Consider the following 144,179-nt stretch of genomic DNA (forward strand, 5'->3'; position numbering starts at 1 on the left):
AGAGCACATGCCTTGTTGCCCCCTTCTGCTTGCTCCTCCTCCCGATCTCCCACTTCCCCACTTACCTCAGGCCTTTAGTTTCCATCCCGCAGCAAACCTTGTTTAAAGCCCTTCTTACTAGGCTAGTGAGCCTGTCTGCAAAGAGGCTTTTCCCTCTCTTCATCAGGTGGATCCCATCTTTTCCCAGCAATCCTTCTTGGAACATCATCCCATGGTCGAAGACACTAAAGCCCTGCTGGCAACACCACCTGTGCAGTCAGGTGTTGATCTGCAGGATGCACCTACTCCTGTCCAGGCCCTTTCACTTGACCGGAAGGATCGATGAGAATACAACCTGAGCCCCAGAACCTCTCACCCTTGCACCCAGAGCTCTGTAGTCACTTTGGATATGCTCAGGATCTCCTCTGGAAGTACCATTGATGCCCACATGAATGAGCAGCATAGGGTAGTAGTCAAAGGGCCAGATGAGTCTCGGTAATCCCTCCATGACATCTCAGATCCAGGCTCCAGGCGAGCAGTAGACTTCCTGGGACAACAGGTCAGGTCAGCAGATGGCTGCTTCCATCCCCTGCGGAAATGAGTCTCCAACTACCACCACCCTTCGCTTCTTTGTGGTGGCGGTCATCTCAATCCTTCTCACCTTGGTGAGGCCTGGCCTGTCTTCCTCCACCAATGGAACATGCTCCTCCCTCTCTGCTGATAGGGCTGTTTATCTGCTCTCCAGATGAACCACTGCAGGTAGAAGTCAATATTTCTGCTTGCTGCCAGAGGTCACAAGCCTCCAGCTTCCACCCTTTTGGGAGTCCACGTCCTCTCTCTTCTGTAGCGCTGCCTCTGGGATTCCTTCCACAGTCCTAGAGGTCTCCTCCAGCATCAAATCGATGAACTCCTTATGGCAGAGGATGCTTCAGAGCCTCCCCACCTCTTCCTGTAGTTCTCTTGCCTGTTCCCTGAAAGAGACCAACAGGAGGCACTGCTTGCACCGCACAACCTGGCCATCACTGGAAGGACACTGCAAGCCTCAGTCCCCACAGCACCAAACCTGGACCTGACTGGAAGCCTCTATGTTGAGTGGTCCTACCTGGACAGAAACCTCACAGGTGCAAGCATAGGCAGTGGCAGTGGCTCTAGCACTCCAGCCATTTCCTTGTTTCTCTTAAGTTTTGTAGCCTGCATATAAAAAAATCACTTTCTGAAACATTCATATATCATTAGGATAAAGCAGATCTGTACCATAAGCCAGCTATATATACTCCCTTTCTGATGAGGACAAAGTTTTAGCAACTTCATTGTGCACTTACAATGACCATGATTGGTTTTCAAGCACATTGGTTTATTTTGATACAAAAAGCAGGAGTGATGAAAAAATGCTTTTTGATGATGATTTTGATGTATTGCCACGGGAGGCTTGTTTTACTCATTTGGTACCAAAATCTGCAAATAGGCAAATATGAAACAGGGTTAAGCAGGAATGATAGATGGATTTGTCAAGGCATCTGACCTGATCTTAGGAGAACTGAGATCAGTTCCTCACTGTCATAGGCTTGCCCAATAACATAAAGGAAGTTACAGTACTTATTTCTCTATACCTCTATTTCCCAGCTAAAAAACTTCTTTTTCCCCACCCTTTGGATTTGTTTGTATAGGACTCTTATAATATGCATATGATATCTGGGGCTCTTATGAGATTTGTTTTTTATATTTTGCAGAAAAGTAGGATTCTTTTGTAGGGGGGTGGGGAGGAGAGAGACAAAACCGATCAGAAGTGCACTGCCTTCTAATATCACAGGTTCAGAATGAAAAACAAAAAGCCTATACATTAATACAATTCCTGAAGATATTGGTAAGCTAATACTTATGTAGCAATATTAAATGAAATCTTGAGAGAGCGGGAGAGATCCAGCCTACGGCAATAAAGCTGCTTGACCTGTATGTTTAATAAGGAGATGAGATTGAGAATTAACAGTTGGCTGAAAGTTTGGTTATGATCTCATCTATTAAGAAAAATTAGCACTTACTTAACAGGCAGTTACTTAGGGAAAAGGGAATTCCTTCATTCCCAATTTGCAGTGTTTGGAGGTTGGTGTCAGGGGTGCAATTCAGAGAGAAGCAAAGGGAAAAAAAGGGGAATGAATGTACTGTAAACTAATGTTGTAAAACATCCCTCTGTGACTGTTGACATTCTGTCAACTGCATTCATTCTCTGCATTACAGAATTGACCTGCAACACATTAGTTCATCTTTCTCTGCTCTTTCTCAATGTACAACTTTAAAAATGTCCTAGCCTATCCCATTAGGGATGCTTAGCAATGTTGGTGTGGGGAGCTGTTATTTTCTACAAGCTTTGATTGAAAACATCTGCTGTGAACAAATAATTCCCTTCAGTCCAGCTGTCATCTACAGCTCAAAACTAGGAAACAAATATCACAGCATCAGAGACTAGCTGTACTAAACCTCTTCCATTTTATCTTTCTTCCACTGAAAGTTCATTCCCCACAATACATTTTTAATGTTTTGCACAGTACAGTTTGTTTGGGGGGGGGGGTTAAGATCTCTTGGGGTGCTGTTACAGGCTATCTTTAAAACATTTTAAATCTGTGGCACGTTATGCTGTTAGAAAAGTTAGACCAGCTTCAGAGAAGTCACAGGTTAAAGTTTAATGCCATCTCATACCTGCCCAACTGTGACTTGCCACCAGAGAGCCTGGCAAGTAGAGATATGGACAGGAGCCAGGACTCTTCTGGGTTGAGAGAGGAGGGGTGAGGGTGATATATAGCTGGGCATGTGGTGGCTTCTCTTATTCTGCAGCTGGCACGAGCCAGCCAGAGCTACAGGTGGGAGTGGAAAGTCTCAGGGAAAAAATAATTTGAAGTCAATGGGCAGAGGGGAGAAATAAAGCAAAAAAACAAAATTAAACAAAACAAAAAAACAACAACAAAGGATCAAAATCTTACATGTCTTTCACTGAAATGGGATTGGGTTAGGGGAGGAGTTGGGTTAGTACTCCCATCAGGGCAGAGCTGAGCCCCAGTGGGCTTGCTGCATACATGCCACACTGGGGCAGAGCTGAAACTCAGCTGAGAATGGTTTCCATTCTCTGACTCATTCTCTTCGCACAAGTAGGTAGTAGGTTTGCTGTTGTTGTTTGCATGGGGATGCTAAAGCAAGCAGCAAACAGATGACCTGTACCTGAATGCTCAAAGCAGTCACTATGTGTTGGCATTGTACCCCTTGATGGTGGGAGGAGATGTTGGTTTGGTCCAGTACCACCCTCTGGCAGCAGAGTTCAGGAAGGTTAAAAGTTTGCCAACAGAGCAAAGGAGTGGAAGGGCTGGGAATGGTACATCTTGGGGTGCTGAAGAAATTAAAATAGCATGTTTTATCTCCTTGGAGCAGACTAACAATACCCTGGAACAACCTCAAGAAAAAAGATGAAAGATAATCCTCAACTGAAATGGCATAACATTAAAATGTTTATAAGGTAGTTTCATGAGTTAAAAACTTTAATGGGTGAATGCTCCCTTTTTAAGTTCCTTTATGATGGTTTAAAGGTAACCTGTAATACAACCCCTAGATGTTTCCTTATTAATGCTTCCTTCCTCCTTTCTAGCAAGCTGGGTAGTAATCTTATGGTTGGATTAAGATAATACACATTCTACTACTGGCTATGCCAGAAAGCTCCTTAAACTTTCATTGGTGCAACATGTAGGGTTTGCCAGAGAGATCATCTTGCCCTTGTGCCCAAGAACCTGTACTGGCTTAAAACTTACTTCTGGGTGTAATTCAGTTGGTTTGGACACTATAAAGGCTAAAATATTTGGTTCCTGCGTACTTTAGATATTGGTTTTCCCCTTGTATTCTGCTGACAGTGAATGAGAGAGTTCATCTGACGGCCCTCAATTTTTCCTTTTCCTTGGCAAGTGCTAGTTCCAGACCATGTTCAATCTCTGACAGTCCAAATCTTCTCACCTGCTGTATATCTTGCCAATCTTATCTGATTTCCTAGGCTTTTCTTAATGCATGGGAGGCTTTACTGTACACTTGGCTTTCATTTTTGCAAATAATGTAAATATGTCCAGGTCAATAATAAGCACTTCTTAAATATAAATGAGTGCTATTTTTTTTCCCACCCAGAAGTCAGCAAGGTTTTTGTAAGGATTAGAGGGTGGGAAAAAGAATGTAAATAAATTACGTAAACAGGTGAACAATGAGAGAGATGCTTGGTTAGAAGAGACATAAGTCGCAATTTGAAATGCTAATGGTTGGATCTCAGGGTTTTGGGGTTTTTTGAATTTTAAAAGGAACTGAGTTTAGCAAAACTTCACATGAACACCCATACCAGAGTCTAAGTTTTCCCTGATAGGAAAGTATTGAGCCGGAATTAGAACCCCAGTGGCAATAGTGTTTTCGTGTAGGTACTTAAATGGTTCCTATTGATGAAATATCTAACGTCTCAAACTCATTAAATCCAAGAGGCACTCAAACATAGCTATGAAAAATAGGTGTTGGAACCCCCTAAATTTAAAGTTATCTGGATCTCCCCTACTCTATTTTGCATGTATTTTGCCAGATGGAGGACTGTATAACAGCCTTTCTCTAAAGAAGGGAATCGAATTGGATATCTCCTCCACGCAGCCACCCAAATTCTACATTGGTATTACAAAAAAATGAGGATGGGGGCACATCAGAAATAAGAAGGGATAGTACAGAGGTAGATCCATGGAGTGGCTAGCCAGTGCACATAACAGTATTTACATCCAGTTTTCATTGCTGAGAGCTTATTGAAAGGCTCAGTGAAATCTTTGCCTAGCCCCTCCCTCCCAAACAATTGGGCACAAATTCTAAAATATATTTAAAATGTATTTAGGTGACTCCCTTATAATATGGGTATCTGAATGTTGGTCTTTATTTCTTTCCTTGCTAATGAAGTGAAGGCACACATTTCCTTCAATGGGACTCGTGGTGTAAAAAAGAGAATTTGGTCCTTATTATTCTTTTTCTAGTAACAGAAGTTCTGCTGATTCTTTTGTTCCTTAAATCTGAGAATTGGCTTAAGAATGGTTTATATGTCAGTCTGATTTTTCTAGAAGTCCAATGATTTGCTCAATCTCATAACTGCGGTTGGCCATATCCAGATGAGCAGCCATATGGTAATTGGCACTGCAGACACATTTGTGGTGTGACATACCACATGTTCCGTTTTTCTCTGTGCTGCTAGGGAGCAGCATGGAAGGTTTTGGTTGTTTTTTTTTTTTTTTACTACTAAATATCCAGGGATCAAAAAAAGCCACAGAGAAAATAAGCAGAGCTGTGCACGCGGTGGCAGCATGCGCCACCCAAAGTCGGAACCTGGCTGGGCGGAGCCACACTCCACTGCTGGCCAGGCTCCGCACAGCAGGATTGCTGCTGCTGCAGTCCCAGTAGGACCCCAGGTAAGGCTGCTGGGGCCAGCCCGGTGCTGGCCTCAGCCTCCCCTACCCGACCTGGGATAACCTGCTGTGTGCCACTGTGCACATTGCATGGGTTTTTCCCAGAGGCAACTCGCGGTGGCACATGGTGCACCTCTGCTAGTTGTCCTCAGGGAACCAAACATCCACACATCTGAGTGCAGCCATTATGTGCAACTACTGAGTGTGTGTGCATACACTAATTGTGTACATTAATATTCACACCAAGTAGGCTTTGGCTCCTATGACTTTAAAAAATCAGACTCAACCCCTGCAAAAAATATAAATATCTATATCCATTATTTGCAATTTGTGCTTTATCTGGCCCTTAGATGCCACTACAAATCTTTGTAACACAAAGGTGTACATATAATAGATTTCATCACTGCTTGAGAATGCTAAGTTACTTGTACTTGCCTATGATGAAAAATATTCTAGTTACCTTGTCATTTCAACTTAGTATTCTTTGGAGCAATATTTGTTGAACAAGCACATTGGGAACTTCTTAGTGGCTAGACATGTTATCTACAACCCTTCTGAATGGATACATTCCCATTACGAGTCCATTTTCTGCACATTGCTTCCATGTATGTAAGTGCTAATGGATGCAAGCTTTCTCTGGAGAAGCTGAAGAACAGTAATGGGCTGGAATATGTAAAATGACTATATCTGAAAAAGGTTTCATGTTACTTGGGACAACTTCCAGCTCTGAAAACAAGGTAGCAGTGTCACAGGTCTCCAGAGACTTCTAATGTATATGCCAGATTTTTTGAAGATGACATTAAATAGTTCAGACCAGTAGCAAATGGAGAGAGACTTCTTCTGCTTTCTGCTCCCAGTTCTGATAAGGTAGAGAGAAAGAGAGAGCTCTTAGTCATATAAGGATGGCTCTCCAAAAGTGAAAGGATTTAGTATTTTCCAAATATCAAGCCCTGCCCCAAAGAGTTAACATTCCAATGACAGGAATGATGCAGCAACTGACACTTCTTTAAGTTTGTAAAACTTATAAAACTTACCAAGTGTGGTATGCACATGGGGTATAATAAAGATGGTAAAACATAATCACAATACAGAGTGTTAGGAAGGGAGATAAGAACAGGTATGCAAAGTCAAAGGAGCTTAGGTAGGCATCACATGGAGTTCTAGCATTTTGTATCTGACAGTCCTTTTACAAGGAGCTGAAGGATGGAACATGAAGAATCAGGAGTTATCACTTCAGCACTACTGTAATTGGGATTTATGTTCTCCAGATTTGGGCTGCTGTTTTGGTTTCCCCTGGGTGTGCTTTACATGTTCATTAATGCGCTTTTGCTACTGCCTATTAAATTTAGTACTTCTGGGTGCCTATACACAAGTGTGGAGGCTGCTCTGACTCGCTGGAATTCCAGCATGTTGGAGCAGACTTGATTAATCGAGTTTGCTGGAGCTTGCCAATTAACATGCTCCAGCAGCCTCCTGCACTTCATGTATCAGTGTCCCTGTGCTTAAAAATGATTCTGGAAGCGCTTGAACTAAAGCTCATTCGAGCTTCAGTTCAAGTACCCCGCCTCCATTTTTAAGTGCACGGACGCTAATACACAAGACACAGCAGCACTTTAGTTAAGCTGGCTCTCGGTACCACTCTTATTAAATCATCACCCCTCCCACCCCCGAAGCACATGGAAAAGTGCCCTGTAATGTGAGTTACTAACTAAATGCACATTAGGCTGTCCAAATGCACAGTACCAAAAGCATATGCTTTTTTTAAGGACTCTTAATGTGCAGTAGCCTAATTTTACTGTGCATTAACTTATTAGCATGGTTTTTGCCATGATGCTCTAATGAGCAGTAAAATAGGCTACTGTGCATTAAAGTGCATGTGTAGACGTTCCCCTGAGGAGGATAAAGTAGTAGCATCACAGACCCATCTGAGAACTATGGAGCAATGGAGATAACAAGATGATAGGCAAAGGAAGGTTACAAAAATGAGATCATATGGTTACCAAGTTGTCCATGCACTTTATTCTGTTTAGAACTTAGAATTCAACTTCCAGGAAAGATGAAGCACCTCGCAATAACAGTTGTAAGCCAGAGTCCACAATCAAGTTTACATTCTGATTTCAGAGTGAAGAACAGAATGTAGAAGGTTGTGAGGAGAAAAAAAATCCCATTAACTTTGCTGCTATATATCCAGCTCATTTTCCCAAATATTTAGCATGTTGGTTTGTACATATATCAGTGTGTGTGCTTATTATTCAAATGACTGCATGCTGTTTAAATGTTTAATACAGAACAAGAGTGTTTTATATAAACTGAAGGGCAACATTAAATGCAGACACAGGCGGTCTGCTGCGTACACAAGTATTCCCACTGCAGAGGACAGCTGCAGCAGAATGTAAATTTCCAGATGGCATTTTTCCCAGCAATGGCTGTGAAAACCAATTAATAATTTCATGGCCATTTAGGCAGAAAACTGTCACCTTTTTAAAGGGTTTCAACCAGATTGTTCTTAACTCCAGATAGCAATGACTGACACAGGGTGAGTGGATGATGCTTTGAAAGAGGTAAACTAAGCTTGACTTGCCTAGTATAAAACTCCCCACAAAAAACTATGCAGTCTCCTGGATCTTCTCCCATGGAAATGTTCCCAGTAATAAAAGGCAAGTAGCACGTGTACTAGAACTCTTTTGCTCACTGGCCACATTATCTCATTCTTTTACAAAAGCTCCGAAGTATTTGCTCTGGCATTATGAATTCAACCATTAAAAAGCTGATGTGAGAAATCTAACAATCTGAGGTTGCCTTTGGCATTCTTGACAGTGGTGGCAGTAAGCAAATCAATGGTATGTGCTGTGAATGTAAAATATAGAGGTGCAGGTTCCTTTAATATTTTTATGCTTTATATAAGTTCAGTAGTGCTAAAGGGTTATAACTAGTAAAGGAAAAAGCCCTATGGCCATATTTGGCGCTCTCTCTGTATGCATGTGTGTGTATGTATAATGTGTGTGTATGTATATATGTGTATATGTGTATGTATATAATCACCTGCCTTGTCTAACTGGGGCTTGTTCCAGATTTGTATTGTTATATTTGAAAACTCAGTAAGCTTTTTTTTCTTCTGTTCACAGTATTACTCATTGCCATTAAGTTTCATAGTTGGCAGGGTCAAAAGGGACCTAAGCAGATCAAGTCCAACCCCCTGTCATGAGCAGGAAAGGATGCTGGGGTCAAATGACCCCGGCTAGGTGGCTGTCTAGCCTCCTTTTGAAGACCCCTAGGGTAGGGGCGAGCACCACTTCCCTTGGAAGTTGGTTCCAGCTCCTAGCTGCCCTGGCTGTGAAGTAGTACCTCCTGATGTCTAGCCTGAATCTACTCTCAGTGGATTTGAGCTACTCTGTACCCCTTGGCAATAACTTTATTCAATTCTGGTGTGCACCTCTGCCCAGGAGGGCCCTCTCTTCATCAGTGCGGTCGCACTTTTGCTGTCTTGTTTCCGCGCAGAGGTGGCACAGCATGAACATAAGTTTCCCATTCACCCTGGTGGGTAGCACGGGGGAAAAAAAGATTTCGTGGTGGGTACAGTTTCACCCTGACTATTCCAAAATAGCTCGACAAGGGTAGGAAATTCTCATGAATGATTTCAGGGTGTCTGGTTGGGTATTCCTTCGTTTTGTTTATAAAGGGGTAAAGACTGGTAAAATTGTAATAATGTATTTGTTCGCTGGGTTTAGTTTGGTAATATAGACATATGGCATTAGTTCTCCCTGCAAAAAGAGCATCCCTACACATCCCTCTTTTTCTGTCTGTGATAATTGTCTGGGGGGAGAAGCGCTATGGTCTGTGGTTCCAAAAACATAAATCTGTACATGGCCATGCAGATGGAGGCCAGCGTGATGTATTGGAAAGGATCTATGCAGCATACTCCATTTTGGAGTTCACCATCTACTTTCACTCGGTCTACCTGCCCTGTCATTTTCATAATCTCATCCCTGCAGAGGGTAGCAGGCCTCTTTCAAAATGTTTACGTCCTGCTGGCAATAATAGGCCAGCTCCTTTTGCATGTCAAAGGTCTTATTGCGGTTATTCTGATACCATTCTAAAAACTGTCCTTTCTCACTGGACATCATATTTTCAATGACGTAGTACTCCATCTTTGGGAGAGGCCCCACATAATTTTGGTTTTCTGCCATGTTAAAAAATGTGAGAAATAACCTTTGCATCCTTCAAACCCTATTGCCTGTGGAAATCTGCGATGTTTCATTGGCAAAAAAGCGTAAAGAATCTATGAAACGGATGCCTAGCCTGGTCACTTCAATGCACATGAGTTTACCGCCCTGAGTGATTAGTTTCATGCCCATTTTTTCCTTCAATAACTGGCTGACAATGAAGTAACCATTGTAGCCTTTGGCATTGTGAGCTATGAAGGTGTAGTCCTTGAACTTTTTATCCATAAAGACTTTAATAAAATCAGACAGACACTCTTTGCCCTTGAACTCCCAAGTGCTTTCTGGCTTTTTGGGCTTAGCTTTACAAGCCTTTTGGGGGTTTTTGCCTGTGACTTTTTGAGGGTTTTTTTTCCCTCTGTAGCTGCATTGCAAAAATGTAGTTGGGCACATGCATCCCTGTCTCCTGCACACATTCAAAACCATCAAAAATGTACCCCTTGCCTTTTTCAGGCTCTTTAATCTGATGCATAAAGCCACCAGTGCTTGTTTACATCTGTGATTTTCCCATAACACTGTTTGCACTGCCGCCCTTTGCACTCATGCTTTTTGTCCACGTAAGATTTACACTCATCGCACAGAGTTTTAGTCAGACATTCAATCCAGTTTTCAGAGGCCAGGGCCACGTGCCTTTCTAAACACTCTTTGGAATGACAGAACAGGTTACAATTAGGGCACCTCTGTGTCCTGCCCATCTTTTCAGTGCAGTTTGGGCTCAGGCAAAGATGACATTGGAACCTGCACGTGTGGCTATGGCTGTACAATGTCTGACAAAGATCGCAATAATTTCTCATGCCAAACACCTTTTTCACATCCAAAATACCATAATAATAATGTTCACCATGCAGCAAAAGGAAACAGGTGTCGGGGTATCTGGGTGCGTCCTGTGTTTTAAATAAACTCCACCCAATTTTTTCCTTATGCATCACTATGTGAGTGTTAACCTGTTCAAGGTTTTCAAACAAAGGTACTTGATGGAGCATAACCTTTTGATATACAGACATGCCTAATTTCCTATGCAGTTCTTTGGCACCATCTAGCAGTTTGACATCTCTGGCCCCTCTACGTTTTGTAACAGCCAATAAATAGACTGCCTGCAAAGCACAGGTTAGTATCAGGTATTTGATTAAATACTTCCTCTTTTTAGCAATGATCTGGGAATAGGGGATAGAGCTTATAACTCTATGGCTCCCACCTCCCCGGCCTCTCACAATGACCACAAGCAGCTGAAATGTCAAATCAAGCAATATTTCTCTCTGGCTTTGTAACAGATTACTGAACCACTCTAAAAAAAAAAAAAAAAAAAAAAGCTCTGGGGTCATCTTGTTTAAATTAATAGCTTGAGAGTATAAACAGTTTGCCATGCTATCTGCCTGAATACGTAACTGGGTATAGTCATTGCCTGTGAATCTTGGGCGGAGTTCTGCTACAATTTCTTCCACCCCTCAGCTTATGGTTTCGTATGCCATGTGTAATGGCACATGCTCCAGATTCACAAAATGGAACTCCTCAGTGTACCTCATGCCTCCAAACCTGGCTGCAGACCACGCTTGCCTTTTCACCCGCACCATATGTAAGTCTCGTAAAACATCCTCTGCTGACTCAAGAGACCAGGGGGTGCTTGAAGGGTCCTCTAAACTGTCTTCCACACCAGATTTGTTATCCCAACCCTCTGACTCTTCAGGTCTTGGTGGTGGGGGAGGTCTGGGAAGTCTGGGAACATTTGAGGGGCCCTCTAAAGGGCTTCCTAAATCATAGTCACCATCTCCCTTCCCTGGTTCTGCGGGTCCTGGTGAAAGGTCAGGTCTGGGAGGCTGGGGTACATTTGAGGGACCCTCTAAAGGACTTCCTAAATCATATTCTTCACCCCCTCTTTCAGGCTCCGTGGGTTCTGGTGAAGGGTCAGGCCTGGGAGGAGGGGAAACGTTTGAAGCATTTAGAAGTGGCCTTCTAAAGTGCCAGTACTAGGGGATCTCTTTTTTTCTCCACTGTTGTGTAGCCTTCCCCACGCTCTTCTTTAACCAGGCCCTTACTTTTCACCCTGCGAACCACTTGCTGCTTCGCCACCCATTCTTACCCCCGCGTTTACCATGACTCCCCCTCTTATGATACAGGCCACGGCTGCTGTCTGAGTTACACAGACTACCTCCTCTCTGAGTAAAATTTACCCTTTTGCTTTGGTAGTAATCATGATCTTTCAAAGTGCTCTGAACACTCTTTCTGAGATGTATATGCCTGCCAGTACCACCCCAAATCCCCCTCTGTTTTTCACAATAAACTTGATCTTTCAAAAAAGGAGAGAGACTCTCCTCTTTCTCTAAATTGTGTGAGCAATCAGTCCTGGGTTTCTTATTCACGGGGTCCAGATCACCTGTTTTGGGGGTGTGAATCCTTGTCTTTTTTACATATGGTTTTCTCAGAAGTATGTGGCTTGTTTTCCTCTGAGGAACCATACCCTTCTGTTCTGTTCTGGTGGTCTTCTGATCCTTGGGTGTTATGATCTGCAGGCTGAGCATTCCTGGGTGTTTTTGCTTGTACTTTTAGAGGTCTCTGCCCAGGCCCCCACTCTTCTTCGGTAGTGGTGCATGTGATCACTTAGGAAATATAAAATGTACATCTCAGCATTGAGAATTCACTTTCCTCGCACACTACAAATTTAAAATGTGTTTAACTCCAACACACAGCTGCTCCTCCCACAAGAAACACACAAAGTTTCAAAAGCTGATTTCAGAAAAATTACCTTTTACTACTGGATAAAAACATGACTCTATGTGCCTGTTCTTCTGTTCCTCTCTTCTAGTGTGCCTACTTCTCCCCACATCTTAGTGTCATCTGTGAACTTGAACAAGGTGCTTCTCACCCCCTTGTCCAAATATCTGATGAAGATGTTGAACCGTGCGGGCCCTAGGACTGAACCCTGGGGAACCCCACTGCCCACATCTCTCCAGGTCGAAAATGACCTGTCCACCAACATTCTCTGGGTGCGGCCCTCCAGCCAATTTGTGACCCATCTGACGGTGTAGGCGTCAACACCACAGTGCATAAGTGCTAGGTTCTCTACAAACCTCAGCCCCTTTGAGTTTAGGTACCTCATTCAAGCTGCCCATTAGATTAACTCCATTCATGATACCTAGTCCCACTTTTGAGATACCCATATAATGAATTTTGAAGATAGGCAATTCACAAAAACAGTGGTAGTACTGCACATCCAATTTTTCCACAACAATTTAGTGGTTAGAATACTTGAGCAGAAGACTACCATAATGATTTTCTGAGTGGAATTCAGTGGTGCTGATGTGAGTTAGGTGTGGTTCTTTCTACCCATCCTTCCAGGGACTTGCATAGAGTTTAAATGTTTTCTAGCAACACCTTGAAGTGTAACAGAACTTAGTCAGGAGTGGGTGTGATTAAGTGCTCCACCTTAATCACTTTGTGGGCATGCACTAAAGCCCTAGTATGGGCATATATAGGAATTTGTAGTCCAAAAACGGAGGCATCCAATGAATTCTGTGGCTGCTGGACTAGGACCTTTTTAATGGATTGGGGAATTCAGGTGCCTAAACTCTGCCTCAGTCCCATTTAAGTGCTTGCAGAAATGCTTTGAATCAGGTCTAGAGACTACTGTAAATATCTGGCCAACTAGTTATTGATGCCCCAAAATGTAAGAATTCTTTCTGTGGAGCTAACTTTTCAGTGAAATTCTTTCCCAAGGTCTATCTGTAACAAACTTGAATCAGTATGTCTGTTTCTGATTTAGTGTGATCAACTAACACTATGGACAGCGCTGGCAGAATTCATCCACGGCCTTTATAGATGTTTGACAGTAAGAATTAATGAAGAATTTAGGAGAGCATTTGATCCATTCCCATAGAGCCAGGCAGGGGAATCTGGAGGGTTAACCTCAGATGTTCTGTACAAAGAATGTGAACTGACATAAGTTTCATCATTTCATCAGTGTTTGATGGTGATTAAAAGTCTATTTTCCTTATTATCCATTTCTGTTGTTATGTTGTGTCTTCCACCCATTTTGCCTAGGTGTAAATGACTACATAAATGAACGGTAAATGAAGATGTAGGCCCATGCTTTGTGCTCTAAAGTTCCTCTCCATTTAGGTCACATACCTTTAAACGGATATTTCTAGATGGCATTATGTTGGCATTTAGATGTGTCCAGTACTTTATTTCAATTATTCAAAGAAATAGAGAACATAGTCAACAACTATGGTAAGCTGGCTTCTGGGACTCTACAAAAAGCAGAGAATGTAGCCAACTCTACGAACCATAAGCCTGTGTACAAGTGTTGCCCATCAAATCATTGGGTTGACGTGCTCTAATTTATGTTGCCATTACCCCTCGGTGTAAAATAATATCTGGTAAAACAGTGAAGGCAATGCCAAATGGAAGAGATCACCAGGGCAGTAGAAATGGGAACAGAGACCTACAGGATTGAGGAAAGGCTTTCAATGACTTCTCCTGCTTCCAAGTACTAATAAGTGCATTTGCTGATTGGTGGCTAGACTATTAAATAGACTTTATCATTTATTAATGGAACTTCAGACTCCTGGCTAGAATCCCTGGATGAGTGTATGCATGTTGTGCCTTAGCTAGAGATCATACTGGAACACTTGTGGTCTTTCTGCATTGGTTTCACTATCTGAGTCAGAAAAGAGGCTCTTGTGATTAAGCTAGTATGAATTTCTCTCTTCAGAAGCCAACATGGAATGGGAATGCTGAAAAGCAATTACATCCCTGCTTGGGACATACAGCCTCATGGCTTTCCATAGCATTCTCTGTCTGATTACTTAGCGTAACACTGATACATTGCAAAGGGTATCTCATGTGATGTTGAAAGATAGTAGCCGCAACCCAGATCTCTGAAAGTGGCAGATGGCAGTGGCAGGTAGGTAGTAGGGCAAACTGGGGAAATTTAGTGCTGCTTCAGGGAAGTGGAAAATGTAGGCCTTGTACCACAAACAGTATAGTGAGATGAAATGCTGACAGAATACAGCATTAAAAGGTTATAGCTACTGTTCATCTTGTTTATCACACACATAGCAACAGACACCAGAACTATCATGTAGCCAAGTCAGTGGAAATAGTTGAGACTCCATGGAAAAGGAAAGAAATGGGTACTATTTCTCTCCACTACAGTGCACTCCCTAATGAACTGCAGATTTACACAGTCCAATAGGTTCTGTTCTGAAGAACTTTCACTAGCTCTATCAAATGTAACAGTTAAGAAGGCTTGTATGCGCTATTTATGCAGCTGTAATTCAAGAGAGATAGAAAAAAATAAGTCTTCACTTGAGGGCATTAACTAGAAACTATTTTTAAATGATCATTTAAACAAAAACTTTTACTTGTTTTGTTTTTAAATTAAAATTAATGTACACAGAAAATTTTCATATACAGGAAATGTCATTCAGCAAACAAAGCTTGCAGCTTTGGTGTTTTTGTATCTCTGTTTCATTTCTAAGTGGTGATAATATTTAATATTAAATTTTAAAACTGATGCTTGTCATAAAATACTGATGTATCAAAAGAGCATTTTGAAGTGTCACAGTGTTGAAATTTTTGAAGTGTCATAGTATTGAAATAATTGTGGGGAAGGAAATGTACTGTGTTTATACTTTCAGTTTAGCCTGGCATAAAATTAGCACTTTTCCCAAGGTCGGAGCATTGTCAACAGGGTTTTAAAATGTACAATATAATGATGAGTAATCACTCAATTATGCCAATCTGTGCCATGCCATCCTTTCACCTTGCTGGGAGTTACCAATCTCTGATTTTTCATAGCTAGATTCGAGTCCTGGAACTTTAGTTTCTTGTAAGATAGAGCATGTCTCCCCTCAGACATATTGGGCTGGGTGTTGGCTCAAACACATAGGACTACTCTGTGTGCACTAAAACCTGAATTCTAAAACCTGAACTAGAGGTACTATAGAAAAGCTAGTTAGCCTGCCTAAGGCACTTTGTTTACATACCTTTTATATATAGTTTTGGAGGTAGCATAATCAGAGCATCATGGCATGGTATCTGATGAAATGAACTTGAGTTCATGAAAACTTGTGTTCTCTATATATCTCTCATTTAGTTAGTCTGTAAACGTGCATATCTACCCTGCCTTCTTACTGACTTTGGGTCAGGGGTGGGCAATTATTTGGGCCCAAGGACCACATTGGGAGTTTTGATCAGCTGTTGTGGGCTGGGTCAGCACCCCACTCCCCCTCAACAACTCCCCAAAACTCCCTATGGCGCTTTGGGTGGGCAGGAGCAAGGTTTAGGAGTGGCAGAGGCAAAAGGGGCTGGGATCACATGTCCCTGCCCTGGTGTGTGTGTGTGTGTGTGGAGCGGGGGCGCTAGGTCTCAGGAGCCTGCTGTAGGTAAGATGAGGGGGAAGATAGGGGGAACATGCAACAGAGTTCCCCTGGATAGTGTGGTCCGCACTGCCCCCATCGTGCTCCGCATAGGCCAAGTCACACCTGCTCACGCCAGGCAAGCCCGTGCCTACAGCCTGGCCAGGTGTTGCTTTGCACCTCTCACCTCCTGTTTTGCCTCCAGCCAGCCTCCATGTCTCATGTATCAGTGTCACTGCACTTAAACATGGCAGCGGGGGTGCTTTAACTAAAGCTCATTTGATGAGCTTTAGATAAATCACACCCGCCACCATTTTGAAGCACAGGGACATTGATACACGAGACTCTCCCAGCACTTTAAATAGAGCAGCTATCGGAACTGCTCTAATTAAAGTCTCTCCCCCCCCTCCCCCCACAAAAACACCCTTTAATGTGTGGTACTAAATTTCTTTGTGAAGGAATTCACTTTGTGAAGTGTCTTTGGGAAAGAATTCTACCTGATCAACACATCAAAGAGCTATTCAACACAGCTCACAAAGACACTCTCATGGACCCAGAGGGACAGCCTTCCATTTTCAGCTCCCTCTGTGCAAAAATGAAGTTTATTTCCTACCTATGGGGATTTTTTACCATCTTATACCATCTACACTTTTCCCAGAGCCTGACAAAGGGACTTTGATCCCAAAAGCTTGCAGAAAAGGACAGTTTTCTTGCCATTTTCCAGTTGGTCTAATAAAAGGTATCATTTTGGAACCAAGAGTTCTAGTTTTTTGTATGTCTTGAAAGTCTAAGCACATTCTTTCCGTATAAATTTTATTTAAAAATCTATAACATGGCAGGTAATAAGTTTTAAATAACAAAATACAGAAAATGTTTTTATAAAATCCTCAAAAGTCAATGTTCATCTTGAAGCTTCTAGTCCTTTGAGGCACTGAGCACTGACTTCAATAAAAGTAAAGAGTACAAATACCTCATAAGACTAGGTGCCCAGGCAATTAAAATCCCAAATGGGACTTCCATATTTTTTCCAAAACTGCTTGGGGAAACTTAGTCTATAAACTTATAAATTGTCCTTTCCAATGGCAAATGTGTGATTAGGGCATTAATCTATTTCTCTTTTAAGCAAATTAATCAATCATTTTCTTTAGTAACACATAATACAATTGCTGGCTACTGTCAGAGCAACTACAGTACGGCTTCATATCCATCCAAACTAAGTTTGGAGAGATTATTAATATTACTGAAACAACGGATGAAGCAAGCTTTGCATCTCCACAATATTTTCCAAATATTTAATGTATCGCCATCCAACGCCTTTAAGAAACCTGGCAATTACAGATGGTATGCATTAAGTTGCCTGTCTCATATTTAAATAATTAACATTAATATTTGTATATTCTATATGCCTTTTTTCTAGATTCAAATACACCCTATGCTTAGAGTTCAGCAATGTTGACCTTGTCTAATCACATATTTTTGACCAATCAGTGAAGAAATACACTACAACCTCATGATGATAAACCTTTTTTATAACAAACCCCAGCTTCTAACAATTCCAACAGCAGGGACCATTTTTTTATTATTATGATGCAGAAAACTAACTGTATTATAGCAAACACCCTCTTTAAATGGCCTTTTCCCCTCATTTCATGGCAGTTTCTTATAATGAGGTTGTACTGCACTGTATAAAATAATAATGTTTGGTTCTTCTACATCTTTTTCTATTAATGCATTGCAAATGAAATTAAGCAGAATTATTGCCGTTTTACAGCTGGGGAAACTGAGGAAAGGAATTCAGGTATCTGGACTCGCATTCCAATATACTGTCCATTGGACTATGCTGCTTCTCATAGACTCCTATCAGAGATCTAGGCTCATTTTATGAGATACTTTAAAACACAGATAATGTTTCTGCCCGAATAAAGTTACATTTAATGCTTATCACTACTTCTTAAGTATAACATAAGTATGAAAGGTTAAAAAGGCATGAATTACTGTTAGGTAAACTGCCAGTGTGTTCTTGTCTTACTATACTTTGAGAAGCAAGATTTTTTGTGATATCTTTTATTGAACCAATTGTACAGTTGGGAGAGCCTTTGGACAAGCTTTTGGGCATCAGGTACCCTTTCCTAGGTCACCTAGGGGACTCAAGGAAGGGCATCTAATGCCTAAAAGTGTGTTCAACACTTCTCCCAAATGTATACAGTTGGTCCAAGAAAATAGATCACAAAAAAGTAGGGCTGTGCAAAGATTCAGGTGCTGATTCGATTCAGAGGAGATTTGGCCCAATTCAGCTGCTGAATCTCCAAATCCAAATCAAATCAGGAGACCAGTAAAAAGGTCTGAATTGATTTGAAGCTCTCCAAATTGATTTGGTAAAGATTTGGAGAGCTTCAGAGATTCAGGCAGCCTCACTTGTCAACTGCAGGGAGTTGGGGCAGTGAGGGGCAGTGGGGATCCTCCCCCTGCCCCCCCATCTGGCAGGAGCCAGTGAGTGCAGGGCTTTTTTTTTTTTTTTTTAAGAACCAGGGCACTGGGGATGGGTGGGGCAGCCATTGATGGGGCTGAGAGGGTGGGCAGGGGATGGGGCCTGTTTGATTCGGAGATATGGCCAATTTGGTGATGGCCAAATCGATTTGGGACAGTGATTCAGATCACTAAATGAATCACTGTCCCGGCTGAATCTTTTTTCTTATTTCCTCTACTTGGAGATGGAACACTGAAGTTTCAACAAAGACTGACAGTAGGGGCATTCCTTGCCATAAGTAAATGGTTGATTCACTATAAACTGAATGGTAATGCAATGCTAATGCAATTCATTGGAAATCAGAGTTTATAAATAAAATCAGATTTTAATGAGAGCTGTCATCTTGTGAGAGAGGAACCTCCTGACTGCTGGCCTACTGAATGTTTACTTAGTAGCTCCAGATCCCTCCCCCTTGGCCAACTTTGTTTTAGATCCCTTTCCACTGAACCAAAAGGTCAATTAATTCACAATGACTGTTGGAGGAATCCAGGTTATGTGGAGTTCTTTCTATCTCTTTCTAGTCTCTTAATTATGCAGACAGGACATGTAGTTTCATCCTCTGATACCTCTTCTATATATCAGTATGTGGAGACCAGTTTTTATTGACATTCCGAAGTTTTGCCTTCATTCATGATCTGTGCGATCCCACTGATTTTCTTAGAATTCAGCTGGCTGAGGAGTTAGGTATCCAACTCTTCTTTAGGCACCTAACTACCTTTGTGGGTGTGGCTTGTAGGACCTAGGCAGTAGATGGTTAGAAATCTAATTAGGGTTAGTTTTCCTCATGAGTTTCCACAAATCTCTGTATTTATGATATTTCTCCAGACAGATAGAAGGGAGAGAGATGAGGTTACTCACTGCTTCCAGGAGTTTTTCCAAAGCCACTCTCTGATCACCTAGTATGAGCCCTGTCAAAATGCAGAAAACTTTCCCCAGCAGCCTATAAACTGACTGATTTCCACTCTGTTCTCAGCATCTGCAAGATGAGGTCTGTCATTTGACTTTTGTTTCTCATTGAGAATGACTGTTCAGCATAGCTGGCTTTGACCATTCCAGGTCTCATGTTAAGTTTGGACAATTAAAACCTTTTTTTATTCCACAGAGAACATTGTAGTGTTTTCTTCCAGCAGGCCTTTATTTGGATTTTCCCAGTCACTTCTTCACCTTCAACCTTGCCCGCATAATAATTAGAGATGGAAATAATGATGAATGACATATTGCAATAAAAATGTCCCAGCTAGGTCAATTCCTGCCTCTCCCTCCTGATGCATCAGTTAATGACTATCCAAATATTAAGTACAGATGGTAGAAAAAATATTTGTAAAAACATCAAAATAAAAACATTGGAAACCCATTTCCTTCCAATTTTTATGGATAAAAAAAAGTCTAATGTTTTACTGCCAAACCATAAAAGCCACAGAGGCAAACAAGTGGGGTTTTTTAAAGTATTTTTTTCCATCTTTTGAAGCCAAAAAATTAAGAATCTTTCATTTTCAGTTTTCACCATGTCAAATTTGGGATTTTTGTTCCAATTGTCCCCTCTATTTGTTCCTTAAATGTTCTCTAGGCTCTTGTGGTATAATGAAGCATACAAAAACTGGAAAAAGTTTATAGGTTTTTGATTATCAATATTATCCTTGAAAAATCAGGAAAATATTAAAACCTAGAAATTGGCTGGGAAAATGAACATTAAAAATAGTTTTGAATGAATATTTTTGACGTACTTTAACAATTAGGTATCCCCTGAGAATATGACCTGTCAGAGCTTAGGGACTGGTGACCCATAAGGTATGCTACATAAGTCACTTATTTTCCCAGCCCCTTCCACAGGATAGAAAAGACTTCAATCCATCAAGCCTCTGTGTGTTAAGAAAAAATATGGACTGGTCTGTATTGCATATGGTTAATCTAATATTGTATGTTAAAATCATATGCATAATACTTTTAGCATTTGGCTGAAAGAATCTGATGGGCCTAACTGTAAATAAATAAAAACTGGTGAGCTTGGAAGACCAGTCAGAGAGGAGAAAAGAAGATCAGGAAGAATGAAGAAAAAAGAAGTAGAGGAGAAGAAAAGAATGCAGACAAGGTGAGACAAGGAGTTAAGCTGTTGTGAGCATAATGGTGCTATAACAGTTTATACAAGCCTAGGACCTTCCCCAGGAAGATAGAGACACAATAAAAACAGAAACCTAAAAGAGTAGAGGAGTAGAACAGAGGGTAAGGAAATGAAAAACAAGAAGAGACTTGTGTTAAACCCTGTTTCTTAAGGACTAGGAATTTTGACAGAGTTTAGTCCCTTTGGCTAAATATAGACAGTCAAAAAGCCCAAGGCTGAATTGATTCAATCATTGCAGGTTAGTCTAAGCTGCATAGATTGAACCAATAAGTAAGTGAACAGATAGTCACTTTTGGAAATGCAGCCACATGCCTGCTCCTTGGCTAGAGCAGACAGCTTGGGCCAAGACTATCCCACCCTCCCTGTGCAGGGGAATGGGGGGCAGGGAGGATTCAGGGAGGTGCAAAGCATCCTGGGATGCTGGGGGACTGAGTTAACTTGAATCTGGAGGGGATCTGGGACAGAAGTTCAATAAACTGATTTAATCTAAATAAGTTAAGTCTGATACTACATCCATCCAGGTTTATTGCTAAACCAGTTTTGGCTATTTTGAAAGCTGTTTATACACACTGAACTTCTGTTGTGTTACAGATTTGAACCAGTTTTCAATCACTTATACTGGTTTATGTGTAACTTTTGTCCCAAGCCTTTGAGAGAGGAGGAAGAGTGGCCTCATCTTTTTCAGTCATGACACCACTGAACAGTGAAGGAATGGTGTCATTGGCTATACTTTTAATTATTTCCAGTACTACTTCACTGTTGCTGTTCTCCTTATCTCCTGAAATATGTAGAGATTTAAAAGAAGGAAAACAGTTGTTTTTTAAGGGTTTGATGTCTGAAGGGATAATTAGTTACCCAAAAAACAAAAAAACCCTAAATTTCTCTGAGGCAGAGGTATTTGTAAATATAGGCCCTGATCCTTTACTAAGTTTTATGTGCAAGTTTAACTCAAGGTGCATCTATATGAGATGCTAACTTCACAGTAATACTGTGCGGTAGCATGTCACAGCAGCAACAGAGCTAGTATGCTACTGTGCAGTATTATTAGGCTACCATGCAGTAGTGTCACTAAAAAAATATTTGCCAGTGCTACTGCAGAGTAACTCTGGTTACTGTGCATTTTGTTGCTTGATTATACAAGTACTAAATAAATGCACAGTAACGTTTTGTGTAGACATGCCCTGTATGTACTGTGAATAGTTCCACTGGAATCAATGGGACCACTCAGTATACGTCCATATGGCTTTACAATTAAGACTTTGCAGAAACAGAGCCCTGGATAATGGAAGAAATGTCTGAAAAATATATCTTATAGATAAATTCAGGAACAGTTTGCCAACTTCCCATCAAAATGACTCAGAGGGTAGAAATAGACGTTACCTTTGTGCCACCATGAAAACTTTTATGTCGGTACAAAACTAGAGTGAACAGACACCCATATATTTTGTTGTGCCCCAAATGACCAAATTTTTGGTCAGAAGGTAGATATTTGCTTTCTGGTGAGAGAGAGCCCAGAGATACCTGGGTTCTCCAGCTGCCCTGGGTAGGGGTTCAGAGGCTTGAGGGGCCTGATCCTATACAACTCAGGAAATCCTGTGCAAGATTGGGCCCCTCACACCCAGGGAATACTAGCCCAGCTTTCCCTATTTACTGAGATGCACCCTGGGACCTCCAGGATGTGTCTGGGTAAACAGGGAAACAGGCAGGACACTGGACGTTTCACCCAGTGAAGTGGATTAGTTGTACCAGGAGATATCCTTGCAGAGCTGATCCATTTCATTTGGTGCTGATGACTATTTCTAGCTAGAGTCACTTTTCATTTTGGGTGGTGATAAAACCATGGGATCTCTCACATATATTTATTGTCAGTTTCTAGAACATAATCTTTAGGGCTGTGCAAAGCTTCAGGTGCTGATTCAATTTGGAAGAGATTCGGCCTGATTTGGTGGCTGAATCTCTGAATCCAAATCAAATCAGGACCAATTAAAAGGTATGAATCAATTCGAAGCTCTTCAAATCTTCAGAAAAGATTCAGAGAGCTTTGGTGATTCGGACAGTCCCCAGTGGCTGCAGCAGGGAGTGCAGCCAGACTTGGAGCTGGTAAGTAGGGGCGGGGGAGGGGGGATGGGAGGAGGGAGGATGGGACCATGGGGGGATCCCTGCCAGACCCCATCCCCTGCCTGCTCCCCCAGCCCCTCCATGGCTGCCCCACCCACCCCAGCTCCTGGTGCTTTAAAAAAAATCCCCACTCACCGGGTGCTGCTGGGTGGGGAGGGGCAATCCCCACTGCCCCATGCTGCATGGGGGGGTCTACCATGAGCCCTTTGACTGCTCCCCCAGCCCCCCCCCCATGGCTGCCCCACCTGCCCCAGCTCCCGGCCCTTTAAGAAAAAAAAAACTTGAGTGAAACCCTGGGACTCACTGCTTCTGCAGTGGTCACGGGGCTTTGGGGGGTTCATGCAGAGCCTTCCATGTGGTGGGGGGCAGTGGGGATTGCCCCTTACTGGCAGGAACAGTGAATCCGGAGGGTTTTCTCTTCTTTTGTTTCTTAAAGGGACAGAGCTGGGCGGATGGGGCAGCCATGGGAGGGCTAGAGGAACAGGGATGGTTGGGGAGCTCGTGCAGAGCCCCCCATGTAGCATGGGGCAGCGGGAGGCAGCGGGGATCAACCCTCCCCCGCCACCCACCTGGCAGCACCCAGTGAGTCAGGGCTTTTTTTTTTCTTCAAAGTGCTGGGAGCTGAGGCAGGCGAGGCAACCATTAATGGGGCTGGGAGACCAGATGGCAGATGGGCCTGCCTGATTCGGAGATTCGGCTGAATTGGCTGGCTGAATTGATTTGGGACAGAAATTCGAATCACTGAATCGAATCGCTGTCCCCTGAATCGGCTGAATCTGAATCCGAAGCAAAGACTAGCCACTTTGCACTGACCTAATAATCTTCATTAAGATTTTTCTTTTAACCAGGACATGTGTTTTGAGGGTTTTGATATTTTTTACTAATAGAATTAGTATGAACACTGTTATACTGGTGCCAATCATTCCCCTTTCTGTACAGAAATCAGCTATATCAGCATAAGCACCTTTATACCCATGTCAGAACTCCACATTAAGTGGTAGTACTCCTTTAAGTAGATGTAATTGAGGCAGTACCATTTTTATGTGTAGGCTTTAATTTTCTTCAGTGCCATTGCATGCTTGATTAATGGGCCTTCACTCCAAGGGATTCAGTATTTGTACAAAACAAATTTCTTGCCAGGTTGCTTTATTTTTTGTTGGGCGGGGGCATTAATTGAAATTACAGAAACTCAGCAGATGCTTGATCACAGCTTTCTCTACAGAACAAAGCTCCTGGTGATGCTTCCCAGCTGCCTATGGCTGAAGCAGACACAAGTAAGGGATTTTGAGAGGAATGTGTTTACAGATCCCAGTGTTTTAAAACAACTTACACTAGGGTACTGTGCAGTTATGCTCTCTGAACTTTTGACATATGGCTCTCAGACCATATCACTGTTACACAGCTTCTGTACTATGGCTCCCAGAAATATTACCTCCTGATATTACTCTTCTGATATGATAACAATTACTGATATTTGTTTCAGATACCTTGGCTATAAGAGCCTTTGGACATGTTGTAAAATATATTAAAATAAAAAGGCAAAGAGAACTTAGGGAAGGCTGTAGTAAAAAAAAATAAACAGTAAGAATTCATAACCTACTTCCCTTTTTTACATTGTGATACTCTTAGGCTACTTCCAGATTAGGAGTACTTGACCAGAACATGATTATTTTAATACTGTGCTGACAAAAGGATCCTATGGTGCAGAGAGAGATTTACTGGCACACCTGCACTTTGTACTTGAATAGTGAAAACGCCATCACAAGCAAAACAAGTGCAGTTTTTGCCTCTATAACTGTATCTGCATTAGGTGCCTCTGCTGGCCTGGCCATGTCAGCCTGGCGTCTCACCTCTGCATGCTGCTAACAAACATAGCTAAGCCAGTAAAAGTTTGTAGTGAAGATGTGGCCTTCCTCATATCAGGCAGTACTTTACACCATAAGGTAGCTCTAATTCAAGGTAATTTATGTTAAAATAGATATACTGTATTCACATACTCACAGAAAATTATTCATAGGATTTTTTTCTGATCATTTAGACCTTCCTCTGTGGCTTCCTTTAGATCTTTGGATCATCTTGTCCTGATTAAAATTCCATAGCTTAAAGGACGGCATATCCCCTTTTGGTCCATAATAAAATTCAGACCATCCACAGAACAACATAGTACAAACAAGGGGATTCACTGAGGAAGCATGTTATTTCTTTTCAGAAGGTTGCCTTCTCATCCTGGCACATAGAGACAGGGAGGGAGGGGGAGAAGAAGCACCTTTCTAAGGCCTGCTTGGGAGAATAAAGTTCAGTTGGAACAGATGTGCAGCAAGTGAACAGTAATGTGTGAGAGAGACATCTCTAGCATGACTGCAGGAGCCTTGCAGTGGTACTTTTGGAAATGTACAAGCCTACTCCTTTTTAATATTAATTATCTGTGCACTACTGGGGGAAAAACAGATGTACAGTACATACCATACCAAGACTTGTACTGCTGGAAATGAAACCCAGTAAATCTAGGCAGCACGGAGGATTGCTTTCCTCCCATTCAGTAGAGTGTTTGAGTTACTTTATCTGAGGTGACACCACTCTTCTGGAATAAGATGGAAGTCAGAGGTCATTGATAATAAAGATTGTTATTATTTTTAATCTTCTGGCAGATGTATTGTTATATTAAATATCCACTGTAATTGGAATTCTCAAGATGTGAAAGGCTGGCCTTGAATTATTCCTAATTATTGGAATGGAAGGTTGTGCCATATACAAACTGAAAGGTAATTTCCCCTAGATTTGCAATAGCGTTTCAGAGTTAATTCATTGCTTTGTCATGCAAATAATGCCTATGCAAACAAATGCACACTTTTTCTTTTATGTTCATTAGGACTGCATTAATTTACAATGCAGTGGAGAACTAGAACAACACAGAGCATTACAGTTCAGATATAGAAATGCCTAGAGACACAGTAAGGTCCTAGTTCAAGCAAAGTACTTAAACATGTGCTTAATTTTAAGCATATTCTTAACTTGTTTGACATTGGTGGTACTTAGCCACTTACTTAAGTGCTTTGCCAAATCAGGACAATAACACGTTCCTAATGCTTTAATTAGTATTCTGTGTGCTATGTCTGTCTTGTGTTGGGTTATAAATCTAATTCGGCCCCTTTGTGCATATACATTCTTTAATTGTATGATCACATGCTATTTTATTTTGTACAGTACCTCAGTGCATGAGATGGATTGTGCTTAATTAATGAGCATAGATTTGTTTTCTCTTTAGTATTCTATGTGTGGTCCCAAGACACATTTATTTTACAGTATCTAAACCCTAAAGGTAAAGTCATTGTCGCAGGGCACCTTAGTGCCTGCTCCTAAGAGAGAAGAAACTGCCAGGAAGAGAGCCCTGGCAGAACCAAGTGAGTACAGCTGTGGGTTGCCGGAGCAACTAAGGGGAGCCAGCTGCCGGTAGGGGGCAGGGCCTGGCCCTTATAAAGCTCAGGGCTGAGGCCAGGCTGGCAGTTCTCTGCCAGCAGCTGGAGAGGCAGGAGCTCCCTCGGCCGAGATATGGGAAGGAGCCTAAATCGCAAGTACAGCTCATGATAGCCCTGGAGGCTTGAGCTATGATGAGGCGTTATGGCCAGGCGGCTTGCAGTTGTGTTACAGCCTAGGGGCTTGCGGTTTTGCTTTGTGTTTGTGTTATTACACCCGGAGGCTTGGGTGAGGCTGTAGGGGTTGGAGGAGGCCTCAACTATAGGGACCCCAGAGAGTGTGGGGTGCCCTAGCGCCAAGAGGGCGCATTATCCTCAATTACTCGCACGCCAGTGCGTGAGCAGCTGGCGGCGAGGAGCGCGGCCGGTGGGTCGCGGGTGCAACCCGTAGGTTGCGGACGGGGACCAAGACCCCGGATTGCGTGTGGGGGAACATAGAACCCGAAGGCGCAGCTCGCATGCCACTGCGCGAGCAGCTGGCGGCGAGGAGCGCGGCCAGTGGGTCGCGGGGCCCAGTGTGGGCACGGCGAGCCCCCAGAGAGGGGGAACGCCCTTGTATGTTATTGAGTAGCCCAGTGTGGGCGCGGCGAGCCCCAGAGAGGGGGAACGCCCTTGTACGTTATTGAGTAGCCCAATGTGGGCGCGGTGAGCCCCCAGAGAGGGGGAACGCCATGGTGTTTTATTGAGTAGCCCAGTGTGGGTGCGGCGAGCCCCCAGAGAGGGGGAACACCATTGTGCTTTGTTGAGTAGCCCAGTGTGGGCGCACGGGCATAGTGAGCCCGGCCGCAGGCTAGTGCGGCAATCCCCCTCAGACCAAGGCAGGGCGCTGCGGTTGCCCCTGAGAAGACAGGGAGTAGCAGCGCGGGGAGCCAGAGTCAGGGAGGGTATCCGTGCGGTTGGCCCATAGGACCGGAGGCCCGCTGGAGAGTCCCGGAGCAGAACCACACCGGCAGGGGAGGCCCAGAGTGGGCCAGGCGAGAGTCCCAGCAAGAGGCTGGGCACGAGAGAGGGAGCCCAGAGTGGGCCACATTAGAGAGGAGGCCCGGGAAGCGGGCGTATAGACCGAACAACGTCCTTTACATCTGCGAGGCTTGGGGCGTGGTATTAGGGGCTGGTAGGAGCCACGCATAGCCCATAAGGCTAGGGCGCTTGGGCAACGCCCATTGTACGGGGAGACCCACGAGGGGTCCAGGAGCTGACAGGCCCGAGGAAACACAAGGCAGCCTCCCTATTACATATATTCGATCAAGACGTGGCGGGCGAGAATGGAGGGTGCCCTCGGGCCAGAGTAGCGCAGTGAGAGGGCCTCAAGGAGATCACGGCCCTCCGCGAGGACCCCGCCGTGACAGTCATTATTTTCTTCATGGACATTTCTATAGCATTGTAGTATAACTGATTTACACACATTTGTTATTTTGTCTGTATGGAGCCCTTATAAAGTTGAGTTTTTCTTGTTTTACAGATGGAAAGTTTGGAGACAGACAGATTAAGGTCAAAAGTATCCATTAATTTTGCCTGCCCAGTTTCAGGCAGCTAGAACTGAAGGTTTCAAAATTATTAGCATTAAATAGAATGTTTGTTATATATTCATTGACATCAACCTTGTTGGGAGCTCAGTACATCCACAAATAAGAGCCTAGGGTATCAAGCTGGGTCTCCTTTTTGACAACCTTTGAAACGTTTGGTTTAAGTGATTTGCCCGGTATTTGAGCAATATGATAGAAACCCAGTTCTTCAGCCAGTACTCAAATTTTTCCTAACCATAAGAATATGCCTTCCTGCTATTTCCTGCCTCAAAAATTATATGCCTTTTCACATATGCAACAAATGAGGCACAGAATCTAAACACAACAGCCTCATTCTATGTACAACCATAGTTCATTTCCACCGCCCAGTCTGTCCATGGCACTGAATAAAGAAGGGCTTCATGAAGAATGTTATTGTGTAAGTAAAGGTGGCATCATAACTATATGTGCAAGGGGACTGAATTAAGGTTGTACTGGAAACCTTAAGTTTGGCATTTGCTAACTTTCGAGTGCCTGACTTTTCACCCTTAATAATGTTTTATTTACATCTTAGTTTTTTTGGTATTTAATTTCTTAGGTTAAAATAAAACCCCTGAAGAGACAAAAATTCCATTTAGTGGCATCATCTTGACATCTACTTGAATCAAAAGTAGAACCATAACATAGACCTCTATACTGAAGCTAAAAGATTCTGATACGTACTCTCTGGGCATGTTTACACGTTCGTTAATGTACAATATTTCTGTGCATTTAGTTTAGCACTTGCTTAATTAAGTACTAACTAAATGCACAGTAACCACAATTATTGTGCAGTAGCACTGGTGCATGGTTTTTTTTAGTGACTCTTACTGCACAATAGCCTAATACTACTGCGCAATAGTGTATAAGCATGGTTTTTGCGCAGCACACTACTGCGCAGTGTTATTAGGCTACTGCATATGAAGCGTCTCATGTAGACGCACCCTTTATCTACCAGCAAGATTGGGATCCATTGCAAGTGTTTTTTACTGAGATTTGCCAGCAGCAGAAAAATGGTAAGGCTCAGGGGTCTTTACTCCCCTCCAGGCTCTGCAGTGAAGTGCGATTTAGTCTTCATAGACTCTTCTGCTTGTTCTTCCCAAGTTTGATCTTTTTTACCCCACCCTTGCTTCAGAACATGTCCTTGCCCATTCAGTCTTAATGTCTTTCTCTGGGCTTCCTATCCAAATGCCATCTCTGGGCTCCTTAAATTCTCACGCGCTTCCACTCTTTTTTCCACACACACAGAGAATGAAAATCTCTATGCCTGACCAGCAAGAGTCCTCCACATCTGATGTACCTTCCCTTTTCCTTTCACCAGTTCCCATTCTGAATCCCCATCCTTGCTCCAGATTCCCCCTTCCTTGGCTCATTGTTCCAGTCTTTGTCTAGCCAATCCTGAGTTATCTTTCGAACCTCAGGCCCGCTATAACTTCACTTGCTCCTAATATTCTTACCCAGCCAGCCACAACCTTTCCCCCTCTTCCCTTCTGCACCTAATCTCACAGTCTGTTTCCCCAGAAAGTCCTAACCTTTTCCTCTTCCCTTTCTCATTCAGTTCTAATCTTTTTCCAACCATCCTCGGTCTTCCCTTACTCTCACTTGCCAGATTCAGCCCACCCCTCAAGCTCCCAGTCACACATTCCCTCTTTCTTCTCTCACTCCAAGACTCTTCAGAATCTTTTCTAAATTTACTTCTTTTCCTTCCTCCTCTACCCACCCACCCATACCAATCTTGGCCTTTTATGCGTATAAATTAGACATGTTCCTCCTCCAAACTCTCTGGACATAAACAGAAGGAGCACAGAAGAAACGCATTTCCTAGTCAGATCTGGTGCTTGGCTCTATCCATGTTCATTCATTTTGTGTGAGTGATGCATGAACAATTTAGTGACACAAAGGCCTGGAGCATGCTCAGTGCCAATGGAAACTTTAGAGATTTTAGCTGCTAAGATCTAAAAATTCTTACTGAGTGCATGCCAACTTGGATTTTTTTTCAAGGGTCTATAACTGAAAAAGATTTTAACAGGAAATAGAAAGGCACATCCCTGCAAAATCTTGTGTCCTTAATCCTAAAGAATGAGCTTCTCAAAGTAAAAAAAAAAAAAAAAAAAAAAAAAAAAAAAAAAATCTAAGAATCTTTAACATTGAAAAATGATACATCATGTGCTAGCCTTTTTCTTGGCAATGGCTGAATTTTTCCAAATGTAATTATACCAGCACAACTAGTTAAAATGTGGCTGTTATAAGCAATGAAAGCAAGGTCTACTAACAGGACCCTTAATAATGTGCAAAACAGCCAGATCCAGGTACAAGCAGTAGTATCGCCACTCATTTGCTGTCTGACCACTGTCAAATATTTTGTCAAGATTAAGTAGAAATCCTATTCCTACTGAACTCAATGGCAAAACATATACTGATGTCATGAGAACAGGATTTGACCTGTAAATTTTTTGGGTGGTGGGAGGGGAGAGCACAGATTCTGAGTCATTCTTGTTTTATTTATCATATCTTTTATCAAGATTGAGCATTTAATCTTGCCCTTGGTTTTCTGCCTTCTTTCCCTCCTCTTATACATCAGCCCGTCTCAGGTCCCTGTGTTTTGGACTAAGGTTGGAAATTTTAAATGTGGAAGCTGTTCCTTGTGGCCTGATTTAATTCTTAAATGACAAAACTCCCATAGATTAGAGGGTTCTAGAAGAGGCCTTCGGTTACTATGACAGTCTCCTGAGCCTGAATAGTTTTGAGACTCCTTAAAGTCCTTAGAAACAGTGGGCACATCTATGTGTGCACATTTACTGCATGTTAACTAAAATTACTGCACAGTACAGGTGCATATCTACGTTTGCATGCCCATACTGCGCGTTAAATATGGTGACATACATTGACTCGAGCATAAATTTGATGCCTACATCATGCAGGTATCAAATTTACACCAGATTAGTTACTGCTCAGTAATGCATGTGTAGATGACTTACTGCACAGTAACACTTTGTGTGTGGACTGACTTGGGACTAAAGTTAGTCCCAAGTCAGTCTACACACAGCGTTAATGTGCTTTAATGCCTGCATGTGTAGACACCAGTCTATTCCTGTTTGCTGTGCAGTAATTTGCTGCACAGTAAATTTAAGATGGTGTAAATGCACATGTAGATACACCCAGTAAGTATACTCCTTGTTCTATGCTGTGCGATGAAATATCCAAGGGTTTGGGACTTACGCTGTGGTATGATAGCTGATATTATACAGTACCAGAAACTTAGCAACTAAGATGGGGAGCTAAATTAGCTAAATACTCCTACAATTATAATCTGTTTATTTTAAATAGTTAATGGAAATTATAGATCTAATAATCAGTTGATAACCCTCAACTATTTGCAGATAATCTATTTACAGAGGCTAAACTGTGGTAAAGGCAGGCTGTGCGTATGGCATGCAGTAGATAAGGGAAGAAGCAGGAAAAATAGTAGTAGATTGGGTAGGGAGCAGAAAGCAAAGAGGGTCAAGTGGTACTCAAGGAAGGTACAGAGTTTAGCTTGTGGTATGCTTTACAAAAATCTGACCCCTGATGATCTATTACTTGGAGTCTGTGACATGGCAGGAGGCATGATTTTTGGGGTCAGGGATCAGATCCCATTAAGTCTGTACATGAATGTGTGCCAGGGGCCCTGGAGTTAGCCAACAAGAAATCAAAGCACAGGGATGTGTCTGATCTCTCCTGCTTCCTTTTCAGAGCTGAGGTGCTTGAGCCAGGGTTTCAGGGTTCCATCCATAGGGAATGCTCCTATCACTGCTTATACATCATATAGAAATAATCCTGCCCCTAGCAAGCCTATCCTTTCCTGACTAAAGCTACAACTTCAGGCACTGAGGGACTTTTCAGCAGGCAGAACCTAATAAGTATTAAGTGCTTAAAGGATAAGTGGCTACTGGATGAGTGTTTTCTGGATCATAGTATTGTCATTAGATGGCTAAAGTTCACCTGCATCCTTTGTTTTAGTCATTGTCCTTAAGGCATGAGCATATGAACAAGTTATCATGAGGAAAAGGAGCATGGGGCTCTCTTCCTTTCCCTGAAGGGCAAACTGGCATAGGTTGGCTTTCATTTGCCAACCTATGAAGTAGGAGCATGTACAGGAGTACATAACATGGTACATCTAATGCACCATAAATCTCTGCTCTCAATTGCTGCATAGTTGCTTAGTTGTGTTATGCTTTTAGTTGAGGGGATTTCTCTCAGAGGCTTTCACTACCAACAATTGCTAGCACTGCTTCAAGTATAAGAAGGAAGTCTTTTGCCACTTCTCCTCTTTGCCTCCATTCCTTTCCTCCTCATTGACTATATCATTTTTTTTTTTTTTAATTTGTGGTAGTACCTTGAGACCTTAGTCAAGAATCATAGTCCTATTGTGCTAGGCACTGTACAGACATACAGCAAAAAACAGTTTGTCCCAAAAGTTTACAATGTAAGTATGAGGGAGAAATAAGTACACAATAAAGAAGTGAGGAGCATCGTTACTAGTGACAGTAATGGTGTAACCAACGTACCAGAAATATATTTTCACAAGAGTTAGAGATGTTGCTTTATTTTTGTTCTGAAGTTGATATTTCTGTTTACCCACATGACAAAAACTACATTACATCCATTTATTATGCTACCTTACCAGTATGCCTCAGGCGCAATCTGGAAGAACCCACCAATAGCGGTAAGTGTGTAGTTCAATCCCCATTGATTTCTATCTGCCATGGATCACACTTGTCCTTCTATAGCACTACTTTGGAGGAAGAGTGCATTCTTCCCAAAGTTTTTTATCCTGTACATGGAGAGTCATGTTCACCTGTTATTACTGTCCCTAGACAGAACTTTTTTTCCTGTTGACAGTGCCAGGCAATAGCTCCTTCCCCATACCTTTGAAAACCCAATTCAATTAAGAGGCTATTTTGGATCATTTACAAAAAAGAGAAAGAAAAGGTAGGCAAAAATATAGCAAAACAGGGTTTTATGGAATATCCTTGATAAGACCATGAAAAGAAGCTCTGTAACTTAAGTTACAATGTTGTAAGAGATTACTGAACAAAACCAGCTTGAATAAAACAGTTCAAATCTCTGAGAAGCATACTATGTTAGGAGCATAATACATCTGGGAATGTCATCTCCTCAGAGAGACAGAGAAAACAAGGCCTACAGGTGGGGTTTGCAATGTGGTTGCATAGCCTAGTCCATTGATCCAGGTATAACAAAACACAATAGCTTTTGCTGCCATCGTCAGCCTATTTTGATATTTTAGAGAATATGCTTTGTAAGCGATGAAGTGGAGCAAGGGGACACCTTGAATTAGACCATGCTACATCTTTCTGCAAAATGCATATTTCTATAGGGCTGAAAAGCTGAGCAGAAATTGGATAGAAGTCTGGAGCAGGACATTAGCAACAAAAGATAATTACCTGCTTTTTTGGATGCAACCTTCATTGACCTATGATTAGTCTTAATTCATTTCCCATTCTTCACTGATAGTTCTGTGCATTTTAAATGGGTTTTCCCATTGTCCCCACTGTTTAACTACAACCCTGGGGATTTGCCAACCTTAAAAGAATATCACAAAATCCTTTGCATATTGTGAAATTACCTTTCCCTTTTTTCCTTTAAAAAAAACTCATTCAACACCTTTGTGATAGGAGACCATAATTAGCATGTCAATCACTTTCACCCTGTGGAATATATCAGCTTGTGTGTAACAGCAGAGCCCAAGGTTATACACTGATAGACAATGACACATTAAACATTCCCTATGAATATGTTTGGGGAAGGGGAGAAAGGGATAACTAGTGAATTATTTGCTCATACCTGTTACAAATATAATATTGAAAGTACATTTCTGTTTATGATTTAGGTTATAGAAATGGCAAATCTACCAAATAAAAAATTATTTAAAATAAGTGACAAGATATCCAAGAGTATGAGCAGGATCTGAAAACTTGTCTGGACTAGCTTTAAATAGCAAGGCCCCGGTGCTGCCATCTTCATTTTCTGACATTTAAAATTTTATTAATGAAGCTTTCCTGGAATAATATAGATATGTACAGAGCTTCTGAGAAAATATATATTCAACAAATACATCACTCTGGGAGGTATCCTAGGGCCATGCTATGGCCTTGATATAACAGTATTGGGAAAATTTAAATGTTGTAATTAAAGTCTGTCTCCGGTTTGGCATCAGTTGTTTGACACTAAGAGTCAGAACACTTTTAAAACTTTCATATGGAAAAGAAAGGATTGAGAGAAATATCTTTGAAAGCTCTGACCTTGTTTATACATTCACATAGAGAGCGAAGGCAGATATCTCTCATATCACAGGATTAGCATTATAGGAAACATTGAAGGTACTGTGGTTCATGGTCCAGCCATCTCCTTATAAGAGAATTGGTTCAAACTATGCTCAGGTAACAAATTAAATGAATTTTGTATTATCTGTCTGTAATTTTTAGTGGCAAGATTTTCCCTATCCCTTCATTTTACTTAGTTAGAATTTTGTAAGAGGTGGAATGGAATACAAGAACACTCTGGCTTGGATTGTGCTGTCCTTTTCAGAAACATGGGCTCCTTAAGGGTAGAAAGCTGAAAAGGAATTGAATACAAAAGGTTGAGTAGGAATTTAGGAATAAAAGCTAAATATATCAAGGTATTTGGGTATAACAATGGATTGGAACATGGGAGATATGGGTTATATTTTTTATTCTGCCACTGGCTTCTTGGGTGACCCCAGTCAAGCCTCTCTGTGCCTATAGGTATAATGATACTGACCTCCTTTGCAAAGTACTATATAAGAGGCAGATTTTATTATTTATTATTACTCTGATCATGGAGTCATGGGCTGATATGACTAGTCAGATCAAGATGTTGATTTTTACTAGTGTGAGGAGTTTAAAAATAATGCTGTTCTTTCTATAGGTCAAATAAAATTACGCCTAAACTTTAACGATATCAAACATGTGAGAGAAACTGATTTTTGTATGTGCAAGAGTTTTAAATGTTTTTGCTTTCCTGGTTAGAAACACCTCTGGATTTCTTTGTAACACATTTAACCTTGAAATGGCAGGAAGAAAATATCATTTTCACTTGGAGAAAAACCTTCAAAAAATAAGACTTATCATACCTGGTCAGATCACTGGTAGCTGCTTTGCTAGTAGCTTTGATACTACATAAGGAACCCCTTGTTCAGTTTTCTAAATTGTAGTTAACACATTGCATCTGCACTCTCTATGCTGCAGTGGCTTTTTATTTGCTTCTACATGTTGCTTTACATCTATAAGGTACTGAACCCTCTCGATCTTGGCTACCTAAAAGCACCTTTTTTCCCTAAGTACTATTCCAACAATGAAGGACAATTGAGGCGTTTACTTAGTCAGCCCTTAGATTTGAACTATAGTTCTCTCTACTTAAGGATTTGGCATGATCTCTCATAGTATGCATCCACAAGATCAGACTCCATACAAAATGCATTGGAAGTCACCTTATTCTTTTCTGAGGAGAAGATGGTGTTGCCACTGCTGACTTTTTTTATATACTTGCCCAGTGGTTAGAGTATTTGCCCAGGAAGAGAGAGACCTGAGTTTATTTCTTCATCAACTTGATGTGTCCAAACCCACATCTCCCAGTTCCAAGGAGAGTGTCCTAAGTGAGTTATTTTGCAATATTTTAAATCCCTCCTTTTAAAGTTCTGTCCGTGTGTCATGAGGAGAGAGAGCCAGCGATGGGACAAGCTGAACCCTGGCAAGAACCAGCAAAGGAAAGGAGGGAGACGCATTTTCAAGAGAAGCTGCTCAATGAAGCTAAAGCAGCCCCGGAAAAAGATGGAGGAGAGAAGAGCACCAGATGAAAACAAGGAGAGAGGTGTGGCATGCCAGAAAGAGAGGGGAGCCAATTGGGAAGATGGGGGCGAAGAGGAGTTGGATGTCAGCTGGATGGGGAAGATGGAGAACTGTGTCAAGCCAGGAGATACTGACTGAAGAATCATTGCTGGGAATGTGACCTGGGAGCCAGCATGATTTCAGGAAACAGAGGGCCAACCAAAAAGAAATGGCCGAGTCCTACAGTGACAAGTAAAACTTTTCTTATTTTTTTTATTACAAGGTTGGGTCGAGCTAGAGCATCTTTGTGAAAAAGAAACATAAATACAATAAGCCTGACACCATTTAGGGTGCTTAAAGTGAAAGGCACCTATTTTTTGTTGGACTTGTACCCTTGAAGAAGAAAAAAGGGAAATTAGGCTCATCGACCCCAAAGGACAGGAACTCATCTTTGTTTATGATACCTGAGTTTATTTTGGGATGCTTAGGTAGGGGTTTTGAACATAATACTTACCTCCATGGGAGAAAGTGTTGATCAGTAGCTTGGGGAACAGGCTTCTGCCATTTCTTCCAGTCCAGGATGTGGTGATACAAAAAACAAGAAAAAACAAATTTAAAAAGTTAGATAGACACCTAATAAAAGAACCTTATCATAAAGAACACACTGTGAGTTTTCATTTTTTGGTCAACCAGTTCATTTTATGAGAAAATGCAAAACTCAAGGGAATTGATCAGTACCTCATTGTCCAGCGGCATTTAAGTTGCACACTCCCAGTATAAATCCTTGAACATCAAGACGTGGCAGGAGAAATCTGGGGTCACCACTGAGAAAAAAAATGGGGAATAATCTGGTAATTAGAGACCCAATCTGGGTGACTGTGATTTACATACACCAAGGGACTAGACAGTATACATCACACCTTGGCAGAAAAGGACGCACACAGTTGAGGACTTACCTGTAACACAGTGGCTAAGCCAGGGGTGGGCAAAATATGGCTCTCAGGCTGGATCCAGCCTACAGAAAACTCTATTTCCCAGTAGCTGCTGCCAGACCCAGCCGTGCTGCCAGGGAACCCCAGCCTGTCCACCCCACATGCACTGCTGAAGGCAAGGACCTTTGTGGGCAGGGCATGCAGGCAGCAGCTGGGATAGGGCTGTGGGCTGGTAGGGAGCAGTGTCTGGGTGTCAGATGCATTGGCAGGGTTGGGGAGACCCTGGTATCTTGGAGCAGTGACAGAGCAGGACTGGGCCCAGGGCAGAGCCATGATTCACTGCTTGTGTGCTCCTGCAATGGGTGTGGGTTCCATAGGCAGGTAGAAGCTCCCTCTAGGGCTCTTATTCATTGATTCTTTTTCTGTCTGTCTGTCTGTCTGTCTTTTTTTTTTTTAATTCTGCTCTCTTTATTCAGTTATTCTTTCCAAGGCTCAGTGTCCCCTCCCCAATCATACATATATGCTGCTGCTTCATGAATGAAAGGAAGACTAAAATGTAGCAAGGAAAAATATAACAAGAAACTAGGCCCCAGAGAACTACAGTCAACCTTCTGAAGCAGGGCACTTCAGTATCTACATACCACACACTCTTTTGTGGCTTTCCACTGCCTGCTTTCAAGGTTTGTTTCATATGTTCTGTCACTCTTTCTCCAATCTAGTCATCAGATTAATCTGTCACCAAGTGACCCTTGGTTGCCTAGCAGAAGTGCTTGCAGAATATCAGTGCCAAAGCTTTTCTCTTTCAGAAAGAATTAATTCCCTGTGATATACTATCACTTGAGCTTAATTTTGGTCTTGCTGGAATAATAGACACTGCCATTAGTTTAAAACAGAAGCCATTTGTCTGCAGGTCCCCACGTCCATGGCTATTTAAAATTCCACTTGCTCTCCCCATCTTGCGGGTATCTGACTGCTTCATCAGCCTTTTCGCCCTGTGTCTGAGAGCTTCTATAAATTGCATAGAAAGGGAAGAATCCTAAACAGAAAGATCTATTATATGGGATTGGACAACAGTATTGGGTAATTCATCAGTAGAAGTATTCTTGCTGGAAGCACACCACCACCAATAGGAGAAGGGCCTGATCTTCCCCTCCAGACTGAAGAGCAACAGGTTCAACCCACTATTGAATATTAACAGGTTCATATAGGACACTGTGTCCTCAGTGATCCTCCAAAAGTGAAAGAAGAAATCTAGTAATGTGTGCCTGTACCCTTGTTTGAGTCGCATATAAGTGGGAACACACAAGAGCTGAAGTTGAGGTTTCTGGTGTACTCGTAAGAGGAACAAAGAGTTTAGTTACTTGGCAATAGTCTAGACCTGGAAACCTTCTCTCTAGGTCTTTAGGTTCCTTGTACGTGATCTCAGTGTCCTATCCTCTACATATACCAGACTAAAACACTCTTTATTCAAGTATTAAATTCAAGGTCATTATTTCAGTCTTTAATGGATTGCACTGAGGCTGCTTATCCTCCTTCCTGATGAACAAGACCTCATTGTCTGTGAGTCAAAGAAATATTTGAACACACTTCCTCTCTCTCTCTCTCTCTCCCCGCCCCCTCCCCCCCACAGGCTAATAGAGGTGATGGCATTAGAAACTTCTGGGCCATGGACAGAAGAACCAAGAATGATCACAGACTTTACCATACCACCAGGGGGTAATAAGCAAGGTCTAACTCCTTGCCATAGCTTTCCCCACACTAATAAGAGAAGTACTAACTTGTCAGTACTAACACCTATGATGAGAACCACAGAGGGAGCTCAAAATTAGATGGGCCTATCAGTTTCATGGTTCTACCAGGTGCTCATATACCAAAGTGATATGTGGCATAAATAATTAAATAAATTATGAAGGCCCTGAAACACTTTCTTAAGAGTAGGGAATCAGGCAAAATATAGAGGAAGTCCACTGTTGCTACTTGACAGGGCCTGCTTCTTCAGGGTGCTAGTATTGACCCATGGAGATGGAGCACTGAGAGCTATGGAGCACTAGGCAGATTCTGTGCTAGCTCAGCAGTCAGACTCTATTACAGACTCTTTTTTGAGATGCAGGCAGGAGCTTTGCCCCACTGCTCTGGTGCCTTGGAAACAGGAGGACTGGAGCAATCCATACTTTCTCCAGAATCTCCCCAGTCTCAGGAAGGTTCAGGGAGCAGAGGGGGGGGGGGGGTAGTTGTAGAGTGAATATCTGCACTGCTCCCTCTTCCAGAATCATTTCTAGCAGTGGAAGTTACTTGGGACCATATCAACAGACCTTACTAAAGTCCAGGTACATTATGGATGCATCTACATGATACACTATGTCGCTGTAGCAATGTGCTCCCTCACTATAGCTCATTGCTATGGTGACGTAGTGGCTAAAAATAACCATGCATCACCAGCGCAGTGCAGTATGAGCTGTTACTGTGTCATCATTTAGTACTTCCCAAAAGATACGTACCACAGTTTTGGTAGGACGTGTACCGCAGTAACAACAGCGCCATAGGGGCACGTGTAGACTGTACTGTACTGCATTGAACTGATTCACTAAATTAGTTATTCTGTCAAAGAGGGGTATCAAGTCAGTTTCACAAGATTTGTTCTTGTTGGCTGCTAGGGATCATCCTTTACTCTTCCTGATGTTTACAAATTGACTTCTTTGTAATTTGCTCCAGTTACTTCCCAAGTATTAAAGTTAGGCTTTTCAGTTTATAATTCCCTGAAACTTCCTTTCCTCCGTTTTTAAAAGTGGGCATTATATTAGCTTTTCTCCTCTTCTCTGGAACCTCCATGACTTTGCAGGTATTATTGCCAGTACCTCGGAGATGTCTTCAGCCAGTTCCTTCAGCACCCTGGGATGAATTTTTCAACACCCTATTAATTTAAATTGGGATATTGGTGGGAAATAAACAGAACAATAGGGGAGAAAACAGGTACCTGGGAATAGATGAAGTAGAAACAGAGTAAGAGCAAGGTGGGAGACTTAAGAACTTAAAAAAACTTATTTTAGCATGCTTAAAAATAATCTAACTCATAAATGATACTGCTTTCCTAACAATGACCATGTTATAAAAAAGCTTGATTTCTGAGTTGAAAACCTGCCATAGCATTATCTCAGCCTTATGGCTGATATGTATTCTAACTTATTCTAGCCTCTCCTGAGTGAAAACAGAAGCACAGAAAAGTAGGGACAGAAGGGACCTCAGGAAGTCATCTAGTCCTACCCTATACTCAAGGCAGGATTGCCCCCGTCTAAACTGTCTTAGACAAGTGTTTGCCTAACTTGTTTTTTAAAATTCCATTCTGTGAGCAAACTTTATTCACAACTACCAGGCATATAACAATGTCACGTAAAACAAAAAAGAAAACTTAATTTCAGACCATGAATGCAAGATAAATGTCATCCACAAATAGCTCTCTCTAATGTCTGGCTTCCTCAGTGAACTTCGGCATTGCTCTGTATCTCTCTGAATTAGTGAGACAAGTCTGTGGATGGTAGGCGGGCTGTTTTTACAGCAGCTCTTGATAGCAATTTGCAGAGATTAGGACTGTTGTAGAAAGACATTACCAAAGTTTTAAGGTCTGCTTTGTGAAGTTATTTGAGATTAACAAGGATTGGCTAGCTGGCTTGAATATCTCATTCAAAGATGATAGCAGCCAAAGGAGGAAAAGAAAAAATCAGCCATGAAAGAGAACTCAATTTTGTTTCTTATCATATTGCTTTTGTTTAGGGAAGGATTTTCAGGGACCTCTCAGAGCTGACTTCTTTATGTGCATTTCAATAATAAGAGGTGGCTTTTGTCTTAGATGAATAAACTCAGACCGAATCCTGGGTCTGGTGCATGTCTGCACTGACAAGATAGTCTGCTTCAATCCAAGTGAGAACCCATGTGTTCAGGGCTGGATTAATGCATAGGCAAATTAGGCACATGTCTAGGGCCCTAAGTGAAGAAGGAGCCCAGTTGTGCTTATTTTGCCATGACAGTGCTGCTGCTGCACCACTGCAATGCTGCCTGCCTCCTTTCCCTTCTAGGACTGCAGGCTGCAGCTCCAAGCCCCAACAATACTATTCTACAGTGAAGTTATTAATTTACTGTGCCCTAATAGGAGTGCACATGTAGACAGTGATGCTTTACTGCAGAACTAATTAGTCAACTGGGCAGTAAAGCGCATGTGTAGATGCACCCACTAAGAACAAAATATGGAGCCCAGACACTATCAATACATAGAAGGACAATCAATTAATCACTGTTTACTCTCATTCTCTCATGGCCTCTAATTCTCTTCTAGTGTTGCAGCCTTTCTCAACTTCCTCTCAAGGTATCGCTATCCTCATGGTACAAATAATTTGATTGTATTCTGAACTATTCCCAGCATTGGCTGATATATTTATAAACAGTTACACTTTTCCATGCCCCAGAGGATTGATTGCCATATAACATAGTGCATGAAACATGGTGAAGAAAGCTACAATAGCTTTATATCAGTGGGTGTAATTCACTTCATTACCAGTGCCAAGGGCAATTCCTTTCTATCTATAATTCATCTTACTGCAGTTTAGGCACAATAACTGTACTGCTGCAGATCACTCCATTCTCTGGCTTCTCCCTAGTGCTACCTCACTACAATCAATTTTCTGATCAATAGCTTCTACTCTCTTCAAATCTAATAACTGACACACGTATTTTATAACTGCCAACTTCTTCTATCACTTTAATAGCTATAAAAGATTACCGTCATTCCCACCAGTGTTTCCTTCCATTGGTGGTACTAGTCAATGAATTTCTTCCAACACAGGTTTCCTTTATTTAGACTGATTACCTTTTAAAAAATTCTGATTTTTTTTTCTTTGCAGTATGGGAATCTTGTTTGACTAAAATAACAGCAGATTCAAAACTTTTCTTTGAAGTAGGAAAAAATGTGGAAAGTTTCAGGGATGGAAAAGTCCTACTAGTTTGTTTAATATATGCTTTGTAACCTATCCTAGCAATTTAATTCCTAACTCTTTCTGAGCCAGTTTAGGGTCTTGACTAGAATATGATTTAAAGGTGTGATGTTAGATCTCATTTCTAGTTCTAAGAAATACTTTCTAAAACTGTAGTCAAGACAGAGCCATTGTACTTAAATTTGTCAAGCTAAAACCAAAGGAGTTTAAAAGCTGATGCTTTTGCTTGACCAATTTAGCATGTACTAAAATATTTATAGCATCTAGAAGACCCAGCCCAGGTGTGCTAGGTACTGGGAGGGAGATGCCTGCAAGATGTACTTCCAAAAAACATACCAAAGAGATTTTCAGAGATGCAATTAGGAGTTAGGTTCAAAAAGCCAGAGTTTTAACAGAAGCTGGATGTCATTGTCCTTTGTACCTCTGAAAATCCACCTTCCAAGCTTCCAGAGCAATGTGGGCAACTGAAAAATGAAGGGCAGAGAGGTGGTGATTTGCTTCAGTTCAGGCAGCAAGTTAAAGCCAGAAATAGAAGTCAGGCTTCCTATATCCTAATTCAGCACTTTAGCCACCATATAGGCTGCTCTTTAAGCTTTTTCCTCTTTGTTTACACACTACTCTGTACATCTACATGAAGCGCCTTAATGTGCAGTGGACTGTTCTACTGTGCATTAGCGCATCATGACAAAACCCATGCTGATGCAATAATGCACAGTAAAGTTAGTCTATTGAGCATTAAGCATCACAAAAAACATTCACCTTTGCTACTGAGCATTAGTGTAGCTATAGCACCTTTATCTAATACCTCATATTACAGGTACTAAATTTAATGTGCAGTAGCAAAGACACATTAATGAACATGTAGACACACCCACTGATACTGATTTACCATAGCCTTGTCAAAAATGTCCTCCCTTAGTCCTCCTTCATGAGGATTTTTCTTTGGAAAAGGTGAATAAAATATTATTTATTTTTTCATCAATCATCATAGTAAAGGGTAGGTTAATGGATTTTGTGGCTGGGCTGATACATTTTTGAGACAATTTTGTGAGGCTGATTTCATGCAGCATAAGAATAAAAGCTTGTGCCAATGTAACATTATAGCCCCTTTAGATCTGAAAGATGAAATGGGGTTGGCAAATCTGACCACTTATATTTAATCATGATCAACTAGTTTATTACAATGACTTGTGATGTTTTTTAATTAACACTATCTTTGACTTCAGTAGCTTCTACTGTACACTAGAAAACTTGCCAATACAGTTATACTGGTATACAGATAGAGCAGTATCAAACACACTCCTAGCATTGATACAGAAAAAGATTTTGCCCATTAGCTCATACTGACTTTGTAAAGTAAATGAGGCACAACAGTGAGAGCACTTTTTCTGATATAACTAATCGATACTAGGACTTTGCCAACATAAACATACGGACATGTGAAAACTGATTACATTACTGGAAACATCTTAATTGCTGAAATGTCATGGGTTTAAATCTTTGGTTTTAATGCTGATAGCATGTATAATTTATCTCTGGCGACTTTAAGAAAGAAGAGGGTGTGTAGGAAAAGATATCTCCTTTACAAGCTTTTCTGAGCCTTCTCTTAGGCAGTCTTTTGACTGATTTTATCTTTCCAAGGTTTGAATTTGCTTCTGATGGGTGAGATAAAAATTACATAGGTAACAACTGGATCCCAATGAAATATATATCCCTCTTTTCAAAGTTTTTTTTTTTTTTTTTTTTTCTGTTTTAAGCCCAAAGACATTATAGGCTAAAATGGAGTCTACTTTTAGTGCTGCTTCAGTTGTATTATATGCTTCTAGCTTTTACAAGTATTTTAATATGAAATGTTTTAGATTATAGAATTATTTCATAAAAGATTAGATTCCTTGAATAGCTATTATAATTAACTAAAATTTACAGCAACAGTAGAATCCTTTTCCTAAACACTGTAAAACATTGAGACTAAGTTGTAAAATTTATGATGAAGTTATGATGACACATTTATTTCCATTGTCTGAAAAAACCTACAGGCAATAAAAATGGATGTACTCTTCCAAAAAGCAATAGTGAGAAATTTAAGAATTGTAAAACTATCTGGGATAATTTAAAAAGAAGGGAAATCAGGTTTTTTGGGTAAAGTCTTCATGGTTCATTATTATTATTTTAAACAAGCAAAAAGAACGAAAAGTGACTGCCCAGAGGGTGGAGGGAAACTATTTAAATTATGGGATTGTTGTCTTCTTCCCCTGATATTATGATACTTTAATTTTATCCTAGAAAACAGAGACATTGTTCAGTACTTGCCCCAAAAGCTAAAATTCCACAATCAAGAAAAAATCAGAAACCTGCAAAAAAAAAGCCTGGCTTCAAGAGAAAGTGTAAGCAGCTATAAAAAAAAATAACAATATATAATAAGGAATGGGAAAAGGGAGAGATTGATGACAAGGAATATAAATTAGAAGCTAGGAATTGTCTAAAAGTGGTAAGGGTAATAATACATAAACAAGGAGATATCTCTGGCCAGCTGGGTTAAAAAAACAGACATTTTACTCTCAGTAAGTATAATAACCACAACAACAAAATCCTAACAATGGTGTGGGTTTATTACTAGATGGAAATTGGTGGATTGTCAATAATAATGGCATAAATAAGGTCTAAGTGTTCAATAAATAGTTTATTTCTTTATTTGGAAAAAAAGCTAGCTGTTGCATGTGTAGTAGTAAACAGTAGTAAAATACTTTTAATTCTAACAGTAATTAAGGTGGATATTAAAGAACATCTATTCAAGTTGGATATTGTAAAATTAGCAAATGCTGATAATTTGCATCCAAGAGTTTTTAAGGAGTTAGCCCAACAGTTCTCTAGATCAATAATATTGATTTTCTGTAAGTTGTACTAGTCTTTAGATGAGTAAACAGAATGACTTGGGCAATTATAGACCTGTCAGTATGGCACAAATGCTATGGAATATAATAGCTTTATATTCCATAAATGCTGTGGAATATAATGCTATGGTAGGATACATCCATTTTACCAGACTAAAAGAATTAAAGTAACAACTGCTAGTAATCACCATGGATTTTTGACAATACCTCTAGTCAAACTAACTTGGTATGTTTTTTATATTACGAGTTAGGTACATGTATAAAGCTGATATATTTGCAAAGCATTTTATGTAGTGTAGCATATCATTTGGATTAAGAAGCTAAACTGAAACAAAATCAGTATGATTCACATTAAATAGGTAAAACCTGCCTAATAGGTTTCAATATATGATTGTAAAAAAATGCAGTTATCACTGAAAAGATATCACTAGTGGTATTCCAGAGGGCATGAATGCCACGTGCTCCTGGAGGCTGGGGGGGGGGCATGGCGAGCTCCCACAGGTGGCAGTGGCACTGTCAGTGGTGGGAGTGTGGCGACAGCAAGCAGGGAGCTCCTGCAGGTGGCCACAGTGCTGTTGGCAGGGGGCGGCGGGGGGGCGAGCCCCAACCAGCAGTCAGTGACCACCCACAGATGCCACCGGCAGCACTGGCGGCAGCCGGTAGTGATTGCAGACTGCCTGCAAGTGCTGCTGATGGTGTCAGCGGTGAGGGGGGGTTGTGAGTGGCAACCACCCGCAGGCGCCGTTGCCAGTGTCCATGGCGCCTTTTTGCACGGCGTGCACTGCCATGCTCAGGGGGTGCATGTGCACCCGTGTGCACCCCTATGCATTGCCAGTGCCAGAGGGATCAAGTCTTGGTAGACATGGTTAAAATTTTTCAATTGAAACTTTTGTCCAAATATTCCCATTTTTCAAAACCCAAAATTGTTACAGGAAAAGGATTGGTTTTATCAAATATTCTGTCTTAAACATTTAAGGAAGGTTCAAAACAATCAAAACATCATGTTGACATTTTAAAACAATTTTTCTTCATTAAAAGGACTTTAGAGACAATTTAATTAAAAAGCCGTGAAATGAAAGGTTAAACAAAAAGAAATATTTTGAAATTATCAAAATAAATTGTTTTAATTGAACTGATCTGAATGTTTTCCTTCAGGTTATTAGTTTGTGATGAACCTTTGTGATTTCAACTTTTCATCCCAAGATATTTTGGAAAGGAATTTTTTTTTTTTAATTTTTCAAAATTCTCATGGGACAAGAAAACAATTTCCTATCCAGTTCAAGTTCTTGATCATATGCTAGTTAATATTTTTTGTCAATGAATCAGAAGGATGTATTAAATAGTTACTCACAAGCTTTTCAGATGATCAAAAGTTTGCTGGTATGGCATATTAAAGGAGTGTATCACTGATAGTGATCTGGATTACTTGATAGTCTGAGTCTGAGCAAATAATGTTTTACTATGGGTCTTATGACACCAGAAAGTTAGGCCTTATTTTCAGGCTGGATGACTGCAATCTAGCAAGCAGTGATGAGAGCTGGGGAAAAATTCAGTGAGCAGTAAATTTACTAAAAATGTTGGCTTAGGTTCATCAAATCTATTTATGTATTCCTGTCCAACTTGGTGAGTAAGTTTGGCCAAAAATGGAGGGATTTTTTCCAGAAAAATCAAAATACTACTGTTTCAATTTTAAAAGTTTCTTAACCTTGAGGCCATCTTACTGAAGTTTGTGGTCTTGAAGCAATAAGTGAGTACAGAGAGGACCTATGACCTGTGTTATACAGGAGGTCATCAGACCAAATTATCACAATAGTCTCATCTCACCTTAAAATCTATGCAATTTATTCCTCATTGAGAGAGAGCTATGTGATAAATAATTCATTTGATTGTTTTCTTTCTTATCGCCTACTCATATATCTTGCTGTGCCTTTGGTGGTGTACTAAGTAACAAGAAAACAAAACTTCTTTGTTTGTTGTTTTTAAGGGTAAAAAATCCACATCTTACAAATCAGTCAGTTTCCTCTCCTCCTTTACCTGCTATTAATCATCGGTGAGGACAGAATGCATATTTTCTCACCTTATCCCTGGGGATGCAGCATGTATAAAGCTTAGATATCCTGAGTCCCACAGCTATCTCCAGAGATAAATGGTACTTTTTTTCCTGTCTAGCAGGCTCAGCAGGAAGAATAGCAAAGCAAACAAAATGAGAGTGCACCCTTGAGAAACCAATAGCCTTAACACAGCTGGATGGCCATTTTTTTCCATTGCTTAAGGAAATCTGTACTTCTTCATAGTGAGAGAGAATTTTCAGCTCTGCACAGCTGACATTGACCTGAAGCAACAATACTGGAGACTGTATAGCTCAGGGGATTTGCAACAGGACAGAGAGACTTTTAGCTCTGAGTCACTTCTGTGGATTTGTTAGTGCTCATAAATATCATCCTATGGCTCTTAATTAGCTCATTAAGCAACTTGATAGTTGCAGATTGTTTCCTAATAGTGGGCAAAATTCACATCTCACAACCAGCAATCATAACTGCCACTGCCGTGATTCCTGCTAATCTCTTAGACCAGGTACAGAAGTTACACTTCTATTATGTGGTAAGCGTGCAGAAAGTGCTCTACAGTTGTAACCAAACAATGATGGTCAGGGCACGTAAAGTGCTGTAAAAATGGTGGATCCTACTCTAACATAACGCTGGATGGATGTGGTATCAAACTTCAGCGCTGTAGGTTAGAGAGCTGTAATGAACATCTGTACCACATCCTACTGTGACTCATGTTAGGTTGCATTCCAGCAATATCCCTTACAGCATTGTGGCAACCTGCTTACCCCCTCTCCCAGGGCAGCACTCTAGGTTTGTCCAGAGCTCATTTCCTCTGTCCAAGCACCAAGCCAATCCCACCCCTGGGCATTCAGTGACACAAAGTGGCAAAGCCCCTGTTTCCAACCCTCCCCCCACCACCTTGTTCCCTCCAGCCAGCAATGAGCCACTGTCTGGTGGTATTGCTCAATGTGGGGATTCCACCTTCCCCATTTGGGCATTTGTAAAGATTGCAGCTTTCAATTAAGTGCTGTGTTGTTTGCTGGATACCACATTCACACAGAGGCCTGTCCAAGATGTTCATCTTGTACATAGGCAGACAAGGTTCTTAGGGTGAATCTGGTATCTTTTATTAGACCAACTTAAATAGGTGGGAAAAAAATTAGCAAGCTTTTGGGCTTAAAAACCCTTTGTCAGGCTGAGGAAGCCTCTGCAGTTCGTGTGTGCTCTTCCTGGATGTAATGAATAGTAAAGAAGTCAGAGGCTGGGCTGGTATGCATGCAAGACAGGCAATCAGTGAAGATGTAAATTGAGGAATCAGTGGATGAGAGACAGGCTGGATGGAGGGGAAGAGGGAAAAGGGGGATGAATGTAGCAGTTAAATAGTGAAGAGGTACCTAGGGAGTCAGATGTCAGGCAGGTTGTGTGTCAGAAATCCAATGTCTATATTTAGTCCATGATTTTTTGTATCCAGGAGGTTGATGAAGTGAAGTTCATAAACTCGTCTCTGAAAAGTGTTTTGTAAGTTCCCTTTGAGGATTAGAACTGAGAGATTGGAGAAAGAGAGTGGTTTTTTTGTGAGAAATGTGCCCCCACCAGTAATTGGGTATTCTTGTCTTTGATAGATTTCTGGTGTGCATTCATTCTGGTGCACAGTTGCTGTTTGGTCTCTCCTACATATTTTCCATCTTGTACATAGTTGTTTAGAAGCATCCGTATCCAGATCTCAGTCTATTCAATCCTTGACCCATGCTTCTTTGTCAAGATTGTGCCAAATGGGGGCTTTTTTGCTGTTAGTATAAAACACTGTAATTTCAGACCAGATTAGTCTGAATGATCATTTCATTTCCATTCATCCCACCCTTTATCTATATCTAGCCAACACACAAAGCCATAGTACCCGGCCTTCCAGGTTCTCTATGGGCCCAGAAACCTAGCAACAGGGGAGTGGTTAGGGTCAGTCTTCTTATGTCACTTGGTGTAATGCCCTGTAAGTACAGGGCATACATCTTTGTGTGTGTAAGTTGTGCAGCCTGTTATGAATCTCTGGGCACTGTTAAGTAGTGTCGAGCTTTTTAGTGTGATAACTTCTGGACCATACATAGAATAATAGAAAATGAGGGTTGGAAGGGACCTCAAGACATCATCTAGGTCAACCCCCTGCTCAAAGCATAACTGTCCCCAACTATATCATCCCACCCAAGGCTTTGCCTAGCCAGATCTTAAAGACCTCCTAGGATAGAGATTCCACCGCCTCTCTGGGTAACCTGTTCCATTACTTTACAAACCTCCTAATGAGAAAGTTCTTCCTAATATCTACCCTAAACTTCCCTTGCTGCAGCTTGAGACCATTGCTCCTTGTTCTGTCATTTGCCACCACTGAGAACAGTTTAGCTCTATCCCCTTTGGAACCCTCCTTCATGTAGTTCAGCTATTAAATCTGCCCCCCCCCCCCCCACCGTCATCTTTTCTCCAGACTTAATAAGACACATTCCCTCAGCCAAGTTCCCTCTCCTCAAGTTGTGTCCTAGCCCCCAAACCACTTTTGTTGGCCTCTGCTGGACTGTCTCCAATTTGTCCACATCCTTTCTGTAGTGGGGGGACCCAAAACTGGACATAGTACTCCAGATGTGGCCTCACCAGTGCTGAGGGAAAGAATCACTTCCTTTGATCTGTTGGCAAAGAATTACCAATGCAGCCCAGTATGCCATTAGCCTTCTTTGCAACAAGGGCACACTGTTAGTTCATATTCAGCTTGTTGTCCACTATAACCCCCAAGTCCCTTTTTTGCAGAGCTGCTAGTTAGCCAGTTGGACTCCAGCCTGCATCAGTGCATGGGATTGTTCCCTCCTAAGTGCAGGACTTTGCAATTATCCTTATTAATCCTCATGCGAGTTCTTTTGGTCCAATCCTCCAATTTGCCAAAGTCTCTCTGAATCCTAGCTCTTCCTCCCAGCATGTCCACTACTCCCCCCAGCTAGGTTTCATCTGCCAACTTGCTGAGGGTGCACTCCATCCCATCTTCTAGATTGTTGATGAAGATATTGAACAAAACTGGCCTCAGGACCAACCCCTGGGGCACTCCACTTGATACCGGCTGCCAACTAAACATCAAGCCATTGATTACTACCCTGTGAGCCAGTTTTCTATCCACCTTGCAGTCTATTCAGTCAACCCATGTTTCCTACAGGAGCACAGTAATCTGCTGCAGTTTATACCATTTTAAGTGCAGTGGTTCTGAGCACTTCGAACCAGTTTGTATCCCATGTCATGCTGTCTAAAAGTCTTAAGGCAGTAACCTGAGCAGAGATTTTGCTTCTGGCCTTTTGAATATGATGTTTATAAGTGAGGGAATGGTCTAACGTGATTCCTTGGTAGCTCGAGGTATGCTCATAGGGAAGGATGTGGTTGCCTACTCTGATATTCATTGTGCTTTTGGTGCAATGATTGTCCAGGTGGAAGACTGACCATACTGATTTGTTGATGCTCCCCACTGACCTTGTGCCTTTCAAATACCCTCCCTTTCCCCCACCTCCCTACACACAATCCCTGTACCACTGGTCTGGAATGAAGATGAGGCACCAGGGTCAGTACCCCCTACTGTTCTCGGGGGGCTTATCAGTCTGTGTTACTTTGAGTGAGGCCATAAATCTGGTTAATTGACAAGTGGTCATCCCATTCCTCAAGATCATGTTGCTTTCCTGAGAGGCCAGTGTGTTGACACAGATCCACCAAATGCAAACCAGCTCCCAAACACACCACAAAAGAGACTCAAAACTTTTTTCATCCCCACAGCTGGGATGTAACCAACAGTCACAACTGAGGGTTTTTGCTGGTGTGGCTCCAGGTGCATTTGGCAAAGGACCTACATATGAACATCACTGCAGATAAGGTTTAGTGGGAATGGGAAAAATTCACCCTAGTAAACAACCCTCCTGGAGAACTGGAAAGGGCTCATCCCTCTGGGCCCAGATGCTTGGGTTCTCAGCCCTCCTGGCTCCCACAGCAGGGAGATGGAACCCAGGCATCCAGGTTTTCCCCGCTGGGATGCAGAATGCAGGTATTCCACAGTATGGTTAGTGCCAGGTTGTGAGCAGCTGCATGGCTTCTGGCCCCAGGCTGGGGGAAAGGGTCTAGACAGGGGATTCACCATAGGTCCCTCAATGCCTTACTTGCCTGAAGACTCCATATTTGTGTGCAGGAGGCCTGGTTGTGGTGCTTGAGATACTGGATCCAAGATGATTGGCTGTATACCTGCAGAGCACTGGAGCTTTGTGTAAATGGCACTGGTGAAATCAGGACCAAATGGGAACCTCACTATGGTGGGCTGGAATGGACAGGCTGGCAACTGCTTGCACCTGTGTTGCTGCAACACTTGTTTGAGCCATCCAGGCCCAGGAATGCACTGTGAAGGTCCAAGAACAAGGACTACAGATAGCCATTTGCTGTCTGAGGAGCCTGAGGACTCCTCCCTGGGGCAACATGCCTGAGAGTCCTAGTGAGGAAAGGGGAGAGAGGGGCTGGATGCTGGCTAAGGGGGAATGCTCCACATTGCGCATTCATTGGGAGATGCTGGGAGATTTTTTTTGGGGGGGGGGGGGGCTGGAATAGGAGATATGGTGCATGGGAGCTGCTGACCCACAGTTCAAGGAGCCAGGAAGGCACCTGATGGGACCCACTCCAGGGAGCAGCAGTGTAGGAGGGGAGGGGGACCAGGATGCCCAAGACCCAATGCCAAGGCTGACAGTGACTCAGCCTGCCTTCCAGGGCCAACTCACTGCCCCAAACTTCTGGCAGTCACCAGTGTAGGTGCGAGGCCTGAAAAAGGCTGAAGGCCAATCTGGGAAAGGGCATGGGAGCTCTCAGAACAATGGATGGTGGGGGCAGGCCCACTAGCCTGCTGGGCTGGGGCACTGCAGCCCAGGTCCCACTGTGGGGGAGTGACACAGCCTCTGTGAGTATAGGCAGCCCCCTGGTCACATGTCCAAGTTCCAGAACAGGCAACCTTCCACAAATTTTCTTTATTATGCACATGAAAAGTTTAGCAGCAGCAACATTTAATTAAACCAAGGGGCATTAGTTTCATGCACAGCATTCCCTTAACACCCCAAGGTTTTGTGTTTATTAAGTTGAACTCCCGCAGTTTCCCACCTCCCTACCTCCTACGCCTCAATGTCATAACCACTGAGTGCAACCAGGGTCTTTCCCCAGTCTCACTGTTAACTGAGAAGAAGTTCCAGAGCAGGCAGTGTTCTACAGTTTTTGTCCAATAAACACACTGACAGTTTGGCAGGTTCATTTGATTAAAATTAAGTAAGTCTCCTCCTTGGGCCGCATTTTCCCACAGCCCTGGTGTGTGCCCCTAGGTGGGGCTGGGGAAGGAGAGGGGAAGGGATAAGGTGCCTGGCCAGCCTGGGTTGGGGGCAGTGGTGCCCATAATGCAAGGCCAGAGGAGCCCAGGGCTAGAGACCCACGGCCTAGTGCCAGGGTGGGAGCACTTCAGCCATGCTCATCCAGGGAGGTTTCTTGGTCCACACAGGTGAGGAGGTACTCAGCCAGGGCTTTGCAGATCCAGACAGCTTGCTGCTGTGCAGGGCCTGGGCCACCAACATCAGCTGCAGGGAGGGTCACAGAATTCAGGCATCCAGGACATGGGCACACACATGGAATACAGATATCTGGGACCCACACACACCCCCAACCCAGGCACTTGAGGCACGTGTACATGCATGCGCACACACAGAACACAGGTGTCCATACACGCCCCCTCCCCCAAACCCAGGTGTCCAGGACACACACACCCGAAACCCAGACAACCAGGACACGCACAAGTCAGCTGTCCAGGGTGCGCACACGCACAACCTAGGCATCTGGTATACACACAAAACACACACAACCCAGGTGTCTGGGACACAACCACACAAACAGAGAACCCAGACATCTGGGGCATGCATGCATGTGCGCACACGCACACACAATGCAGGCATCCAATATACAGAGCAGAGAAGCCAGGCCAGGCACGCAGGAAAGGTAAGTGATCCAGCTGTCTGTAGCTTTGGTTTAGCTGACTCTGTGTTTGGTTGGTGGGTGTGTGCTCTGAGAAACTGGGAGTGAGTGTTGATTGCTGATTGTTTGATTGTTGTGGGTAGCTGCCTGGGCCTGAGTCAGCCCAGGCCCTGAAGAGTGTAAAAGGAGACTCCCCAGGTGACCAGGGAGCCAGTGAACAGGGACTGCCAACAGGAGCAGTTTCCAGACAGTTCACAGGCCAGTTCATGGGCAGGAATGCATGGGAGCTTCTGCCAGGGACCTCAGGTAAGTGATTGAGGACGGGTGCTACTATGGGGGTGGTGACACAGAGCCTCCACCCAGACAGGCCCCTTGGATGGGTCGGCAGTGCCTTGGCCCCCTGTCTGCAGGGGTTGCCTGGTGGGATCTCTGGGGCCCGGGGGTAGCTCGGGGGCCAGGGTTTCCCTTCCCTGTCCCACATGTGCCTGGATCGAGGCCCTGGAGGAGCAGGTGAGGGAACTCCAGGTGGAGGTGAGCAGGCTGTGGGGGATCAGAGCAATTGAAGAAGAGATGGATGGCTACTTTAATGCTCTGCAGGACAAAATGCCTGGTGGAGAAGCTGTGAGGGAATGCCCTGAAGCAGATGCTGGTGAGTGGAGGATGGTCACCTCCGGGGCCAGACCTCTCACTGTAGAAACAGCCCCCCCAGTGCAGTTGGGGAACAAATATGAGGCCCTGGCTGCACTGGAGGAGTGTGCGGTGGGGAAAAGTGCACTGGAGGAGCCTGCTGCCATCACTGAGCGAGCTGAGGGCCAGCCAGGTAAGCAGAAGAAGAGACACTGTGTCATCATTGTGGGCAACTCCCTACTGAGAGGAACAGAGGGACCCATCTGTCATCCAGATCCCATGGTGTGTGAGGTTTGCTGCCTGCCCAGAGCTCGGATTCAGGACATCATGGTGATGATCCTGGACCTCATCCAGCCCTCTGATCACTACCCCTTGGTCCTCATCCATGTGGGCACTAATGACATGCCTGGGAGTACTCCGGACCGCATCATGAGTGACTACAAGGCTCTGGGGGCCACGCTTAGGGAGATGGGATCACATGTGGTTTTCTCATCTGTTCTTCCAGTGAGCAGATGCAGATGGTGCCACAAGACCTGCATCAGAGAGGTCAACTGGCAGCTTTGGAGCTGGTGTTACCAGGCAGGCTTTGGATTCTTTGACCACAACCCACACTTCTGCGCAGATGTAGCCCATCCCGCCTTAGCACATCTCTCCCCAAAAAGTAAGTGTGTTTTCTCTTCCAGGTTGGCTGATCTCATATGGCAAGCTTTAAACTAGGTTTGTCAGGGGTGGGGATGCAGAGGTATAGGAGGACACTTCAATGTCAAGCCAGGTGATGCAAGTAGGAACAACCCAGGTAAGTGACAAGGACCCAGGCAAGCTTGGGAACAAGAGGGCAGCATGAACACCCATAGGAGGTCTCAATTGCCTCTACACAAATGCTAGAAGTATGGGGAATAAGCAGGAGGAACTCATCCTCCTGCTAGCTAGCAAAAACCCAGACCTGGTTGGGCTTACAGAAACCTGGTGGGATTCTACCCATGACTGGGCAGTAGACATCAAGGGCTATAGGTTGTATAGATGGGATAGAGTAGGGAAAAAAAGGCAGGGGGGGAGTAGCGCTTTATGTTAAAGAGTAGTACACGTCCTCGATGATCAGGATGGGTTCCGAAGAGGGGCAAACTGAGGTGCTCTGGGTTAGAATGCAAGGAGGTCTTCAAGAGGAGGTTGGATAGATATCTGGCTGGGGTTTTATGATCCCAGCACTCATTCCTGTCCAGGGCAGGGGGTTGGACTTGATGATCTATTTAGGTCCCTTCTGACCCTAGAAACTATGAAACACACACCGCACTTGGTGGGCTCAGGATGCAGTGGATGGCCATGCACAGGACAGCCAGCTGGAGGCTTGTGGCCCTGAGGGCACATGCCATGGCAAGCCACTGCTGCATCAGGTCCAGGAGGATAGCCGTGATGTCCCTTCCAGCCAATCAGGTGCGACTCAGTCTTTTGGCTCCACTCATGAGTCTTTGGTAGCCCGGGGAGCCTGCAGGACATGCTGAGAGGTATGTGAGAACCCCCACTCTATCCCCTCACAAGGGCCAACATGTGTTCTGCTTGTTCCTGATCTAACTTTAGGCTCTTAGAATCATGCTCGAAAGTTAGAGTGCTTCTGCCTCAGGCTTCTTAAATGCCTGTACTTACCCTCAGTCACCTGAGCACTACTGGGGTTAACAAGGAACAACAGCCATAAGTTGACTGACAGTAGATTCAGGCTAGATATCAGGAGGTATTGCATCACAGTCAGGGCAGCTTGGAGCTGGAACCAACTTCCAAGCGAAGTGGTGCTCTCCCCTAACCTGGGGGTCTTCAAACGGAGGCTAGACAGCCACCTAGCCAGGGTCATTTGACCCCAGCATCCTTTCCTGGCAGTGCTGTTTAAGCCCTCTCCTAGAACTGAGACCGAATGCTAAGGGTCTTCAGGGCAAGACATTTTCTATTATGTAGCAGCAACATACCAATACGCCTCTGTGGTGTACTTAGAAATGAGCTCACCAAAGGAATAATATAGATCAGTCTTCAACCTTTTTAAGCAGGAGATCACCTTTGGCATTTAAAAGCAACCCAAGATCTACCATGTGCTGCCACCCCCCCACCCAGCAGGTAAGTCTGTGGGGAGGCAGATCAAGGCAGAAAGAGAAAAAATTATTTGGGGGCATGCCTCCCCAGCAGGTAAGTCCCACCCAGCCAGGGCCGCACTAAACTTACCTCTGTTCCTGCCTCTGTGGCATTCTCCCTCACCACGAGGGCCTCGATCTAACATCTGCCCCTTCCCCTCCCCCATGGACTGGCCTGGGGTGCATGCATGCATGCACGCAGGCACTCAGCCCCCCACCCCAGCCTTGGATCAACTCCAAGAGGCTCTGAGATCTACTGCAAGAGGCTCCAAGATCTACCAGTGCATCGAGATCCACTTGGTGGTGACCACTGATATAGATTCTATTATTCTAGAGCAGTTATTTCAAATGTGGTTTCAAAACTTTTAAAAATCTAATTCCAACGCTGCCAAGAAAATTTTTAAGTATGTTTGTGCTCAAGGGCTGTCTACCAGCATAGTTACTCCACCTCTGCTGAGTGGAGTAGGGCTTCTGCTACTCCCAGCAGTTGGCTGAAGGTGCATGAAGAAAATCCCTGTGCCTTCAGCCAACTGCTACAGTTCCCTCAGCAGCTAGTGCCTTCCCAGACTGCACCTCATGCTCATAAAGCAAAGCTGTTGTAGTGGAACTGTCTGGACCTACCAGAAGCACCACAGTGTGCAAGTGTTTTAGCATCTTGGTGGTGGCAGCTGCTGCCTGGCATACAGTAAGTATGGGTAGAGCCACATGAAAGCAGTTTCAAATTAGCATTTCTAACTTCTATAAAGTAGCTATAAAATGCAATATTTAAAATAAAGGGGTGCCTAAAATTAAGCATAATTCAAGTGAATCCATTTTTAAACACCTGAATTACCTATTTCCTAAAATACTGAATGTTCAGCAGTTCCTACCAAGCTCAGTAAAAGCAGCTGGATGCTCAGCATCACTGAAAAAGCAGCTGCTAATTTTGAAGCCTAAATACAGATGTAGGAGCCAAAATTGTGTCAGCTATTTTGAAAAAAACCCCCAAAAACTGGCTATAGTTTCTTTCATCTAAGACCATGCCAAAGCAGTTTATATGCACTACAAACAATACACATAGGAATTTCTTCATCCCCCATTGAAATATAGCCAGCTGTACTCCCAAGCAATAAGTAGCAGCATACAAAAGAGTTTCTGTAAGGAAGTGAGGATTTAACTGAAAAGAAGAAGAAAATTTAGGTGGGCAGACAGTAATTTGATTTTGGCATGGTCACCACATATAAAACCTCTCTCTTTTTAACAAAAATGTATGAGATTTGTTATGACCATAATTGGTTAGACCGTCTTCTGTATTTGAGAGAGACACTTCCAAAAGCATTGCATAATAGCATACCAGTCACTTTGTAGGGGCAACAGTTCAGTGGTGGTTTGGTGTAATATCTTTTACACTATGCTAGCATTCCCTAAAGGCCCTTGCATTTCCCCAGGGATCTCCAAGAGCCAATAATTTTTACCTGATAAACTCCAGTAGCATGGCCTGTACAGTTTCAGCCAAGAGCATAGCCCAAATCACCAGAAGCACTGATGTCCATATCAGAATTTGAACTCGCAGTAGGTCCTGAGATCCAAATCTATTGTGTCCCTTCTTGTATCATTCTAGGTCATAATCAAAGAGTATGCATTTGTTTAATCCATTATTCCTGTGAAGTTTTTCATTGACTGTTTGGGGGTGAAGGATGGCTATACACCAGGCCTGTGCAAAGCGGTTAATATTCTCTTCGGATTCAGATTTGGCCAATTCGGGGGATAGTGAATCAATTCAGTGATTCAAATCACTGTCCTGAACCAATTTGGCTGAATCTGATTTGGATTTGGCTGAATCAGCTGAATCTCCGAATCGGCCCCATCCCCCGCCTGCTCTTCCAGCCCCGTCAATGGCTGAGTCCCCAGCTCCTGGCTCTTTGAAAAAAAAAGCCCGGCATTCACCGGCTACTGCCAGGTGGTGGGGAGGGGGGCGATCCTCGCTGCCTGCCACTGCCCCACACTGCATGGGGGGCTCTGCCACAAGCTCCCATCCTCCGCCTGCTCTCCTGGCCCCAGTTCCCGACCCTTTGGGGAAAAAAAAGGTCCCAGTCACTAGCTGCTGCCAGGTGGGGGGCGATCCCTGCTGCCCCCCACCACAAGCCCCCTGACCCCCACCTGGTCTCCCAGCCCCTTCATGGCTGCCCCGCCTGCCCCAGCTTGTGGCTCTGCTGCCCCCCACTGCCCCATGCTGTGTTGGGAGCTCTGCCAGGAGCCCCCAGAAGCCCAGACTTCGTCTGCAGCAGCTAATGAGTGTGGGCTTTTTTTTTTTAAAGAGCCAGGAGCTGGGGTGGGTAGGGCAGCCAGGGGGGCTGGGAGAGCGGGCAGGAGTTGGAGGGTGCTCAGGGGGGCTGGGGGAGCAGGCAGGGGATGGAGCCTGGCAGGGGTCTCCCAATGCTCCCTCCCCCCCTTCTCCAGCCCCCCATCACACCCTGCTTACCAGCATGGAGTCCAGGTCAAGCTCCCTGCAGCAGCCAGCGGAGACTGCCTGATTCTTCAGAGCTCTCCGAATCTTTTCTGAATCAATTCAGAGAGCTTCAAATTGATTTGGACCTTTTGATTGGTCTCCTGATTCGATTCAGATTCAGCAATTAGGCCTCTGAATCTCCTCCAAATCGGATCAGCGCCCAAAGCTTTGCACAACCCTACTATACACCTCTGTCTATAGTTTCCAGCAGGCTGTGTCTCTAGCAAACCCTTTTGTAAGTTCTTCTTTTTCAGTAAATGTGTTACTCTGAAGATTGAGATTTTGAGAAGAAAAAAGGGGAATTTTTTAAGTTATTGTTTTCCAGCAATCTCTGCTATTGGCTAGGGAGCTCAAGATGTTTTTACTTGACAACTTGGTGTAAAGAGGTAGAATCAACCAATTTATTTCCTGCTGACAGCTGAAAACCTCTAGTTTCTCTCTGCTTCATGTCTTTCTAGTATTTGCCACTTGCTTCTAATTGCAGGGGGTCACTGCAAACTGCCTCCAACTCATTCGTGACAACTGTGCTTAATTATTTTATTGTCCATCTCATATCTCACTAGAGACACCATTTTTGCTTGATTTCTCACCTCTTCCTTCTGCTTCCCCTTGACCCCTGAGGAGGGAATATTCAATGTTCCTGGTGTAAGAGCTGGAGGTTTAAAATGTGAGCATTTAATTGAAAAAAGAAAAAAAAGAAGAAAGAGAGTGAATGCATAATTCCCAGTTGTGCATTGGTGCTTGTTCTTGTCATCTTTCAACACAAATAGGAATTTTAACATTGTCTCAGTAAAGGAGATAATTCACAAGGTGGTAGAGGTAACTAGTGGAGATATGTCTGTTACATATTGATTCTTGCCCACTGTTTCTAAAACATCAAAACACTTTGTTCCGTTTCTAAAAGATCAAAGCACTTTCTAAAATTTAAAGCACCATGGATTCTAAAGGGGAAGTAGAGGCAAGACAGCAATTTTAAGGAATTAATCCATTCAAGTGACCAATGAAGTGGTATGCCACCAGGGTTCAGACTGATAATATGGCTATGGACAGACATTCAAAAAGTCTGAGCCTGAATTGATTCAATCTTTGCAGGTTAGTCTAACCTGGCTTGTCCCAGCCACCTGTGGAGGGTTCGGGATTGAGAGTATGGTCGGGGGTAGAAAGGTAAGAAAGGTTTATTGACTTAACAAAAACACAATTACGTGTAGTAACGAGACAAACAGTGACAGACAAAAGCAATTTGTGTCGGCAGCTTATCGGCAGTCCCCTCTGATGCCTGATACACAGCAAGTTTCTCTTTCCACAAAGTTCAGCGAAGTCAGGTGTCCCCAATCAGCGCTGTCCGAGAGGTACCAGGAAGGACCCTGGAATATAGTTCTTGGGCCCCTCGAGGTCCACAGGCCCACTGATCCAGGCAACAGCTAACTAATCCTTTTCACAGAGCTGCATCTTCCTTCAGAATGGTTTCCAGATATTCCAGCTAATTTATAGCTTCTGAATGGTTCTGATAACATACAACCACTCAGATTCCTTTTACTTCAACTATCCTTAGACTGACCAATAGCAGTACAAGCCTTGCATTCCTTTGATGAGGTACTTTTAACTGTGCCACAGGGCCGTACTACTTCTAGGCTTTGCTAAATTTACTAGGCCTTATGTTATACAAGGCCTCACTACATCTTAAACTTTAATTAGGCTTTTAGCAACAACATATAGTTTAATATTAAAACAAATACAGGAAAAAAACACTTAGTCTAATCTTCATAGAGCCTTCAGCAAGCACCTTTATCAAGCAGATATAATTTCAGCTGTCACGCTGGCTAGGCCAAAATAGTTTTGTAACCAGACAGACATCCCAGAAATGAAGGCACATGGCTGCAGTGGCTCTGGCTAGAAGCTGGGGGGGCGGGCACTAGAGCTGCCCTCCTTTCCTTCCACAGAGCTGAACTGAAGCGGGTGTGGCCAGGCCCCGGGAGGATGCTTTGATTATTCGCCCCCTCACTTAGCAGCCCAAAAGGGAATGTTTATCACCCCTAACTCAGTGTTTATCAACCTATTAAGAAAACAAAGCCTCTCTCCATTAACTAATGGAGCTCTTCTTAAACAGCTCTTCCAAGGAAGGAGACTAAGCTCCAAAAAGCCCGTCTGTCTGTTGTCTCCCACAGCACGGACTGTAGCCAGCATCTAGTTTGCTACCTAATGCTGTGGTGTCTGTGTAAGGCAGAGGGCAGGGGGAATATCCCTGCTTAGCAGGGAGAAGCCAGGCAGACACTCGGTGCCTGCAAGTCTCTGCTGGAGCTCTGGCCAGGGAGCAGAGGGGAGGGGCCAGCCCTGCAGTGGAGCAGAGAGCCCTGCCCAGCCCAGAGAGCATGCTGGGATGCTGGGGGAGTCTGATTTATCTTAAACCAGCAAGGGGTCTGGGACAGATATTGCATAAACTGGTTTGACCCAAATCAGTTAAGTCTGATAAACCTGATTGAATGTAGTACCTCAAACCAGTTTCAGCTATTTTCAAACTGGTTTATGTGCACTGAACATCTGTTCTGTTACAGGTTTAAACCAGTTTCTGATCACTTAAACTGGTTTATATATAGTATCTGTCCCTAGCCTATGTCTTCACTGTACAGTTAATCCAAGCTCTTTCTTGCATTTCTGTCCGCATACCCTACGTCCACACAAAATGACCTTTGATTCAGGTTTGGAGAAGTGCTATATCTGAAGTAATTTACCAGCTGGATTCAGGTTCAAGCTTGTGCTCCAGTTTAACTTTGTCTATACTATGACTACTTTGCAGTAAGGATGCAATCAAAAATTTCTTGAATGCTGATAGCTTTCCAATTTCTTCCTACAATTCCTTCCCAAGAAAGGAACCAGCAGGTTTTTTCCTCGTTTCACACACATACAAGGATGGAATCCTAGAGTGGCTCAGAAAAAAAGCCAAATTACTTCAGACAAAGCACTTCTCCAAACCTGAGTCAAAGGTCATTTTGTGTGGATGGATATAGCCACAGATACACAGACAAGTTCAGGAACAGGAAGGACAGCAACTCAGATAAGGCTTTGCTAAGGGGATGCTCACACCTGTGCTAAGCTAACCCTAGTGCCATATACCTTTTCAGCTCCATGAACAAAAACATGCTCTGAGCTGGTTTGCAGAATTATAGCATGCTATTACCTTTCGAAAGCTGCTTTTTTCCCCACAGATCCATTATAAAAGAGCCTAGGCACTAGTTATTATGATTGCAAAGGAAACCTAAAAAATGTGAACTTAATTACCTGTGTCAAATTTGCAGATAGCTTAAAGCAAAAGGTTTGAGATGGGAATTATCCCATTCTTCTCAATTAAATGTTAACTCAGATGACTAGCACTGATCATTAGACACCAACATTATTAGCTGTTTTGTTTCTCCTTTGGAAAAAAAAAGACAAGATAACAATTTGATCCAGTTTATACAAAATGCCATCTCATTTTGGTGCACACATGTCTGACACTGGGAAATATCACCGTTTTTTACTGCAAACAAGAAAGATTTTTGATCAAGGAGTCTAGGATAGCTGCTGGACATACTTAAACACCACCACAGAGGAATCAATATCATTGTGTCCAATGGAGCTAAACAGCATGCATGATTAATCAGACTGGATCAAATATCTAACATACTGCAAGAAAAAACTGTAATTGAAAGCCAACATTCACCACCTCTTTAAATCCCAATTCCTATTTGTTATCCCATTAATAACAAAGCTCTCACCTCTAAAGAATTAAATGCAAAGATCTGAGGAGTTTGGGACTCTATTGTGCTGGGTACTGTTAAAGCATGTAGTCAGGGTAAACTCCTGCCCTGAAGAGCTTATACATTGTACAGTCTTGACAGAAGGTGGAGGCAAAGTGATGTTATTATTCCAATTTATGGACAGGCCTATTTGTTATGTAAATGGAGAGCAGTGGACCTAGGACCACCAAGAAAACTATAAGCCTCCCTCACTTAGGGAGGCCACTAGATACATACATAACAACCGATTCCTTGGATGACAAAAGAGGAAACAAGGACAGGAGTGGTGGTCATAGGTTAATAACAAGAGTTCCAAGAGGGCACACTAAGAAGAGAAATTGAGGGGCATTGCCCACTACTTTTGAATGTGGGCAAGGAGCCTGTGGATGTCACACAGAGAGAAGAGGAGTGACAGAGGAAAATGGCCCCACAGTTGCCTGGGTTCTCTCTGGCCAGGGTTTCCTTCTTGGTTTGGTAGATGGAACATTTGGCCAAAGCCAGCAGGAGGTTGGCCAGGATGTTCCAGGACTATAGATGAGGAGTGCATAAAAGAAAAGATGCAGGGAGAAATGCAGCTCAAGCCTCAGAAGGAGATTTCTGAGGAGGCAATGAAGTGACTGCTGTCTGGTGCACTCAAGGTAGGCCAGGGTCTCCCTCTGCTGCCAGAAAGGGTATGTGTTAAGAATAAAGTCAGCATGGAGTCAGTGAAGCATACCAGATACACAACTCTGGAGATGACTCCATGCAGAAACTGCCAACTTAGATCTCTGGTAGCTCCTGAGATTAGGGTGGAAGGAAAGGTTGGTGAGGTGTGTGGAGCTGGCAATGGTGGGCTGTGTAGAAGCAGACAGGCTTGATATCCCCCAGCCTGCTGAGTTGGTGTGGTAGGGAGTGCTGTGGGGCCTCTTGAGGGAGGGGGCCACTGACATACTCTGGAGGGCTGAGGGATATGTGCAGGTGGGGACTGCCCTTGCACAGGATAGCTTAGATGTAGGCAAGGGCAGCAGGAGGCCAATGTATAGACAGGGAACTGGCACAGAGCAATTCAATGATTTACCTAGGGTCAATGTTAGAGCGAAAATGAAGCTAAATTTCCCCAAATCTCAATCTAGTTCCTTAACAAGATTACCTTTCCTTTCATACACTTCCCTTCCCTGTCCTCTAGTCTCCTACATAATCTACCTATCCCACCATCTCTTTACTTCTATCCCTGACCTATTTTGCCTCTTGCATGCTTCTTTCCAGCATCTTCACCTACAACCAAGACTATACATGTATTCGAAGACCAGAACTTCCATTGTCAGGATCAGATCAGTGGTAGCCCAGCAATAAAGGCTTCCCTTCTCTCTTCAGCATTGTGAGCAGATACAATAGAGACATGGCGCCATTCCAGCAGGCTTGACATTTTGTTTGTCTGCTGCACAGTGAGGGGCAGATGCTATTTCTTCTCTGCCAGCGCTTAGTGTCTGGTGCTCCTAGCAACTGGCTTAGAAAGGGTGGGCTGGAAAGGAGTGGGTAACAGCTATTGAAGGGGAGAAGTAAGCGGGAAGGAGAAAAATTGGCCCAGTAGACTAGAGCCACAGGCTAAAAGAAATACTTTTGCTGATCTTACATCTCTAAGATGCAACAGAGGGCTAGTAAGAGACTTTGTTTATGTTTATAATATGCATTGAGACAGTTACCAGGCATTCCTATGAAACCAGCACATCTCTTATTATTCTTTGTCAGAACCTTGGAACAGCATAGTAATATGGGGGTGACAGGGAGAGGGTGGGGGGACCTTTAAAAAAAGGTTAAAAGAAGGACATTCAATTTCTGGTGGGGTTTTACTTTTTCTTTCTAAAACTTGACTGTTTTTGTATTCCAGGTATACACTGGGTAACTGCACTAAAAGCATCTTAATCAGGGGAAATGACTTGCTTGCACCATTTCTAGGATGGAGTATGTTGAGTCTGTATTAGCATCTGATAAGAAATGTCTCACTTAAGACTCATTTGTATTGTTTGTACTGTCCCAGTAAATTGCTTTGTATTCACTCTAGAATTTGTATGGGAAGGCAAACTACATACAAAGCTACCAGAAATGGAGAATTGTTTTTTGTTTGGTTGGGTTTTTTTGTTATATAAAACTTTGCCTGTCAAATAATTTATAATTGAACAGAGATCATACTGTAGACATTTCAGGGCTTTTCTCTTTTTTTAAAGTAAAACTATAGGGCTCCAAATGAATTGCTACACAAATACACTGTGCTAACAGTGTATCACAGGGTACAGTCTCCAAGGGTGGCCATAAAACCTCTGGAGGAAAAAAAAAAAAATCTTCTGCCCCACTTTACAGGCAGTCCTTCTCGCCATCATCATGATGTAATTGGTTGTTTAGAATGTGGGAGACTGCCCTGACTTTACTGTAATGACCACCAGGTGTTTGTGGTCTATGCCTTATGGGCTAATGACATAGCTCTGTTCCACTCCTACATTATGCTCCAAGCCTCGCAGATGTTACCCTCATTGATCTCCTCTGTTTACTCACTCAGCTCCCCCTCTGGGCCTTCAGACCCCATAGTCTCTCCCTCAGCCCCGTCTTGTGCTGCCAGACCCCTCTGGTCTCTCATCAGTCTCTCCTTTGGTCCTTCTCTGAGCCCTCAAACCCTTTTAGTCCTCCCTTTCCCTTCCTTTTCTGTTAGGGTATGGTCCCTTAGGCTTCCTTCTCCACAGGGTGACCTACAAGGCAGTGGGAGCTGAGGCTTTCAGGTGCCCCACACTCAGATTTCCTTGGGCTGGCAACATGTGGCATTTCATGGAGGATGCCCCACCATAGGAAGCCCCATCTGTCAGTGTCCACCATGCTGACCAGCCCCAGTAGGGTGTAGTTTCACCCAGCACCAGTCTCTAGGCTATCCTGCTCTAACTGTCCAGAGCCCTCCTAGGCTCCCCCCTGATGTCACATGCCCCTTCTAGCCTGCCAGCTTCCAACCCCATTTCTTGCTTCTCCTGGGCCCCCTTGAACACAGCGCTCTCTCTCAGATCCCTTTTCTCAAACTCTCAGATCACCCTGCATCAGCCACCTTTATCTTAGGCCACCTGTCCATTGACCCCTTCCTTTCTGGCTGTGATCCTCTCTAACCTTCAGCCTACCCTAGGCCCTGGCCCCACCTGCGCCAGTGAGCTTTCCAGGCTCCCTTGGATTGAGCAGTCTGGCAGTGGTTTCTCCTGGACCTTTGGCCTATCCTAGGTCCTGAATCCACCCAGACCAATGAGATTCTGTGGGTCAGTCATTCAGTCGTCAGTCTTCTCTCATCTATGAGTCTGCCCTCTCAGGCCCCTCTCACACTCAGTCCTACTCTCTGGGCTCTGGACCCCTCGTCAGGTCCCATGCACTCAGCCCCACTCTCTGGGCCCCACCCAGCCCCTTGATAGGTCCCCTACCCACAACCTTGCTTTCTGGGCTCACCCAGACCCCTCACCAGGTCCCATATACTCAGCCTCTGTCTCCAGGTTCTGGACCCTGCACTGGGTCCCCAAAAACCTCCTTCACCCCAAACCTCCAGACTGCTCTAGATGTTATTCTTCATGCTGACCTTTCAGAACTGCAGTCATCCTGCTGAGACAGTATTCTTTCGGTAGCCTCCAAGATATTACTGCTAAGTCTGCCCAGGGTCTGGGCATATATTGTGTCCAAGCCCAGCCCTCCTCCTGGGTCAGATGACTCCACCATGAGGCCTAGCCTCACCTAGAATCATAGAATCTTAGAAATTAAGGGCTGGAAGGGACTTCAAAAGATCATCAAGTCCAACCCCCCTTCTCTGGGCAGAAATACTGCTGAGATCAAATGATTCAAGCAAGGTGTCTGTCCAGTCTCCTCTTTGAAGACTTCCAAGGTTAGGGACTGTACCACCTCCTTGGGAAGTCTATTCCAGATTCTGGTCACCCTTACCGTAAATAAGTTCTTCCTTTCATCCAACCTGAAACCATCCTCTAACAGTATATGGCTATTGCTCCTTGTCTTCCCCTGGGGCACCCTAGTGAACAGTTTTTTTCCTAGCCTCTGATATTTACTCCTTACATACTTATAGATGGCCACTAAGTCCCCCCTCAGTCTTCTCTTCACTATGCTGAACACTCCCAGATCCCTTAGTTTTTTCTCATAAGGTTTGTCCTCCAGGCCCTTAATTTTTGTGACCCTTCTCTGTACCCTGTTAAGATTCTCCACAACTTTTTGAAGTGTGGTGGCCAGAACTGGACACAGTACTCCAGCTGTGGTCTTACCAACGCCGAGTAGAGAGGAAATATCACTTCCTTAGCCCCACTCATGATGCATCAGCTAATGCATCCTAATATGATATTAGTTCTGTTGACTACAGCATCGCACTGGCGGTTCATGTTCATCCTATGATCAACCATAACCATGAGGTCTCTTTCAGCCATCGTGCTGGCCTGAACATCTCCTCCTAACCCATACACGTCACTAGTTACTTCTCCCCAGATGAAACATTCTGCATTTATCCTTATTGAACTGCATCCAGTTCTGCTCCACCCAACTTTCCAGCTTGTCCAGGTCTGCTTGGATCCACATCCTATCCCCTAGTGTGACCACTTTTCCCCATAACTTAGTACTATCTGCAAACTTGGCCAGCTTGCTTTCCACATCTTCATCTAAATTGTTGATAAAGGCATTGAACAGCACAGGGCCATGAACCAAACCCTATGGGACACCACTGGCCACCTCCTGCCAAGACAATACAGACCCATCCATTAATACTTCATGGGTTTGACCCCTCAGCCAGTTCCCAACCTACCTGACTATGGACTCTGCCAGCCTACAATCCCCCAGATTTTTATAAGACCATCATGGAAGACCATACCAAAGGCCTTTTTAAAATCCTAAAAAGCTATCGCATATCCTTGGGCTGCTTCTTATCTTCTCTGTATTTTCCTTTCTTGGAAGCTTTTCTCCCTATGTTGCTCTCTTTGCAGCTTTTCTCAAGAGCTACTTTTGGTACCTCTTAAGAGCAGTCACCTCTCTTCCCCCACCCTCAATCTATGGTTACCTTTCCTCTTAGGCTGCAGACTTTTATAGCACCTGCTTTTCTGGTAGGCCTTTTATTGACCTTTTCAGAGCAACTCCAATATGGGGTTTAGATATCACATTACAGTGGAATATAATTATTTTTCCTTTGCAATTCTTTATATGACAGGAATTCTGCATTAAAGAAAAATGGATTTGTATTATGTAAGATTTGAATTGCTCCACTTTCTGAAAGAAGTTGGTTCACAACAAAGATCCCTCACTTGAGAATACTTTACTTTTAGCTCTCAAATGCTTTATTTTGAGCTTTGTAAGCTGAACTGCCCCAAGGAAGGATACCTGTAATTTGTGGACAGGTGCTTGCTAGCTGGGCTCCAGAAAATTGGCAGCATTGAAGATCAGAACCAAGACTTCAAATCATCTATTCAGAGCTAGAAGAGGAATCAGAATATCGAAGTGATGTTCCCCTGTCACCCTGCTCTTAAATCCCTTCCTCATGTACACACCTTAAACTAGTTGAAAGTCTAGTTATAATTTCATTCCTTTTTGTATGTGTGACCTTATAGCTTGTCTTGTCAATCCTTCCACTCTGCCAACAGTGCCATCACCAGATGTCCATTTGCCATTATCCCACATAAATGCATTGGGCTTTCTATCATGCCACCTCTTTCACATGGAAATACTTTCTTGGACTGATCTAAAGGTCCCTGGTAATCATGTAATGGGATGTGAGGAATTTTATTTTAGATTTCAAAAGTTGGGTATACTGCTCTGCCAGATATTCAAGATCTGTCATGGCAGGGTACATGATTGCTGGGATCTGGATAAAATTCCTCAGATCCCATTGTGTATCTGCTAGGGCATACAGCTGACTGTCCATGCCCCAAACTGTTAAATGGTGTTCCTGAAGTTGGCTGCCTGCATGAGCTACAGAGAGCTCTATGCCACATGTTTAAATTAGTGTGTTGCAAACCAGCCACAATGCCTGCTTTGCCATTTTTATTGCATAATAAATTGGTTCAACATGTGGCATATCTCAGTTTGTTGAACAATGAACATGGTTATTGCATGATAAATCTAGCATCTCTCAGTGGCCTAAAGCTGCTACTCCGTCCTTCTTCAGATCCCTCATCAAGATATATTCTCTTCTCTGGTGATGCCTACAGTAAACTGCCAACTGGGAATGGCTAGCCAGTGATCAGTAAACATTACTATTCCTGCTTGTTTACATCATTCAGAAAAATAAAAAGCAGGAAAATCTATTCTAACTGCACCCAGCTGGTCTATAATACTATATATTCTATAGCAGTGGTTCCCAACCTTTTTTTCCCTGTGGACCAGCATGGAAGTGGGAAAGGGTACATGGAGCTGGCTGCCTTGCTCCCAGGGCTTCCCTGCCCCTGATCTTTAACCCCTAATGTCACTGCCAGTGGCAGAAGCTGCTTGCCTGGATGAGTGGATGGGGGTCTGAACGGGGGACTCATGCCATGACCCAGCTGTCAACCCTTTGTGGCCTGGTATTGGTCCGCAACCCAGTGGTGGGAATCTCTGTTCTATAGGTTTATACATAGTGTATAGCATAGCATAGCATAGTATAGTGTGAGCAAGTATTATTTCTAAGTCAAGGTGAAAAATATGATTCAGAGTTTTTCCCATGGCTTACTTGCCTACCACACCTTGATGGGAGTTAATTGAAGGAAAAAAACCCACGTGGGTAACTCTGTGAGATCATCACAGTTGTAAAGTCTCATATTTAACTTGCTTAGTGCGACTGTGACCCTGAGGTCTGCCCACTTCAAAAGAGATGCACTGATTCACAGTTTCTGCAGGCGTGCTTAGATCATAGCAATGCCCTTACAAGTTATAAACCAAAATGGAAAGAAAAGAAAAAGAGCAGCTTCTTCGACCGTTTATATCCCCCAACTCGGGTCTAGGCAATTAGATTAGTCTTTACAGTCCTATTATCTAATCTGGTAACTCACAACAATGTCTCTGATTATCTCTTATTACCTTAGCTGGGGTTTATCAACCCTTGGTTTCAGCCAACGCTTCTGTGCCTTCAATTCTCACGAAATACTGAGTTCTGTCACTTTCATGCCTCCACACAAAAATTATCACCTTCATCAAATTCATGACTCCAGATTCTGCTTCTAGGGGCTCGACACTGTCCACTCATCTGTCTTTTATCCCTGTCATTTTTGGTTACTCAGTTATCAATGTCTTGTGTCTTTCAGGTGCGGCAAGCACTCCCGACGCTGATTGATGATGTCAGTGTTTCTCGCCATCTCATCGTCTTCATGGTATATTTCTTTCTTCGCCGTATTCAAGTAACGGGGAGTGATGTCTCCCTGTTACATATAGTATAGTGTTATACATTCTATAGGACTATACTATACTATACACTGTTAACCATCTTTTCATTACATTTCCTCCCTGTTCCAGCTAAGAACTCTCTGTACATAGTACAGAACATTACTGCTTCGATCATTATTTATGTATTTATGTGATATATTTGCCACCTGGCCCAACAAAGGCTTGGGACAGTTTACAGTAAGAGAACAGAACAACTGTAAAAGAGCAACCAGAATACAAAAATAAGAGACCAACTAAACAATATCTCAGTAATTGCAAGGAACGATCTCCCATGCATTTTTGCCAAGCAGACTTGTACTGATGCAGGAAGTTGCTCTCAGCTGACCTTTGGGATCATAATGGGGTAGGCAGTCTCTTAGATATTATGTAGGGCCCTGACTGTTTCGGTCATTTAGGAGGTTATAATGATGACCCCATCCTGAGCCCCTGTAACTGTGATTGTAATATATATATTGTATTATCATCACCACCAATAATATTAGTATTATCATTAGCAACAAGCACCACCACCACAACAGCAACAAAATGATCAGCACCAGATGGAGTTTCTACGTTGTTTTTATGCTCAGCATTGGGTACAGTTTGCTGTTGTAATCCAACTCATTTTTAAGTTTGAGTAAATATTACTATTCTGGAGAATGGTTGTTCATCCCTTGCTTGACTCTATATGTCAAAACAGTAGCAATTATGGCTACTGCAGGATATAATGGGATATAATGGGAAATTATGTAATGTGTGTGTTGGGGTGTGGGGCAGGAGTGCAGAGTAAGTCACTAACCCTAGGAAAGGGAGATTAGCAACGGACAGGAACAGAAATGTGATAGTACCCAAGCCTCTTTCTAAACCTAATCATTGCTCTCATGGCCAACAGCATAAGGCCACATAAAAGCAAGAGAAAGAATTTAACGTCTGCCAGTGGCTTATAGTTGCTACTCTTTCCTTCTTCAGATCCTTGCATCAGAAAATATTCTCTTCTCTGGCAGTGCCTACAGTAAACTATTGATTTGCTGGTCTTGACAGTGTCACACATTATTGTCCTGTGTAAATTCTTCTTTTATGTGATGGAAGATAGCCAAAAAATTGCAGCAGAACAATAGCAATACCATTCCAGAGTCTTCAGGTTCCTTCAGCTTCACTCAGTTTAGTTTTACACCATTTAGATTGCATTTATTGCAGTGGATGTTCTCTTGGTGATGGAAAGACATTAATGCTTTTAAATAAGAGGTGCCAAATGAATGCCTGTGGGCCAAATCCAGCCCACAGAACCATTCCATTGATGCTGATAGTCCAGTGGGCTACTGTTAGCTGGGGGGGAGGGGGCAGGGTCTGCTGCAGAATTTAAGGTCCCTAGACCCTGATTGACATGGCCATCAGCAGCAGCCCCTCAGCTCCACTCTGCCACCCATACATGGCTTACAGCCCCACACCTCCAGACCTGTGCTGCTACCTGGATACAGGCTCTGACCGCCCCCCCCCAGCACCATGCTGCTGCTTTGCTAGTACCCTGCATCACTGCCCACCCCCTGCTCCAGGCCAATGTCCAAATGCACCCTCATGCTGCTGCCTGCCCTCACAACTGCACTGCTGCCCAAATGCAGCTTCAAGCTTCTATCCAGGCCCAGGCCCACTCTGCTGCCTTAATGCAGCTCTGGAGTTGCTTCTGGTCCTACAGATCCAGCCTGAGAGGAGCCTCTGTGGTCCAGACCCAGCCTGGGATGAGTTTGACACCCCTGTTTTAGAGGTCCCATCCGCTTCTGATCCTGTTCACCATGAAGTCATACTGCCTTGATCATGAGTAAATAATTCTTGAGAATTCTGTTCTTATTGTTCCCTGGCTTCAGGGTCTCTCTCACAGTCATTGGTAATGTGTAGAGGGTGCACACGGGTGCATGTGCATCCCCTGAGATTGGCCATGCATCCCCTGGAAACACCAGCCACGAAACTTTGGGCTCAGTGATCTAGCAGACCCCCCTCCCAGGCTTAGGAGGCACCAGTTGCCCATGCTCATGGCACTCCACATTTGTTCAAGTACAGATCCTTCTGAAAGAATTAGAATTAGTTTACAAGGAAAAGAAAAAAATTAATTATAGTTTGAGGAGTTAGTGTGCCAAATATAGAGACTAAATTCAAACATTAATGTGTGAAACCAAGAGATCTTAGTGCTGTTCTATGTGTAAATCTCAATGCAGATTTCACTATAGAGTTGCTTTTGTAAGCTCTCTAATTATATAGTTGCTGTGGGGAGCGGGGCTGGCTTGATCTTTAAACTGAATTAGCTTATTTATATATTGTAGCACGCACAATATGTAGTGAGAAATTACTGCGAATTCCCTGGAACATCTGCAGGGAAATTTGCCTTGCTTAACAGGCCACACTGGGAAGCTAGTAAGGCTTTCACAATTGCTGTGATGCCCCCTGTGCACCTGATAATGTCAGCTCTTGCCTTTGCAGAGAAGAGTTCTATTTTGGGGACTGCCTATGCATAAAAATATAGATACACACAGTCCTGTCATTATCTGAATGGAGAACATGAGTGTCTGCCAATTGTGGCTTGGATTGCTGTACACACAAATAGCACTGGGAGAGAGCTATTCTGGATGAGTTGGCCTACATACCTTGGAATATTTGGGGGGACTGGGACTTCCACTCACCCAATTATTAATGTCAATATTCTAGTGTGGTTAACATTAACATGGTTATCCAGTTGAAGTCAATCAATGGAGAAACACCCCCTGAATTCAAAAGGTGTAGTTATCTTCTAACTGAGAAGTGCACACACATCCGCTCACCCACCCACCATGGTTTCCTCACCAAAAGAGGAAGGACAAAACTTTAAAACACCCTTTAAAAGGTTTCTTCAGTGTTTCCTTCCAATTAAGGTACGCTTATATTACTTTGGAATTTCTACATTTGTAAAGTCATTTACATTTTATGATTAAATAAAAAGGCAAGATTTAAAAATGTTAAAATATTAATGTAAACATAAACTTAAAACATGGTGACTGCTGAAGTAAGGGTCATTCACAGTGTTTCTACTTCAGACTCCATTGCTTTCAGTGGAAGTACTTGTTTTCTGGAGGTTAGCTATGTGGGCAAGCTGGTGTAATTATAGCCTGATCAAGGTGTAGCTTGCTAAGCAGCAGGACTGCTTTCACTTTACCCAGCATGAGTCTAAGTATCCACATCTCTCTGGGCATGTCTACATGTGCACCTGACTGCGCAGTTGCTACTGTGCAGTCATTTAGTACTTGCTTTAACACAGAGGGCATGTCTACAGGAGATGCTACATTGCCATAGTAATGAGATACAGCAACTAGTGTCTGCAGGCACAAATCGTTACGTCAATGCTCATTGCTACTGCACAGTAGCTCATTGCTACTGTACAATGGAGTTGGAAAAGATTCATGCACTACCAGGGCTGCATAGTAATGGAATATGCTAAAGCAAGTACTAAATGACTACACAGAAACCACCATTACTGCACAGTCCTGGAGGTGCATGGGTTGTTTCCGACCCTACTGTGCAGTAGCAATGAGCTACTGTGCAGTAGCTCGTTACTACTGTGTAGTAGTGTCGGCATCACAGTTTGTGCCTGCCAACATTATGTCACCATAGCAATGAGATACATTACCATAGCTCATCGCTATGGTGATATAGTGTCTTGTGTAGATTCATTCTCTGCATCGTATATGGTAATGATATCTGGTAGATCATAAGGCTTGCCTTTCAGTGTGCCAGGGCCCACTAGTTCATCTTCTGGACATAATTTCTGCCCTCTGTAGCTTGCCACATCCTCTAAAATCCTTTATATTGGCCTTATAAAGGGGACAGGGAGAGGGAGGAGATATTTCAAGAATTGGCATTGGTTTCAGTGGGATAATCCAAATGCTTCAAGTCATAGATGTGCATGAAGAACATTGCTAAATCATATCTAGAACTAGAAGAAAACTTCTTCCCATCACCTTTCTACTGCTGTCTCCAACCCCTTCCTTATCCTTCATTTCTCCAATCCCTTTAGTTTGGCAGCACCACCTTCTTCAAGAGCATGTTTTCCTGTTACAGGAAAATTTTAGGACACGGGACTACATATAAGTTACGTCAACACTAAAAAGAGATGGACCCAAAGTGAATGTACATCTGGGTATTGCCTCCATATTTAAATAATTTCTTCACATTCCTAGCAAGTCACTATTTCCACAAACCAGAAATTGTGCCAGAATGGGAGACTCATGTGGATGTAGAAAATAAAATCCAGAAAGCACACATTCAGATTTTTTTCCTAATGCAATGATGTATTAAACAGATTTATTTATTGCAGTGTTCATGCTGCTGTCTTATTTTCTGATTTTTAAACAGTGAAGTGATTGGACTACCTTAGCACAACACACAACCAATAGCTATCTCAATCATTCTGTAATTAATCTTTAAATTAAACACATGCATGATATTTGTCACTCTCCAAAATTCATATGAAGGACCTACGAAGAAGAATTTGCGTAGTAATAGATGTACAGCTAAGCAGAAAAATCAGGGCAGACGGAGGAGTAGATGGGTAGGGGTAAACATGCTGAGGATTGCTGCTTCTGGAGTTTTAGCTTCTACAACAGGAGTGGGCAATTATGTTGGTTGGAGGGCCACTTAAACAATTTTGGTGAGCTGTTGTGGGCTAGGTGGGAGGAAGGTGCTGACCTGGCCCAATGTGGCAGGGACGGTGGGGGGGCAATTGATCCTAACTCTCATGGGCCCATCGCAACCACTACTGGGGGCATCAGACAGAGCAGGTGGGCAGATGAGTGAAGTCTCCATGAAGGAGGACCCCTATGGGCAAGGTGCACTTGGCCAGGCTGATGTGATGGGATTACAGGCAGGCAGGAAGTGACGTCTGGGAGCAGGATGGATGGGCAGGGCTGGGATCATGGGACAGTGAGAGCATGGGGCCAGGGCCCAGGGCAGAGCCACAATCCACTCCCTGCACATCCCTGCAATGGGCACCAGTTTCATGGGCATGGACATGCAGGAAGCAGATCACTGATCTGACCCTGGCCTTAGCCCAGCACTGTCATACCCTTGCAATCCTGGCCCACAGCCCTGCCCATCTGTCTTACTCCTGGACACTGCTCCCTTCTTGCCCACAGCCCCATCTCATTAGCCTGGCCAAGTGCACCCTGCCCACAAGGGACCCGGGCCAGTCTCCATGTCTCCTTGTGGTGGGCACAGGGTGGACTAGCTGGGGTGTCTGGGCAGTGGGGCTGGGTCTGGCAACAGCAGAAACACTACTGGTAGGAGCCAGAAGGAGCTACCACTGTTGCCAGGAAATGGAGTCTACTGTTGTTCAGGGTTGCCAGGAAATGGAGTCCAGCTGCCGTGTTGCTTCTGCCCCACCATGTACCCAGGGGCAGTGGGACCAGCTGCATGTGCTATAGCCCAGGCTGCCCCCCATGTCTGGGCTGAGTGGGGTCAAGGGACTTGCCACTGGCTGGATTGAATCCCTTGGTGGGCCAGATCCAGTCCGCAGGCCATATTTTGCCCACCCTGTCCTAGAATCTTAATCTCAGGATCTTGATGGATAGCTACTTGCAGACTCCTTTCTCTCTGCAGGGAAGTGGCTAGAAAAAACAGACTGAAAGTCTTCCTTTACACTGCTTCAGGCCTGTTGTCTTTGGATTTGATCAATCACTGCTAGTCTCAAAAGCCACATTAAGTTTCAGTGGCAGAGTCAGACTTCTCAATCTTGGAGCATGGAAAAAGAAATGAAAGTAAAGGTAGTGCTAACCATCAACCAAATTACAGTTTCTATTTTACCTTTATGAGAAGAGGTAAACATATTAAGGCCATGTACAAACATTCAGTTTCTCCTGGGAGTGTCGCTGCTCTCCCAGGAGAAACCACAAATGTGCAGATAATCAGGACTTTTCTCCTAGAATAAAAATGGCTACTCTGGAAGAGTTTGTTGGTTGTTCCCAATCTGGGAACAACCAGGGTCAAAATTGCTTTTGGAAGAATGAATGACTATACATGCTCTCTTCTGAGAGAAGCTATAGCATGATCCTTTAGCATCCCAGAGTGCTTTTCTGTCTGCCTCCCCCCAGAGACAGTGTATCACTGTGACAGTGGCAGGCCCAAAGTCTCCAGATGGCTGCTTCTGTGCTTATTTGAGTTAATTCTATCAACAGTCACTTAAAAGACATGAAAAGATGATTGGGATGCAAAGTATGATAGGAAGAAAGGTGGGAAGGGTTTAATATCACATGCTTTCTCTGTGCTCCAGGTACAATGCTGCCTGGGTTCCCTGTTCTACCCCTACCCATCCCTTCTCCCCTGTGTTCCTGTTTATTTCACCTACCACACTTTTATCTTACTCAGTGTGCAGGTGTTTGAACAGAAGGAGATCCTAGGTGACAGGTCTTGTGGTTTTGCTGGACCTCCTGGTATGCTGCATTCTTAGTTAGAACTTTCTCCAACTTGGTAAGACCTCTCATTTTTCTTCCCACAAGCCAGACCTTGCCTCTTAAAGCTCCTGAATCTTTCTGAGCAGTCCCAGCACCAAGCTGGCCTTCCTTGCAGCCTGTTAGGCCACCCCAGAAGCAGATCCAGAATTTTGGAAAGGGGAGTACAGAAGCAGTAAACAACACTGCAGGGGTGGCTTTACCTGCTGCTTCTAGCCCCACTACCCCCTCCAAGAGTAGGCAGACCTCAACCCATGAGCAGAAATCAGGGACTTTTCTAAGCCCCCAAAGAAGGTAAGAATTCTCACCCTAGTCACTATCCCTACTGATCTGGGGATGAGGAGGACTTCAGAGCTGCTCCATCCAGGCTGCACAGGGGCGAGGCTCAGCCTGGGACAGCAACAGCAAGCAGGTAGATTTTTCTTCCCCATTTTTTAATTTCAGCCTGGCTGGAGCAGGACAGGAGCTCACCTCACCCTCAGTGCTGCAGAGACCGTGACAGTGGCAGGAGCAGAAATGGAAGGGAAGGGGACAGGGAGGGGATATGCCTCTCAGCACAGAGGGGAATCAGACAGAGCGGGGGGGGGGAGGGATTCTTACCTTCTTCAGGGACTTAAAACATCCCCAGCTGTTGCTCCTGCTGCTTGGTTGTGAAGGTGTGTGTGGGGGGGTGGGAATGGGGGTGGAGAGGAGGTGCACTCACACACTGCACTCCCTCTGCATCCACCCCTGAGCCTCCTTCAGTTCTTCCCAAGCTTCCCACAGTCAGTTCCCCTGGGCCACTTCTTTTCTTTCTCCAGACAGAGCTCTTACCTAGTTTGCTATCAGAACCCTTTTGCCTTTTATTTGCTGATGGTGCTCTTCTTTTCTACTGATCCTGGGGTGTCACTTCCAGCCTCCTTAAAGGGCCCTGTTCCTTTTCCCCTGTAATGATGACTGAAGGGGTCCTGTTACAAAAGGGAAGTAGTAACTTGTGATGGAAGAAGACAGAATGGGTCCATCATAGTGGTTTGGATTCATGTGTGACTTTCAGGATTCCAATTATGGATCTCAATCTCCTGTCACAGCAGTACTATACAAGGTAGCACCTGATTGCCTGTTTAATTTGAAGCATATGCTTAAGTCCTACTAACTTCAGTGGCACGTACTTAAAGTTGAACATGTTCTGGCCTAAATAGGAGTGCTTTCTTGAATCCAAGCCTTACAGCTTTTTGAGCAGAATCAGACTCGGTTTGTTCATATCCGAGTTCCTTGGTCAGTTGTCTTATTGGGAGGTGGTGTTCACATGTACACACATCAAAATGCCTGTTCTATGTTATGACACCATCTCCAGACTGGGTAAAAAGAGGCATTTAAGGGCATGTCTTCAGCTCCTTTGGACTGCTTGAGGAAGCTTTACAATTAATCTGTGCACACATGCTCCATGTGTGTTATGCCCAGAAATTGATGCAAAGCAACTACCTTAATGTAGCATGCAACACATGCCATAAACACTCCTGAGGCAGTGAGTTCACTGGTATACACCCAGCACCCTGGCTACTCTATATGTATTCTGAGGTATAGAGCACACAAGTAGGCATGCCTTGCTTCACTGTGGCACTCCCTACCATGGTCCAGGGGCTGTGTAGACCAGGTCTTAACATTTCTTTCCTGAGACAGTGGGTACATCTATATGTGTGCTTTAATGCACATTAGCCTATTTTAATACACATTAAAGCATCACTAAAAAAAACATGCTATTTAGTTGATGTGCAATAAAATAGGTTAGTGTGCATTAGGCATCACTTAAAAACCATGGGCCATTTTTACATATGCTCCAGGAATTGAGGAGGTGGAGCTTTACTTAGAGTGGCTCCAAGAGCCACTCTAATTAAAGCACTGCTGCATCTGCTTTATCAGCATCCAGGTGCTTAAAGCAGCAGTGGAGGCACTTGAACATAAAGCTCATTTGATGAGCTTTAGTTCAGGCACCCTCACTGCCATTTTTAAGCACAGGGACTCTGATACATGAAACACAGGAGGCTGCTGGAGTATGGCAATTGTCATGTTCCAGCAGACTCGATTGATCAAGTCCGCTCTGATGTGCTGGAATTCCAGCATGTTGGAGGAGCTTCTGTGCTCATGTATAGGCACTTGGGCTCTTTAGTTAATGCACATTAAGACAGATTAATGCTCATTTTCCTAGTACCTCACAATGGAGGTACTAGATTTAGTGTGCATTAACTGAAGTGTGTTAATGCACGTGTAGATGCACCCAATTTGTGCTACAGCATTTTACACAGTGACCAGACTGAATGACTATTTCTTTATCATCTTAAAAACATAGACATAACTGACAGCCTACAAAGGTAGGCTGAATGAAGAGGATTCCTTACTATATCTCCTTTGTAAAATTTCTCTCTCCCTTTTCATTTTTCTGGAACTTGCAGACAACAGTTACACTGCTTTCATTCCAAGGACCAGAATACAGCTTCTTTCTTCTACCTCCTCTGTTGTTCTGGGACAATCTGATGACTACTTAGCTATCAGTCAATGCCTAACAAAACTAAGGTACAGCAGCACAAAAGAGACACTCTATATGCTGTGCAATTTACTTTGCTATCCCTTGAGCACCATATAAAGGATCTCAGGTAGGTTATCTTATATTCCCACTCTGCCAATATGTCATATTTGCCCTAGAAATGTTGTTCTGAGATTTACTGTTATGGTGCTGATGATGAGAAATGCAATGTAAGCTTGGCTGTTGTGGAGTTAAGATTGCTGAATGGTTTCTTCTCTTTATAAACTTTTGAAATTCTTTAAATGGTTTCTTTGACTTTTTTGACAGTCCTTAACAAATCTTTGGCACATGACTGGCGAAAAAGAGTCAGGGCTTCTGCTTTTGGTAAAGAACAAAAGGGAATTGGACTTTTGTACATGAGTAATAAAAGCAGCTTTCATTAGATTTTTTATATGTAGTACTCATAAAATGTGTTTAAGATGGTGGTAGCCCTGGATTATAAATCTATCCCTGGAACAGAGGGAGTATTGGCAGGCTTCCACCATGAACTGTCTGCTGTCAATGGACTTCTGAGAGAGACAAAATCAAGCACTGAGGGAAAAGTATTATGTCCATGCCCACTGAATCTTACTGTCCTGATGAGTCTGGCAGCAAGTGTGTCAGTGGTGATTTTTTTTATGTGGATTTTCTGAACTGGGCGGAGGGGGCACCAACTCTTTCAAATACTGACTTTGAATATAGAAAGTCTTTGGATTATGATTTTCAGTCATTGCAGTCTCGAATTAAATCTGAACCAGTTATTAAAATGGTAAAAGGGTCATAATTTCATCAACTAATCCTTTAACCACCCACACTTTACTAAACTTAAACTGAGAGTGTTAACATTGACCTTATATTCCCTGGTATCAGAAAGGGAGGAAACATCACACCTTCACCAACTTGGACTGCCAAACTTGGTGTTATCTGAGACAAAGGATTCAACATGATGAACTGGAGAGCGTCTACATGTGCTATTAATATGTAGCAATAAACTTCAGCACAGTTTATTGTTCCCAGGACCTCCACATGCTGAGCCGAGTCAGAGCAGCTGAAGCTGGCAGGAGGCCTGGAGTGTGGGGAGGGGGTCAGCCTGCAAGTCCAGGGCTGCTGCAACCTGGGTAAACATGCTGCAGAGGGGCTGGCTGGGACATGAGGATGCTCCAGTGTGGGGCTAGCCAGCAGGCAGCTCCTGCACTGAAGCACCCTCGTAACCCAGCAGCCTGGTCAGCATCTCCACGTGCATTGCTGTACACAAAACCCACCCCAAAAAACAAAACAAAACAAAACAAAAAAAACCTCCTGCAGCACCATAGTACTTGCATTTACAAATACTAACCTGCTGTGGAGTTCATTAATTTCCTGCAGCCTAATAGGGCTGCATGTGTAGATACCAAGATGTTTGCTGCAGAAATAATTAGGCAACTCCACAGTAAACAGCTCAAATAGACACATCCTGGGACATTGATGAAGAGGCCTATGCTCTGCAGTATACTGAAAATGTTCAAAGATGTGGACCTATTTGAGAGTATTTCAAAGTATTTCACTGCTCTGCTGACTAGTGTTTGTTTAATGGATATCTATAGCTATATATCTACATATATCTATATTCTGAAGTGGAATACCAAGAAGTAAAAACTGTGAAAAGGAAAAAGAAAATTATTCTGAAGTAGAAACCTCCACTAAAATATTCTGAAGGAAAGGGAATATACCCATGGATACAAGGCAATTGTGTTTTCCTTCAATAATGAATTAATTCATTTTTCAGAATTCCAAATAATATGCAATATGGTAAGGTCATGTTTCTGCCATATCCAGACAACAGTTCTGTAATGTCTGGAAAACATAACAGATAACACAGATGTGGGGAAAATAAGATAAGTGCCCTAAATGTCCCTGTAAATTGGATTATCCAACCTTTCTTCTCTTGTCATGGGAGAAATCAGACCTGAAAATCCACATATCTTACTTACTTCCCCCTCCCCTTATACAGATTGAGGAGATATTGTTTTCTTTCATTATTCTCCCCATTCTCTTTACCCTTCTCTCCTGCCCTGCTGGTGGTTTTCTATATGTTAGTTCTCAAATGCAGCAATCTGACTTATTAGCATAGAAATGACAGCAAGAAATATACGAAAAAGCCATTTGCTTTACCCTCTCCCTGCAATTATAGCTTAACTGCTTCAATAAACAACAAAATAATTCCCTACACACATCATTACCACTGAAAAGATTAAAATAGTCTAGCTATCAGGGAAAAAAGAAAGCAAGCACATATGACCGACTCCCCCACACAGACACCCACCCTGAATTCCACCAGGCAGCTCCTTCTTGCTGAGAAATTTACATGACATTCCAGAAGACGTGATGACATCTCCCTCTCTGTGCCCAAAGAGCCCTTGAAATGTGGTAGGAAGTGAAAATAAAGACAAAGACAGACAATTTTAAAAAAATGATAATAACAGCTGTCATGTTATAGCCTTCCTAGAGGCCACAAAATCCCAGGCAGTTTGCAACCATTTCTTCAGAAAAGATCACAAGGCAGGGGAGGGGATGACACAAAACTAGCTGAAATAATTTAGCTTAGGATGGCCCTGTATTATTATACCGAAGGCTCGGGTATGACTGTAAACTGCATCTGACTGGAAGGCTTTGTGTCAACATAGTAGGGCTGCTCATGGTGGGGTATCTCCTATAAAATATCAGTGTTGCATCCTCCAGAGTAAGGCAAATATGGGTGCCCCAAAACACTAGCCTCCACTGCCTTGTGGATACTTTTTGGTTGGAGAAATGCTAAGGGACATCATCCTAACAGAAATGTGCCCTCACTGAGGCAATAGGCATCCAGCCACAGTCCTTGTCTGTTGCTTTCTGGAAGAAGCTACAGCCATCAAGGTACTGAACATCTGGACTCAATCTGACCTTTGGCTTCTGTCTCAATGGTCTAAAGTGGGGATGGCAGATCTTGGGTGGTTTCCACTCCTCCATTCTGTTGCCTAGGTTTACGCATTGAAGGTCTTGGTGTGATGGTCTCAGGACTTCATACAAGCAGATTCACCAGACATGTGGCTAGACCTCTTACACATACACCATGATCCAGAGGATTGACAGTTGTCTACTACCTTTCATTAGACAAGTTTTAAGAGTGTTCTGCTGTTTCCTATGTATTTTATGAACTTACCTTCAGATTGTCTTTTTTTAATACTTAGCCCATTTATGGGGTCTGTATATTAATTGTGCTATTCACTGCTCATGACATTGAACTAAATAGAATTTGTCAAAGCAAGGACTGTCTTTTACTGTGTGTTTCTACAGCATTCAACACAACAGAGCCCTTCCCTGTCTATGGCCTTGGTTATTGTTATAAAAACTATATTGGATAATAATAGGAAAGTAGCACTTATTGTTCATTATATTCAAAATATATAACCAGAACCCAAAGGTTCTTTGGGTGAATCCGATATCTTTTATTAGATCAACTTAAATAGTTGAAAAAAAAAAAAAACTTTAAGCAAGGTTTGGTTTTAAAATCCCTTCGTCAGGCTGAGGAACTCTTTGCAGTTGGTGTGTGCTCTTCAAAACACTTCTCAGAGATGAGCCCATGAACCCCACCTTACCAACCTCTTGGATAAAAAAATCCAGGAGGAGGTTGGTGAGGTGGGGTTCATGGGCTCATCTCTGAGAAGTGTTTTGAAGAGCACACACCAAGTGCAAAGAGTTCCTCAGCCTGATGAAGGGTTTTTAAACCCCAAAGCTTGCTTAATTTTTTTTCCCCCAACTATTTAAGTTGGTCTAATAAAAGATATCAGATTAACTCAAAGAACCTTGTCTGCCTATGTCCTTAGACCAACATGGCTACAACCTATACCCTTGTAAAAATATAACCAGCAGCATATAGCAGTGGGTGCATTTACACATGCAATTAATGTAAGCCAATAAACTCCTGCCAGCCTGGGTCTGCTCCTGCCTAGCTTAACAGGCTGTGGAAAGGCTGGCTGGGACACTGAGGTGCTTCACTGTGGGGCTAGCCAGCAGGTAACCCCCAGACAGAAGCACCCTGGTGCCCAAGCCAGGCATATCAGCATCTACACATGTGCTGTTGTGAAGTAAAAAACTTCTCAGCGGGGCAGTACTTGTATTTACAAGTAATAGGGGCACATGTGTAGATGCTGAAACATTTACTGAGGAGTTAATTGTGGGTTGTGTTCCTTGGTGGAGGCTGTGGAGGGCAGGGTTAGTAAGCTATAAAAGGAAGTGGATGGGCTGCATACCATCAGGGAACACAAGGGAGAGACTGATGCTTACTGATGCTTTCTGCTGGGCTCTGCACCTAGAGAAGAATACCACAGAGACCAAGCTGATGATTCGGCCTGAACAAGATACCCCAGCTGATAGCAGGTGGAAACTGGTTACATCACAACTGAAGCCACGATGTGCATCAGTGGTCCTACCAATAGTACTGCACAACAGTTACGAAGCCCTCTCACCATCAACAGATGATGCACCCATGAGGGATCAACCAACCCCAGAAAGGAAACAACTTAGAGTGATAGTTGTGGGACACTCTCTGCTGTGGGGCACAGAGGGAGCTATCTGTCAGCCAGACCCCTTTGCTTGAGAGGTCTGCTACTTTCCAGGAGCCAAGATTCATGATGTTACAGTAAGTATCCCTGAACTGGTCCGCCTTATTGACCACTACTCCATGCGCCTTTTCCACGTGGGCACCAACAGTACAGCAAGGAGTATCCCTAGAAGGATCATGAGACACTACAGGACCATGGGGGCAAAGCTCAAGGACCTAGGAGCACAAATTGCCTTTTCCGCAATCCTCCCAGTTATGGACCATGGCTGTCAGAGGGAGGAGTGTATCGAGGAGGTCAACCAAAGGCTTAGAAGATGGTGTCACCATGTGGGCTTTGGATACCTCAACCTTGGTATGCAGTTTAACTACAGTGGCCTACATGCAAGGGACGGTATTCATCTTGCAACTAGGGGGAAGCAGCTCTTTGCCATGAGAGTGGCTGACTTGTTGAGGAGAGCTTTGAACTAGGCACATCCATGGGCCGGGGAGAAGATTCCGCTGCTGAAGCAGAATCTACTAGCCACAATAATACATGGGAGGGCTTTCAAACAATGGATGTCCAGATGGGTACTGACATCTTGAGGCAGAGACATTGTGACAGAAAACCTGAGGTGACAAGGGAGAGCTCAGATGCCTTTATGGGAACACCAGAAGCATGGGAAATAAACAGGAAGAACTGGCACTCCTTCTGACTGATGAGGAATTCAACTTGATTGGGTTGACAGAGACCTGGTGGGATGATACTCATGACTGGGCAGTAAATATTGAGGGTTACAGGCTTTTATAGGAAGGATCAGATTGGGAAGAAGGGAGGAGGTGTGGCCCTCTATGTGAAAGAGCAGTATCCCTCCCTGCAGGTCATTTTTGACAGCAGGGTAGGGTCCCTTAAGACCCTCTGGGTCAGGCTACAAGGGGAACCAGGAGAGGGAGACCTGATGGTGGGAGTCTACTATAGGCCTCCCTCCCAAGAGGAGGCGAGTGGTCAAGCATTCTTAGGAGAACTGACAGAGGCAGCTAGCACTAGAGACATGAACATCTTGAGTGACTTCAGCTACCCAGACATCTGTTGGGAAGACTATTCAGCCACCTCCAGCAAGTCAGCCAACTTCCTGGCAACAATAGACAATCTGTTTCTGACACAGGTTGTGGAAGAGCCTACTAGGGGCAAGACCACTCTGGATTTAGTGCTGACCACTAGTGGAGGACATCGTAGATGACCTGAGGGTTGGTGGTACTCTGGGCAATGGTGACCGTGACCTGATATGGTTCACCATCCACTGTAAGAGTGGGAAGTTAGTCACCAAAACAGAAGTCCTTAATTTCAAGAAGGCCGATTTTGGCAAACTCAAGAGGCTCATTGGAGAAGCCCGCTGCAACTGGCAATTGAATGATTTAGGAGTGCAGGAATGATGGTGCTTCCTTAGGAGACAATTCTCACGGCTCAAAAACTGGCCATCCCCATGCAGGTAAAAAGCAGGAAAGGAGCCAGGAGACCTACTTGGCTTACTAGGGATATTAGGGAGCTATTGAAAAAGAAAAAAGTAGGGTATATGTGTAACAGAGCACCCTGGGCTCTATTACCTAGAGAGACATAGGTGTAGGCAAGCAGCTGCAGCTGGTTACAAGCCCTTATCAGGCAGGGTTGCCTGACTGGGGAACAGTGCTCAGCTCAGCTGTAAGAGCTGAGCTCTGAACTGCAGAGTGGGCAGCAGTCTGCTGCCAAGAGCTGTAAAGGTAAACATCATGCTGATCAGTGTGGAGGTCTGGGGGGACTATGGGGATGGTATAGGAGATTTCCTGTCCTGGGCATGACAGAAAACTGCACCCTGTCAGGGAAGGGTGGCCTGGTGGAGCTATCTTGGATGCAGGAGTTGCAGTGGAGGTAGTCTACTTTCTGGACTTTAGGAAGGCCTTTGACACTGTCTCTCACCCTATTCTCATTAAGAAATTAGGTGACTGTGGTATTGACGCCTACACAGTCAGATGGGTCGCAAATTGGGTGGAGGGCCACACCCAGAGAGTGATGGTGGACAGTCATTTTCGACCTGGAGGGATATGGGCCGTGGGGTTCCCCAGGGCTCAGTCCTCGGGCTCGCACTGTTCAATATCTTCATCGGTGACTTGGACAAAGGGGTGAAATGTAGCTTGTTCAAATTCACAGATGACAGTAAGATGTGGGGAGAAGTGAGCACACCAGATGAGAGGGCCAGGCTACAACTAGATCAGGACAGGTTACAGAGGTGGGCGGATGAGAATAGGGTGGGTTTCAATACTGACAAGTGCAAGTTATTGCAACTGGGGAGGAAGACCCAGCAGCATATCTATAGGCTGGGGAGGTCCCTTCTTGTCATCACAGAGGCTGAAAAGGACCGTGAAGTCACTATTGATTCCAAGCTGAACATGGGCTGCCAATGTGGGGACGTGGTCAGGAAGGCTAACTGCACCTTGTCATGCATCTATAGATGCATCATGAGCAGGTCCAAGGAGGTGATCCTCCCCCTCTATGCAATGTTGGTCAGGCCACAGTTGGAGTACTGCATCCAGTACTGGGTACTGCACTTCAGGAGGCATGTGGACAGCATCGAGAGGGTCCAGAGGAGGGCCACTCACAGGATCAGGGGGCAGCAGGATAGGCCCTATGAGGAGAAGCTATGGGACATGAACCTGTTCAGCCTCCACAAGAGAAGGCTGAGAGGGGCTGTGGTGGCCATCTATAAACTTGCCAAGGGGGACCAGCAGGCAGTGGGAGAGGCCCTGTTCCCCCAAGCACTACCAGGAGTAACAAGAAATAACAGCCATAAGTTGACTGAGTAGATTCAGGCTAGACATCAGGAAGCACTACTTCAGAGTCAGGGCAGTTAGGATCTGGAACCAACTTCCAAGGGAAGTGGTGCTCGCTCCTACCCTGAGGGTCTTCAAAAGGAGGCTAGACAATCACCTAGCCAGGGTCGTTTGACCCCAGCATTCTTTCCTGCCATGGCAGGGGGTTGGACTTGATGATCTGTTTAGGTCCCTTCTGACCCTACCTACTATGAAACTATGAAATCTGTGGCGGGGTAGCTCTAAATAAATGCCAAAACAGTTACCTCCCCAGTGAAAGGTGGATAGGGGTGCCTGATAACCGCAACCCCCACATCCCTGGTGGGTTTATCTATAACAGGGATGTGGAAACCAGGTGTGCGGTTCCAGAGTTAACAGGGACCTGGAAGCTGGGTGTTAGGCTCCAGAGGGGAAAGGGATTAAAGCCCTAGTCTGGCAGAGAGCAGCTTGGAGCCCAGTGAGGGAGCCTGGGTCCTGAGAGTGATGGGATGCCTGGGGACAGGGCTTGGGAGCCCAAGGATGGGGCAGGCTTGATGCCCAGGGATGGGGCTTGGGAGCCCAAGGACAGAGCTAAGAGTCAAGAGAGGCTTGTGGCCTGTGGACAGAGCTTGGAACCCAAGGACGGGGCCTAGAGCCTATGGCAGGGGCTGATAGGGCCAGGGATAGGGCTGGGATCCCAGTGTATGAAGAGGCTGGTTGTTAAGCTGTGTGATAGTGAGGATGGTTGTTAAGCCATGTGATGATGAGGCTGGTTATTAGGCCATATGAAACATCTGTGAGGAATGGGACATGTCAAGGGGAGGCCAGAGCATGTACAGAGGCCCTTGTCAGCAGGACAGGTAAAGGGCAGCCTCCCACCTGATTAACATCAGACAATCAGGAACATCAAAGCATGGCAGGCGAGATGGGTGGCTGGCTAGCCCAGAAACAAGTGGGTGGACCTATATTGAAATTGGCCCTGGGATGCCCACTTGTTACAATATGCAATGAAGGAATCGCTCAGCAACCAGGGAGGAATACACCTGTGTCACCTGGACCTGCAGATATGAGACACGGAAAGCTAAGGCAGGTATGGAGATCAAACTGGCAACCAGTATAAAAGACAACAAAAAGTCCTTCTACAAATACAGAGGGAGAAAGGAAAAAAAAATAAAAAAAATCGGGCTCCATTGTGGGACCCCTACTGAATACCCAGGGGCAGCCCGCAGTTGATGCCCATGCAAAGGCAAAACTACTAAATATATACTTTGCCCTGGTATTCCTGAAACCCAACGGAGGCTGCTTACCTGACCAGAGGCCCAGGGAACAGGGGGAAGGTAACAGCCTACATGGAAATCAGCCCAGAAAAGGTGAGGGATCTTCTATAATGCTTGGACATTTTCAAGTCTGCTGGGCCTGACAACCTGCACCCAAGAGTCCTGAAAGAACTGGCCAAATGTATAGCAGTGCCACTGGCCAAGTTGTTTGAAGAGTTGTTAAACTCAGGAGTTGTCCTGGACAACTGGAAGAGGGCCAGTGTGGTGCCCATCTTTAAGAAAGGGAAAAGGGATGACCCTGCAAACTACAGACTGATCAGTCTAACCTCAGTCCTGGGTAAAATCTTTGAAAAGTTGGTTAAGGAGGCCATCAACTACAAGCTGGTAATGGATGGGGTGCTAAAAAGCAACCAGCATGGCAATACCAAGCTGTGGGGAAATGCAGGCACACCAGAGGATAAGGCAAAGATCCAGGATGACTTTAATAGACTGGATTTATGGGCAGAACAAAACAAAATCAGATGAGGTTTAACAGAGAGAAGTGCAAATTCCTTCACCTGGTTAGGAAGAACCCCTACCACAAATATACAATGGGCGATGGTCCACTGGCTGGCACAGCTTCTGAATGAGACCTGGAGTCACCATTGACTGGAAGATGAATATGAGCCAGCAGTGCAACAAGGCTGCCAAAAGGGCAAACAAAACTCTGGTGTGCATCAGCTGATGTGTGACCAATAGATCTAGGGAGGTAATCCTGCCTCTCTATTTGACATTGGTGAGGCCTCAGCTGGAGTACTGTGCCTAGTTCTGGGCACTGAACTTCAAGAAGGATGTAGATAAGCTCAAGAGGCTACAAAGAAGGGCCACATGTTTGGTTAAGGGCATGGAGGGTAGGTTCTATGAGGAGAGACTCTGGGAACTGGGTCTGTTCAGTCTGAGGAAGAGAAGGCTGAGAGGTGACTTGATAGCTGCCTACAAGTACATCAGGGCAGAGCATCAAGAACTAGGAGAGCAACTATTCAGGAGGACACCTCAAGGGAGGATGAGGACCAATGGGCATAAATTAATAAGGGTAAATTCAGGTTGGATATAAGGAAAACCTTCTTCTCTGTAAGGGTCACCAGAATCTGGAACACACTCCCAGCAGAGGTTGTGCAGTCACCCTCCTTGGAGTTGTTCAAGATGAGGCTGGATAGGCACCTTGTTGAGCTCATCTGAGCCTAATAACTTCCTGTCCACAGCAGGAGACTGGACTTGATGATCTTTCAGGTCCCTTCTGGTTCTATGATTCTAATTAGTCTATTCCACAGTAAATGTCTCGTGTGCTTCAGTGGGCATGTCTACGCATGTCGCTATAGCAACATCATTACTGCACCAGTACTTCCTTTTGGAAGTTTTAAATGATGGTGCAGTAACAGCCCGTACTGCACTGTGTGCATGGTGCACAGTTATTTTTAGGCTCTATCTTGCCGTAGTAACATGCTATAATGAGGTAGCCCATCACTATGGCAATGTAGGTACAGTATCATGGTCTTGCCTGCAGACGCTACATTGCTGTAGTGCATTGCTATGGCAATGTAGCATCACATGAAGACGTACGCAGGATATGCTATATTTGATACATGTACACAAAGCATAAATGCATCCATATCTATCTTATACATTCACTTATATACTGCTCACTGTTTTACATGCACTCAGCATGTTGTGTGGTTGTGCAGTTAGATGGATTTTTAAAATATGTATTTTAGGCATGTCTATTTTAAACACATTGCACTGTGAAGGGCTTCCCCCCAAGTAATCCTAGGTGTGTCATCTAGACATATCCTTAGTAATTCCACTTTACCATTAAAGCATGTTTTTAGCTGGGATTCTTAGGTTTCAATCTGAGTTTTCCACAATTTGCAGTTGGGTTGCAAAGGATCCACCAAGTTAGTCTGAGCAGTTCTATGCAGAAAACCATGTTGCACACAGAGAAATCTTCAGGCTTATATGTATGACCTTAATTGGCTCATAGCCAACAAAGCCACGTAGGCATAACTTGTTGAAGAATTCTCTGATGTGTCTCACGTTCTGTCTGCCTGCTAGTTTTTGTAAGATGGCAAGATAAGTGCAAAGAGATGGATATTTTCTTCTGACCTAATTTGAATATTGAGGCCAGCCCTTATATCCTGAGGGAATTTGAAAATATGTGGGATGAAGATGCTGCCTGGCACGATTTTCCTTCATGAAAATGCTGAGTTTATGAAAAATAAACACTTGCAAGAAACTGATTGGCTTAAATATAATTCCATTACTTGACTGACCATATGAAATACATCAAAAGAAGCTTACATTGCTTCACTTTAAGTAATTCCTGTGAAATAATGATATTACTGCTTCCTTTCACAGGTTTTTTTTCTTTTTTTATGTTACTGTTCCAGTGCAGAAAATCTGTACTGCATTATGAATACACTCAAGCACCAGGGAGCTGAGTGCAATAAAGGAATAGAATAGAATAGAATAGAATAGAAGATAAAGTATGGAGCTGCTACAAAATGGCTTGTATTTTCTTTTTTACTTGCTAACTTGACACTGTTTCTGCATTTCAAACGTGTTGAGGAAATTGTGAGCATTCTCAGGGGTGAAATGGAAAGTTTAGGTTCTCTATTAATGTGTGTCATGGCCACAGTTGTTTACTTTGTTATAATTACACAATCTTTTGTTAGGGGTCACAGTGTGCACATCAAAAAGAATAGAGCTCAACCTTGGCATACCAGGGCAACTTTGCCCATCTGGCAGCTAGAGCCAAAAATGTATATCAGATCTAATTAGCAAACATTTTTTGTAGAACTAAGCAGCATTTTATGTTTCAAGCTTGCAAAAGAGGACAAGTAGGTGATGGGTACTCAACAGCAGCATTCCCCAGAAGTGCTGGGGATGTGATCTACACTTGTTTGAAGAGCAGTAGGGGTAGGTGAGCAGGGTACCACCCCCAAACATTTAAAAGGGGAACAAGATTGTCAGTGGCCACTGCCATTTCCCTGACCACTGCCACAGCTCAGGCTACAAAAACAGCTTGTTACCCCTCTGTTGAAAAAGCCCTGTGCTCTTGCCTCAGTGCTACCATAGTGTAAAGAGAAATTCTAAATATTGTGAGATGGGATGAAATTGCAAGAGTGATCACACACATGCACACACACTCAAAGGTTCACAGGGGTTTTTTTTCTTGCAGAGAAACTGTTGCAGGCAATTTTGTTTCCAGAAGTGCCAGAGACTCCATGAAGTTCACTAGAGACTTTGCTGTTTCAGGTGGAAGGTGCTCAGATACCGCAATGATGTCTTGCAATGTGAAAGCTTTGAGAGAAAAACTCATCTCCCACTCAATCAAGAGATGCAGAAAAAGAAAATGTAAAGTTTTATTCCTCCTAGTTAACAAATTAGCAGCCTTTTTTTTTTCCTGTCTGAGGGGTTTTTCTCATTATAAAGGCTGATCTCACATTTGTGAGAATCTTTGGAGGTATTAGCTCCTGGTGACACTGTGCATATGTTCTTAAAACAGCATCCTGATGCCACTAGGTCTTGAAGCAGCATCCTCAGTCCAGAAACACACAGCTAAGCTGAGAACCACAGAAAGACTGACTAAGCATATACATTTCACACTAAGCCTAGCAGGAAAGAAGTTAATGGTTTGATCTGGAGACAGGCACGTAAATTGGACTGACCTGTGATGTCTATTAGAAGTGTCAAGCCTGGACCACCCGGCTGTAGTAGGTAATCAGAAGGTAAAAGGAAATAAAGAGGAGCTACCCTCACAGAGGGAAAACATGTCCATCTCTCTTAAACTGGATATATGAAGCAGGGAGCTCTAGGTGTGTTTGAAGAGAAAGGGAGTAGAGAGTCACTCTATAGACCTTTTGCCCATGTGATGGTTTAGAAAAATTAGCAAGGATTTCCTGAGGTAGGGAAAAGCCTGGAGACAAACTTCAAGTGCTCCCCCCCCCCCCCTCCCTTCTTCTCCTCCAGCGCTATATGCACTAGGGGAGATTCCTGAAATATTCTGTTACTGCTACACTAGGGTTCCCACCAGTATCAACACTGCTATAGTCACAGTATTGGGGAACTTTTAGAAACCTCTTTAGTGTAGACAGACATAGCCTTTGAGTCAAACTTACAAAGTGGTGACAACTCAGCAAATCAAAGAGACTGTCTAGGCTTCTGTGTGAAGAGATGACCCAGATGTAGGCTAGCTTGGAGGACAGGGGTGGATCTCTAGGGAAGAGATCTCTTTCTTCTCCTAAGGAAAGTAGGCAACTGTCAGTAAGAAGAATTATGTCTAAAATCCCCAGAGACATTTTGTTCTGGCCAAATAACAATCTACTGACGCAATGCCAGTAAATATAGCAAAGCTTCCAACAATGAGTCTTTATCTCCCAGCATCCTTGAGAGTCAGGCCAGCGGTGGGCACACTTTGGGCATGTAGTATATCAGCATTCCTACCACCTGAACAGCAATTCCATGTTGTTTACATGGGCTTGTAAAGGAATGTTTTTAGGCCATTCCCAAAGTCTAATACTTCCTTATTGTAAGGTGATAGTACTCATCCTTAGGTTAGGGCACTGTTATACTCTGCAATGGAATCAGAGGCTGTGTCCAGGCGAGTGAGGCTGTGCAGTATGTGGCACTGCAGATGTGTTTGCAGCACCACATACCACATGTTCAGCTGTTCTCCACACTGCAAAGGAGCAGCACGGTGAGGGGTTTTTTTGACCCCTGGCTATCTTGCAAAAAAAAAAGCAGAGCGGCATACATGGGGGCAGTGTGCACTGCTCAAAACTGGAGCCTCTCTGGCCGGAGCTGCATTGCAGCTTCCGGTCAGACTCCAAGTAGCAGGATAGCCCAGGACCCCAAGTAAGGCTGGTCCCCAGGACCCCAAGTAATAGCAGCTCCCCAGGACCCCAAGTAAGGCTGCTGGCCCCAGCACAGTTGCTGGCCCCAGCTTTGCCTGCCCCACCTAAGCTAAACTGCCACATGCCAATGGCACATGGCATGGGCATTCCCTGAGAACAACTAGCGGCAGCACAAGGTGCACCACTGCTAGTTATTCCCGGGGAACCAAACATTCACACTTATCTGGACATGGCCAGAGGGTTCAATAGAGAATGAAGTCCAATAACTACACTGTGGCATGTTGGTGCTCTTATGAGGTATCTGATGGTATGTTACACATTTAAGTCTTGCCATCACAATGTAATGATGCAACATTATAAGGGCAACCTGGCAAACATAATACTGGGAAACTGCACCATGATTCCTTTGTGTCTTTTCAATTGTATTTGAAGCTGCATCTCCTTTCTCTCCCTTCTCATTAACCTTTGTTAGGAGAATTGTCCTTCCTTTCTCACCCTACATCTTACTGTTGTAGTGGAGGGGAGTGTCTCTTATGTCTTCTTTCTCCCTTTATCTAAATATTTAAAGCAGGGTAGGGTGGGAACTTAGGGTGTTTTTACACATACTCCAATTAAAGTGCCCAGAGTGTTGTGTGTATCAGCACCCACACTTCAAAATGGTGGCAGGGGCACTTTATCTAACGAGTTAAAGCACTCTCCACCACCATTCTGAAGCATGGGGATGCTGATATATAAGATGCAGAGACTGGCTGGAGCACGGTAATTACCATGGTCCAGCAGACTCAATTCATCGAGTCTGCTCTGACGCACTGTAATTACAGTGCATTGGAGTAGCCTCCTGGCTTGTGTACAGGTATATTTAAATGAATGAAAAGAGATACTGGCAACTTCTCATGACATCAGGCAAAACAAGAAAAACTCCAGTCACACTCATGGACTTCATAACAATCATGTCATATATAGGTTTAGAGCAGTGGTTTTCAAATGGTGGGGCGCGCCCCCCTGGGGGACATGAAGGAATGTTGGAGGGTGCAGAGTGCAGGGGGGCACAGGCAAGGGGTTTGCAAGGAGGTGGCATTGTTGAAGCCTTGTGGGGGGATATGTGGGTAGTAATCCCCATGCAAGCTCTGCCAGTGGACTGCTGTACCTCTGAGAGTCCAGTGTGGCAGGAGTATATCCTAGAGCCACAACTGGGCCAAGGCAGGAGGCACTGAAGCTGTGGCAGATGGAGTCTGCCCTGCTGAGCTGGGCTGAGCCATGGCGACTCCTAGGATGAGGGGTGCCCTGTGCCTGGCTGCACTGCTCCTCTGGGATGAGCGGGGAGGGCATGAACCAAATAGTAACTCAAGGTGGGGCTCAGCTCAAAAAGTTTGAAAACCACTGCTTTAGAGCCACAGGTTGACTATTAATGCTGTGAAGATTTTCTCAGGTCAGAAGGGATTATTTAGTCCTTACTCTGATGCTTACTCACAGAGAGCTTCGGTGAAGTGACTAGAATTACTCCAGTAAGTGCTACTGGGCGCATCTACACATGTAAATGCTCCAGGGTGGGTTTACTCTAGAGTAATTTACCCTAGAGTAAACCCAACCCAGGCAGGCATCTACACATGCAGGGAAGTGGGAGCAGATTTGCTGCTCATGGCAGCAGTCTGCTCCTGCTCCTGCCGGCCCTGTACAAGCGCCCTCTACAGCAGCGAGGGGGAGTTCTAGGCTCCCCTGGGTGCCAGCCCAGGGGCTGGCAGGGAGCGTAGGGCCAGGAGACAGATGTCTCCTGGCAGGGGCTGGGAGACTGCTTTCTGCCCCTGAGAGCTGCCTGCTGTTAGGGCCAACTCTGGCACTGGAGCCCTGGCAGAGACAATGTTGCCCTGAGCTGGCAGCAGGGAGCTCCCAGCCCCAGCTCCCCAGCTGTGGACAAGGGGCTTGGAAAGAGCTGCAGAGGAGGGACAGGTCCCAGCCCCCTGCCCAGATCCACTGGTAGGAGAGCTAGCAGCAAACAATCATCTCTCAGCCCCAACTCCACAATCACCATCACCAAGTTGGGCCTGGGAGATATTGTCCCCGCCCAGGCTTTGGTGGCAGAGCCCGCCCCAGAAGCAGGCAGCTCCTGGGGGCAGGGAGCAGTCTCCAGCCCCATGATGCCCAGCGGTCTGGGACTAAATTTGCTCCTGGTTGGCTGTCCACATGTGCCATATTGCACAGTAATTACTCCCGAGTAAATCTGCTACTTGTACTTACAGATAGCAAATTTACTCAATATTAGAGCAAAATACTGCACAGTAAGTGTCTGCACGTGTAGATGGTGATGTTTACTGCACAGTATTTTGCTGTAATCCGAAGTTAAATGTCTTGTGTAGACACGTCCCCTATGTATGATGAAGAACAGCAGAGCTGGACCCCTGGTTATTTAGGCAGTCCTTATTTTCAGCCTGTCAGTCCCATTACTGCACACAATTTAAACCTTTGCATAAGTTTAGATAAAAGCCCATTTAGACAGCTGACCAGTTCTCTTTGCAGCTTCTGTTCTGTCCCAGTTATTATAATCACCAAAATATCACAGACCCACCTTTCTGTGATCCCTAGTTTATTTCATGCACTGGCACTGAGCAGCATTTCTGGTCCGCACTCTGAAAGGATAGAGAAGGTAAAGAAATAATCAGAGGAAAAACCAAATACTAGGTGGTGCTTATATAAACTGAAGTCAACCTTTTTCAGTTTTCCCAAACAGAAAATACTGTGCAAGGTAAATCTATGGTAGTTCCCACAGAAATCCAACAGAGCTCCACCTAGCATAAGGAAAACAAAGCAGAGCCTTGGGGAGTACAGCAGGGAAACCTGTTTCATATGTACAGCAAGCTTTTAAACTTCTTTATAGCTGTTTATTCCAGCAGCCCATGGTTTTTTGTTTATATCACAGCAGGACAGTTGTACAGGCTGCTGGACTGAAAATATGTGATAAACATACAAATACCTTTCTCAGCTTATATAAGACATCCTGAGTGCCATCACCTACCTTCAATCAAAGGCACTGTGTATATAATAATATATATTGCGTCTAAATATATAATAATAGTAATTCATTCTTTTGTGAACACCTCCCCCCCCCGCCGCCCCATCTTAAAACTCTTGATGGAGATGCCTTCACCTGACAGGCCCAAAATTGGTCATCAGGATGGGAAGGCCTGAATTATCTGCATTAAAGCAGGAAAAAACATAGGGGTACAACCATTCTTTTTAATGTAGCCTCCCTTTGACAAGCCTGGAAGTCTACAGTTTGGCTGGTAATCAAGTTCCAGTTCTAATTCTAATGCTTTTAGCTCCCAGGCTGGTTGTGGGGACCTTCGTTGGAGAGCTCATGAGGAGTGCCATGAAATCCTACTGCCCATCAACCTATTCCTGTGCTCCTCTGTGCTTCTAGATTGCTCTTCAATTCATGTGGGCAGAGTACTGATTTCCTGCAGCTCAAAGTCCTGCTATTTTTTTCCCCTGTCAGTCAATCTGCCAGTCATTTTCAGGCAGAAGGGAAAGCAACAGGGGCTAGAATCAAATTATTTTTAATGAGCCCTGACAGATCCTGGCTGGATCCAACCTTCCTATACAAAATAAAATGCGGAAGTTATGCAATGCTGTCTTCTAGAAACAGATAAAAATGTTGTCCTGTCCTCTTAGTCACCTTGATCATGTGATTTCTTTTACTCCCTTTAAGGCAAGTTTGACACCGTAGTTGAGATGCACCTTCTGTAAGCTGCATATCTACCCTGCCTTCTACCCCAATAGACTCTTATCTTTTAAGACCACTGCATGGGAACTGGCTACATATATTGGCTATGCTCTCAGAGCAGCTGCTCCTTTTTATTTGTAGTCTTACAAACATTGAATTGCATTGTTTAGCAAAAGGAATCTTTCCTTAATGAATAACACCTGTGCTAACCACATCTTATTTTTCTACTACTTATTCTCTTCACTTCAGGACTTACCTTGTAGAGGGAACCTACACTTGTCAGTTGTACTATCTGGAAACAGCTTGCTGGTTCTTATGCCCTAGCTCAAGGCAGAGCTTTACTACAAGACAGGGCTGAAAAACCTTTTTAACACCCCCCACCCCACGTTCATTCCAATAATAAATCAGAAACATTTCAGCTGTGTTTGCACCTTCTTGGCATTTGCCTTCTGCAAATGTTCTAGGACTTGATTTTTTTTCAGTAGGACTGTTCCTGGTAGCAAAACTTTTTATACAGCGCAGTATGTTTATGACAGGAGAGCCTAGAGGCCCCAACTGAGATCACAGCCCTGTTATGCTAGGCACTATACAAAGGTTTTCTCAGGTACAGTCCATGCATTAAAAGGCATGTTTTCCTTAAAAAGATGTATAATCTAACTCTGAGTTATTTGACACACAGTAGCTAACATTAGGTAATTCCTAGCGAAGATAAGACAGTCTGTAGCTGTCACATAAATGAACAAATGAAGACACATACTCTAGGGGGCTTTACAGTTTGCCTCAGCCTGATAATGTGTGTTAAATCTACAAATTTCCTTGAATTCATTAGGCTTTGCTTACCACATGTTAAATAACTCCAGATAAGAATATACCTTTTTCTGGGGGGAAAAATGCTTTTTCAAGGCCCAAAAGCTTAAAAGCAAAGGGCAAGACAAAGGAGGAAACATCTATATGAGATGCTACTGTGCAGTAGCATCTGAAAAAAACTGTGGTGATGGTACTGTGCAGTATTAACGCAAGGCAGTACTTATACAAGTATTAAATGACTGTGCAGTAACAACTGCACAGTCCACCACTCATGTAGATACAGCCAGATAGAAGGCAAAGCAGAGGTCTAGAAAGGCATACAGCAGCTTAATGCAAAAATTATCATTCAGTATTTCATACAGGCCTCAGCCAGATTTAGTTCTGTTATTTTAGGGCAGTGGTTCTCAACCTTTCTGGACTCATGATACCCCTCCATAACTTTTGTGATTTGAGTGGCACCCAATTTCAAAAACTAATTTATAGATTACAGTACAGAGGGTCCTGTCAGTGGGCTTGGGGGATTATCCAGGCAGGAACAAGCCTGAGCCTGGGCTTATCAGTTTAGTATATCTGTTTATCTCCTAGCACTTTACTATCTCCACATGCCTCCCAGCATCCTTCAGCCCAGAACCCTGGGGTACCTTGAGATCCTTTCAAGGGTGCTATGGGGTTGCCACACAATGTTAGGGCCTTTTTACACCTTATACTGTGAGCTGCACAAATGTTGATTGGTGTTAATGCTAGCTTGGAGTTTGGAGCAGTTACATTCTTAGTCTAGAAACTTTCTCTGACTGTACACCACTTGTACAGTTGTGACTTTTCACTAGACGTCTGGTGAGTAGAGGCCTCTAGGATCTGTAGCTGTGGGTTGCCACTAGATGGCTGCAGAACCAGGAGAGCCTTCTACCCCTACTCTATGGGCAGGGGTGTGGCAGATCCTGGGATACTGGAGGACTTCAGTTTGGGCAGCACATCTGTGCGGAGTGGCTACACCTTAATAGAACAGAGCTGGGTAGTGCGGATTAAAGATAATCCTGCCCTGGAGTGGTGTAATTTTGATCTGCATAGTGAGTACTTAAAACCACTTTAAGGTGTTAACATGTGGACAATCCAAGGGTTAAAACAGGGGCGGGCAATTATTTTGGGTGGAGGGCCACTTACCAAGTTGTGGTAAGCTGTCAAGGGCCACATGGTTAGCCTCTCCCTTTGACAGGTGCCCTGCCCCCTGGTCACCATCTTGGGACCAATGTCTCAGGGCCAGCACTTATGGGACCCAGAGCAGGGCACAGGCTGGCAGGGGTCTGTGGTGCCGGGCTGGGCTGCACCAGCAGGGAGAGGGGGAAGCTGGCCCGGCTCCATTGAGCCCCTGCTGGCCAGGACCCCATGCCCCTGCCACCCTGCTCTGGGCCCTGCTGGCACTTGCCTTGGGACATGGGTGTGGGCCCTGCTCCCACACCTGCTCACTCCCAGTGCCCCCCCAACCCTGCAGTACAGGCGGGGGGCAGTGCGCAGCCCCGACCCCCTGCTTGCCAGCAGGGAAGGAGCTGGTGCTGAGTGGCAGGGGGGGAAGCGCCCCCCCCCCCCCCCGCCCTGTGCCCAGAGCTCCCTGCTGCAGCCACTCGCAGCCCATGCAGGGCTGTCCTGAGCAGGCACAGGCAGCCCCAGGTGGGCTATGAGTGGCTGCAGTGCAGAGCGGTGGCCATAGGCCAGGTGAAGGGCTGCTTTTCTCCATGCTCAGCACCAGCTTGTAACCCAGCCCTGCTGCCAGCCTGGGCCCTGCACTGGCTCCAGGCTTGCTCACTGGGGCTGCGCTGCGGCGGCAGCAGCTGCTGCCCCTCCACTTGCCGCGCCAGGCAGTGTTTGCTGCTGTTGCCCATCTGGAGCTCACGCGCTGGGCAGCAGCAGCAAACACTGTCTGGTGCAGCCCTGATGGGCGAGCCTGGAGCTGGTGCACGGCTGGGTTACAAGCTGGTGCTGAGTATGGGGGAAAAGCAGCCCCTTGCCTGCCCCGTGCCCAGTGCCCAGTGCCCCACACTGCAGCCACTCACAGCCCATGTGGGGCTGCCTGTGCCTTCTCAGGCCAGCCCCACGCAGGCTGCGAGTGGCTGCAGCAGGGAGATCCAGGCACTGGGTGGGGGAGGGGCCACTTTTCCCCCATACTTAGCACCAGCTCGTCCCCTGCCCATCCCCACCCCACCCCCCTTACCTGAGTTTCCTGCACTGGGGCAGTCACATGGTACTAGGCCAGAAGCCCCTGCTGGGGATTCCAGCTGGGGGGGCAGGGCCAGGTGAGCCCTGCTGTTGCAGGAGCTCTCTAGGGCTTCCCCTGGGTCCTACTGCCCTTGCGTCCTATCATCTTTGACAGGAATCAAGGACAGGTAAATTTTAATTTTCTAAATTTTTTTAGGGGCCCCACAGGTCAGATAGAATGGCTTCACAGGCCGGATTTGGCCCGCAGGCCAGATTTTGCCCACCCCTGGATTAAGAGCTCTAGGAACTGCCCAAAATTACTGTGTAACAAGGCCCTTATACATTAATTTTGGGTGGCTTCTGGAGCTCTTAAGCCCTGGATTATCCACACATTAACATCCAAGAGTAATTTTAAACTCATTTTAGGTGGCTTTTAAGTCATGCCACTCCTGGGCAGATTTATCTCTGATCTGTGTTTACCCAGCTCACGTTCCATTAATTTGTGGCTACTCCCCACATATGAACCACCCAAGTTGCGGTCCTTCAGCACCCCAGGATGCAGTGTCTGTTCCCCTACCCTCCTGTTCTGTGTGGACAAACTTTCAACCCCCTGAACTCTACTGCTCAGGGGGTGGTTCTGGCACCAAGGCAACCCTCCTCCTGCCCCCAGGGATGTGACATTCCCACCTCCAGGGGTGCAACCTTCTGTAAACTGGCTGCAGAGCCCATGCCAGCTAGCTAGGTAGCGGAGCACAGACAAGTCCAGGAGTAGAGTCTAGGGAAGATGGGGGAGAACAATGTAGGAGGCCAGATCAGGTCCCCATGAGCTGTGGCTTCCTTCCTGGGGCAGGAGCAGTAGCTCCCCAAAAAGTTCCTTCCCTCACTACTTCCACATCCCAGTCATCCTGTGAAGCACAACAAGCACCCCCACACTTCAATCCCAAATCCCAATTTATTTAAGTATGGGACTTTCTTTCTTTTACTTCCCCTTTATTTCTTTTTAATTTTTTTTTAACTTCTTTTCATATTATCCTCCAGTGACTGACTTTTTTCATTTCACTGCTCCTCCCCCACCCCCATTTCCTTTCCACCTCCCATTTCATTACCTACCCCCATCCCATTAACTCTCTGCCTCCCAACTTCATGTCCCTTTCTCCACTCTCCCCATTGCAGCCTAGAGCAGGAATAGAAGTCTGTCCTAGTTCACCAGCCCTGTAGCAGCAACTCCAAGCTGTGCAGGTGAGGGACTTAAAAAGGCTTATACTACTAGTCCAAATCTTAGATTGTGAGCTCTCTGTGGTAAGAGCTAACTTTGCATTGTTTGCACAGCACCAAGCACAATAATAGAAATAATATCTAAACATAATTGAAATAATTAATCACACCCTCCTAGGTGTTTTCTAGCTTGGAAGGGGTGGGGGCCGTGCTGTGTTCCAAAAACAATAAACACAACAGAGAGAGATTTGCCTTGGGACTAGATTCTCAGTTTTGAGAAAATCCTTGAAAAATCTAGGCTTTTGGTTCCAGTTCACATACCTCCAACAAGCTTCAGGGCTGCCTGTCAGCACTAAACAGCTGAAAGGAATTGACTTTTACCCCCTTGCCTCATTACTCAGAAAAAGCCTTATTCAACACCTGCTTAAAGTAAGTGTGACTTTATAATGTCACGTCTTTGACATGTCTCACAATCTGTCTTTCTTTCTGAGTTATGTCATTTTTAATTTTTTAGTTTTCCCCTCCTTCTCCCATTATTATGCTATTAAATGACAAATGCCCAGGGCCATAAATTCATTTCAAAAGAAAAGCTCTTTAGCTCCCATCTCGTTTTTCTTAAGCTAATGAGAAAATGCACAATTACCAAATGTAAATCAACTATGGAAAAAAAATCCCTGCTAATCAGCTCCTATTTGCTCTGCCATTAATAATGTTTGTTTGACCATATCACCCAGGGAATGCAGGCATGTGAATCCCTGTTAGGATGCAGGAAAGAACAAGGACAGATTTGGAGGTCAAAACTGAGGTTTCCAAGAATGGCATCAGAGGAAACCCACAGCATCTAATCTCAACCCTTGAGTGTGCGCTCAGAAGCAGAGCTAGGATGTATTATGTGCTAGTAGTTGTGGTAGTAGTAATAATAAAAATCAATGTGCACTTACGTTGCTTTTATCAAAACAATCAAGCCTTAAAACACTCCTCTGAAGAAGGCAAGGATTATGTAAGAATCACATCATCACCCACAGACATTTCTGCTTACAATGGAGAGCTGAAAACCCTGTGGTTCACTCCCTGCTTAAGCCACCCACAGCTTCCAATTCACATTTTTTGTTTATTAAATCCAAAGTTTTAAAGAACCACATTATTGTTGCTTAAAAATGTCTTTTCTGTTACTTAGCAGGCAATCAGAGGTTCCAATCTTAAAAGCATTTGTGCATATGCTTGTTGTTTGCATTGTGGCAGTGGCCCAGGCACCATTGTGGGAGCTGACTAAGCCCTGACTCTACAGGTTGCTTTTGCTGGAGCAGATGGACAGTCAGGAACACAGATATGAGAATCATGGAATTCATAGCTGAGGCAGAACTTCAGAGCTTGGGCTCCCAGGCTCAATATTGCTTAAAAATGTTCAAAACAAAACATTTGAATTATTGAAAAAACTGGTTTTGATTTTTGCCTTTCTGCAAGACATCAACTTTTCATTTTGACATGGGACTAATACTTCTCCCCTCCGAATTTCCTCTGAATTAGAAAGTCCAGCTTTCAATTATCATATATTCTGATGTAAAATATGTTCCCCCTTCCAAAAAAAGGGTGTCCCTTATACATCAAAGATATATAGAGAAGAATAAATGAAATAATTGCAATAAAAAATGATGGAAATTCTTTGAATTTATGCTAATCCCCCCTCCCCCCATGCCCTCACAATGTCATCTTTTTTGGGGGTGCAGTATCTTACACGCCCATGTGTCCTACATACAGGAGATTACAGTAATGTCTGTTACAAATCATAAAAGAGCTCATTGTTCTTGAAAATGTTACTGTCAGATCATCCTAGGTTTTTTATCTCCTAGCCCTGAATTTAGGGCTCAGAGAGCTGCAGATCAGAGTTCTGCATATTGTGAGCTCACCATCCTAGTACTCTGAATACTGTTGAAGGACTCTAGAAAAATGAAGTTAGGAGCAGATATTTTTACCGCCTCCCCCCAAGGGCGGGGGGGGGGGGGGGGCTGGGAAGAGGAGAGGAAGGAAGGAAGGAAGGACATTCAAGCAGGCAAACTACTTTTAAAACACCCAGCTTTATTAGAGTATCTTTGTACCTCCTATGGGAACAGAAATAGGAACAAATAATTGGTTTGAGTTTGTAATCAGTCTCCTAATCAACACTGCTCCTTAACAGCTACTAAGAGCTGCTCCTTAGACAACAAGGTGTGCTCTCTCTCTCTTCCTGAGAATTGCCTGTAAATAGTCTGTAGGGCTCTTAATTCTTGGCAGCATGGGCAGCAAGAGGTTGACAACTAGGGCTGAGAACTAGATTTGAGTCTCTGACCTCAGTGTGCTAATTATTAATTGCTACACCAAAAGATGTTTTTCATTTGGTTTTGTTCTGCAGCATTAACTTGGAAAACCAGATGGATGGATTCCCCAAGGTAAACTGTAATGTGGCTTCAACATAGATTTATTTTGATATGCTTAAAAGCTTTGTCTTTGGGTGAAATAAGAACCTACATGACAATAGGTGTTTTCTGATCCTATAGAGTAAAAGAGAAGGAAATAGAAATCTAAAATCTATAACTTTTTAAAGATAAAATCCACAAAGGAAATCATTAATACTTCCATTTAGTTTAGACACAACTTTGTCTTTCTATATTGCCATCCTTAGCTGTTTGTCCTGTTTTGCAGTGAGGATGTGGTGATGTTCATGTTGTACATTGCCCCTCTGTAAGCATACCACAATGCCTTTTTTTTCATGACATGATGTTATGAAGTGATGTCAAAGTGCAAGGATATTATGCCGTATGTGAAAGCTTTTCAGGCCAGTCAGTATTGAAATTTGGATGGTACTGGAAATATTTGGTTTAGGATTGGATTAAGATAATCAATATTGTAGGCACACATAGAGCCCTCATTGTTCTGTGGCCTCATCTTTCCTTGGGATGTGCTAGTAGAGGCCACCCACACACATGAGCCATCTGCTTGGAAGAATCTTCCATCATTTCTCTACCATGCAGAAGCCTGTCTCCCAGTCAGTGGCCACATCTACACGAGGTGCTGACCGTGCAGTTGTTACTGTGCCATCATTTACTACTTGCATACACAAGTACTAAACAACTACTCAGTGACTGGAGTTACTGCACAGTAACATCCCCAAATGGCTTTTTGGTGATGCTGACTGAGCAGTAGCTCATTACTACTGCGCAGTAACATCGTGTCATACGTCGCGCTATGCAACACTTCTGTGCAGTAGTAACAAGCTACTGCACAGTGGTAATGAACTACTGCACAGTCAGTGTCTCATGTAGATGCAGCCAGTACCTATTGTATTGTTCAAAAATCCTTGACAGCCATGGATGCTGAGAGATATTTACTTCATTCAGTATTTAAGGCCTTTTCATCATTACAAAGTCCTGCAGGCAGAGCTGTGTCAATGGAGGGGCTTGAAAACAATCACACTCCATAGAACGGTGTAGCTGTGTCAGCAAACTCTCAGAGGGGACCCAACTTTGCTGGCAGAAGTCTTCTGGTGTTGATCTTTCTGCTGTTCAGGGGAGATGCTGTAACTGATGGCAGAAAATTTCCTGGTGACAAAACTTCTTCTTGGCTATAATTCTGATGACCCAGCAGGCTCATAGTGCAGACCAAGCCTAGAGCCTTGTATAAATGAGAGTTTTGATGGGGAGTGAAAGCATCACTCCACCTCCCTGGTGTGGATGCTGATCTGCTGATGGAGGAAGGGTTCTGCCAGCCCAACTTCAGCCATTCAGGGGAATGGGTGTAAATGATTGGGGGGGGGGGAATCTGCAAGTAAGAGTTGTGTCTGCCCCATTGTAGCACTGCCACCATACTTAAGACAATAACAATCCCATAAGGTAGACAAGGCATAAATATGTAACTCATTGTTATAAATTATGAGCATTCATCAGAAATACAAGAGTATTAAAAGGAGGAACAGTGGCACTGAAAACTGTCTTTAATTTAAGGAAGGCAACTCCACATATTACAAACTCAATCCCTGCTTCTTTCCCTCATTCTGTAACATCCTTTTCCTATAATCTGTCCCTTCATTTGGACCTTAGAAATGAATGCAGTAAAAGAGAATGCAGAGGAGTTAGAGAAAATAACTGCTGCCAGAAGAAATGAACTGCAGCACCAAAAAATGCCAAGTTGTTTTGGAGCCTTAGAGCTGAAGGGAGGATGGGCGGGGGTGGAGAAGGAAGGCTCTGTGTGAATTGTTTCTCTTGATTTTTATCTCTGTCAATCTTCCCTATCCCCTAAATCTCCTCTTTTTGCTCCACATTCAAGGGGGACTCACTCCCATTGAGGTGATGGGGTGCCTGTAGTCAGCAGTCACCTTTTGCATGACAAGAAATGTCCAGCTTTATCAATCTGGGATCCTGGTTATTACGCTATGTGCATGAAAACTACTCCCCTACTGGGACCAATCAGAGCTAAGGAAGGAAAAAAACTGCATAATGATAAAAAAAAAGAAAAAAAGGAAGCTGTAAATCCTTTTTGGGCCAGAGGGAAACATTACTTTTATTGGCATTTTTTCCCACCTGAAATTAGGTTTGTCTCAGGATGGTTTTATTTCTCCTGAAGGGGAATTATTATTATTTATTGGTTGCCAGCTGTTGTAGTGCTTCAAGGGACAATGTCTCATCTCCCCAGCTCTGTGTGCATATAGTTTTAAAGTAGTACAGATAAGAGAGAGGCTGAGGAAATGCTAGAGTGACTTTGATGCAGGATCTGCATGGTTAGATCCCCCACTGAAACATTATGCACTCTGCATTGAGCAACAGTGGCGTGTGAGAGTGGGGTAGAGCCGTTAGCAGAGATGGAATTTAAAAGAAAAGGGAATCCTGATGCTTTCAGTTTTCTGTTTGCCACACAGCTTCCTGTCAGGCAAACTTTCTCTGCCCCCATAATAATAACCTTGATTATGAAGAGATTCACTGGTCGTATCAGGCCTGGGAGACATGTTATTGCAGTCACATTAACTTTTTTATCTGTCCAAGCCAAAATGACCAGGATATAGAGTAGCACACTTTGGGGGAGGTTGGCTTAAGTTTTCTTTTTAATTCAGATGTCCTAAATTAGAGCTAAAATAACATCTGCCCACCCAACAGCCACCCTTATCCTCCAGAGCCTCCTAGGAGGAATCCTGCAGCAGCAATAAGGTAACCAAAGCCATGTGAATCTGTCACAAATGATGGGCAGATGGTCTCAAATCAGCTCACAGACCTATGCAGGAGCATAACTAGGGGTGGGCAAGTAAGGCACCAGTCCTGGGTACTGGTTCAGAGGGGCTACTAGAAGAGCAGGTTTCCAGGGAGCCCACATCCTGCAGCAGCAGCCTGCATTTAGAGTGATCATCTCACTGAAGTGGCCTCTGTGCGAGGAGATGAAGGGGGCAGGCAGAAGTGCAGCTTCCCGCTGTAAGTGAGAACACTTTGCAGGAAATGTTCTGAGTTATAACGATCCCCCTGGACAAAACAGAAGTTCACTGTTGGTTCCAGGGGCATGGGGAATCTAGCTACCAGCTGTGAGCCTGCAGCTGCTTTCCCCAAGCAATGCCCTTCCTTCTTCCCAGCCTGTCCCTGTTTTAAAATGGAAGGGAGAAAGGGAGCAGAGGGAACTTGTTCTAGGGGTTCCCCAGCTAGCACTGGAGGGTGGGGTGGGTGAATTAGAGCCCTCCCCACCACAGGGGGGGGCTCCAATACACCTCCCCCAGCCTCCAGTGGGGCTGAAAACCCCCCAGACCAAACTCTCTCCACGCCCTTCCCCCCTTCCATTCTGAAAACAATGACAGTTTGGCAGGCAGGAAGACACAAGTTACAGAAGACGCTGTTTTGAAATATTTTAATTTGAACCTTCATGCAACAGATTTTTGCCAGATCAGCCATTTTTTAAGCTGTTTACAGCTGTGCACTTGTGTTTGGTCGTGGCTTTAGACCACTCTCTGTGGCCAGATTGGGCAAAAATTGTCACTTCTGTCTGCACCTGAAGGCTAGGAACAGATATTATAAAAGCCTGAGCCTGAACTGATTCAATCTTTTCAGGTTAGTCTATCCTGCATAGGCTGAACTGGTTTGTAACTGCACAGACATTCCCTCTGGACTGAGAAAAAGGAGACACATGCCTGCAGTGGCTCAGGCTAGAAGCCAGCAGGTGCTAGAGCAGCCCTCCCTCCCTTCTATAGTGCTGAGCTAAGGAGTTGTGGCCAGGCCCTGGCAGGACCTCTGATTAGAGAGGAAGGGGCTCCCACCCTCTCCCCACTGCTGCTCCTGACCAACCCAGCAAAGAGTTGATGACAGAGCATTTAGCACCCCATCAAGAAAACAAAAGTCTCTCTCATCAGTTCAAGCTCTTAAACAACTTTTTCCAAGGAAAGAATGGAGGGACATTACCAGCTGGCCTGTTGATTAGCTCCAAAAAGCCATAAGCAAACACTGTCCTGTCTGCCTTTTTCCTCTCTGTCTTACACAAACACCTGTCAGCATTAGCTAGAGGTGGCTATGGTCCACATGCTGGCTATGGTCTACCCTGTAGGAGAGGGGAGGGAGGAATCCTTGCTTGAGCAAGGAGTGGTGGTGGTGTGGGGGCAGGAAGAAGCTAGGCAGACCCTGCTGTGCCTGCCATCTCTGCTAGAGCTCCAGCCAGGGAGCAGAGGGACAGGGCCATCCTTGCTCTGGAGCAGAGAGCCCCACCCAGGGCTGCAAAGCATCTGGGATGCTGGGGGACTCTAGTTTAAGTTAAACCAGGAAGGGGCCTGGTTTGACCCAAATCAGTTAAGCCTGATACTACATTCAACCAAGTTTATCTCAAACCAGTTTATGTGCACCGAACATCTGTTCTGTTTCAAGTTTAAACCAATTTCTGATCATTTAAACTGATCTATGTGCAATGTCTGTCCCCAACCTAAGTGTTCAGCACCACGTTTCTCCTACCCAGGTCACCAACATTTCTAGTTAGGCTTCTGCACCTATACCCCTTTCGACAGCTTTGTCAGGTTCCCTTAATTTCTTCTCTCTTCAATAAATATCTCTGGAGTCAGCAGAGTGGTCACAGCTTTGCTGTGTTTCCCTGTTAGGTCCCATTGCTTATTGCTGACTGCTTATGCACTTTTTTTTGTGCAAGACAGAGTTTGGGAGGGAAATATCAGTGGATTAATTTGTTCTTGAAATGGGGAACAACAGATGAGCTCTTCCTCAAAGTTGTACTGTTTTTTGTTGGCAGTGATGAGAAGTGGCAGTATGTTACCCTGCTCCTTGCAATTTCCCCCCTGCCAAGGAGTGCTAGGAAAAGAAGGGAGAACCTTGTGGCACTAGACTGGGACTTGGGAGGTCTGGGTTGAATTCCTGGGCTCAAAACACAGAGTCTCCATGTGGCCTGGGGCATACCACTCAACCTCCCTATGCCTCAGTTCCCTTTGGTTAAACAGCCTATTTGTGTCCACCCCCTTAGCTGCCTTATCACGTTAGACTGAAAGCTCTCAGGAGCAGGAACAGTATCAGCATGCATTTGTACAGAGCTCTTCATGAAAAGATGGAACTGACCGCAGTCTCTAAAATGCATAACCTCCTCCTCCCTGCCCCCCAATCTCTGTTCTGCTTTGCATGACCAAACATTCCTGATTTCTCCAGTTTGCTCAATTTTCCCACCCCCTCTAAGAAATAAATATTCTTTATTTAGCCCCTGTGGCCCTTTGTCTGAAAGCAGAAAGCTGCTGGAAATTGGCTAGATGTTCTTCTGACATGCTCAATCCCTGCCTCAGACATTACAGGCATTTGTACACATGGTTGTGCTGCAGTTCCAGGAGCTTTTAAAAGTGTCCGGCACTGTGACACATACAATTGTAGAAGTCAGAAAATGCACATCAGTGCTGAGAAAATGGCTGTGGCACGCTTTTAAACTAAAGCACTTTAAAGGGGGTGGGGCAGGAAGAACACCTTAAAGGTGTTTTAGTTCAAAAGTGTACTGCTGCCATTCCCTGTGCACTGATGCGCATTTCGCCGCTTATACAACTGCATGCGACTCAGCGCAGTGTGCATCAGCTTGCATAAAGAGCAGACTCGATTAACCTGCCAGATCTCCAGCACATCATGGAACAAAAAGGTATATGTATAAATGACCTGCAGTTACCAAGTCATGTTTGATTGCAATTATTGTCTAGAGTTAGGGTTAGGGACATCTAGACTCTGGCTCAAATGGTGCTCCTCCTCTTTTAGTTCTAAAGATTATCTTCTCACATGACATAAGGCAGTGGGGACCAGTCTATGGCACAGGAGCTGTAAGTGGCATGGGCAATCTCTTTGTATGATATGCACCAGATTGGGTGTGGGAAAGACAGGCAGCACAACAACAGACAGGGCAGAAAGCAGGAAGCAGAGAATGATCAGGGAGCAGAAACCTGAGCAGCAGATCAGGTAAGGGAAAGGCATCAAAGTGGCACTCAGGGAGGATGTGGGATTACTTTATGGCACATCTGCTAAAAAGGTTAGCCCCACTGACATAACGGCTCAGTCAATGGATATTTCTGACATAATCTTACTTATTTTACTTACTCTGCCAAGGAGTCCTAGAGGGGGATCTTTAATTTTCCTTATACTGACTGTGTACATGTGGTCATTTTCTCTTGCATCCAATCATCTACTTTCTGATTTCCTTTTCTTGAACAGAAATCAGAATTGCTATTCAATAAGAAAGTATTCTCCAATGATTAGTTCATTAAATATCTTGTCATTTTTCAATTGAAACAAATGGTTTTGACATAATTTATGTTTGTTGAACCAAACTGAAACAGTTTGTTTCAAATCACTTTAGTGTTAAACTACATCTGCTTATGATTCTGTGGTGCCTTGTGGTAATGGTCATTTACGTCTGGTGTCTTCTGCTGCTGTTTTCTACTCTGGGTTGCCTAGTTGGACTCCATCACCTCCAAACCATCTGACTCCCATGATACACTATGCAGCTCAGTCAGAAGGGAATTCAGAGTGCATTGTGGGACATATAGTCTGGCCCATGGCAGAAAATAGGGATCCAAAGCATGTGAATTTTGCAGAAACTGCCTTTTTCAGAAAATTCATTTAGGCAGAAAATATTTCAGAATAACTGGCTGGCTCTTTCTAAATGTGAAAGGAGAACTTTATTACCCAGAAACTAGCCCAGCTGGGAATATGTGCCTGTGGTGTCTGCCCAAAGCAAAACTCATTGCAGTAATTTACCATGTGTTTTCCTCCAAATGACACTGGCATCAAATCATAATCACAAAAGGCAAACATTCATTATATGGCAGGGTAAGAGAGAAAACCAAATTTTTCTTTCAAAAGCCAGTTTGAACAAATATTACTTAGGATTGCCTGCTTCTAGCAGGGGTGAATTAGTGCTCTCATTTTTTAAAAAAACTTTGAAAAAGTTTTGAGAAAATCTTTCAGAGTACACGAGTAACTGGCATATTCCTCCCACCCAGCTGCTTCTTGCTCTCCAGTACAGTATACTGGTTCACATGCACAAATGTGCACAACAGCACTTTGAAAGTCTGAAAGCATTTGAAAACATGAACATTTTTTTCCATTTCTTAAAAGGACATTTATGTTTTCCCACAATTCTTGTTACTCTGAAAATGTGTAGCAATTATCTGGATTGATTAGTAGGTGCATGACACAGCCAGTATTTAATAGAAGACTTTTAAACCTAGTTGTGGACATAGAATAATCACTTGGTTCATAGAATAGTTTCCCCAGTTATCAGCAGGTTCTTTGATTTATTCCAGTTATTTTTTGTACAACAGGATTTAACTGTGGTGGCATTAGGCCAGTATACCGTTTTCCACTGCATACATTTAACATACGCACTTGGGCTAGGGACAGAAATTACACATAATCTAGTATAAGTGATCAGAAACTGTCTCATATCTGTAACACAACAGAAGTTCACCACTTTCAAAATGGCCAAAACTGGTTTAAGATAAACCTGGATGGATGTAGTATCAGACTTAACTGATTTAGGTTAAATCGGTTGATTGAACTGTTGTCCCAGATCCTCTCCAGATTCATGATTTCCTAGTTGTTAGGGGCTGGAATATACCTTACAGATCATTGGGACCAGCCCCCCTGCATGTAGGCAGGAAAGAGTGCTGGGATCAAATGATCCCAGCAAGATGGGCGTCAAGATGGGGTTTTTGAAGATTACCAGGGTGGATGACTGTACCACTTCTGTGGGGAGCCTGTTCCAAATACTCGGCACTCAGCTTCAAGAGTTCAGACAGAAGTGACAATTTTTGCTTGATCTGGCCACAGAAAGCAGTTTATAGCTGTGACCAAACACAAGTGCACAGCTGCAGGCTGCTTAAAAAATGGCCGATTGAGTGAAAATATGATCCCTCATTGCATGAGATATCAGATGAAGACATTTCAAAATGTAGTGTCTTCTGTAACTTGTGTCTATGGAGCTCCCAGCCTGTTGCTGTTTTCAGAATGGGAGGGGAGAAAGGGAGCAGAAAGAATTCACTCTGGGGTTTTTTCAGCCCTCCCTGGAGGGAGGAGTGGGTGTATTGGAGCCCTCTTCCCCACAACAATGTGGGAGAGCTCCAATTCATCCACCCCATCCTTCAGCACTAGGTGGGGAACTCCAAGAATGAGCTCCCTCCTCTGCTTTTCCCCCTCCCATTCTGAAAACAGTGAACACTGGTAGAGAGCCATGGCCATTGCTATGGGAACCTGGCTGCAGGCTCCCAGCCCGCACATAAATTCCACTCCTTCCTGGAACCAACAGTGAACTTCTGTTTGGTCTGTGGTAACCTTGTAACTCAGAATGCTTTGCAGAAATTGTTCTGAGTTACAGTTGGGAGCTACACTTCTGTTTGCACCCCAAGTTAACTCGCAGTCCCCCAGCATCCCAGAATGCTTTACATGTCCCCCGCAAGCCCCCTCTCACAGGGTGGGCAAGCTAGCCTTGGCCCAAGTTGTCTGCTCCAACTGAGCAGGGAGGCATGGTGTAGTGCCTCCAGCTTCTGGGCTGGGCCACTGCAGGCATGTGGCTGTATTTCCAGAATTAAAAGGCAATGTCTGTTCATTCACATATCATTTCCATCGATGCAGCTTAGACTAACCTGCGAAGATTGAATCGATTCAGCCTCAGGCTTTTTGATTGTCTGTACTTAGCCATAGAGATGCAGTTTACACTCTGATTAGTCATTTCTATTGCTTTCTAAAATGCCTAAGGTTTTGCTTCTATGTCACCTAAAGTTACTCAGTTGGTTGGAGAAAGTTCATTGATTCTTTTGGACAAAAAGAGTAGCAAAATGGGACCAAACCTTGCTTACACAAATTGAGGCACTATGCTACATCTTTGGAATAGGGAAAATACTCTATGAATTGGCTTAAGGGGACTGTGAGATGTGGTGTCACTTCGGTTAATGATGTGTCAAGAGTAGCTCAAAGTCACAACTTCTCTGCAGAAGGTTATCTGGGGTTACAAATAACTTCATTAAACAGTCAGATTTTCCATTCCATAGCAGAGTCTGAAATACTTTTTCTCCATTTTGGATTAAAAAGCAGAATTTCCCAAATGTCCAATTTAGGAAGGAAATTCTTTTTTTAAAATCTTCTAGAAATAATAAAAATATTTAGCTTTCAGCATTTTGAAACTAAATTAAGGGATCCCAAGCTCTGAGGCTGCTAGTTTAGCAGTTTCTCCTTAGATTTGTCTGCTCCCAACTCCTTATCAGCCATAGCAGACTGTCATAGTCTGTTGCAGCTAGGCTGGGAGCCTCAGTAATAGGGAACTAAGGGTCCACAGTAGGTGATCCCAGGGGCCCTGAGATCCTTCAGGATTGCTAGGCTCCCAGTTTGCAACAGGGAGCCTGGAGGCTCTAAGATTCTTGGCTCAAGGTGGGGATATCATGACTTCACATCTTCCTGTGTTGGAAACCACATTATGACTCAATCCAGGATCAGGAACTTCCAGGTTTCCAGCTCCTTGGAAGGCTCCTTCCTGTCTCCAGCTGTATTTCCAAGGGCTTCCAAGATCCAGCTCTGCACTGGAAGAAAATGGCCAGTACTATATGTATAACAATTCAGACTAGAAATTACAAGAAATAGAGGAAGAATCATATAGCCCCATTAATTTTAGTACAGCATTCATTCAATTTTATACCAGGATTTCCATGTTGTCACTGTAGCATATAACTCAGGGTTTGGAGAGCTCACCAAAGCAACAGTGGCTTTCAATAGCCCCACTAAGCCATCAAGCACAATTGCTGTGGCACCTACTGGTCAGCTGGCTGGCAAAAGTCACAACCAATGTTCCCTCTAGGGTGTAGTGATCTGTGAAGTGCCACTTCGGTCCCACCTCTCCCTTTTGCTAAGCCTGGATCTGGACTACACTAAGCCTAATAGACTAGAATCCTCATGTAATGGATCCTTATGCAATGGATTTTGCAATAATCCTCCAAGCATAAGACTGGGGGCTGGGGAATGGAGCAGTTCCCCGGAGCCGGTAATGGGAACTCCCCATTCATGATGCAGAAATCTTATGTCGTGGTTAGACAAAGTGCTTTGGGTAAATGTGATATCATTTACCCAAAGCATTAATAAGTTAGTGCGCAGCACTGTATTAAATTGTGTGTGGCCGCATATGCGCGCACCTTGGAGGGAACCTTGGTCATAACCCCTCTACAGAAGGTTATCTACAGTTACAGATAACTCTATTAAAAATGACTTTTCATGCCTGGACCTTGGACATATCACCAGAATCCATTTGGAATTTTGGTCAGGAACCAAGCCACCTGAAGAGCTGAGCGAATCATAAAGGTCAGAATGGAAATATTGATGGACACAACCACATGTTCATCATTTCAATCAGGAAACTTCTTGAGGCCAATATTTGGTTCATGCTGCCAGAAAATGAAAAGGGCCCGTTATTAGGGATGTGTGAAACTTCGTTCCCCAATTTGATTTGGCAGAGTTTTGGCCTGATTCAGTGGCCAAATCTCCAAATCTGAATTGAATCAGGAGATCCTTTAATCTCTCCAAATCAAATTGGAACCCTCTGAATCAACTCAGAGAGATTTGGAAAGATTTGGAGACATAGACACAGTTTCAAATGTGTTTTCTACATACCTCAAGGTAGCAGGTGACTCATGAATGCTGTGATGCTGGGGGTGGATGGAGTATCCCACAGGAGCACAGGGGGCTCCCCAGCATGCTTGGCAACAGACCCAGGAGTGGACCAGAAGCACTTCCGGTCCACTTCCAGGTCCACTGGGGAGCACGCTGGAGGGCCCCCTCTACCCTCCCAGCTTGGCAACTGGTGCCTCCTAGGTCTAGGGGTGCACCCAGGATCCCCCTGTGACTGATTGCCAAGGCAGAGGAGTGTGGGGTAAGCCCTGGTGAACACGGACCCGGAAATGGACCAGAACTACTTCCGGTCCACTTCTGGATTCGCTGCCAAGCACATGGGGGGGGCCCCCCGCGCTCCTGTGAGATGCTCCATCTGCCCCAGCATTGCAGCATTCACGAGCTGTGCCTGGTACCTTGAGGTATGTAGAAAAAAACATTTAAAGCTGTATCTATGTCCGAATCGCTGATTCTCCAAATCAGCATTGAATCTTTAGATTTGGATTCAGCCGAATCGGGGACAGTGATCCAAACTGACGAATCAAATCACTGTCTCCGATTCAGGCCAAATACGAATCCAAATCCAAACCAAATATGGCCTATTTCACACACCCCAACCAGTTATGTGAAAGGAAGAGCATAACCCAGTATACTTGTATAACGCTACACAAGCAAAATGCCTCAGTCTTGGCTAGATTCATGAGCAGTCATCTGCTGGATACAGAGTGGGTTTCTTCTCACTGGTAATATTTTTGCCCATAGTGTGGCTCATATATTGTAAAGCCAGAATAAACCTTTTTAATCATATAATCTAAACTACTACATAACACAGTACTTCCATTAATTAATTATTTGCTCATGTATTTTATAAGAACATCCTGTCCTTTGGGCCAAAGCTATGGATGGATAGGTAGTAAAAATATAGGACACCGACCCCCTCCTTGTAATTAACTTGTCAGCAGGTTACTTTTACAGATACTTTTGCTTTTATAATATATGCCACTTACATTCGGTGGGCCTAGAAATCAGAAATACCTGTTTGCAGTTTTTGCACCATAAAATAAAGAAATAAATTGATCCAGAATTTTCCTGATGCATTTGAGACAAGGCTCATCTCCTTAGGCTGTAGTAGGCTGACTGTACTTATAAAAAGCATTTTGTTGGAGAGCAGAATGTTACATCCTGAACCATCTCCAGGACGATGATGGCCACCAGGTCACAGAGCAACACAACATTGCCCCCAAACACACATCCATTGAATCACTTAGCAGAGTACAAGCACATGGGAATCCTCAGTTGTGACACCCCCAAAGTATGAACCTTGGTGGGGGTTCACAACAGAAATCCTCTGAGAATTACAGAAAGTTAGGAGGCAGAGTTATGTTAAGTCAGATACTTACATAAAGCCAGTTCAATTAACCACAGCTGCAAAATCCCTGGAGATGAATGTTACAGCATTTGTAATGTACAGAAAGTGTCCTTATGTGTGTGTACATAGCTACCAGTGTTAGTCTGCACCACACAGCTATCATGAGAAAAGTGTGCCATCTTGTGGGAAAATACAGAATTCTTCACATGTATTATTTATATCTGGAGTTTCCTCCAGATTAACATGTGCACAAATCTGCTGTCATTGTTGTGGGCATAGGTGTACAATCAATGCCACCAGACTGATTATTATTTGTATTGCCTTAACTGTTACAAGTTGTAGAAAAATAAAGTCAGAACACTTCAAATGCAGGTAAGATATTTAGAGCATCCTTCCATTAGATGTTGATTTTCAATGGCATATTCAGCATCCTGCATTCTTAAGGACACATCCACTCCATGAACACAAACCAGTGCGTGAACAAGATCCAAATGCAGAAGATATCCACGATGGACTTCATAGAACTTAGACTTTGGATCAAGTTCCAGTTAGTCCATTCCATTCAGGAGTCTTTGAACTGAAAGCTAAAGGGGCATCACTAATGGATGTTCCTATGACTTCCTTGTACTAAGGCTAATCTGACTGGACCAGTCATTCTAATCCTTGTTTTCTAAACAAGGGTTGTCCAACTTCTAAGCAGCCATGGGCTGCACACCACATGGGATGCACCAGCAGGAGCCATGGACCCCCAAGGTCATAAACTGCACAGGTGCCCTCCACTGATACACTGTGTGCATGGGCCTCCCTTCACAGCTGCACCATGTATGTAGGTGCCCCCCACACCTCTACACCATGCACATGGGTGCCCCAGTCTTATCCTTGGCTCTTTGGGCTGCAGGCTCCCTGGCAATCCAGGCTATGCTGAACTGCACTGCCCTTTCTCTTGGGATGGGGCAAGGTGTGGAAGCTGGAGGAGGTGGGGGAAGCCCTGAGTCCCCAGGTGCTGTTGTAGCCAAAGCAATAGGAGAGCAGTGGCTGAGTGGGAGCTCAGAGGTTGCAAATTAACCCCTCCAGTTGGACAGCCCCGCTGTAAACTACAAAGCTAGAAACTCGTTACAAAGTTGGATTCCCAGTGAGTAGAAAGGAAATTATCCTGCCTCAAAAGGTTCACAAGAGGAAGCCTTAGATGTTTCTGATTAGCAGCACTGCTTTCCTATAGCTATTTAATTGATGCACAGCAAGTACAGCATTCCACTCTACTGCACTGATCTAGAAAGGAAAATCCAGGTTAGGTAAAATGTAGAATCAGATAAATCATATTTGGAGCACACATGCTTTAAATTGAAAAATAACTAATGGGAAGAAGGCAGTGGAAGGAAAAAGGATATTAGAAAGAAGTGTACTATGGACCATCAATCCTTCTGGATCCTGGTGTGTGCATGAGAGGTCATCAGGATCTTTAATGCAGGAGCATTATGTGCACATTCGGAAATCAAACGTGGGTCTCTACCACTGAACCACAAGGATTGTGCTACTGAACCACAACAGCAAGCAAGCTGTAGTATAGGAAATCTTAAACAACCATCCAAAAAGGAAATCAGGAAATCTGGCTCTTTGGAAAGCTTGAAAATAACTTCCTTTGTTATTGACTGTCCTTTAGACAGAACAGGGTACAAAGTATCAAAGGGAGAATGTTGAAAACAAGGGTTTTCATTTAAAAAAAATGCCTGTTCTGTGTTGCAAAGTTCAATTTTTCATTAAAAATTAAAAACTCTTAACATTTAACTACTGAAAAATTTGGGGTGCATGGCCAGAGACCATAACATTGTAGCCAAAATAGAAATATTTGCATTTTAAATTCTGTAGAGGGGGAGGGAAACATAAAACACCTCTGCAGCATTTATAAATGAAAATATTTGGGTTTTCACTGAAATACTTAGAATGATTTAGTTTTAGATAAAGAACATAAACATTACCATAGAAAATTGAGACTTTAAAAAAAAATTTTTTTTCCTTGGGAGACCCCTACTCTTTCCATTTTTCTGACCAGCTTTTAAGATCTTATTTATTTGAGTCAAGTTTTCAGAACTACAAAGAACTTAATGAGACTCAGGTTCCTGACACTTTTAGCTGCTTTTGAAAACACTCCCTGGGAATATTCTGTTTCAGAAGTAGAGTCAAAAAGGATCCCTTAACCCAGGGATGTTGCTAGATAAAGGATCTAGCTCAATCCAGGCCATGACACATGTTCCTAGTGTGTCTCCATACCCCAGAATTCAGCAATGGGTGCCATTCCCACTCACCCACTTCCAAATCAGTGTTTCTTCTAGGAGCCCACAAGCCAAATAACATGACTCCATGGGCCAATATCCAGCCCACAGGCCTTATCTTTGACACTCTTGCCTTAACCCATTTTAAACAGTCAGAGATAGTTTTATTGTATCATTTTTTTCCTAAAATAGACTGCAGCAGTAGCCTCAGTCAATAAGAATAGTATTCCTGAATATGGCTATTGCTAAAAGTTCATCCCTGATGTTTTTAAATTGTCTAAGAACAAGCCCCGATTTTTATCCCTGGGTAATGGTCATTTTCTATTTTCTCCTGATGCAATCCCTAGTCAGAGCAGTAAATTGCAATCAGTGACATGCACAATAATGCACAGATAAAGTCCCTGAAAGGCCGACACAGCTAAGAAGCTGACACAAGGATCTGTGGAATATGGAGTATATTTACAGCATAGTGAATGATCAATTCTCCCTCTAATGTAAGGCACTAAATAACAACTCTGTAGGCTAATAAATGCTTCAGACCAGCAGAAGGCCTCCTCATGTCTGACTAATTGTTCCTGTTTGGTTTACCTTTGTCATGGCCAATTTGATGGCCCCTTTGTTGGCCTACCTTATGCAGAAAAAGTTAGTCTATAAGGATGCCTATAGAAATGCAGGGAAGTTGCTCTGATGCACTGTAATTACATCATATTAACGCAGACCTGAACAATCGAGTCTGCTGGAGCATGGTCATTACTATGCTCCAGCAGACTCCAATGTCACATATATCAGAGTCCCCGTGCTGAAAAATGGTGGTGGGGGCACTTCAACTAAAGCTTGTTTGATGAGCTTTATTTAAAGTGTCCCTGCTACCATTTTTCAGCATGGGGACACTGATACACATGACGCTGTGATACACGTGCCCTGCCTTCTACCTTATACACATACAGATAAATCCATATCATAGTATTTGGATGCAGATCTGAACATCCCTAAAGTTTCAAGGTAGGAATTAGATGTTAGGTTCACATCCAGAAGTTTTCACACCTGTGTCTGCCCACAAGATTGCTACCTGTAACCATGCACATTTAAAAATGTTTAAAGCATGTCCTACCTGGGAAAATATTTTTTTTTCCATTACATTATTTTATTCAGATAAGCTTGAATTCCAGAGTGATTTCAGGAGGTCAGGTTCCCCGGTCCAAATAACATTAACATTGGATTCATCTTAGCCACAAGACTTCATTTAACAATGCTTGGTTCCATGCTAGGTCATCTCTACTCTCTGTTTTGTCCCTGTGGCAATCACTTCTGCAACATCCAGTGGCAAGCTTCACCAGCAGTCTAGTTTGCTTAAACAAACACATTGTGTGATTCCACTGATTTTCCCACTGCATCATGACATGCCTTCCAATCCCTTTTGCTTCATGCAGAGAAGGTGACTGAAGTAAGGAATAGGGAAAAGGAATATGCTAACTACATCCTATACAAGTACTGTGGGTGGATTTCAATTTGGATTCCAGGCATTCAGTAAAGTAACTTTAACAAGGACTTTAGGCCATTAGAAGCCCAGGAGATGCCTGTCAGGTAAAGGAAAGAATTAAGTGGCTGAGCGACCCCTGAGATTTCAGATCGGAACTCAGACACCCCAGCTGATAAAATATGTTTTTCTTTCTTTTTTTCAGAAAGAGAAAGTAGGTGACCTTGTTTCGGTTCTTACAAGTTCTCCAAGCCATAGCAACAGTATATAAGAAATGGTTTTCTAGCACTGCACTGATAATTGTATCTGTTTTCTTTTCTAGGGTCTCTTTTGTGCTATGTTGAGTGACTGATTCAGCATAGCGGTCTGTTTTTGGGGTAACAGGGACAACACGTTATAAGTACCATCCCTCACCTACCTTTCTGAGGTAGCACCTAGTTTATTCCTTGAATGTTTTTTTCCCCTGTGAACCAAGCTAGCCTAGGGCCTGTGCCTTATGTAAGAACAAGTGCTGCAGAGACCTTGTGCTGGGCCTCTGCACTAGGTGCCTTTCACTTGATGTACAGATACTGCAGAAGGCTACTTTTACAATGATTTGTGTGGCCCAACCAAAACCTTTGTGGATTTGAGGCTGTTCCTCAGTATTTTCCTTTATCCCTGTACCCCCACCACCCACATACTACTGCTTGCTTCTGTTTATGAGTTGTTTCCTTGCTGAAAGCAGTGCACATTTTTATGTTGCCCACAAAGTCCTTGTTTCCCAATTATACTTTCCCTGCCTCCACGTTCTGCCTCAGTAGTTTCTTTTTTATGCTCTGATCTCCTCCCAGAGATTTCTCTGTTCTTCTACTTTTCACTGTATCCTGATTATCCTGGTATCCTTTGACTTCTCCATTCTCCCTCCCCTCTGCCTTTGTGTCAGGGCTTGAGCGCATAGCTCAGATTCTCTTGTCACTGAGCATCTGAACAGGAACTAACACCAATGCTGCATTTCTGCTTCACCTTTTATGTCAAATCTGGTTGAATTCTGCTCCTCCCTTGCTGATCAGGTGAAAATCAGCCAGCACCTTAAAGGGCTGGGGGATCAACTGGGAAGGAGCTGCTGGAGAGACTGTTCTGAAACACTCTCAAAACACTGAGAACAGAGGAGACAGACAGGAAGTCCTCAATGAACAGATATGCTGGTAGAATAACTGACCTGAGTTCCTATTAAACCAATATCCACTTCGAGCATTTCTGATTCAGTGCTTACTCATGGCTGCACCACCAAGAAGTGATGAGTTCGGACACTGTTATGAACATAAATGTATTTAGATATGCTTAGTAGGGCTGTGCAAAGCTTTAGATCATCATTCAGATCTGGAGATGATTCAAATGATTCAGAGGCTGAATCTACGAATCTGAATCGAATCTCTGGACGCTTTCGGCTTTCTGAATCGATTCAGAAAAGATTCGGGGATTCGGCCATAGGGTATAATGGGGAATCAATGAAATATCTATAATTTTGTTGTCTTGTAGCTGATACAGATGAAACTTGCAGAGATGGTAGCCTCTGCTGAGAGCATAATGCATGCTAAGTTTCAAGGAGATAGGTGCAGGAGTTTCTTGGAAACTGCACCTCAAATTTCTGAAAGCAAAACTCATGTCAAGTGTGTGTGTTAAGCCACATGGGGGTGAAAACTGCAGGGATGGTAGCCCCTGGTGAGGCCACGAAGCCTGCCAAATTTAAGGGCAAAAGGTACAGGGGTCTGGGAGGAACTGCACCTCAAGCTGAGGACAAGCAAAACTCGTGACATGGGTGACAGTGTGTGTGTTAAGGCGCAGCAGGGTGAAAGCTGCAGGTTTGCTAGCCCCTGCTGCGGCCACAAAGTTGGCCAGCTTTCAAGGTGTTACCTATGTCATGAGTTTTGCTTGTCAGCAGTTTGAGGTGCAGTTTCCCAGAAATCCTTGCACCTATCTTCTTGAAACATGGAAGGCTTTGTGGCAGGCTTTGTGGCCTCAGCAAGAGCTACCATTCCTGTAGTTTTTACCCCACTGTGGCTTAACACACATACGTGACATGAGTTTTGCTTTCAGGACTTTGAGGTGCAGTTTCCCAGAAACCCCTGCATCTATCACCTTGAAACTTGGCACGTGTCATGCTCCCAGTAGAAGCTACCATCCTTGCATGGTTCATCTGAATCAGCCAAAAGACAACAAAGTTATAGATATTTCATTGATTCCCCATTATACTCTGTGGCCAAATCTCTAAATCAGCTCTGAATCTTCTGAAGCCATTCGGCCGAATCAAATTGAAAAAATGATTCGGATCTCCAAATCAGATCTCTGGCATCTGAATCAGCTGAATCTAAATCCGAAACAAATAGTTCCCTATTTGCACAGGCCTAATGCTTAGTACCATGTATTCAATAATAGATAAATATGCTCCTATACCTAACAGATATGGCAAAAATCCCATTGATAGCTAATGAGAACAAGAGATTCACTCAACATTCAGATCCATATCAGGATTTGAACTTGAAGTTTAAGGATGTCTGGGATATCAAGTCTACAAAAGTTGTGTGTGTGTGTGTGTGTGTGTGTGTGTATAACAATTATATATATGTTCTAATATAATAAAGGCCTTAGTCTGTCTGTCTGTCGGTCCGTAATGTTCTTGGAGCACTTGGTTGGTTACTGAAACAACCAATCAAAATGCTCCAAGAGCATTATGGACAGGAGGTGGCAGCGGCATGGCAGAGTGCTGCCCTGATGGTGGGGATGGAGAGGACAGAGTTGGGGGGGGGGGGTGAGGCCACTGGTGCTGGCCTTGCCTCCCCCCGCCAACCCTGCTCCTTGGAGGTGGTGACATCATGAGGTGCTGGTAGAGAGGGCCGGAGGAGACAGTGGGGCAAGCTTTCTCCCCTCCCACTTCCCTCCTAGGAGGTGGTGGTGGTGCGAGGGTGGGGTTAGAGTTACAAGTTTCCCCCTCCCCCACCCCACCTCCATCCCCGCCTGCCCCCAGTCATTCTTGACAGGCAATTTACTAGTGTGTGTGTGTGTGTGTGTGTGTGTGTGTGTGTGTGTGTGTGTGTGTGTTATACATAAAACTTTTGATTGACTTCAGTGGTATTTTGGCCCAAGTAAGAGAACTTCAGGCTTTAGGCTTAGCTATTCTAGTGACTAACAAAAACCTTGGCCAATTGCTCCTTTTTCAGCTAAATGGTATCTGTACAGTTAATTTAAACAGAGTTCCTTTTTGAACATCCTGAAGAGATTGGGAATTGGGAAATGCTACCATATTGATGCTAATTTGAGGATTTCCAAACTGACAGATCTAACTGCCATCAAACTCTAATTGTTACATTTAGGCTGATTGAAATAAAATTAGGGACTGTCAAATAGGGAATTAATTGTCTTGGGCCAGTGTTACAGAAGTCATTAATACTTTGTTCAGCATCCAGGGAAATGGTGTTTAAGACCAATTATAAGAGCACAGCTTTACCGTGTCAGTCCTTGATTCTGACTTAAGCATCTCAGGCCTAACATCAGGGCTAGTACTTGTTTAATCAAACTGGTCTGAATAAGATTTAATTAAGACAGTGCAATTTTTCAAGTCTAGACTAGGGCTTAGTCTCTTTAAATTGGTAATAAAATAGGTTTGGAAAGTTAGAGAACTAGTACAGCTACAAATATATAGACCCCTGCTTTGTAATTATCTTATTATGTGTAGTATTTGAATCAAGGCAGGATCCTGTAACCCTTACTTATAGAATTAATTCTGACAAGTTAATTAGGAGCATTCATATAATTACAGCAAAGACACACAAGTACTGGCTTGCAGGACAGGCCCCATACAACTTGACTTAGAATGGCTTGAAATAATGGCTAAATGGCTAAATATTTAATTATTAGAAATTCTTACTAAATTGCTTTGTCCACGGGCGGCGTATTTTAAATACACATTAGCTATTTATCTTATAGTTAAATGTTTATCAGTGTTACTATCTAGAAAAGATGCGATACATAAGAACTGAATAGCTTGATACAAAAAAGATCTTTGTTAATTTTATATTCTCAGCAAATAGATCTGAAAGCTTTGACCACACTGTTTATAAAATCCTTTGAGGTCATAAGTATGTTCACTTTCTTGGCACCATGCTATGTAGTACCAAAGTACTACCAACTACAAATCACCAAGATATGATACATTTATGATAGAATAAATTGACTTGTCTCGTCACTAAAAATAAAATGGACATACAATAAGCAGCTGTACCATAGAGTAAATATTCCTGCCATCTCCTTTACCTGGGGTGACTTCACTTCCCTACTCAGCATCATTCTAGGATAGCCATTCACTCACTATAAATAGACTTTCATGGCACCTAGTGGTGAGGTGCTTTAATAGTGCCTACTGCAAGCAACTAAATTAACACTCCATGTCCCATTCTCAAAAGTGATTTAGATTCTTAGGACCACATTTTCAAAGATATTTATGTGTCAAAAGATGCAGGCAGGATAGGTTTTTCAAAAGTGCCAGAGTCCATAGTCCTTAATGGTAGGTAACAAGATCCCATTTAAATCATTTAAAGATCTGGGCCTAAATGCCTAATTCAATCCACAGTCAGTTAGGTGTGTAAACATTTCTGGAAGCCCCACTAGGCAAAATATCTGCATCTTTTAGTGCCAAAAAGCTCTTGGAACAATGGTGTTTAGGAGCCTAAGTCTCAGGAAGTCAAGGGAACTTGTGCTTCTATGTTACATCAATGCTTTTGAAAATTTTATCCAGACTATTGTTATTGGTGATAAACTGTATTCTTGACTAGATGAAATATTTTACCTACTTGCAGTGATTTAAAGAAACCAGCCTATTTAATATTTTCTTTAAAAAAAAAATTAAAGTCTAATATAATAAAAGCCTTGTCTGTCTGTCTGTCTGTCTGTCCATAACACTCTGGGCCAACTGCACATGACTGCCCAGGGGCTGGACAGTGCTTGGCTGGCCTGAGCGGTGCGGGCACAACTGGGTGGCAAGGCTCAGGGGAGCACACAGATGTGGTTGGAGGCCAGGGAGCTGCTGCGCTGCACCATGCTTCCCCCTGACAACAGCCAGCAGGGAGGGGAGTAGGGAGCAGGAAGGGGAGAGGAGCAGAGGGTCATGGTGAGCCACTGCTGTTGCCAGCGGAAGGGCCGTGAGGGGGTAGTGGGGCTGAGGCTATGCCAGGCTGATCCCAGCAGACGGGTGAGCAGCGCCCCACCCAGCCCGGCTGTGGGGCCATGGGAGCCTGGCAGCTCCTCCAGGGCTGGAGGCAGGTAGCTCCCACCGCTGCACACACCATGGGAGAGCCGGAAAGAGAGACCCGTGCTGCTGCCTTGGCTCCCCAGCTCTGCACCCCTACACAAGCTGCTGGGCTCCAAGTGTTCCACAGCCCAGCTGGGTGGGGCACAGGCACAGGGAATGGAGCCCAGCCAGGCCGAGGCACAGGACACTTGGAGTCCAGTGGCTCCTGCAGAGGCAGCACCAGGGTGCCAAGGGTGGAGCACATGGCCCCTGATCTGTGCATGGGGCATGGGTAGCTGCGGCTATGGTGGGGCTCAGCCTCTGCTCCCTGACTCACTGCCCCTACTTTGACACCAGCACCATGTGAGTCCCGCAGTTGGGCAGGCCGGACAGCAAGGCACATGGTTGGGTATGTGGCTGGGTGTGTGGGGGTGGCATCTGGCCAGGTGAGGGTGATGTGCAGCATGTGGCTGGGTGTGTGTGTCACATGTGGCTGGGTATGTGTGAGGTATGTGGCTGGCTGGGTGTGTACGTGTGGCATGTGACTGGCTGGGTGTGGTGTATGGGTGGGTGTATGGGTGTGGCGTGTGGCTGGGAGTGTGCTGCATGTGGCTAGGGGTGTGTGTGTGGCACATGGCTGGCCATATGTGTGGCATGTGTGTGTGGCAGCATGTGGGATATGGCAGCGTGTGGCACTGAGTGTGGGGATGGTGTGTGCGGCACTGCATGTGGGAGTGATAGTGGGTGTGACTGGGTGTGTGCAGCATATGACCAGGTCTGGGACGTGTAGTGGGTATGTGTGGTATGTGGCTGTGTGTGTGTGGCGTGTGGCTGGGTGTGTGCATGTGTGGGGAGTGGCTGGGTGTGTGTGTGTGTGTGTGTGTGGTGTGTGTGGCATGTGTTGGGTGTGGCTAGGTGGGTGTGTGGGTGGGTGTGTGGCTGGTGAGTGTGGCTGGATGGATGGACAGGATTGTGGCATGTGGGTGGATGATTGTGTGTGGCATGTGGGCATTTGTGTGTGTGGCTGTGTGTGTGTCTAGGGTGTGGGGGTTGCACAGGGCCAGAAACAGAGTGGGTGGGAGGGGGGGGTTGTGCATGGCTGGACGCAGAGTGACGGCAGCGTGGGGCAGTGGGTGGTGGCGCTCCATCCCTGCTGCCCTCCCATCATTCTTGACAGACACTTGGCTAGTCTTTATTATAAATAGCAACAACAACATCACAATCATTAGCTAATAAAGAAATGCTTACTGTTAGGGGAGTTTGTCTTACCGTGATGTCATCCCATCAGTCCCCAGCTATGGTCAGGAGCATATGGTACTAGGCTCTGTACAAATGCATAGTGAGAAACTCTCTCTTCCCCAAAGAATTGATCCTTAAGGTTATTTAATAGCAGGCTGGTGGCAGAATTGGAAACAGAACTCCTCTTTCTAACTGCCAGTCCAGTGCCCTGTTGATTAGACCATACTACCTCTCAAGTTATGGACCTTTCAGCTCCTTTTGAAAGGAGGGGAGAAGCTGCTACCCAGGAGCCCACAGCCAGTCTTAGGCTGTAGCTGTTTCCTCTGCATGATGCTGTAGTTAGTATCCATGAGCTAAATCACGCTTCCTTCCCTTCTTCAGGTAGCGGGGTTAAAACTGGAGAGATTTGGCTACATTTGTATTGCTACAGGATCATACATATGTAACAACTTGTGCCTTTGATCGACATATAAATGTTACAGAAGTTTATTCCCTCCAGAGGCATAACTAACTTGAAACTTCATCTCCTTGGGTGATGCAGGCAGGGAAAGTGGAGCGGGCGACTCATACAATCATAGAGCAGTAGGGCTATGCTGGAAGAGACCCCCAGAGGCCATCCAGTCCAGCCCCCAGCCTGAGAAAGGTTCAACCCTAATCAAGCCATCCTATACAAATCCATTGTTCAACCTATTAGTAAAACTACAGTCAACCCTAACAAAACCACAAGACATAACACCCCAACCTGCCACCAGTAAAGTGGGGGGATGATGGCAGCCCATGTCCTGCTGCTGCAAAGTTGTTAAAAAATGATCGAGAGATCCAAGGAAGAGGGCCACATCCCCCACTATAAAGAAATGCAAAAACTATGGGTGTGCGAAATATGCCATATTTGATTCAGATTCGGATTCGGCTCAAATTGGGGACAGTGACTTGATTCATTGATTCGGATCACTGTCCCTGATTCAATTCTTCCAAATCCAAATCTGAAGATTCAATGCTGATTTGGAGAACTAGCGATTCGACCATAGACACAGCTTTAAATGTTTCTTCTACATACCTCAAGGTACCAGCGTGGCTCATGATCACTGCGATGCTGGGATGGATGGAGTGTCCCACAGGAGCACAGGGGGTCCCTGTTTGCTCAACTGCGAACCCAGAAGTGGACCGCAGGTGTCCCCCCAGACCCAGGAGGTGCCAGTTGCCAAGCCAGAGGGGCATCATTCACCAACCCCCCCGGCGCCACTTCTGGGTCTGCTGCTGAGGGCACTGGGAAATGCCCCATGCTCCATCTGTCCCAGCATCTCAGTGTTGACAAACTACCTGGTACCTTGAGGTATGTAGAAAAAACATTTAAAGCTGTGTCTATGTCTGAATCACAAAATCTTTCTGAATTTCTTCAAATCGATTTGGAGGGTTCCTATTTGATTCAGAGAGATTAAAGGGTCTCCTGACTCGATTCTGATGTGGAGATTTGGCCACCAAATCAGGCCGAATCTCCACCAAATCAAATCAGGGACCAAAGCTTTGCACAGCCCTAGCAAAACCCCCCATAGTCCAAACCAAGCTGATCATGGGGTAAAAATCCTTCCTAAACCCAAATATGGCAATTGTTCTGGCCCTGAGTGCAAGGGTAAAACCTCCTAGCCAGGAACCTCCATGTTTAAGTTCCAGCAGGACATTGGGACACCCCAGTCACAGTCCCCAATCTTGGTTGCAGCCAACACCCAATGGTTCTAAGGAAGGCTTAAGAAAAAAGCCCTGACACTTGTCCGAAGAGAAAAAAATTATCTCCCAGCCCCATGTGGCAACCAGAAAACCTCAGAAGTATTAGAAATACCTACACTAGAGCACAGACATAGCTAAATCATCCCAGACCAATGCCTGTCCAACTTCTTGAAGAGGGAAACAAGCACTTACCTCCACGAGCAGGGGCTGTTGCAGTTCTGGCAGTGGTGCAGACTTCTCCCACCTTAGTGCAAGCTCCCTGGCAGGGCCTGCCATTCTGATGCCCCCTCTGAATTGGCTCTCAGGGCTGCTGCCCTGCTCACCACTGCCCCTCCCAGCCCAATTATGTTACTGATTCCCTCACTCCCTACAAGAAGCAGGCAGAAGAGGAGAGGCATGCAGTCTCTGCTGGAAAAAAAAAACTGGCCCCTCACTGCTTCTGCCTTCAGCAGGCACCTGCTGAAAGCAGAAATGGTCAGGGGCCCAATCCTATTTTTCTGCACAGCCTGTCCACCTCTCCCACAGCTGGGGGGTGAGCCAACTAATAGCTGCATTATATTATATATATATTGCATTATATTATCAGGATGTAGTTTAGTTTGCAATGATGCAAACTCATTTAAAACCCCCAAAACTCCTGTACGTGTACAGTGTGACACCATTAAGCCACACAAAGTGACATTTTCATTATATGGGCATGGTAATGGTGTTATGTATTCAAGTGCCCATCTTGGTTTAGGTGAGTACTGATGGTAGAGTATGGATAGACATCATAGTTTCATCCGCAACAAGCAGGATGACTATAGATTGGGGTTTTTTTAACCACTTTGCTGGATTAGACCTCAGTTTTAAGTGTATTCTCCAGGAGCAGGAGAACTCTGTGTACTTTCCCAAAATAAAAGAAATGGCTGCCTTTTTGTTGCCTTTTAAGTGAAAGGAATAGTCTATTCACATTCCCTATATCACGAAACCAGTTTATTTTTTACTCTTTTAGGAAGGGTGATTGAGTGGCTTCATTATCCTTATGTTGGTTTCACAGTTTGTACTTGCTAGCAGGCAAAAATAAGACATTTGTATAGCTGCCAGGCAATGTAGGCACTGCCTTGTGAGATTTTCCTGAGTGGTGGGTGGGCAGTTAAAAACCTTGTTAACTCTTTGGACAGCCTAACATTTTGTCACTCCCAATGTGCAGAGCCTGTTGAACCTTAGAGCTTTCTCATGTGTGCCTAGACTGGGTAGTATTTACAGAGTGCTATGGAAAGGGGTGAGAAAACCCATCAGAAGAAAGGAAGATGCAGCAAGGAAAGTCCCTGCTCCAAAAGCTCTAACAATCTAGGACACATAGGGTACCTATTAGGGCACTGTTCTGTTTCAACTTGCATTTCAACATTTCAACAGGACAGTGTTTTGTTTAGAATTTTGTTTCGATTTGAAAACACTGTTCCATTTCATTTAATGGAAACAGTGATGCTTTTTTGACGCTGTTTTGAGTTTCATCCATAGGCTATAATAGGGAAGCTTGAAACAGCCTCTCTCATCCGGCAGGCAGATCAGGGGCCCGCAACCCCGGGAGGGCTACTGAGGCTGTGCCAGTCTTTCTGGGGTTGTGGGCCCCTGATCTGCCTGCCAGATGAGGGAGGGAATCTGGGTGCTGCCGCCTGGGATTGGCATCAGCACGTTGCGGTCCCAGGCAGCAGTAACCGGCTTCTCTCATTTGGCAGGCAAATCAAGGAACGCAACCCCAGCAGGCAAATCAAGGAACGCAACCCTGGGAGGGCTGCAGGGGCTGTGCGATCGATCAGGCCTGATTGCTCAGTTCCCCTCCCCAGCACTGTGATCCATCAGGCTGGGGAAGGCAATTTAGCTCAGCTGAGCTGAGTCCCCCTCCCCAGCACTAGGATTCCTTTCCCTAGCCCGATGGATCGCAGCGCTGGGGAGGGGACCTGAGCGATCAGGCTCAGTTCTCTTCCCCAGCCTGATCAGTCACAGTGCTGGGGAGGGGAACTGAGCTGGGCTGCTTCGAAACTCAAAAGATTTCAAAACATTTTTAAAGTTTCAACTGCCCTCATTTTGTTTCGAGGCTGTTTCGAAACCCTTTGTTTTGTTTTGATTTTGCTGTTTTGATCTCTAAATGAGTCAAAACAGTGTTAAAACGTAACAGCTGGTGAAATTTTACACAGCCCTAGTAGCTATACATGTCTCTGGGTGGTGTTTCAATTAGAGTGGCTCTTGGCTCCATTGCCACCACAGGTGCAGGTGAGAAGGGGGGAGCATTCCCCTCACCTGCCCACCACAGGGCAGCTCCAGTCCAGACTGTGGGAAACCCCCCAGGGCATGGAGCTGCCCTTGTATCCCCGTGCCCAGCTGGGCAGGCAGGCACCCAGCCCAGGGGAATGCTCCCCCACTCCCTCCTGCAGTGGTGGTGGGAACAAGTCACCCAGCTGCATGGGGGAGGGCAGCCCTTGGCTGGGGGACCCTAGAGTGGGCTGGGGGAAGATCCGCAAGGCCCATGATTCCCTCCCCCACTCCTATGCCTGACTGTGCATGTGTGGGACCAGCCTGGAGGCATCCCCTCTCCCCTTTTGCAGCAGTGCCTGAGCTGAGCAGTTGCCTGGCCCCATGGGAGAGGGGGAGGGGGTGTTTCCCTCTGCATGGGGCTCCTCACAACAAGGTAGCCCTAGGCTGGGTGACTCGAAGCCAGGGGAAGCCCCCTGAGGCCTGGGGCTCCCCCCTGTGGACAGATGCCCAGCTCAGCAGACTGGAAACAACATGGAACTGGGATGGGGACGCCTTCCCCCCCTGCAGGGAGGCAGTAGGGGGCTGGGGTTGTGTGCTGACCAGCCAGGCAGGGATGGTTCCCACTTGGCTGAGCCAAGCTGGGCTCCACAATGGTCATCAGGCTGGGAGGCATTTTCAAACACCCCCTGCCCTCTGGCCTGGGCCAGTGCAGGCCTCTGCCTGCCTTTCTAAAGTGAAAATTGAACATGAGTTCAGTTCATTATGGGTTCAATCTACACAGTTTAGAGAAACTTGCAAAGATTGGATCAATTCTGCCTCAGACTTTTTAACTGTACTTAGTCTCTGCATTCATCTGTTTGCCTGTCCGCCTGAACATCGTCAGACAACTGACTCATCTTCTGAGAAGATTTTTTCAACTGTTTATGGCCTTTTGATCTATTGCTTCCTAAGATTAACAGAACAGTTGCTTCACTTTAGCCTCTGACCTGGAAATAATAGATTGTTCTGTAATTGCCTCCACACACACTGTTTTCTGAGATGTTGCTTATCTATAGTTCTTGTGCTATTTTCCTATTTCTGTTTCCCACAGGCTCCAGTTAAATTAGAATGACAAATTTACACCAAAAAGTATAATTACCCAATATTTAACAACTTCACCTTAGTGATCAGGTCATATGTCATGTTCAAAAGATTATTACATTTTAGTATTCTTAGATTATTACATAATATCTTGTCTATCACAGTAAGAACTATTCAAAAATCAATTACAGCCATCTATTGTGTAAAATGTTTCATTTGAGGGCTTGGCTCTGTTTTGCCAGGAACTGTCACCCATACTACTTAGGAAGCCATATTTTAAATGAATTCTGATCTTGAGCACTAAAAATGCATCTTATATTGTTTATGCAGATTAAGTTTAGAAGTCTTCTTTGAGGCTGTGAGCCAGAAGGATATTTATGGCACTAAGTATATTTTACAAGTTGCAAAAAAATTAATTACACCTTTAGAAGTCCTTTTATTCTCCCCATCTCTCCTACTTTCCTCTACCACAAATCAGTGTTTCTTCTGTATTTATTTTTTATTTTCTATCTTTTCTCATTCAAGTCTATTTCCTGCCCACTTCAAACTAAATTTTCATGCACTGTTTTGTCTTTATTATAACTGTTAGCATGGGACATCATATGGTAGTCGCTCCACTTGGCCTAGACACATGAATGAGGGTGAAGTTACATGTTACACTTAGACCATACAAAAGGCACTAAAAATGCACCCTAAAAATGTGCACTAAAAATGTGAGCACCCACATGTTACACCTTGTCAACTTGTGCTAGATGCCCTCTGAGCATCTTAAATTATGCCACTTCTGGTCCTCCCTATCTAGCTCATGTTAAGGTAACTTCAGTCTGCTCCATGGAGGTGAAGCAAGCAATTTGCAGTCATCCAGCACCCCAGGATGTATGGCTCCCAGAAGTGAGAGTGCCTAGGTGTCCTGGCTCCCAGCCACACCCCTACTCACCAGCCCTCTAGTGCTCAAGTCAGAGCTGTGGAGGCAAGAAACAGTATTAACCCTTCATGTGCAACTTAACTTAAACACCACTTATCATTCCACAGATTTAGTAGTGCATTTGTGTACAGACACCTGAGGTGACTAGCCAATTGCCCTTCTTTCTTAGGAAGAATGAGGCCTCCCCTGTTGCCCCCTCCTGTTTCTGTTTCCTCCAGGTCTCCCACTTCCCCGCTTACCTCAGGGCTTTGTTCTCCATCCCCAAGCAAACCTAGTTTAAAGCCCTGATCACTAGGTTAGTGAGCCTGTCTGCAAAGATGCACTTCCCTCTCTTTCCCATCTCTTGTTATCAATCTGTCTTCTTGGAACAACATCCCAAGAAGGCTATTGAAGCTAGAACATGTTCTGAGCAGCCACAAAGTAACATTTACTATGCTCTCTAATGTGCACATCTTGCTAATCATTGGTCCAAGTCCAAGCACTGAAATTGTGAACCATCACGGTTTGCAAATTGCTTGTAATACATCTGTAGAGCAGTCCAATGATAGCTGGACATGTTACTTAATGCAATCTGGAGATACCAATCATACTTAGCTTGTTTTCTTGCTTGAACATATAGATGCTTTCATTTTAAATGCAGTTAACATGTCCTAGATATAACATGTGATATGTCCACAAGTCTCAAAGGGAACGATAGACAGCTCCACTGTATCCCTCAGTTACTCCTTGGGAAAGGGGATACAGGCAGTCCTTGACTTATAACGTTTCGAGTTACAATGTTTTGCACTTACAACATTTCTAAATTGACACTCTGTTTCAACTTTCTGACATCAGTTTTGACTTTACAATGCTTGATCTGACCTGACACCATGCCAGCAAACAAGTCACTGCGTCACCCATCTCCCTGGAAAACATCTGCCCAAACTTCCTTGGACACTTTCTTTAAGAAAACAGACAAGACTCCAGAAAAACCTGAAGCCAAGACTCCTGAGATGAGTTCACCCAAGAACCCTTCAAAAAGTCACCTCAAAGAAGTCCTCCTAAATCAATATGATTGCTATTTACAATATAAATGCATTAATGTAGCTATATTACTGCTCTATAATTGATGGAGTACAACATTCTGGGGTACTTCTGGTGAAAAAGGGTATCAGACCTTGGTTCAGGGAACAATCCCCCATTTATCACATTATTTCCTATGGGAAAATTGGTTCCGAGTTACAACATTTCAACTTAAGATGCTGTTTTCATGAACCAATTGTGTGGTAAATCTGAGGACTGCCTGTCCTATTTTACAGCATATAAATTGAGTAGCATCTAATTAAATAATCTGAGAGACCCTTCATGGGGCTCTCTATCTTTCACAGCAGAAGTTACCAGAAATTAACAGCTCTGTGGAGAGAGCAAGAGCGGGGCTTTTGATATTTGTACAGAATGACTAAACAGTTATTTATAAGGTCCTTGTGGTTTCTTCAGAGTCTAAAAGTAATGTAAGGAGCAAAACCACAACAACTCTTGGTAAAACATTTTGAGATCTAAGATACAAATGCTATTTGAGTCCCTAATATCATTAATACTGCAGCAGCCTTGGAAATGTGACATGGTACAAAATAGGAAATGCTATATGCTTCATTTACTGGTGAAAAACACTTCTACAAGCTGGGCATTATTATTATTTTATATGTTGACCTTTACTCCTATGTGAAAGCATTTCCAACCCAGTGTTTGTGTAGTTACAATAACTATTGTGCTCTCTCTTCTTTGAACATGCTGATTCTTCTACTGTTACGTTTTTATTTAGATTGATAAAAAGCAATATTGAAAATCAGTTTACCACACATGTGAAATATGCCATATGGGAGTAGAGATGGGCCTGGAATACCAAGGGGTCTTAAAAACAAAAAACTGACAAATCAAAAAGCAATACTTTTGTTCTAAATCCCAGTTCTTCATCCTACAACATCAAATGTGAAAGCAACAGGCCTGAGGGGTAGGAGTGGGATGCTGCTTTTAATTAAAGCACAAACAAAAAGGAGCACTTGAAGGGACACCACACTAGTGAGATATAAATAGCAATATTGCTGCCACATGACGACTAGTTTCTGTCTGTGTGCAGTGTGCCCATGTGTTCTGGACCCGTGATGTTTGAGTAAGGACAACTTCTGCTATACTGTCTCATAATGACCCTGTCTGGAGACTGTAATTTAATTCAGATCACAGGAAAGTATGGCTGGAAAGGAGGTCATCTCTTCCAGTTCCCTGTTCAAGGCAGGATCATGCCAGCCAAGGGTCTGTCTAACTGGCTCTTTAAACCTTCCAAAGATGACAATGCCAAAAAACCCAATGATTACTTTCAATGATTTAACTTGCAAAAAACCCAATGATTTCTTTTTCAACACAGTGCTTTATAAGATCCCACAACTCCTTCTTATGGTTAGGATGAGGAAGAGTGATAGACCCTAGACCATGGGCCGTGATATAAGTTCCAAACATTATCAGTGAAAAAACCTATCCCCATGCTATGCATTGTGGCAAGGTGGAGCTATATGAAAAGGGCTCATTCCTTGCTGTATCTTGTTCACTTATATCAGGGCGGTCCAACTTCTGGGTGGTTAGGAGGTAGGGGGTGCTGCATGTCACACTACTACATGAGCTGCAGATCCCCTGGGTCCCCCCAGCCATGTGTGCAGCCTGGTTCTTCCACAACAGTGTGAGTAGCCCTGACTCACTCTTGACCTCATGTACATGGCTCCTCTCTTGTGGCATGGGCAGTCTGGATTTGCTCCTGCTTCAGATGAAGCCACTTGGCCCCACCCTGTCCCACCCCTGTTCCCAGGAGCTGAGGCAGAAAGCAGAAGCCAAAGGAGGCAGGGGAAACCTGGACTCTCCAACCACCTAAGCTGCTGGAGCCATGGAGGCAGTGGCAGCTGGTGGGAACCCAGGAGCTGCATGTTAACCCCTTGGGGCCATACATCAACCACAGGCTGCCAGTTAGACAACGCTGGCTTACATCATGATAACGGAAGCACAAAGCTATTGATATGACACTTTGTAGTATGCAACAAACAGATTCTTGGAACAATACAATGAGCAGAAGGTTTAGGATTCACATTTTCAGTAATGTTTCTACATCTAAGGTGGCTAGAAACTTGATTTCCTTTTTAAATAAAAGCTGAGATGCTCATGAAATAATGGGACTCCAGCAATTTGAGCACTAATGAATTTATCATCCCAATGCCCCCATGAAGCAGGTAACTATTCCTACCCACGATTGAGACTGTGGGCTAGCATATTTAATTCTGTGCTTTTACATATTGTTTTTATATATGGTTCGCTTCTCCTATTCAAGGGTTAAAAGGTCTTGGGCAACCTTAAGAAGCAAGTTGCATCTGTGTTTCATTGGTCTCAAGACTTGAAATTTTGCCTTTTCCACCTCCTCTCCTGAGACAGATTCATTCCTTCCCTCATCCAATCCAGCAACAGTCCACTTCTTCCATATCCTGGACTGTCTGCATAGTGAGGGCAGATCCACAAGGCTATTTAGCCTACTGTAACCCCAGTTCTGACAGCTTAGCCGAAGAGGCTAAGAAGATGATGTACTGGATTCACTGTGAATTTCCTAAACTCATATAGGTTGCTCCAATTCAGTTCCTTTCCACAAAGCCTTCCTCCTTCCCATCCTCCTACTGTAGCTTCAGTATAGCTTATTTGGAAATATTTAGTTTGATATTGTTTATTGAGGAAACTGCTGCAGCGTTTCCTTCATGAAATGCTTAGCTCTCGTTAATCTTTTTACTTATCTTTTATTACAAAACCCAAATTAAATTACCCCCAAAAGTCCTAATACTTCAGAAATGCATGGTAAATTGTACCTCTGCTTTAATGGTAACTGCTTTACCTCTGCTTTAATGGAAACTGCATAACTGCAGTGCAACAAATTAAAAAAAATATTGACCTCTGTGCTAGCCAAATATACAAGCAGTTAATTAACTCAAAACCATATGTGACTTAAAGAAAACCTGCAAAGCAAGCATCAAACCATGTACCTAGCACTGTCAGCTGTTTCTTTATTGAAATGTTTCTGCTCTCGCCTTACACGTACCTCTTTGGGTCAGAGGCCAGGCTAAACACAGCAGGGCCAGACTGGTAAATTACCAAGTACATGAAAATTATTTTTTCCCTTTTCCTCTGTTATGAGTGTCAGTATATAAAGCAAAGCCCCAGATCTGAACAACTGTGGCTTGTGGGAAGTTTGAAATTCAGATCCAAACTTTCTTGCTCAAACCTATCTCCATTATAAATTAACAACTGCTACTACATTTGCCAGTCCTCTGAGTCAGCCATTCTCCTTACGGAAGTTCATTCTTCAGGGAACTCTGGAACTGTAGAAAAACTTAGACACAATAAAAAGAGGGGATCAAAAAAAGAACAGGAGCTCCTTTTTTGATAATGAATGCTTGTTTGTTGTTATGCTTAGCCACAGGTTACTAGGACCATTTTGAAGGAGAACACTGCAGATTCTGTAATGTGATACATCACAATGAGCTTTATTGATCACACCTGCAATGCATGAGAGTTAACAGTACTATTCAGCCTCATAAGACCTGATTCATCACATCCTTTCATCTTACACTTATTTTGCACAGGTGTTAATGATTACAGAAAGTGCCTACAGAGAAGCACTGAAAACTCTGGCCTCTAAGTTCATGTCCCAGCTTACAGAGTAGGCTCAGTATAAAACCTGACTTGGATTTTTTGGTGGTGAGCTTTTTCCATGGTGGTCAGTGCTAAATAGAAATCAGGATATTATGTTACCAGCATACTGTGCACATGTGTGTTTGTGTGCATGCGTGCATGCATGTGTTCATTCCAAGGCTGTAAGTTATTGCTTGGCTAAGTGTACTTTGTTATACATAGCACTGTGCCCCGTGTCATGGTGTCCTTCTCCATTAATCAGTTTAAAATAAAACATGCATGGAGTTTTGAAACAAACGTTATTTTGGTAAGTGTTTTGTCCCTACATTTTGGATCCCGGATAGAGTGATCCCACTGGATACAGTTTTCTGGTCAGGTGAAATGAGACACATTCTGCTTAAGGCACCTTTTCTAGCCTCCTCCCCATACACAGGATGAACAGAGCAGATCCTAAATAGGCCTACTTAGTCATGATAGTAGCTGCTGAGCTGCACACCTATTTCAGTTTCAAGTACAAAGTGACCACCATATAATCATTGCCTCTATGGAGATCTGCGACTAAAGTCTTCTGGTAATCACTAGACCTGCCCAGGTTGCCACTTACCCGTTGCCTTAGGACTTGCTATTGAAGGAAGACACTTGTGCACATCTTTTAACATGGGGATGCACATCAGCAACTACATACTTCATGGGAGGGAAACCTTAATCCAATGGCAATGAAAGCTAGACAACCAGAGGTTTCTGTTCCGCTACAGCCTTAATCTGCCTTTGCAACCACTGTGAAGCTGTCTTGCTTCATCTGTCTGCTCTGCCATTCATGACTTCTTTTTCATTTTTGGATTGCAACTAGTCTGGGTACATTTCTCTCAACCTTACAACATTGCCTACACCTACCAGGAGTACAAAACTGCAGATGGCATCACTCTCAAGTTCATTGGTAGTTCACTAGCCTCGCCACCATGCCAAGGTTGTGATCTATGGGGCCATATCCCCTGCTTATAGGGAAATAAAATATCCCCTCAGATTGAAGTGATTTAACAAATGTCAGGATGCAAAATTGTATCAATTTCCTTTGTTTGACATGTGTGAACTCCTGATTAACCAAATAATTTGGGACCAACTCGTCTGTTTAAATGCCACACCATTTCAGCAAAAGCTACTGTTTAATCATGAGGTAATAAACCTCATTTGAATAGAATTAGAAGTGATGTGGCAATTCTCCATCTCTTGAAGTCTTCAGATCAAGACTGGAGGCCTTCTGTAAGAGCTATTTAAAATACAAGTCATTGGAGTAGACACAAGAATGATTAAGTGAAATTGTGGCTTATGTTTTGCCAAGACCAGTATAGGCAAACATGATCATCCCTTTTGACCTAAAAATCTATTAATCAATGAAATAAACAGTAAAAAGTCCTTCTAACAATAAATTTAACTCTTTCACTTGTCCTTATCCACACATGTGCTCATATTATCATTCTATTGCTATTATATCAATATCTGTGGCATATTAAGAGGCATCTAAAATATTTGGCTTCCCAGCAAGTGTTATTCTGGACTTTCTGGAACATCTGGCTTAGGACAAGTGTGTTATTTCGGATAGACCTAGAACATTCAGTAGCACAAGATACAGAAATTCAGGATGTTTTAGTATATTCAGCATTACAACAAGCACAGTACAGAGAAAAACATAGAATGTTAGATAGACATGAATGTGTTATAAGGTATCTGGAATATGCAGCAGCAGCCAAGTATAGGTACCAGTCAAATAATATTTAATGTTCAGTTGACTTTGTGATGATGAAAACTCCTTAAAATCAGCTTTTAATAGTATACCATATTTAATTGAATGTAAGCTATCCCTCCAATAATTAGATTGCATATATGGAAAATTTATAAATTTATTATAATTTTCCAGGTATAGAATCTAACTATTAGAGGGTTCCCATGAATTTGTCCCAGTCCCACTGCTACATCAGGGAAAATAAATCTGTGGGATCAGATAGCCCCTGTGGCTTCGACCTCCCCCCACCTTCTTCCCCCTGCAGCCCCTTCCTTGGGTCAGGCCAGGCTGGGATCTCCACACCGTGTCTCTGCAGGTGGGCAGCAGTACTGGGAGGGGTTGCTGTGGGGGGCTATATGAATATAAGATGCATTTTGGGGGGCTATAGCCCACAAGCTCCTCCCAGGGCCACTGGCTGCAAAGGCACAGCGCAGCACAGCTCTTCTGGCCTGTCCCCAACCCTCCCCACCATCCCCCCCGGTAGGGTGTGGCACTCCCAGCCGGGCTTGGCCCTCTCCCCTCCAGATGTGGCACCACCCAGCCCACCCCCTCCCTCAGGCATGGTGAGGCTTTCCTGGCCCAACCCCAGCCCAGTCCAACTCCACCCCATTGGTGGAGGGGCCCCCCTTCCAGCTCCCAGGGAAGCAAAGGTAAAAGCCATAGTTTTAAAATTGGCGTCAAAAATAGGTGCTGAGTTTAAAACTGCAGCTTTCACTTCCCTGCTGATGATGATTCTGGGGCCGGGGCCCCAAATTAGTAGGGGCCCCTGGGCTTGTGCCTAGCTTGCCTATTCATTGATCCACCTATGGCTATAGACCACTTTCAGTAGCCAGATTGGGCAAAAATTGTCACTTTTGTCTGCACTCTTCAGGCTGGTGAAGAGAAAGGAATCCATAGTGTTAAAAACATTCTGCCCTATTGTGGTCTGAGTTCTCTGGAACAGAAGACATGCTGTATTATTTTTCCATAGTCAAAAAGCAAGTGAAAACTAAGAGCTGGCATTTTCCAAAGGGTGTCTTGAGTTTAAAAAGTTTAAGAACCATTGTTGTAGACTTACACCGTGTCTCATTCTACTGTCTATAAAAGGGATAAGACAAATTTGACTGAAAGACTTTTTTTCCCCCTCCAGTTAAAAAATGCAGTGTGTGAATGCTATGTCCTAGTAAAATATTTCAGGGCATTTTGATATTTTAATGATGGTTATTTTATTTCTGAGGAACAAGATGATTTTTTTAGGTTTTATACATCTTCAAATGTCTGGCGCCTGAATAAGAACTGAAATAGATTTTAGCTTCTTGAAAATATTTCTGGTGAGAACTAAAATAACTGATGAAGAGTTTAAATTGTGAAACACTAGGAAAATAAGCTACATTTATGTTGCAAAATCAAGAGATAACTTTCAGATGAACAATCTAAATCAGTTTTAAAGAAAGGTTTAAGATTCAGAAGCACTCAGTATGAAATGCATATTAAAGACTAAAGTTTCAACCTACCTGCTTCCTGTGTTTAAATGTTTGCACTCAGATTTCCTTGAATTTGTGCTAGGTTTTAAAATTCAAAAGGGAATTCGAATAAAATTGATGACATTCAGGATCTTCCCTCTATTCACCCATTTTTAAAGCCAGTTGAAAACTTTTTGTCCTATTCTATTATTAACCTGTAACATATGTAAGTCCAAGTCCTTTTCTTCCTCCATTTTTCTCAACAAAGCTTTTCAGTGAAATCCTGACTATGCTAACTTCAGTGAGGCCAGAATTTCACCTTCTGTTGACACTTGCTTCTTTCTTTATAGGGTACTTGGTAAATATTTTCCCCGTGCAATGCTCCATTGTTTGAGTTACTGTAAAACAAAATGTTTTATTCTTACCATTCAATCTAAGGTTTGCTTTTATAGATTTTTCATAATGTATATTTCTTGACCGTTTCCAGTGTTTATCCAAATATTGATTTGCTCTTAATGAGTTTTCTTTCTTTTTATCATAGCTTGGTGTAACCACCACATACTTAAATACAATTATTTACCTGATTTTAAAATAGTCTTATGTCTGCTGGCAAAATGCTTAGCCCTGCAGTTAATTGTGGTCCAAAGTTTTGGACCCATTACTTATTCATTCTTTTGCCTGGGTCTCAGATTGTGGCTACAATTCATTGTTGGTTACAATACATAAAAATAAGCATCCTGTTTTAAAATGAAATCCTCAAGTTCATAAGAACATAAGACGTGCCATACTAGGTCAGACCAATGGTCCATCTAGCCCAGTCTCTGATAGTGGCAGAAGTGGATGTTTTCAGGGTCAGCATTGAACTGGGTGTATCTAGAATGATATTTCCCCTGTTCATTAGCCTCCCTGACATCTACAATCATTGGTTTAGGGATGCCAGAGGAAATATCTCTGACTGTTCTGTTTAATAACTGTTAACATATCTATCATCCATAAATTTGTATAATCCCTTTTTGAACCTGGCTATACTATCTGCAATAGGGCTGTCCTAAACACCATCGTTTCATTTCAACATCCATTTCGCTGTTTCAAAGGGACAGTGTTTTCTTTCATCATGTCATTTCATTTCGAAGCACTGTCCCGTTTCATAGAAACTGTTTCACTTTTTCGACAAGTTTCAGTGTTTTGCCCATGGGCTATAATGGGGAATCATGAAAATGCCTAAACTTTGTCATTTTCTTACCTGATTTGGATGAAAATTGCAGGGATGATAGCCCTTTCTGAGGGCATGAAGCCTGCCAAGTTGCAAGGAGATAGGTGCTGAGGTTTCTGGGAAACCTCACCTAAAACTCTTTAAAGCAAAAGTCCTGACACTTGCCAGCAGCGGCAGCCTCCTCTCATCTGGCATGCAGATCCAGGGGTCCACACCCCTGAAAGGGCTGCGGGGGACTCCTCCCAGGGATGTGGGCCCTCAGGTCTGTGCACCAGATGAGAGGAGGCTGCCACTGCCTTCTGGGACTGGCACTGGGCACAGCCCACGCCCAGCACCAGAGAAGATTGCTGCTGCCCCCTGGGACTCCTCTCATCTGGCGCACAGATCCAGGGGCTCACACCTGTGGGAGGAGTCCAGCACAGCCTGGCAGCCCTCTTGGGGGTGCAAGCCCCTGGATCTGTGTGCCAGATGAGAGGTGGCTCAGGCTGCTGCTGCCCACCTGGAACAGGCGGCAGCAGCAATCTTGACTGGTGCTGGGCACAGCCCATGCCCAGCGCCAGTCCCAGGTGGGAGAGGTAGCCTGAGCTTCCTGTCATCCGGGGTGCACATCTGGGGACTTGCACCCCTGGGAGGGCTGCTGAGCTGTGCCAGATTCCTCCTGGGGGTACGAGCCCCCAGATCTGCATGCCAGATGAGAGGAGGCTCAGGCTGCCCCCTGGGACTGGCACTGGGCACAGCCCATGCCCAATGCTGGGGAAGATGGATGTTGCCACTGGTCCCAGGTGGCAGTGGCAGCGGCAGCCTCCTCTCATCCGGTGCAGATCCGGGGGCTCACACCCCCGGGAGGAGTTTGGCACAGCCCTCCCTGGGGTGCGGGCCCCTGGATCTGTGTGCCAGATGAGAAGAGGCTGCTGCTGCAGCTGTCACCTGAAACCATCGCTGAAGCCAAGTAAGCCCAGCTTCGAAACTCAAAATGTTATCAAACTTTGAAAACATTTTGAGTGCCCTTGCTTCATTTCAAGAATGCTTTGAAGTCTTTTGATTTTGCTGTTTTGAGTTCAAAACACATCGAAACAGCTTCAAAACGAAACACCCAGTGAAATTTTGCGTAGCCCTAATCTGCAACCTCCTCTGGCAATGAGCTCTACAGTTAACTACATGTTGTATAAAAAAGTACTTTCTCGGTTAGTTTTGAATCTGACTCCTACTAGTTTCATTGGGTATCCCCATGTTCCAGTATTCTAAGACTTGGTGAATTACAGTTCCCTATTCACTTCATCTACACCCTTCATGATTTTATAGAATTGTATCTATTCCCCTTCAGCCTTCTTTTCCAAACTGAAAAGCCCTATTTAGTTTCTCCTGGTATGGCAACTGCTCCATACCCCTGTATGGTTGCACTTTGGTTGTGCTTATCTGTACCTTTTCTAATTCTACTACACCTTTTTGAGATGGGGGACCCGCAACACACAGTATTCAAGATGTGGTCACATCATGGGCTTTTATAGTGGCATGATGATGTTGTACGTCATATTTTCAATTTCCTTCTTTAAGATGCCCAACATTTTTGGGCCTTTTTCATCACTGCTACACACTGAGCTGATGTTTTTAGATAACTATCTACAATGACTCCAAAGTCTCTTTCCTGAGTCGTAACAACTAGTTCAGAACCCAGAACTGTGTACAGATAGTTGAGGTTATTTTTCCCTGTGTGCATTACCTTGAGCTTGTTGACACTGACATTTTTTCCCACTCACTTAGCTTGGTGAGATCTTCGTGCAACTCCTCTATGTCAGTTTGGGGCTTGACTACCCAGAATAATTTGGTATCACCTGCATATTTGGAGATTTCGCTGTGTACACCCATTTCCAGGTAATTGATGAAAATGCTGAACAAAACTGGGCTCAGCACAAATCGCTGTGGGACCCCACTTTCGACCTCCCTCCATCTTGAACAGTAGTCATTTAGCCCTAATCTTCCTGTCTTTTCAGCAACTCACAGTCCACAGAAGAACCTTCCTTCCAATCCAAAGGCAACTCAAACTTAAAAAAAAAACAACTTGTATTGAGGAATCTTTTTGAAAACTTTCAGAAAATCCACATATCTTATGTCAACTGGATCCCTCTTGTCCATATGCTTGTTAGTATGTTGACTTTCTCAGAACTTCTTTGAAAGAATATTTCATATCTGATGAATAGCCAAAGATACTGGCCCAGGGTCACAGGCATAAACCTATAAGAGAGAAAATATTACTTTCCCTAAGACTCATATAACAAATGCAACTGCTATAAAACTACATCTACCAAATGTCAGCAGTGCTAAATATGAAAGATCTTGTCTCCTTATCACAAACAACCAGTTGAAAAGAAAATATAATGCTCTCTCTCCAATAATAAACATGGTTTATTTAAGGTGACTCCAAGGCTTAATGCTGAGTTTTAGGGACTATGGTTTTCAGTGTTTCTTTCCCTCCTTAAATCCTCTAATTAGTTTTTGTAGAGTTGGAATGTTGTTGCTGCTGTAATAGTCTGGGAAATAGGCAACTATACAGTTGGTCCAATAAAAACTATTACCAAAAAATGCCTTACTTCTCTAAAGTGGACAAGGTTCTTTGGGTAAATGTGACGTCTTTTACTAGACCAACTAAATAGTTGGAAAAATTGTTCTTTGCAAGTTTTGAAGGGCACAAACACCCTTCTTCAGGTATAGGTAGAGTCTGCTGGTGTTTTGTGTTCTGCTAGTTTATGTCTCATTGGTTTTGGCTATTATAAAGAAGCTCTCTAAACAACCAGAGGCATTTATTTCTAGTTTTCTATGCTAAAGTTGGGCAACGCCCAAACCTAGTTCTGAGTGTGTATAGAAGCACATCCTACAAATTGCCTTTCTGGAAAGCAGCCTTGAGGAGACTTGAGTTTGTATACTCTACCCTCTAACCAGAAGTAATCTGTGTTTTGGACAAAAGTACCCTTGAGGAAGACATGAACAAATGGTTTGGATGAAGAGGAATGAATAGAATGAAGAGGTTTGGACACCAAAAAAGGGGGGGAAATCTCAGAAAAACAGAAGAAGAAGCTAATGGAATAATAGGTGTGTGTATATAGTTGCAATTAAATGTGCAGCCGAAGCTAGAAAAGCCCTATGGGGTTTTTAGAGAAGTAGGTCTATTGTTGTTTCAGTAGCACGGACAAATCCCAACATAGATGGGCCTCCTTACTGTGAGACATTGTACAAAGACACAGTAAAATTACATCAGCATTGCACTGTTAACATGGGTGATTAGTCTGAGATCCTACCCCAGCCCATGTGTGAATACTAGGCCTGTGCGAATAGGGAAGTATTTGATTTGGATTCAGCCAATTTGGAGGACAGTGATTTGATCTGGAGATTCAGATCACTATCCTGAATTGATTTGGCTGAATCAGCATCAGAAGTTTCAGCGCTGCTTCAAAGAGATTCGGTGATTCCTGTCGGCCGGGGAGAGGCAGGCACAGCCAGGCGGCTGCAGGTTCTCTTACGGCTCATCCAGCTGTGCCTGCCTCTCCCTGGGTGGGGGGAGCTGCAGGAGAAGCCCCCATGGCTGCCCTGTCCAGCCCTGGCCCCCATCCAGACCCAGCCTAGTCCTGGCACTTAAAAAAAAAAAAAAGCCCCACACTCACTGTCTGAAGCAGCAGTGACTGGGGCCTTTGGGTGTTCATGGCAGAGCCCCCTCATGCAGCGCACAGCAGAGGGGGCAGCAAAGATCACCCCCCAACTGGCACCCATGTAGCAGCTGTTGCATTGCATGGGTGCAGTGTGGCTCAGCAGGGCACTGCATGCTGTCTGGGAGCTGGGGCCACTGGGGCTGAGTGATGTTGGGCTCTGGCTGACATGTGGAGCTGCCCCAACCCTCAGGCAGTGTGCAATGCCCTGTCGAGCCATACTGCACACACAACATGGGGTAGCTGCTGCACAGGTGCCAGGCAGGGAGGGTGATCCCCACTGCCCCCCACTGCCCTGCGCTGTGTGGGGTGGCTCTTCCATGAGCCCTCAGAGGCCCCGATTGCTGCTGTCAGAGACAGTGAGTAATGGGCTTTCTTTTCCTTTTTTTTTAAGTGTCAGGAGGCTGGGTTGGGCAGGGGATAGGGCTGGGCAGGACAGCCTTGGGGGCTTCTCCCATGGCTTCTCCAGCAGTATCTGCCTCTGCCCCAGTGGTGGGGGGGAGCCACGGGGGCTATGCCCTGCTGCCACTTGCCCAGCCAGCATGGGCGGGGGGTGTGATGCAGGAGTGATTCGCTCCGGGCAGCAGCAGGACATAGCCCCCACTCCCAGTGCTTCCACACCCACATCAGCACTGGGAGCAGGGGCTCTGCCCTGCTGCTTTTTGCCGCCTTCTGCCTGGAGCAAGCCATGCCCACATCCTGCCCCTCCCCTCCAAGCCCGGCTGGGCAAGTGGCAGCAGTGCAGAGCCCCCGCTCCCAGCAATGCCGCACCCACGTCCCACCCCCCCACTTCCTCCTCGAGTAATGCACCCCCGCTCCCCCGTGCCTGGGCAGCTTGTCCCAGCCCCAATCCCTCCCTTCCCCATGCCTCTTCCCTCTCCCCTCCCCCAACCCCAATAGACTTACCAGCTGGAGGCAGCTGTGTCAGCTGCCTGTTTAGTCTATGGCTGAATCTCTGAAATGGCAGAACTTTTTCTGAAGCTTTTCCAAATCAATTTAGTTGCTTTGAATCAATTCAGAGCTTTTAATTGGTCTCCTGATTCAATTCAGATTTGGAGATTCAGTCCCCGAATCAGGCCAAATCTTCTTTGAATCTAATCAGCTACCTGTCATCAGGAAGCTTCACATAGTCCTACTAAATACCCCCAAAGTACAACTCTACAGCTGTGTTACATTCTTCTTGCTTTACCTGTGATCCTCCATGCATTTCTGGGGCACAGACCTTGGGTCTTTGCAGTGAGATGCTTTAGGATTTTTATCAGTCAGTTATGGGAGAAAGTGTCTGTCCTTTGGATGGAATTA

General features: G+C 44.1%; 1 protein-coding gene and 1 long non-coding RNA gene across 2 annotated transcripts; one reads left to right on the forward strand and one right to left on the reverse strand.

The window, feature by feature from the left end:
• The first annotated feature begins 52,917 nt into the window (after positions 1–52,917).
• LOC132243289 (uncharacterized) lies at positions 52,918–78,132 on the forward strand. Its single transcript, XM_019489698.2, has 3 exons — positions 52,918–53,777; positions 68,751–68,816; positions 77,765–78,132. Exons 1-2 carry the CDS (start codon positions 53,060–53,062, stop codon positions 68,777–68,779), a joined length of 747 nt encoding a protein of 248 aa, XP_019345243.1. The 5' UTR covers positions 52,918–53,059; the 3' UTR covers positions 68,780–68,816; positions 77,765–78,132.
• On the reverse strand, positions 68,784–114,059 carry LOC109283659 (uncharacterized). Its single transcript, XR_009461773.1, has 3 exons — positions 113,864–114,059; positions 93,982–94,042; positions 68,784–68,864 (listed from the first exon to the last, which is right to left on the reverse strand). It is a non-coding gene; the product is annotated as an uncharacterized LOC109283659 (long non-coding RNA).
• Between the last annotated feature and the right edge of the window lie 30,120 nt (positions 114,060–144,179).

This window comes from Alligator mississippiensis, chromosome 4, assembly GCF_030867095.1.
Source record: "Alligator mississippiensis isolate rAllMis1 chromosome 4, rAllMis1, whole genome shotgun sequence".
Classification (NCBI taxonomy): domain Eukaryota; kingdom Metazoa; phylum Chordata; order Crocodylia; family Alligatoridae; genus Alligator; species Alligator mississippiensis.

Bases quoted from the DNA above. Each gene is read 5' to 3' on its own strand.
- LOC132243289 (XM_019489698.2), top strand. From the start codon at position 53,060: ATGGATGGCTACTTTAATGCTCTGCAGGACAAAATGCCTGGTGGAGAA. The intron at 53,778-68,750 runs GTAAGTGTGTTT...TGTGTCTTTCAG, and splicing joins AGCACATCTCTCCCCAAAAA to GTGCGGCAAGCACTCCCGAC.